Source organism: Corvus moneduloides, chromosome 28, assembly GCF_009650955.1.
Source record: "Corvus moneduloides isolate bCorMon1 chromosome 28, bCorMon1.pri, whole genome shotgun sequence".
Lineage (NCBI taxonomy): Eukaryota > Metazoa > Chordata > Aves > Passeriformes > Corvidae > Corvus > Corvus moneduloides.
In genome coordinates, this window is record NC_045503.1 from 3,823,260 (window position 1) to 3,956,191 (window position 132,932).

Consider the following 132,932-nt stretch of genomic DNA (forward strand, 5'->3'; position numbering starts at 1 on the left):
AGAAATGGAGTAAATTGGGACGAACTTGGGGGGAAAAAAAAGGAGAAACCGAGGGAAATGAGGGGCAAAAGGAGGGGATCTGTGAGGGATTTGTGGGGGATTTTGGGGTGGGAATAAGAAGTATTTGAACAGAAATGAAGTAAATTGGGACGAACTTGGGGAAAAAAAAAGAGGGCAAACCGAGAGAATTTGGGGGGCCAAAAAGAAAGGATTTGGGGCCGAAAAGGGGGTGGCATTTGGGGCTGGCCTTTGTAGGGGATTCCCAAGGGCAAAGCAGAGCTGCCTTTTTCACCTCCAGCACCATCCCCTGCCCTCCTCCCTCACCGTGGCCACCTCCCTTTGTCCCCTGGCCAGGACATGTTCGGCTTTTTCGGCAGCCTGGACACCAAAGGCACCAACTACAAGTACGAGGTGCCGCTGGCAGGGCCTGCGCTGGAGCTGCACAACTGCATGGCCAAGCTGCTGGCGCATCCCCTGCAGCGGCCCTGCCAGAGCCACGCCGCCTACGGGCTGCTGGACGGCGCCGACAGCCCCGACAGCGAGGCCACCGTGTGAGGGGCCAGCGCTAGCCCAGCCCCGCTGGCCACCCGGGGATGCCCGGGGATGCGGAGGGGACGGGGGGAGAGAGAGAGAGGGAGGAGATGGGGGGGGGCGGGGTTGGGGTCAGTGCTTGTGGTCCTGGGTCACCTCTTGTGGTCCTGGGTCACCTCTTGTGGTCCTGGGTCACCTCTTGTGGTCATTTGTTTCCTCTCGTGGCCCTTTGTCACTTCTGCTGGCCCTGTGTCCCCTCTCGTGGTCCTTTGTCACCTCTCCTGGCCCTGTGTCCCCTCTCCTGGCCCTTTGTCACCTCTCCTGGCCCTTTGTCACCTCTCCTGGCCCTATGTCACCTCTCCTGGCCCTATGTCACCTCTCGTGGCCCTATGTCACCTCTCCTGGCCCTGTGTCATCTCTTGTGGCCCTGTGTCATCTCTCCTTGTCCTGTGTCCCCTCTCGTGGTCTTTTGTCCCCTCTCCTGGTCCTTTGTCCCCTCTTGTGGTCATTTGTCCCCTCTCCTGGCCCTGTGTCCCCTCTCCCGGCCCTGTGTCCCCTCTTGTGGTCCTTTCTCACCTCTCGTGGCCCTGTGTCCCCTCTTGTGGTCCTTTGTCCCCTCTCCTGGCCCTTCATCCCCTCCTCCCATCCCTGTGTCACCCCCAGGTCTCAGGGATGGATGTCGTGGTGTCCCTGGGCTGTCCCCGGGGTGTCCCTGAGGTGTCCCTGGGCTGTCCCTGGGCTGTCCCTGAGGTGTCCCTGAGGTGTCCCTGGGCTGTCCCTGGGGTGTCCCTGGGGTGTCCCTGGGGTGTCCCTGAGGTGTCCCTGAGGTGTCCCTGGGCTGTCCCTGGGCTGTCCCTGGGCTGTCCCCGGGGTGTCCCTGAGGTGTCCCTGAGGTGTCCCTGGGCTGTCCCTGAGGTGTCCCCGGGCTGTCCCCGGGCTGTCCCTGGGCTGTCCCTGGGCTGTCCCTGGGCTGTCCCTGAGCTGTCCCTGGGGTGTCCCTGGGGTGTCCCTGGGCTGTCCCTGTGCTGTCCCTGTGCTGTCCCCGGGGTGTCCCTGGGCTGTCCCCGGGGTGTCCCCGGGGTGTCCCCGGGGTGTCCCCGGGGTGTCCCCGGGGTGTCCCTGGGCTGTCCCTGAGGTGTCCCTGAGGTGTCCCTGGGGTGTCCCCGGGTGTCCCTGGGCTGTCCTTGGCTGTCCCTGGGCTGTCCCTGGGGTGTCCCTGAGGTGTCCCTGGGTGTCCCTGAGGTGTCCCTGGGGTGTCCCCGGGTGTCCCTGGGCTGTCCCTGGGCTGTCCCCGGGGTGTCCCTGAGGTGTCCCTGAGGTGTCCCTGGGGTGTCCCTGAGCTGTCCCTGGGCTGTCCCTGTGCTGTCCCTGTGCTGTCCCCTGTGCTGTCCCTGGGCTGTCCCTGGGGTGTCCCTGGGGTGTCCCTGAGGTGTCCCTGGGGTGTCCCTGGGGTGTCCCTGGGGTGTCCCTGAGGTGTCCCTGGGCTGTCCCCGGGCTGTCCCCGGGCTGTCCCTGGGGTGTCCCTGGGCTGTCCCTGGGGTGTCCCTGAGGTGTCCCCGAGGTGTCCCCGAGGTGTCCCCGAGGTGTCCCTGGGCTGTCCCTGGGCTGTCCCTGGGGTGTCCCCGAGGTGTCCCCGAGGTGTCCCTGGGCTGTCCCTGGGCTGTCCCTGGGCTGTCCCTGGGCTGTCCCTGAGGTGTCCCCGGGCTGTCCCCGGGCTGTCCCTGGGCTGTCCCTGGGCACCCGCGCTGGCCGTGGCTCTGTGGGCAATGAGAAGACTTTTCCTGACCTGTGGGGTCTGTGGTGTTTGGGGGTCCCCTCTGCCGGCCCCGTGTCCCCCCCAGTCATGGGGATGGGGGTCCAGTTGGGAGCACTGGGAGCACTGGGCAGTGCCAGTTGGTGGCACTGGGTGGCACTGGGAGCACTGGGCAGTGCCGGTTTGGGGCACTGGGAGCACTGGGCGGTGCCAGTTTGGGGCATTGGGTGGCACTGGGAGCACTGGGCAGTGCCAGTCGATGGCACTGGGAGGCACTGGGGGGTACTGGGCAGTACCAGTTTGGGGTACTGGGAGCACTGGGGGGTACTGGGCAGTACCAGTTTGGGGTACTGGGAGCACTGGGAGCACTGGGCAGTGCCAGTTTGTGGCACTGGGGGGCACTGGGGGGTACTGGGCAGTGCCAGTTGGTGGCACTGGGAGCACTGGGAGCACTGGGCAGTACCAGTTTGGGGCACTGGGTGGCACTGGGAGCACTGGGCAGTGCCAGTTTGGGGCATTGGGTGGCACTGGGAGCACTGGGCAGTGCCAGTTTGTGGCACTGGGGGGCACTGGGGGGTACTGGGCAGTGCCAGTTGGTGGCACTGGGGGGCACTGGGGGGTACTGGGCAGTGCCAGTTGGTGGCACTGGGAGCACTGGGAGCACTGGGCAGTGCCAGTTTGGGGCACTGGGTGGCACTGGGAGCGCTGGGCAGTGCCAGTTTGGGGCACTGGGTGGCACTGGGAGCACTGGGCAGTGCCAGTTTGTGGCACTGGGGGGCACTGGGGGGTACTGGGCAGTGCCAGTTGGTGGCACTGGGGGGCACTGGGGGGTACTGGGCAGTGCCAGTTGGTGGCACTGGGAGCACTGGGAGCACTGGGCAGTGCCGGTTTGGGGCACTGGGTGGCACTGGGAGTACTGGGCAGTGCCAGTTGGTGGCACTGGGGGGCACTGGGGGGTACTGGGCAGTACCAGTTTGGGGTACTGGGAGCACTGGGAGCACTGGGCAGTGCCAGTTGGTGGCACTGGGAGGCACTGGTGGCACTGGTGCCGTTACTGGGCGATACCAGCTCGGGCCACTGGGGGGAGCTGAAGGTCCTGGCCCCGCCCCTCTGCGTCTGACGTCACCCGGCGCGGTGGGCGTGGCCGCCCACGCCGCCTCCTATTGGCGCATTTCCAGCCAATCAGCGGCGGCGCGCGGCGTTTGAACGGGCGGGATGAGCGGAGCGTGAGCGGGGGGGGAACCGGGACTGGGATATCGCGATAGGGACATCGGGATATCGGGATTGGGACACTGGGATATCGGAATAGGGACATCGGGATATCGGGATATCGGGATTGGGACACCGGGATACCGGGATATCGGGATTGGGACACTGGAATATCGAGATATCGGGATTGGGACACCGGGATATCGGAATAGGGACACCGGGATACCGGAATATCGGGATTGGGATATCGGGATTGGGACACCGGGATATCGGGATACCGCGATAGGGACACCGGGATATCGGGATATCGGGATTGGGACACCGGGATCGAGATCGGGATATTGGGATAGGGACACCGGGAGATCGGGATTGAGAAACCGGGATATTGGGATGTCGCGATAGGGACACCGGGAGATCGGAATTGAGAAACCGGGATATTGGGATATCGCGATAGGGACACCGGGAGATCGGAATTGAGAAACCGGGATATTGGGATATCGCGATAGGGACACCGGGAGATCGGGATTGAGAAACCGGGATATTGGGATATCGCGATAGGGACACCGGGAGATCGGGATTGGGAAACCAGGATATTGCGATATCGCGATAGGGACACCGGGAGATCGGGATTGGGAAACCAGGATATCGGGATACCGGGATTGGGACACCGGGATATCGGGATATCGGGATTGGGATACCAGCACTGGGATAGGGACACCGGGATTCAGGGCGGGGGTCACAGGGAGCGGGGAGGAAACCGGGACCGGGGCCACGACACCGGGGCTGTGGAGGGACAGCGGCACCGGGAGGGGACAGCGGGGTCACGGGGGGCACCGGGAGGGGACAGCGGGGTCACGGGGGACACAGCGGCACCGGGGGCACCGGGACCGGAACGGGGCCGCCAGCACCGGGGGGGGACACGCGGGCACCGGGGAACGGCACCGAAACCGGGGGGACACACCGGCACCGGGGGGGGGACACTGGGACCGGAGGGGGGGCACCGGGAGTGGGGGACACTGGGACCCGGACTGGGGGACACAACACGACCCGAGGGGACAGCAGCGCTGCCGAGGGGACCCTGGCACCGGGGGTGGCACCGGGGGTGGCACCGGGACCGAGGAGGGGGCTGGGGTGGTGGGGCTGCTGCACGACACTGGAGACCCCAACCCGCGGTGTCCCCCGGTGGTGCCGGTGGCACTCGCGTGTCCCCGAGGGGTGGCCGTGGCCCCGGGGGGTGACCCCTGTCCCCGGTGTGGCCGCAGCTGTGCCCGGGAGCTGCCAGCGCTGGACGAGGCCGCGGCGCGGGGGTGCCAGCGCTGCCTCGGGCTCCTGCTGCGGGCACGGGTGAGCGGGGCCAGCGCTGGGGACAAGGCTGGGGACAGCCGTGGCTGCGGGGCCAGCCGTGGGTGCGGCTGTGGCACCCCGTGGTGGCCCCGGCAGCGGTGACAGCGCTGTCCCCTCCCCGCAGGAGCGGCTGGCACTGGAGAGGGGCGGGACCCCCACCCAGGGTGAGGTCCCCAAAATGTCCCCTCCTCAGCGGGGACAGTCCCGGGGGCGGGCGGGGGGGAAGCAGAGCCGGGCGCTGACCCCATCTGTGTCCCCCAGAGCCGGGCTGGCCCAGGAGGGCTCTGTCCTTCCTGTCCGAGGATGGCACCGATGGCAGCGACTCCTCCGTGTCCCTCGGGGCCAGCCCCGAGGCCGGACCCCTCAGCAGCACCCGCAGGTCCCTCCTGGACGAGCCGGGTGACCGCTGTGTCACCGCGCTGTGGCCGGGCTGTCCCCAAGAGCCCCGCGGGCACCCAGCTGTCCTCCCGGCACCCCTCGCCTCCAGCACGCTGCTCTCAGAGCGGGACCCCGTCCAGGAGCGACCCCCGAGCCGCATTTTAGGGGCACGGACGGGGGGCCCCAGCTTTGGGGACATCGCTGTCGCTTGTCCCCAGTTGGCTCCCGGTGTGTCCCTCAGGCAGCACCAGCGCGGGGTGTTGGGGACGCGCGCGGTGTCCCCGAGGTCGCCCCTGCTCCGCGGTGGCCTCGGCAGCTGCTCGGTGGCACCTCAGACCTCCGGTGGCATCGCGGGTGGCATCCCGGCTGCTGCGGCTCAGCACTGTCCCTTCGTCCCCATCACGGGGGTGCCAGAGCCGGGGCACGGGGACCCCGCTGGCTTTGGGGACAGCAGCAGCCTCGGCGACAGCACCGAGTGCTTCGTCAGCGCCTTGGAGTCCCCGGAGCGCAGCGGGGCCGGGGGGGCTCAGCCCGGGGGTCCCCCGGGGGGTGCAGCCCCTTCCCCACCGGGGGAGGATTCCGGGGCTACCGTGGATGTCGGGGGGCTCCTTGCCCGGCTCGGGGGTTGCAGCCTCCGGGGGTCCCCGCCCTGCTCCCCGCGGTGCCTTGGCGACCCTGGCGATGTCACCGCGAGGGGCCGGGACACCCTTGGCGACCGTCACGTCACCCCCAGAAGCCGGAGTCGCCTGCGGGCGGTGGCAGCGCGGCTCCGCTTGGCTTCCTCCTCTTCCTCCTCGTCCTCCTCGTCCTCCTCGTCCTCCTCGTCCTCCTCGTCCTCCTCCTCCTCCTCCTCCTCCTCCTCCTCCTCCTCCTCCCTCTTCCCCGAGTCGCTCCCGATGCCCCGGAGACCCCCCAGGCTCAGAGTCCCCAGGGCCGCTGTCACCTCCCCCTTGGGTCGCTGTGTCCCCCCAGGGGACGGGGATGTGGCCGCTGGGGAGGCAGAGGGGACCGGCGGCTCTTGGGGTGACACCCAGATCCTCCCCGGCTTGTCCCCAGGGGGTGGCAGCGCCCCCAAATCCGGTCCCACGGTGCTGCTGGGATTTGGGGACAAGGGACACCCCCGAAACTCCTCAGGGTCGGGTCCCACGGTCCTGCTGGGATCTGGGGACAAGGGACACCCCCAAAACTCCTCAGGGTCGGGTCCCACGGTGCTGCTGGGATTTGGGGACAAGGGACACCCCCAGGACTCTCTGTCACTCGCCCGGGGCTCCCCCAAACCTAGCCCCAAGGTCCGGCTGGTCACGGGGACCCGGGGACACCCCCAGAAGTTCCCGTCGGTCACTCGGGGTCCCCTCGGTGCCACCGGGATGCTGGAAGGTGGCTCCGGGTGGCAGCAGCGCCCCTCGCCCTTGGGGACATCCCGGTCCCGGTGGCCCCACGGGAGTCTCAAGCACCCCCTGGCCCCGCGGCCACCTGGCAGTGCCAGCGGCGAGCTGGGGACACCTTCCGTGCCACCGTCACCCGGTGAGGAGCTGGGGACACCTTCCGTGCCACCGTCACCCGGTGGCGAGCTGGGGACACCCTCCGTGCCACCGTCACCCGGTGAGGAGCTGGGGACACCCTCCGTGCCACCGTCACCCGCCGGCTGTGCCACCCCACGCTCCGAGGAGCACCGGGAGGACGTGGCACGGGCACAGACACCCGCGGGCTGTCACAGCCCTGGCTACACAGATGCCACCAGCAGCCCCGAGGGTGGCACCGGGCGCGGTGGCGGCGTGCCCGCCGTGGCACCGCTGTCGCTCTCCGTCACCGGGCAGACGCGGCCGCTCCACCGGCGGCGGCTCGAGCGCCCGGCCCGGGGCCACCGCCCGGGGTGGCCCGAGGGTGAGTCCGGGGGACAGGACAGCCCCGGGTGGCACCGCAGGGATCCCCCCCGGAACCGGCCGGGGGTGGGTTTGGGGTCATTGGGATGGGAATGGGGCTGGACCAGGGGGTTTGGGATCATTGGGATGGGAATGGGGCTGGACCAGGGGGATTGGGGTCATTGGGATGGGAATGGGGGGGTTGGGGGTTGTGGGGTTGTTGTGGGGTTGGGCCAGGGGGTTTGGGGTCATTGGGATGGGAATGGGGATGGGCCAGGGGGTTTGGGGTCATTGGGATGGGAATGGGGGGGTTGGGGGTTGTGGGGTTGTTGTGGGGTTGGACCAGGGGGTTTGGGATCATTGGGATGGGAATGGGGCTGGACCAGGGGGATTGGGGTCATTGGGATGGGAATGGGGGGGTTGGGGGTTGTGGGGTTGTTGTGGGGTTGGGCCAGGGGGTTTGGGGTCATTGGGATGGGAATGGGGATGGGCCAGGGGGTTTGGGGCCATGGGGATGAGAATGGGGATGGAGCAGGGGGGTTGGGGCCATTGGGATGGGAATGGGGGCTTTGGGGCCATGGGGATGGGAATGGGGGCTTTGGGGCATGGGGATGGGAATGGGGGCTTTGGGGCCATGGGGATGGGAATGGGGCTGGACCAGGGGGATTGGGGCTGTGAGGATGGGAATGGGGCTGGGCCAGAGGGTTTGGGGTCATTGGGACGGGAATGGGGACTTTGGGGCCATGGGGACGGGAATGGGGCTGCTCCAGGGGATTTGGGGTCATTGGGATGGGAATGGGGGGCTTGGGGGATGTGCTGGGGGGGAGCTGGGGTCGTGGGGATGGACATTGTGGGGTTTGGGGTCATGGAGATGGGAATGGGGCTGGACCAGGGGGGTTGGGGCCATTGGGATGGGAATGGGAGCTTTGGGGGCTGTGGTGGGTGGGTTGCAGTCATGGGGATGGACATTGTGGGGTTTGGGGTCACTGGGATAAGAATGGGGCTGGACCAGGGGGTTTGGGGTCACTGGGATGGGAATGGGGAGGGACCAGGGGGTTTGGGGTCATTGGGGTGGGAATGGGGCTGGACCAGGGGGTTTGGGGTCATTGGGGTGGGAATGGGGCTGGACCAGGGGGTTTGGGGTCATGGAGATGGGAATGGGGATGGACCAGGGGGTTTGGGGCCATGGGGATGGGAATGGGGGGGTTGGGGGATGTGGGGTTGTTGTGGGGTTGGGCCAGGGGGTTTGGGGTCATTGAGATGGGAATGGGGATGGACCAGGGGGTTTGGGGTCACTGCGATGAGAATGGGGCTGGATCGGGGGGTTTGGGGTCATTGGGGATGGGAATGGGGCTGGACCAGGGTGTTTGGGGTCACTGGGATGGGAATGGGAGCTTTGGGGGCTGTGGTGGGTGGGTTGCAGTCATGGGGATGGACATTGTGGGGTTTGGGGTCATTGGGATGGGAATGGGGATGGACATTGTGGGGTTTGGGGTCATGGGGATGAGGCTGTGCCAGGGGGTTTGGGGTCATGAGGATGCGGCTTTTGGGGTCCCGCTGACGGGCATTGGGCACAACGGGGCCGCCGCGGGGCTGTGGGGGCTGCGCTGACGGGCACAGGGCGCTCCCAGCTGCCCCCACAGCTGGCACTGCCCCGCAGGGCACAGCCCGGAGCTGGTGGCCGCGCTGAGGACCGGCCACATCCCCGACTGTGCCCAGGACGAGCTGGCACTGACCAGGGAGTTCGAGCGGCCGGAGCGCGGCCGGCCCTGGCGCGAGGGGCGGCTCAAGTCCAGCTTCAATTACCTCCTGCTGGACCCCAGGTGCGGGCACCTCGCTGCCACCCCGTGCCAGGGCTCAGAGAGGGTCCCCAAAAAACCGGGGATTTTGTCCCTTTAGGGTCACCCGGGACCTGCCCCGGCGCAGCCCCGGCCTGAGCGCGGCCGAGCGCTTCCGGAGCTTCGTGGGCGCCGTGTTCTACGTGGGCAAGGGCACGCGGGGCAGGGCCTGCTGGCACCTGCGCCAGGCGCTGGCACAGCTCCGGCGCGGCACGGCCAGGGTGGGCACAACGGGGGAACGGGGTGGGAGAGGGAATGGGGTGGGAATGGGGGAATGGGGGATTGGGAGTGGGGGAATGGGGCTGGGAATGGGGGATTGGGGGAATGGGGCTGGGAATGGGGCTGGGAATGGGGGAATGGGAATGGGGGAATGGGGCTGGGAATGGGGGATTGGGAATGGGGGAATGGGAATGGGGGAATGGGGGAATGGGACTGGGAATGGGATGGGAATGGGGGAATGGGGCTGGGAATGGGGGAATGGGAATGGGGACGGGATGGGAATGGGGGGTTGGGGGAATGGGGCGGGGAATGGGGCTGGGAATGGGGGAATGGGGCTGGAAATGGGAGAATGGGGCTGGGAATGGGATGGGAATGGGGGAACGGGGCTGGGAATGGGGGATTGGGGGAATGGGGCTGGGAATGGGGCTGGGAATGGGGCTGGGAATGGAGGAATGGGAATGGGGGAATGGGGCTGGGAATGGGGGGTTGGGAATGGGGGAATGGGAATGGGGGAATGGGGGAATGGGACTGGGAATGGGATGGGAATGGGGGAATGGGAATGGGCTGGGAATGGGATGGGAATGGGGGAATGGGGCTGGGAATGGAGGAATGGGAATGGGGACGGGATGGGAATGGGGGGTTGGGGGAATGGGGCGGGGAATGGGGCTGGGAATGGGGGAATGGGGCTGGAAATGGGAGAATGGGGCTGGGAATGGGATGGGAATGGGGGAACGGGGCTGGGAATGGGGGATTGGGGCTGGGAATGGGGGACTGGGAGCTGTGGGGTGGGAGTGGGGGAACGGGCCTGGGAACTGGGGCTGGGAGTGGGGGAATGGGGGCTATGGGGCTGGGAATGGGGCTGGGAATGGGGGACTGGGAATGGGGGAATGGGGGTTGTGGGGCTGGGAATGGGGGACTGTGGGATTGGGAATGAGGGGCTGCACTGGGGGCTGGAGGTCAAGGGATTGGGAGTGAGGGGTTTGGGGCCGCGGTGCCGGGCACGGGGCCGTGCCGGGGGATTTGGGGCCACGGGGCCGTGCCAGGGGATTTGGGGCCACGGTGCTGGGCACGGGGCCGTGCTGGGGGATTTGGGGCCGTGGTGCCAGGCACGGGGCCGTGCTGGGGGATTTGGGGCCGTGGTGCCAGGCACGGGGCCGTCCTGGGGGATTTGGGGCCGTGGTGCCAGGCACGGGGCCGTCCTGGGGGATTTGGGGCCGTGGTGCCAGGCACGGGGCCGTGCCAGGGGATTTGGGGCCACGGTGCTGGGCACGGGGCCGTGCTGGGGGATTTGGGGCCACGGGGCTGTGCCGGGGGATTTGGGGCCGTGGTGCCAGGCACGGGGCCGTGCTGGGGGATTTGGGGCCACGGGGCTGTGCCGGGGGATTTGGGGGCCGTGGTGCCAGGCACGGGGCCGTGCTGGGGGATTTGGGGCCACGGGGCTGTGCCGGGGGATTTGGGGCCGTGGTGCCAGGCACGGGGCCGTGCCGGGGGATTTGGGGCCACGGGGCTGTGCCGGGGGATTTGGGGCCGTGGTGCCAGGCACGGGGCTGTGCCAGGCACGGGGCTGTGCCAGGGGATTTGGGGCCACGGTGCTGGGCAGGGGGCTGTGCTGGGGGATTTGGGGCCACGGGGCTGTGCCAGGGGATTTGGGGCCCTGGTGCCAGGCACGGGGCTGTGCTGGGGGATTTGGGGCCGTGGTGCCAGGCACGGGGCCGTGCCGGGGGATTTGGGGCCACGAGGCCGTGCTGGGGGATTTGGGGCCGCAGTGCCAGGCACGGGGCCGTGCTGGGGGATTTGGGGCCACGGGGCCGTGCCGGGGGATTTGGGGCCGCAGTGCCAGGCACGGGGCCGTGCTGGGGGATTTGGGGCCACGAGGCCGTGCCGGGGGATTTGGGGCCACGGGGCCGTGCCGGGGGCTTTGGGGTGGCGGTGACGGCACCGCTGTCCCCAGGGCTGCCCCAAGGTGCGGCGCATCCTGGAGATCTGGGCTTTGGGGCACGGCGTGGTGCCCCTGCTGTGCTTCCAGCACCGCGTGCCCGCCGAGGCCTTCACCCGCGAGAGCTGCATGCTCGAGGCGCTGGGTGAGCCCCGATGCCAACCGCGGCCCAGAGCCCGTCCCCAACCCGAGAGCCCGTCCCCAACCCCACAGAGCCCATTCCCAACCCGAGAGCCTGTCCCCAACCCACAGAGCCCGTCCCCAACCCACAGAGCCCATTCCCAACCCCACAGAGCCCGTCCCCAACCCACAGAGCCCGTCCCCAACCCGAGAGCCCATCCCCAACCCCACAGAGCCCGTCCCCAACCCGAGAGCCCATCCCCAACCCCACAGAGCCCGTCCCCAACCCACAGAGCCCGTCCCCAACCCACAGAGCCCATTCCCAACCCCACAGAGCCCGTCCCCAACCCACAGAGCCCGTCCCCAACCCCACAGAGCCCGTCCCCAACCCGAGAGCCTGTCCCCAACCCACAGAGCCCGTCCCCAACCCACAGAGCCCGTCCCCAACCCACAGAGCCCGTCCCCAACCCCACAGAGCCCGTCCCCAACCCGAGAGCCTGTCCCCAACCCACAGAGCCCATCCCCAACCCCACAGAGCCCGTCCCCAACCCGAGAGCCTGTCCCCAACCCACAGAGCCCATCCCCAACCCCACAGAGCCCGTCCCCAACCCACAGAGCCCGTCCCCAACCCCCAGACCCCATTCCCAACCCCACAGACCCCATTCCCAACCCCACAGAGCCCATCCCCAACCCCACAGACCCCATTCCCAACCCCACAGACCCCATTCCCAACCCCACAGAGCCCGTCCCCAACCCGAGAGCCCGTCCCCAACCCACAGAGCCCGTCCCCAATCCCACAGAGCCCGTCCCCAACCCGAGAGCCCATCCCCAACCCCACAGAGCCCATCCCCAACCCCACAGACCCCATTCCCAACCCCACAGACCCCATTCCCAACCCACAGAGCCCGTCCCCAACCCGAGAGCCCGTCCCCAACCCACAGACCCCTTTCCCAACCCCACAGAGCCCGTCTCCAACCCACAGACCCCATTCCCAACCCCACAGAGCCCGTCCCCAACCCGAGAGCCCGTCCCCAACCCCACAGAGCCTGTCCCCAACCCGAGACCCCATTCCCAACCCCACAGAGCCCGTCCCCAACCCCAGAGCCCATCCCCAACCCCACAGACCCCATTCCCAACCCCACAGACCCCATTCCCAACCCACAGAGCCCGTCCCCAACCCGAGAGCCCGTCCCCAACCCACACGCCCCATTCCCAACCCCACAGAGCCCGTCCCCAACCCCCAGACCCCATTCCCAACCCACAGAGCCTGTCCCCAACCCGAGACCCCATTCCCAACCCCCAGACCCCATTCCCAACTCACAGAGCCCATTCCCAACCCCCAGCACAGCTCAGGGGGTCCTGGGGCTGACCCCAATCCCCACGGGTGCTGTCCATCCCCATGGGTGCTGTCCTTGACCCCAGGGGTGCTGTCCTTGACCCCAGGGGTGCTGTCCTTGACCCCAGGGGTGCTGTCCATCCCCACGGGTGCGTCCATCCCCATGGATGCTGTCCTTGACCCCACGGGTGCTGTCCATCCCCCCGGGTGCTGTCCTTGACCCCATGGGTGCTGCCCTTGACCCCACGGGTGCGTCCATCCCCATGGGTGCTGTCCTTGACCCCATGGGTGCTGTCCATCCCCATGGGTGCTGCCCTTGACCCCACGGGTGCTGCCCTTGACCCCACGGGTGCTGTCCATCCCCATGGGTGCTGTCCATCCCCACGGGTGCTGTCCATCCCCATGGGTGCTGCCCTTGACCCCACGGGTGCTGCCCATCCCCACGGGTGCTGCCCTTGACCCCACGGGTGCTGCCCATCCCCATGGGTGCTGTCCATCCCCATGGGTGCTGTCCTTGACCCCATGGGTGCTGTCCATCCCCATGGGTGCTGCCCTTGACCCCACGGGTGCTGTCCTTGACCCCATGGGTGCTGTCCTTGACCCCATGGGTGCTTCCCATCCCCCCGGGTGCCGCCCTTGACCCCATGGGTGCTGCCCTTGACCCCACGGGTGCTGTCCTTGACCCCATGGGTGCTGCCCTTGACCCCACGGGTGCTGTCCCCCAGGCCTGCAGCCGCTGACCAACGCCCGCCGGGGGCCGTGCTACGGCGTGGCCGCGGCCTGGGCGGCCGAGAGGCGCCGGCGCCTGGGCGTCCTCCTGCTGCACCGCGCCATGGGCGTCCTGCTGGCCGAGGGCGAGCGCCAGCTGCGGCCTGAGGACATCGCCGGGGGACGCTGAGCACCCCAGGGGGACGCTGAGCACCTCAGGGTGACACCGAGGACACCTGGGGGACGCTGAGCACCCCAGGGTGACGCTGAGCACACCTGGGTGACATCGAGGACCTCAGAGTGACACTGAGCACCCCAGGGGGACACCGAGGACCTCAGGGTGACACTGAGCACCCCAGGGGGACACTCAGCACCCCATGGGGACATTGAGCACCCCAGGGTGACACCGAGGACCACAGAGTGACACCGAGGACACCTGGGGGACACTGAGCACCCCAGGGTGGCACTGAGGACACCTGGGGGACACTGAGGACCTCAGGGTGACACTGAGCATCCCAGGGTGACTCTCAGCACCCCAGGGTGACACCGAGGACCTCAGGGTGACACTGAGCACCCCAGGGGGACATTGAGCACCTCAGGGTGGCACTGAGGACACCTGGGTGACACCGAGGACTCCATGGGGACACCGAGGGCCTCAGAGTGACACTGAGCATCCCAGGGTGACACCGAGCACCCCATGGGGACACTGAGCACCCCAGGGTGACACCGAGGACCACAGAGTGACACTGAGGACACCTGGGGGACACTGAGGACCTCAGGGTGACACTGAGCACACCTGGGTGACACCGAGGACTCCATGGGGACACTGAGGACCTCAGAGTGACACTGAGCACACCTGGGTGACACTGAGGACCCCATGGGGACACCGAGGACCTCAGGGTGACACTGAGCACCCCAGGGGACACCGAGCACCCCAGGGGAACATTGAGGACCTCAGGGGGACACTGAGGACCCCATGGGGACACCAAGGACCTCAGGGTGACACCGAGGACCTCAGGGTGACACTAAACACCCCAGGGTTACACTGAGGACCCCATGGGGACACCAAGGACCTCAGGGTGACACTGAGCACCCCAGGTTGACACTGAGCACCCCAGGGTGACCCTGAGGACCCCAGGGGACACTGAGCACCCCCAGGGTGCCACCAAGGTCCCCAGGGTGCCCCCGAGCACCCCAGGGTGCCTCTTTTAAGGCCGAATATTCCGATTTTTTTCCTCAATAAATCTTCACCGGGCCGGATCCTCCCGGGAATTTTGGGATCCCGGCCCTGCTCCGACGCGCTCCCGGCGCTCCCAGTAGGGAACTGGACACGGCTGGGATACAGCACGGCTTTACTGGGTGCGGTGGCACGAACACGCGGCGGTGGTGGCAGCGGCGGGGGCACAAGCGGAAGGTGGCCCAGAGCTGTGACCCCGCAGCCGGCTGGCGACAAGGGCGGGGGGCACAGCCCTGGTGGCATTTTTTGGGAGGGGGGGCGCGGTGGCGTTTTTGGGGTGCTGGGAGGGGGTGATTTGAGCCCAGGGAGGGGTAAAATTCTCATTATGAGACAGCAGCGGGCGCGGCTGGCACGGGCACACCTCGGGGACGAGCGCGGGACCCCCTGAGCCCCCTCGGTGCGGTGCCAGCCCCGTTTGGGGCGCGGGGACGGGGTGGGGACGGGGGTTGAGGTTTCCACGGGGGCGGCGCTTTCTTTGGTTTAAATGTCGGGAATTTGGGAGCGGGGGCAAAGCGGGGTGAGGAGGGCACGGTGCCCACATCGCGGGTGGCACCCGGGACACGCTCAGGTGGCTCCTGGAGTCGTGGCCCGGCTGCCGGGAAGCGCGGAAATGATGGGATAGGGACAGGAGGGATGGGATTGGGATCCCGGGAAGGGACGTTGGTGTTCCCCGGTGTCCCAGGGGGATGGAGCCGCTGGGAAAAAGGGCCGCGGGGGTGACCCTAAAAGCGATGGTGGCACCGGGCACGCGGCCGTGCCCGCGGTGGCACTGGGGACACGCGGGATGGTGGCATCCCATCATGCCGGCCGTTCTCTCCTCCTCCTCATCCTCATCATCCTCCGAATCCCTGCCGAATCCCACAAGGAACCCCACAAATCCCGGCTGTCCCACCCTCCTGATGCAAATCCCAAAACGCGGAGGAACCTCTGGATTCTCCTTAAAAACAAAAACAAACCCCCCAAAAAAACCCCAAAATCCCTGCGGGGACACTGCGAGTCCTCCCCTCCTCTCTGGGTCCCCGGAGCTGTCGCTGCGTGCGGGGGTGGCAGCGATGGGCACAGAAATCACCCGGCGTGGAGCCGCTGCAGCGCCCGCGGGTGGGCACCGGGGCTGGCCGGGGGTGGCCGGGGACCGGGGGTGACCGGGGGTGACCGGGGGTGGCCGGGGGTGAAGTGTCCAGGGGTGGCCGGGAGTGTCCAAGGGTGGCCGGAGACCGGGGCTGAGGTGTCCCCGCTGTCCTGCCGGGGTTGGGGACCGGGGCTGAGGTGTCCAGGGGTGGCCGGGGATCGGGGGTGACCGCGAGTGAAGTGTCCGGGGGTGGCCGAGGACCACGCGTGGTGTGTCCCCGCTGTCCTGCCGGGGGTGGCCGGGGACCGGGGGTGAAGTGTCCAGGGGTGGCCGGGGGTGGCCGGGGACCGGGGGTGGCTGGGGGCCACCTGTGGCGCGTCCCCGTTGTCCCACTCAGATTTGGGGACCGGCTGTGCCGTGTCCCCGCTGTCCCCCCGGTGTCGCGGACCGGCTGTGTCGTGTCCCCGCTGTCCCCCCGGTGTCGCGGACCGGCTGTGCCGTGTCCCCGCTGTCCCCTCGGTGTCCGGGACCGGCTGTGCCGTGTCCCCGCTGTCCCCTCGGTGTCCAGGACCGGCTGTGCCGTGTCCCCGCTGTCCCCCCGGTGTCCAGGACCGGCTGTGCCGTGTCCCCGCTGTCCCCTCGGTGTCGCGGACCGGCTGTGCCGTGTCCCCGCTGTCCCCTCGGTGTCCAGGACCGGCTGTGCCGTGTCCTCGCTGTCCCCCCGGTGTCCGGGACCGGCTGTGCCGTGTCCCCGCTGTCCCCTCGGTGTCAGGGACAGTCTGTGCCGTGTCCCCGCTGTCCCCCCGGTGTCCAGGACCGGCTGTGCCGTGTCCCCGCTGTCCCCCCGGTGTCGCGGACCGGCTGTGCCGTGTCCCCGCTGTCCCCCCGGTGTCCGGGACAGTCTGTGCCGTGTCCCCGCTGTCCCCCCGGTGTCCAGGACCGGCTGTGCCGTGTCCCCGCTGTCCCCCCGGTGTCCAGGACAGTCTGTGCCGTGTCCCCGCTGTCCCCCGGTGTCAGGGACAGTCTGTGCCGTGTCCCCGCTGTCCCCCCGGTGTCGCGGACCGGCTGTGCCGTGTCCCCGCTGTCCCCCCGGTGTCAGGGACAGTCTGTGCCGTGTCCCCGCTGTCCCCCCCGGTGTCAGGGACAGTCTGTGCCGTGTCCTCGCTGTCCCCTCGGTGTCCAGGACCGGCTGTGCCGTGTCCCCGCTGTCCCCCCGGTGTCCAGGACCGGCTGTGCCGTGTCCCCGCTGTCCCCCCGGTGTCGGGGACCGTCTCCGCCGCCTTGCCGAGCTCCTTCTCCCGGCCCTGCACATCCCAACCTGGGGGAGCCTCCTCGCTCCATCCCCAGGGAAACAAACGGGGCTCGGTGGCTCCGGCCGAGCCCTCTCGGCGCTCCGCCTCTCCCGAGGGAGCAGCCCGGTGTCCCGGCGTGGCGCTGGCCTTTATTTGGTGTCGCCGTCGCCTGCGGCCGTGTCGGGCTCCCACAGGACGAACTCGTGCAGCAGCGTGTTCACGGTGTCGGGACACTCCAGCATCACCATGTGGCTGCCCTCGTCGATCACCTTCAGGAAGGCGATCAGCAGGATCTGGGGGTGGGCAGTGCCAGGATGAGCTCCCTGAGGGGTGCCAGGAGACCCCAGCCACTCAAAAGTCCCTCTGCCCTCTCCCTCAGGATCCTAAATACCGAGATGAACCCCCTGGGTGGTGCCAGGAGACCCCAGCCCCACAAAAGTCACTTTGCCCCTCTCCCTCAGCAGTGGCAGTGCCAGGATGAACCCCCTGAGTGGTTCCAGGAGACCCCAGCCCCACAAAAGCCACCCCCTGTCCCCTCCCTCAGCAGTGGCAGTGCCAGGACGAGCCCTCGGAGTGGTGCCAGGAGACCCCAGCCCCACAAAAAGTCCCTTTACCCCCTCCCTCAGCGGTGGCAGTGCCAGGACGAGCCCTCTGAGTGGTGTCAGGAGACCCCAGCCCCACAAAAGTCACTTTGCCCCTCTCTCTCAGCGGTGGCAGTGCCAGGACGAGCCCTCGGAGTGGTGTCAGGAGACCCCAGCCCCACAAAAGTCACTTTGCCCCTCTCTCTCAGCCGTGGCAGTGCCAGGATGAGCCCTCGGAGTGGTGCCAGGAGACCCCAGCCCCACAAAAGTCACTTTGCCCCTCTCTCTCAGCCGTGGCAGTGCCAGGATGAGCCCTCGGAGTGGTGCCAGGAGACCCCAGCCCTCAAAAGCCACTCCCTGTCCCCTCCCTCAGCGGTGGCAGTGCCAGGATGAGCCCCCTGAGTGGTGCCAGGAGACCCCAGCCCACAAAAGTCACTTTGCCCCTCTCTCTCAGCGGTGGCAGTGCCAGGACGAGCCCTCGGAGTGGTGCCAGGAGACCCCAGCCCCACAAAAGTCACTTTGCCCCTCTCTCTCAGCCGTGGCAGTGCCAGGATGAACCCCCTGAGTGGTTCCAGGAGACCCCAGCCCCACAAAAGTCACTTTGCCCCTCTCTCTCAGCAGTGGCAGTGCCAGGATGAGCTCCCTGAGTGGTGCCAGGAGACCCCAGCCCCACAAAAAGTCCCTTTACCCCCTCCCTCAGCAGTGGCAGTGCCAGGATGACCCCTCTGAGGAGTGCCAGGAGACCCCAGCCCCACAAAAAGTCCCTTTACCCCCTCCCTCAGCAGTGGCAGTGCCACGATGACCCCTCTGAGTGGTACCACAAAGCCCCCAACCCCCCGTCCCCCCAAAACCCCCTTGCCCACGCTGTGCCCCCTACCTCGGCCATCCTCTGGTCCTCCTCGACGGGCACGAACTTGTCGTGCATGCCATGGACCAGCAGCACGGGCACGGCCAGCTCGGCGTGGTACACCTCGTCGCCCTCGGGCCAGTACTGGCCGCTCATCATGGCCCGCAGCACGAAGGACGAGACGTTGAAGGCGTTGCCCTCCTTCAGCAGCTGCTTCTCTTTGGCACCTTGGCGGGCAAAGCCGGCCCTGGCACGGGGAAAGGGGTGGTCCCAAAATCCGGGGGGAGGGCAGGGGGGAGGGTGAACACCCCATTCCCTCAGAGGTCACTCCCTGTCCACTCCCTTGGCAGTGGCAGTGCCAGGGTGACCCCTCTGAGGGGTGGCAGGAGACCCCAGCCACCCAAAATCCATCCCCAGTCCCCTCCCTCAGCCGTGCCAATGCCACCGTGCCCCCCTGGGTGGTACCAGCCACCCAAAATCCATTCCCAGTCCCTTCCCTCAGCCATACCAATGCCACCGTGCCCCCCTGAGGGGTACCAGGAGACCCCAGCTCCCCAAAATCCATCCCCTGCCTCAGAGTGGCAGTGCTGGGATGACCCCCAACCTCCCAACCCCCCCAAAATCCATCCCCAGTCCCCTCCCTCAGAGTGCCAATGCCAGCATCACCCTCCTGGGGGGTACCAGGAGACCCCAGACCCCCAAAATCCACCCCCAGTCCCCTCCCTCAGCCGTACCAATGCCACCATGCCCCCCTGGGTGGTACCAGGAGACCCCAGACCCCCAAAATCCATCCCCTGCCTCAGAGTGGCAGTGCTGGGATGACCCCCAACCTCCCAACCCCCCCAAAATCCATCCCCAGTCCCCTCCCTCAGAGTGCCAATGCCAGCATCACCCTCCTGGGGGGTACCAGGAGACCCCAGACCCCCAAAATCCATTCCCAGTCCCCTCCCTCAGCCATACCAATGCCACCGTGCCCCCCTGAGGGGTACCAGGAGACCCCAGCTCCCCAAAATCCATCCCCTGCCTTAGAGTGGCAGTGCTGGGATGACCCCCAACCTCCCAACCCCCCCAAAATCCATCCCCAGTCCCCTCCCTCAGCCATGCCAATGCCACCATGCCCCCCTGAGGGGTACCAGGAGACCCCAGACCCCCAAAAATCCATCCCCAATCCCCTCCCTCAGCCATACCAATGCCACCCTACCGCCGTGGGTGGTACCCAGCCCCCGTCACCGCGGTGCCAGGCGGAGGGCACTCACTTGAGGAAGCTCCAGGCCAGGCAGGGGGACAGGCAGTGCAGCACGCACGGGGGGAGGTTGAAGATGGAGCACAGGCTGGGCTCCAGCGCCGTGGGGCCGCCGCCGTTGATCATGATCACCTTGTGCACCAGCTGCGGGTACTCGTGTGCCAGGAAGGTGCAGAAGGACACCCTGAGGGGACAGCGGGCACAGCGCGGTGAGGCCGGGGGGATGTCGGGGTGATGCCGGGGTGAGGCCGGGGTGAGGCCGGGGTGAGGCCGGGGTGATGCCGGGGTGAGGCCGGGGTGAGGCCGGGGTGATGCCGGGGTGATGCCGGGGTGAGGCCGGGGTGAGGCCGGGGTGAGGCCGGGGTGATGCCGGGGTGAGGCCGGGGTGAGGCCGGGGTGATGCCGGGGTGATGCCGGGGTGAGGCCGGGGTGAGGCCGGGGTGAGGCCGGGGTGATGCCGGGGTGATGCCGGGGTGAGGCCGGGGTGAGGCCGGGGTGATGCCGGGGTGAGGCCGGGGTGAGGCCGGGGGTGATGTCGGGGTGATGCCGGGGTGATGCCGGGGTGATACCGGGGTGATGCCGGGGTGATGCCGGGGTGATGTCGGGGTGATGCCGGGGTGAGGCCGGGGTGAGGCCGGGGTGATGCCGGGGTGAGGCCGGGGTGAGGCCGGGGTGAGGCCGGGGTGATGTTGGGGTGAGGCCGGGGTGATGTCGGGGTGAGGCCGGGGTGATGCCGGGGTGAGGCCGGGGTGAGGCCGGGGTGATGTTGGGGTGAGGCCGGGGTGAGGCCGGGGTGAGGCCGGGGTGATGCCGGGGTGATGCCGGGGTGATGCCGGGGTGAGGCCGGGGTGAGGCCGGGGTGATGCCGGGGTGAGGCCGGGGTGATGCCGGGGTGAGGCCGCGGTGATGCCGGGGTGAGGCCGGGGTGAGGCCGGGGTGAGGCCGGGGTGAGGCCGGGGTGATGCCGGGGTGATACCGGGGTGAGGCCGGGGTGATACCGGGGTGATGCCGGGGTGAGGCCGGGGTGATACCGGGGTGATGCCGGGGTGAGGCCGGGGTGAGGCCGGGGTGAGGCCGGGGTGATACCGGGGTGAGGCCGGGGTGATGCCGGAGGGATGGAGTGGGGGAGGTCGGAGGAAGCTTGGGGGAGGGGGTGGTGGTTGTGGTTGTGGGTGGGATAAGGTGTGATCCGGTCCTGTGCCATGCCCATGGTCCTGTGGCATCGCTGGAAGTGTCCCTGGACAGGGCTTGGAGCACCCTGGCACAGTGGGAGGTGTCCGTGCCCATGCCAAGGTGTCCCATGCCCGTGCCAAGGTGTCCCATGCCCGTGCCAAGGTGTCCCATTCCCATGCCAAGGTGTCCCATGCCCGTGCCAAGGTGTCCCATGGTCACATCCCAGCCCTGGAAGTGCCCCTTGGAGCTCCCTGGCACAGTGGGAAGTGTCTGTGCCCATGTCCATGTCCCATTCCCATGTCCCTGTCCCATGCCCATGTCCCATGCCCATGCCAAGGTGTTCCATGCCCACGTCTCATCCCTGGCAGTGCCCCTTGGAGCACCCTGGCACAGTGGGAAGTGTCCCATGCCCATGCCAAGGTGTCCCTGCCCATGCCAAGGTGTCCCATGTCCCTGTCCCATCCCTGGCAGCGTCCCTTGGAGCACCCTGGCACAGTGGGAGATGCCCCTGCCCATGCCAAGGTGTCCCATGCCCACGTCCCATCCTTGGAAATGCCCCTTGGAGCACCCTGGGATAGTGGAAGGTGTCCCATGTCCCATGCCCATGTCCCTGTGCCATCCCTGGAAATGTCCCTGGACAGGGCTTGGAGCACCCTGGCACAGTGGGAGATGTCCCTGCCCATGGCCATGCCCATGCCAAGGGGTCCCATGGCCACATCCCATCCCTGGAAATGCCCCTTGGAGCACCCTGGCACAGTGGGAACTGTCCCATTCCCACATCCCATTCCCACATCCCTTTCCCATTCCCACATCCCTGCCCCATCCCTGGCAGTGCCCCCTGGAGCCCTGGCACAGCTGAAGTTCTCCCTGCCCACCCCAGGCCTGGCACCAGAGGATTTTTAATCTCCCTTCCAACCCGACCGCTCCCGGATCCTGCGATCCCAAGGATCCGGGCCTGGGCACCCGTTTTTGGGGCAGAGCAGAGGAGGGGATTTTGTGCCATCCTGCCCTGCCCAGCCCTCCGTGGGCACTCTCCGGGCTGCCCCAGCCTTGTCCTGGGCTAATCCCGCCCGGCTCCGAGCCAATCCCGCCCGGCTCCGAGCCAATCCCGCCCGGCTCCGAGCTGGCTCCGACTCCTTCTCCGCCTAATTGACTTTCCTGGGTTTATCCTATTTATAGTCCCTGCCGTGCCAGCTGCACTCCGGGATTAGCTGGGCACGGGGGCAACCCCATGGGCACTCCGAATCCCGGGAGAAATCGCCCAGAACGGGAACCCCACACGGGTAAAATGTGGGATTTGTGGCCATTCCCACCGAGGCCAGGTTTTCTGGGATGATCCCATCCCATTCCCAACCCCAAGGGCACTCAGGGGCTCTGAATCCCGGGATAAATCCCCCAAAACTGGAACCCCACAACCCCAAAACTCAGGGTTTTGGGGTGTTCCCTACTAAGGAGAAGTCGGAATTTTTCCTGGGATGATCCCACCCCATTCCCAACCTACTTTCCCATAGGAATGCCCGATCAGGATATTCCTCTTCTTGGTGCAACGCTTGAACACACTGCATTTAGGAACTCAGAATCCCGAGATAAATCCCCCAAAACTGGAACCCCACACCCCCAAAACTCGGGATTTGTGGCCATTCCCACCAAGGCCAGGTTTTCTGGGATGATCCCACCCCATTCCCACCCTCCTTTCCCATAAGAATGCCCGATCAGGATATTCCTCTTCTTGGTGCAACGCTTGAACACACCGCATTTAGGAGCTCCAAATCCCGAGATAAATCGCCCAAAACTGGAACCCCACACCCCCAAAACTCGAGATTTGTGGCCATTCCCACCAAGGTGGGGCTGGGGGATTTCCTGGGATGATCCCACCCCATTCCCACCCTCCTCACCCATAGGAATGCCCGATCAGGATATTCCTCTTCGTGGTGCAACACTTGAATGCACCCCAAGGGCACTGAGGGGACTCCAAATAACCCCAAAACTGGAACCCCACACCCCCAAAACTCGGGATTTGTGGCCATTCCCACCAAGGCCAGGTTTTCTGGGATGATCCCATCCCATTCCCAACCCCAAGGGCACTCAGGGGCTCTGAATCCCGGGATAAATCCCCCAAAACTGGAACCCCACACCCCCAAAACTCGGGATTTTGGGGTGTTCCCTACTAAGGAGAAGCCGGAATTTTTCCTGGGATGATCCCACCCCATTCCCACCCTCCTTGCCCAATCAGGATATTCCTCTTCTTGGGGCAACGCTTGAACACACCGCATTTAGGAGCTCCAAATCCCAGGATAAATGGGATAAATCCCCCAAAACTGGAACCCCACACCCCCAAAATTCGGGATTTTTGACTGTTCCCACCAAGGTGGGGCTGGGGGATTTCCTGGGATGATCCCACCCCATTCCCACTCTCCTCACCCATAGGAATGCCCGATCGGGATATTCCTCTTCTTGGGGCAATGTTTGAATGCACCACATTTAGGAACTCAGAATCCCGAGATAAATCCCCCAAAACTGGAACCCCACACCCCCAAAACTCGGGATTTGTGGCCATTCCCACCAAGGCCAGGTTTTCTGGGATGATCCCACCCCATTCCCACCCTCCTCACCCATAGGAATGCCCGATCAGGATATTCCTCTTCTTGGCATAACGCTTGAACACGGCCCTCATATCCTCGGCCAGCGCGTAGAACGTGTAGGCGGCGGCCACGGGCGGCGCCGAGCTGCAGCCGTGTCCGGCCAGATCCGGAGCCACCACCTCATATCCCAACTTGGAAAAAAATTCCAGCTGCTCCTTCCAGATGTCCAAAGAGCCGCCCACGCCGTGGATGAAGAACAACACCACATCTCCGTGCGTGCCCTTGCAGCTCGTGATGCGCTTCTTGCAGTCGATGCTCACCACCTTCTTCGGTTTGCGCTTCCGACGCTTCCCGGCCGCCGCCGCTCCATCCTTGCCCGGAATTCCCGTTGCATCCGACATTTCCAACTCCACGGTGCTGTTGGGATCGCCGGAGGCGTTGTGGCACTGCAGGATCTCGGAGCGCACGGCGTCGCCCAGGTTCTCGATGAGCAGCTGCCCGTTGCGGTAGAGCGTGATGCGCCGCTTGCAGTGCACCGTGCCGCGCTCCGTCGTCGCCGTCGTCTCCTCCGGTTCCTCCGGGAATTCCGGACGTTTGGGAATGTTGTGGCGGATCCGGAGGATTCTCCCGGGTTTCACTTCCAGGAAGGTGTAGCCGTCGTCGGATTCAACACTGTCCAGAGGCCCCACGGCGTTGGGGGTCTTGCCCAGCAGGCAGCACAGGAGCCCGTCGGCGATGCTGGTCAGCATGGTGATCCCTGGAAAAAGGGGGGAAATCGGGGATTTGGCCCCAATTCCGGCAGCGGGAGGAGCGGTGATGGTTTTGTTGCTGTCCCAGTTTGGGGCTGGCTGGGGGGGAATCTGGCTGGGGGTGGGTTTGGGGGGCTGGGGGTGGCCACAAAAGCGGAGCTCAAAAGGTGCTGGGCTTGAACCAAGAGGGATCCAACATTCCCGATCCCGCTTTTTCTGGGTCACATCGCTGGCACGGAGCCCTGAAGTCCCTGTCAGTCAACCACAGCCCTTGGAGCAGGAATTTGCTCCATTTTAGGGAAAAACATGGAAAAAAACCCTTTGGGATTAAGGAGGTGCCCCAAAAGCAGAGCCCAAAAGCTGCTGTGCCCGATCCCAGAGGGATCCACATTCCCGATCCCGCTTTTTCTGGGTCACATCCCTGTCCCTGAGCCCTGCAGTTCCCATCAGGGAATCCCTGGATTTGGAGCTGGGATCTGCTCCATTTTAGAGAAAAACATGGAAAAAAAGCCTTTGGGATTAAGGAGGTGCCCCAAAAGCAGAGCCCAAAAGCTGCTGTGCCCGATCCCAGAGGGATCCGACATTCCCGATCCCGCTTTTTCTGGGTCACGTCCCCGGCACTCAACCACAGCCCTTGGAGAAGGAATTTGCTCCATTTTAGGGAAAAACATGGAAAAAAAACCTTTAGGATTAAGGAGGTGCCCCAAAAGCAGAGCCCAAAAGCTGCTGTGCCCGATCCCAGAGGGATCCGACATTCCCGATCCCACTTTTTATGGGTCACGTCCCCGGCACTCAACCACAGCCCTTGGAGAAGGAATTTGCTCCATTTTAGGAAAAAACCTGGGGAAAAAAAACCCCCATTCCGAATTAAAAATTCCTCTTTTTCCAAGCAACGCGGAGCTGCAGCCCCGGGAATGCGGGAATGCGGGAATGCAGGAATGCAGGAATGTGGGAATGAATTATTTATTTCTCCCGATTAAATATAAATTCAGCTCTGGTCGAGGCAGGAATGGCAGGGATGGGATTGGGTTTAATTAAAATCCCTCCAGGAAATGAACCAGGGAATGCTGGGGGGATGTGGAATTGTCCCCAGAACTGGGATCCTGCAGGGATGGGAACTGGGATCCTGTAGGGATGGGAACTGGGATCCTGTAGGGATGGGAACTGGGATTGGGATCCTGCAGGGATGGGAACTGGGATCGGGATCCTGCAGGGATGGGAACTGGGATCCTGTAGGGATGGGAACTGGGATTGGGATCCTGTAGGGATGGGAACTGGGATCCTGTAGGGATGGGAACTGGGATCGGGATCCTGTAGGGATGGGAACTGGGATCCTGTAGGGATGGGAACTGGGATCCTGTAGGGATGGGAACTGGGACTGGGATCCTGCAGGGATGGGAACCGGGATTGGGATCCTGTAGGGATGGGAACTGGGATCGGGATCCTGTAGGGATGGGAACTGGGATGGGGATCCTGCAGGGATGGGAACTGGGATCCTGTAGGGATGGGAACTGGGATGGGGATCCTGCAGGGATGGGAACTGGGATCCTGCAGGGACGGGAACTGGGATCCCGCAGGAATGGGAATTGGGATCCTGACCCCGCAGGAATGGGAATTGGGATCCTGTAGGGATGGGAACTGGGATTTGGATCCTGTAGGGATGGGAACTGGGATCCTGTAGGGATGGGAACTGGGACTGGGATCCTGCAGGGATGGGAACTGGGATCGGGATCCTGTAGGGATGGGAACTGGGATCCTGCAGGGACGGGAACTGGGATCCCGCAGGAATGGGAATTGGGATCCTGACCCCGCAGGAATGGGAATTGGGATCCTGCAGGGATGGGAACTGGGATCCTGATCCCACAGGAATGGGAACCGGGATCCTGACCCTGCAGGAATGGGAATTGGGATCCCACAGGAACGGGAATTGGGATCCTGACCCCGCAGGAATGGGAACTGGGATCCCACAGGAACGGGAATTGGGATCCTGACCGTGAAGGAACGGGAATTGGGATCCTGACCCCGCAGGAATGGGAACTGGGATCCCACAGGAACGGGAATTGGGATCCTGACCCTGCAGGAACGGGAATTGGGATCCTGACCCCGCAGGATCCCGGCTGCTCCAGGCCGGCGATCCGGGCACCGATTCCCTGGGCGCAGCCGGAATGGTTCATCCTGGGAATGCTGCCAGCTCCGGGAACAGCCGCCAGGCCTGGATCCTCCTCGAGACTCCCACGCAAACCCCACGGAGCATCCGGGTGTGGAATGGGATCGGGAACGGGCAGGGGGCTCCTGATCCCTTGGGGCTCTCCCGAAACTGGGAATGGCAATGCCGGCTCTGCACGGATCGGTGCCGAGCTGGGATCCATGAATTCCCGCTGGATCCCAGCCCATCCATGCGGGATCCGATCCCTGCTGAGCTGCGAGATCTCGGAGCTGCTCTGTGGGGCCGCAATTCCAGCTGGGATCCCGATCCAAGGAATGGCAGCGGCCCGGCCGGAGCCATGGCCGGAGCCGTGGCCGGAGTGTCCAGCTGTCCTTGCCGGACACGGGCAGCTCCTGATCCCAAAGCTCCGAGCTGGGAATGCTGAGCAGAGGGATGGAGCAGCCGGAAAACCCAGTGGGATTTGGGAATCCCGGATCGCGCCCGGCTCAGCCTGTGGAATCGGGATCCTACAAATGCCCGTCCTCCACGGCGCGGGGAGCCGGGAATGGAGCGGGAATGGGATTCCCGGAGCTGAACTGCTCCTGGGAATTCCCAAATGGATTTGTGGGATGGCTCTGGAGTTGGGAGCTCTGGAGGAAGATCCAGGGAATCTGGAGAGCCTCGGAGCTGCCTCCGGCTCCGGATCCCTCTGGAAGGGCTGGATCCGCTCGGATACACCCAGGTTGGAGATCCAGGTCCGGGATCTGCCCATCCCTGACGGATCCTGCACAGACCCCCCCGAAATCCTGGAATTAAGGCCAGGAAATCCCGGTGGGATCACAAAATCCACTCCTTATCCCTAAAGCGCCGCATCCCGGTGCCTCTCCGGGATAAATCCCGGCGGGAATTGGAGGTTGTGGGAATTCAGCTCCATCCCGGCGTCGGGAAGGGAACAATTCCCGTCTCGCACCTCCCACGCGTTCCATGACCCCGCTCCGGCGGCAGACGGGAACATCCAGGGAGGAAAAGGGCTGGAAAAGGATCCAGATGGATGCCAGGAAGGTGGGAATGATGCCGGTTGCCATGGAAACGGGATGGGGGGGGGGGGGGTGGGACACACGCCATTATCCCAACCCCCCCTTCCCGCCTCATCCCGGCTCCTTCCCAGCCCCGCTGCCGGCGGCATTTCGGGAATGCCCGGTACGTAAGGGTGGGCACGGCAGGGGGGCGGGAACGGCGGGATCCGGCCGCGGGATCGGGATGAGGGATCCGGCCTTGGGATCCTGACACTGGGATCTGGCACTGGGATCCGGCCTTGGGATCCTGACACTGGGATCTGGATGAGGGATCTGGCCTTGGGATCCTGACACTGGGATCTGGATGAGGGATCTGGCCTTGGGATCCTGACACTGGGATCTGGCTTTGGGATCCTGACATTGGGATCCTGACACTGGGATCTGGCACTGGGAACCGGCCTTGGGATCCTGACACTGGGATCTGGATGAGGGATCTGGCCTTGGGATCCTGACACTGGGATCTGGCTTTGGGATCCTGACATTGGGATCCTGACACTGGGATCCGGCCTTGGGATCCTGACACTGGGATCTGGATGAGGGATCTGGCCTTGGGATCCTGACACTGGGATCTGGCTTTGGGATCCTGACATTGGGATCCTGACACTGGGATCTGGCACTGGGAACCGGCCTTGGGATCCTGACACTGGGATCTGGATGAGGGATCTGGCCTTGGGATCCTGACACTGGGATCTGGCCTTGGGATCCTGACACTGGGATCTGGCTTTGGGATCCTGACATTGGGATCCTGACACTGGGGTCTGGCCTTGGGATCCTGACACTGGGATCTGGCTTTGGGATCCTGACATTGGGATCCTGACACTGGGATCTGGCACTGGGATCCGGCCTTGGGATCCTGACACTGGGATCTGGATGAGGGATCTGGCCTTGGGATCCTGACACTGGGATCTGGCTTTGGGATCCTGACATTGGGATCCTGACACTGGGATCTGGCCTTGGGATCCTGACACTGGGATCTGGCTTTGGGATCCTGACATTGGGATCCTGACACTGGGATCTGGCACTGGGATCCGGCCTTGGGATGCTGACACTGGGATCTGGATGAGGGATCTGGCCTTGGGATCCTGACACTGGGATCTGGATGAGGGATCCTGACACTGGGGTCCGGCCTTGGGATCCTGACACTGGGATCTGGCCTTGGGATCTGGCCCTGGGATCCTGATGTTGGGATCCTGACACTGGGGTCTGGCTTTGGGATCCTGACACTGGGATCTGGATGAGGGATCCGGCCTTGGGATCCTGACACTGGGATCTGGCACTGGGATCCAGCCTTGGGATCCTGACACTGGGATCTGGATGAGGGATCTGGCCTTGGGATCCTGACATTGGGATCCTGACACTGGGATCTGGCTTTGGGATCCTGACATTGGGATCCTGACACTGGGGTCTGGCCTTGGGATCCGGCCTTGGGATCCCGATGTTGGGATCCTGGCACTGGGATCCGGCCTTGGGATCCCGATGTTGGGATCCTGACACTGGGATCTGGCCTTGGGATCTGGCCCTGGGATCCCGATGTTGGGATCCTGACACTGGGATCTGGATGAGGGATCCTGACATTGGGATCCTGACACTGGGATCTGGATGAGGGATCCGGCCTTGGGATCCTGACACTGGGATCTGGCTTTGGGATCCTGACACTGGGATCCTGATGTTGGGATCTCGACACTGGGATCCTGCCATTGGGATCCTGGAGCCCTTGGGATCCCACCTCGGGATCCTGACATTGGGATCCTGACACTGGGATCCAGCCTTGGGATCCTGATGTTGGGATCCCAACGTTGGGATCCAGCTGGGGGGATCCTGCCTCGGGATCTTGCTGTGGGATCCTGGAGCCCTTGGGATCCTGCTGAAGGGACGGGACACAGGGACACGGAATGGCACAGGGGACACGGGGGTGGCACAGGGGACACAGGGTGGCACAGGGACACGGGGCTGGCACAGGGGACACAGGGTGGCACAGGGACACGGAATGGCACAGGGTGACACAGGGGATGGGGTGGCACAGGGAACCTGGGAATGGCACAGGGGACATGGGAATGGCACAGGGGATGGGGTGGCACAGGGGACACGGGGCTGGCACAGGGGATGGGGTGGCACAGAGGACACGGGGGTGGCACAGGGGACACAGGGTGGCACAGGGACATGGAATGGCACAGGGGATGGGGTGGCACAGGGGACACGGGGGTGGCACAGGGGATGGGATGGCACAGGGGATGGGGTGGCACAGGGGACACGGGGCTGGCACAGGGGACACGGGGTGGCACAGGGGACACGGGGCTGGCACAGGGGACACAGGGTGGCACAGGGGCATGGGATGGCACAGGGGATGGGGTGGCACAGGGGACACGGGGTGGCACAGGGCATGGGATGGCACAGGGGATGGGGTGGCACAGGGGACACGGGGCTGGCACAGGGGACACGGGGTGGCACAGGGGACACGGGGCTGGCACAGGGGCATGGGATGGCACAGGGGATGGGGTGGCACAGGGGACACGGGGCTGGCACAGGGAACTTGGGAAGGCACCAGGGACATGGGAATGGCACAGGAAAAGCGTCACCTGCCCCAAGCTGCCCCCGGTGGCCCCGGCCCCGCTGGGTCCCTGCACAGGGACAGCCCCGAATCCCAAAAATCCGGAATGCTGGGAATGGCCAAAAGCTCCCCCTGCTCAGGGAGACCCCTCATCCCTGCCGAGGGAAATCCTGGGAAATCCTGAATCCCCAAAAAAATCCCAAATCAGCCCAAGGACGGCGTTTCCCACAGGGCCAGCCTTGGATCCAGAGAATCCCAAAAACCCAGAGAATCCCAAAACCCCAGAGAATCCCAAAACCCCCAAAGAATCCCAAAAACCCCAGAGAATCCCAAAACCCCCAAAGAATCTCAAAACCCCCAGAGAATCCCAAAAACCCCAGAGAATCCCAAAACCCCAGAGAATCCCAAAACCCCCAAAGAATCCCAAAACCCCAGAGAATCCCAAAACCCCCAAAGAATCCCCAAACCCCAAAGAATCCCAAAAACCCGAGAGAATCCCAAAACCCCAGAGAATCCCAAAAACCCCAGAGAATCCCAAAACCCCAAAGAACCCCCAAAACCCCAGAGAATCCCCAAAACCCCAAAGAATCCCAAAACCCCAAAGAATCCCCAAACCCCAGAGAATCCCAAAAACCCGAGAGAATCCCAAAACCCCAAAGAATCCCAAAAACCCGAGAGAATCCCAAAAACCCGAGAGAATCCCAAAACCCCAGAGAATCCCAAAAACCCCAAAGTATCCCCAAAACCCCAAAGAATCCCAAAACCCCAAAGAATCCCCAAACCCCAAAGAATCCCAAAAACCCGAGAGAATCCCAAAACCCCAGAGAATCCCAAAAACCCCAGAGAATCCCAAAACCCCAAAGAACCCCCAAAACCCCAGAGAATCCCCAAAACCCCAAAGAATCCCAAAACCCCAAAGAATCCCCAAACCCCAGAGAATCCCAAAAACCCGAGAGAATCCCAAAACCCCAAAGAATCCCAAAAACCCGAGAGAATCCCAAAAACCCGAGAGAATCCCAAAACCCCAGAGAATCCCAAAAACCCCAAAGTATCCCAAAACCCCAAAGAATCCCAAAACCTCAAAGAATCCCAAAACCCCCAAAGAATCCCAAAAACCCCAAAGAATCCCAAAAACCCCAGAGAATCCCAAAACCCCAAAGAATCCCAAAAACCCCAAAGAATCCCAAAAACCCCAAAGAATCCCAAAAACCCCAAAGAATCCCAAAAACCCCAGAGAATCCCAAAACCCCAGAGAATCCCAAAAACCCCAAAGAATCCCAAAAACCCCAGAGAATCCCAAAAACCCCAAAGAATCCCCAAAACCCCAGAGAATCCCAAAAACCCCAAAGAATCCCAAAACCCCAAAGAATCCCCAAAACCCCAGAGAATCCCAAAACCCCAAAGAATCCCCAAAACCCCAAAGAATCCCAAAACCTCAAAGAATCCCAAAACCCCAGAGAATCCCAAAAACCCCAAAGAATCCCAAAACCCCAAAGAATCCCAAAAACCCCAGAGAATCCCAAAACCCCAAAGAATCCCCAAACCCCAGAGAATCCCAAAAACCCGAGAGAATCCCAAAACCCCAGAGAATCCCAAAAACCCCAGAGAATCCCAAAACCCCAGAGAATCCCAAAACCCCAAAGAATCCCAAAAACCCCAAAGAATCCCAAAAACCCCAGAGAATCCCAAAAACCCCAAAGAATCCCAAAAACCCCAAAGAATCCCAAAACCCCAGAGAATCCCAAAAACCCGAGAGAATCCCAAAACCCCAAAGAATCCCAAAAACCCGAGAGAATCCCAAAACCCCAAAGAATCCCAAAAACCCCAAAGAATCCCAAAACCCCAAAGAATCCCAAAAACCCCAGAGAATCCCAAAAACCCAGAGAATACCAAAACCCAGAGAATCCCAAAACCCCAAAGAATCCCAAAACCCCAGAGAATCCCAAAAACCCAGAGAATACCAAAACCCAGAGAATCCCAAAACCCCAAAGAATCCCAAAACCCCAGAGAATCCCAAAAACCCGAGAGAATCCCAAAACCCCAGAGAATCCCAAAAACCCCAGAGAATCCCAAAACCCCAAAGAATCCCCAAAACCCCAGAGAATCCCCAAAACCCCAAAGAATCCCAAAACCCCAAAGAATCCCCAAACCCCAAAGAATCCCAAAAACCCGAGAGAATCCCAAAACCCCAGAGAATCCCAAAAACCCCAAAGTATCCCAAAACCCCAAAGAATCCCAAAACCCCAAAGAATCCCAAAAACCCGAGAGAATCCCAAAAACCCGAGAGAATCCCAAAACCCCAGAGAATCCCAAAAACCCCAAAGTATCCCAAAACCCCAAAGAATCCCAAAACCTCAAAGAATCCCAAAACCCCCAAAGAATCCCAAAAACCCCAAAGAATCCCAAAAACCCCAGAGAATCCCAAAACCCCAGAGAATCCCAAAACCCCAAAGAATCCCAAAAACCCCAAAGAATCCCAAAAACCCCAGAGAATCCCAAAAACCCCAAAGAATCCCAAAAACCCCAAAGAATCCCCAAAACCCCAGAGAATCCCAAAACCCCAGAGAATCCCAAAAACCCCAAAGAATCCCAAAAACCCCAGAGAATCCCAAAAACCCCAAAGAATCCCCAAAACCCCAGAGAATCCCAAAAACCCCAAAGAATCCCAAAAACCCCAAAGAATCCCAAAAACCCCAGAGAATCCCAAAACCCCAAAGAATCCCCAAAACCCCAAAGAATCCCAAAACCCCCAAAAAATCCCAAAACCCCCAAAAAATCCCAAAACCCCCAAAGAATCCCAAAAACCCTGGAAAAGCGAAGAATCCGCAGGATCCGAGGGGGTTTGGGGGGTTTTTTTTGGAGCTCTGAGAGCGGAGGAATGGAAGGAACTCCTGGTGGGACTTTCGCTTTGGGAATTGAATTCCCAGTGGGAAAACAGAGGGAAAAAAACCCCGATTTCCCTCGGATTTATTCATCCCCAGCCGGTTTTCCCTGGATAAAAGGGTGGGAATGCTGTCGGGAAGGGTTTTTTTTTTTTCCAAGCGTGGAAGCAGCTCTGGAATTGTCGAGGTGGAGGAAGGGAGGGAGCGGTGCCGGGATTTCAGCGGGATGCAGAGGGATGGGATGGGGGGTGGGGGGGCAGGGCACGGCTGGGAAAGGGGAGAATTCCCAAGGGATGCGGGTGGGAAAGGGAGCGGGGGAAGGGAAGAACTGTAGGGAAAAGGGCTGGGAAAGGGGAATATCCCTAAGGAAAAGGGAGCAGGGAAAGGGAATTATCCCTAAGGAAAAGGGCTGAGAAAGGGGAACATTCCTAAAGGAAAAGGGCTGGGAAAAGGAGGAGGGAAAGGGGAGCGTTCCTAAGGAAAAGAGCTGGGAAAGGGGAATATCCCTAAGGAAAAGGGAATCGGGGAAAGGGAATCGGGGAAAGGGGAACAGGGAAAGAGGAACGGGGAAAGGGGAATATTCCTAAGGAAAAGGGAATATGGAAAGGGAATTATCCCTACGGAAAAGGGCTGGAAAAGGAGGAAGGAAAGGGGAGCGTTCCTAAGGAAAAGGGAGCAGGGGAAGAGGAGCAGGGAAACGGAATTATCCCTAAGGAAAAGGGCTGGGAAAAGGGAACAGGGAAAGGGGAACAGGGAAAGGGGAACATTCCTAAGGAAAAGGGAACATGGAAAGGGAATTATCCCTAAGGAAAGGGGAGCAGGGAAAGGGGAGCATTCCTAAGGAAAAGAGCTGGGAAAGGGGAATATCCCTAAGGAAAAGGGAATCGGGGAAAGGGAATGGGGGAAAGGGAAGATCCGTATGGAAAAGGGCTGGGAAAGGGGAATCGGGGAAAGGGGAACAGGGAAAGGGGAATATCCCTAAAGGAAAAGGGCTGGAAAAGGGAATCGGGGAAAGGGAAGCAGGGAAAGGGGAACATTCCTAAGGAAAAGGGGCTGGAAATGGAGCAGGGAAAGGGAGCAGGGAAAGGGAGCAGGGAAAGGGAAGATCCGTATGGAAAAGGGCTGGGAAAGGGAATCGGGGAAAGGGGAGCAGGGAAAGGGAATTATTCCTAAGGAAAAGGGCTGGAAAAGGGGAACATTCCTAAAGGAAAAGGGCTGGGAAAAGGAGGAGGGAAAGGGGAGTGTTCCTAAAGGAAGAGGAGCAGGGAAAGGGGAACATTCCTAAGGAAAAGGGAGCAGGGGAAGGGAACCGGGGAAAGGGAATGGGGGAAAGGGAAGATCCGTATGGAAAAGGGCTGGGAAAGGGGAATCGGGGAAAGGGGAACAGGGAAAGAGGAACGGGGAAAGGGGAATATTCCTAAGGAAAAGGGAATATGGAAAGGGAATTATCCCTACGGAAAAGGGCTGGAAAAGGAGGAGGGAAAGGGGAGCGTTCCTAAGGAAAAGGGAGCAGGGAAAGGGAAGATCCGTATGGAAAAGGGCTGGGAAAGGGAATCGGGGAAAGGGGAACAGGGAAAGGAGAACATTCCTAAGGAAAAGGGAACATGGAAAGGGAATTATCCCTAAGGAAAGGGGAGCAGGGAAAGGGGAGCATTCCTAAGGAAAAGGGCTGGGAAAGGGGAACAGGGAAAGGGGAATATCCCTGAGGAAAAGAGCTGGAAAAGGAGGAGGGAAAGGAGCAGGGAAAGGGGAACAGGGAAAGGGGAGCATTCCTAAGGAAAAGGGCTGGAAATGGAGCAGGGAAAGGGAAGATCCGTATGGAAAAGGGCTGGGAAAGGGAATCGGGAAAAGGGGAGCAGGGAAAGGGAATTATTCCTAAAGGAAAAGGGCTGGGAAAGGGGGAGGGAAAGGGGAACAGGGAAAGGGGAACATTCCTAAGGAAAAGGGAGCAGGGGAAGGGAGCAGGGAAAGGGAATTATCCCTAAGGAAAAGGGCTGGGAAAGGGGAACATTCCTAAAGGAAAAGGGCTGGGAAAAGGAGGAGGGAAAGGGGAGCGTTCCTAAGGAAAAGGAGCAGGGAAAGGGGAACATTCCTAAGGAAAAGAGCTGGGAAAGGGGAATATCCCTAAGGAAAAGGGAGCAGGGAAAGGGAATGGGGGAAAGGGGAGCAGGGAAAGAGGAACGGGGAAAGGGGAACATTCCTAAAGGAAAGGGAGCAGGGAAAGGGAGCAGGAAAAAGGGAACATTCCTAAGGAAAAGGGAGCAGGGAAAGGGAATCGGGGAAAGGGAGCGGGGAAAGGGAAGATCCGTATGGAAAAGGGCTGGGAAAGGGGAATTGGGGAAAGGGGAACAGGGAAAGAGGAACGGGGAAAGGGGAATATTCCTAAGGAAAAGGGAATATGGAAAGGGAATTATCCCTAAGGCAAAGGGCTGGGAAAGGGGAACAGGGAAAGGGGAATATCCCTAAGGAAAAGGGAGCAGGGAAAGGGAATCGGGGAAAGGGAATGGGGGAAAGGGAAGATCCGTATGGAAAAGGGCTGGGAAAGGGGAATCGGGGAAAGGGGAACAGGGAAAGTGGAACATTCCTAAGGAAAAGGGAACAGGGAAAGGGAATTATCCCTAAGGAAAGGGGAGCAGGGAAAGGGGAGCATTCCTAAGGAAAAGGAGGAGGGAAAGGGGAACAGGGAAAGGGGAGCAGGGAAAGGGAATTATTCCTAAAGAAAAGGGCTGGGAAAGGGGAACAGGGAAAGGGGAATAACCCTGAGGAAAAGAGCTGGAAAAGGAGGAGGGAAAGGGAAAAGGAAAAGGGAACAGGGGAAGGGAGCAGGGAAAGGGAATTATTCCTAAGGAAAAGGGCTGGGAAAAGGAGGAGGGAAAGGGGAACATTCCTAAGGAAAAGGGCTGGAAAAGGGGAATATCCCTAAGGAAAAGAGCTGGGAAAAAGGAGGAGGGAAAGGGGAACATTCCTAAAGGAAAAGGGCTGGAAAAGGAGGAGGGAAAGGGGAGCAGGGAAAGGGGAACATTCCTAAGGAAAAGGGAGCAGGGAAAGGGACCAGGGAAAGGGGAAAAATCCCTAAGGCAAAGAGAAGGGAAAGGAGGTCGGGGAAAGGGGGAAAATCCCTAAGGAACAGGGCTGGGAAAGGGAACAGGGAAATGAGAGCATCCATAAGGCAAAGGGAAGGGAAAAGGGAACATTCCTAAGGAACAGGGCTGAGAAAAGGGAGCAGGAAAAGGGGAATTATCCCTAAGGAAGAGGGAACAGGGAAAGGGAGCAGGGAAAGGGGAGCAGGGAAAGGGAACAGGGAAAAGGGGGATCATCCCTAAGGAAAAGGGAAAAGGGAAAGGGGAACATTCCTAAGGAAAAGGGAGCAGGGAAAGGGGGATCATCCCCAAGGAAAAGGAAACAGGGAAACGGAATTATCCCTGCGGAAAAGGGAAAAGGGAACATTCCTAAGGAAAAGGGAGCAGGGATCATCCCCAAGGAAAAGGGAGCAGGGAAAAGGGAATTATCCCTAAGGAAAAGGGAACATTCCTAAGGAAAAGGGAACAGGGAAAGGGGGATCATCCCCAAGGAAAAGGGAACAGGGAAACGGAATTATCCCTACGGAAAAGGGAACATTCCTAAGGAAAAGGGAACAGGGAAAGGGGGATCATCCCCAAGGAAAAGGGAACAGGGAAACGGAATTATCCCTACGGAAAAGGGAACATTCCTAAGGAAAAGGGAACAGGGAAAGGGGGATCATCCCCAAGGAAAAGGGAACAGGGAAACGGAATTATCCCTACGGAAAAGGGAAAAGGGAACATTCCTAAGGAAAAGGGAACAGGGATCATCCCCAAGGGAAAGGGAGCAGGGAAAAGGGAATTATCCCTACGGAAAAGGGAGCAGGGAAAGGGAGCAGGAAAAGGGGGATAATCCCTAAGGAACAGGGAGCAGAGAAAGGGAACAGGGAAAGGGAACAGGGAAAGGGAATTATCCCTAAGGAAAAGGGAACAGGGAAAAGGGATCATCCCCAAGGAAAAGGGAGCAGGGAAAAGGGGAATTATCCGAGGAAAAGGGGAGCAGGGAAAGGGAACAGGGAAAAGGGGGATCATCCCTAAGGAAAAGGGAAAAGGGAAACGGAATTATCCCTACGGAAAAGGGAAAAGGGAACATTCCTAAGGAAAAGGGAGCAGGGAAAAGGGAATTATCCCTACGGAAAAGGGAGCAGGGAAAGGGAGCAGGGAAAGGGATCATCCCTAAGGAACAGGGCTGGGAAAGGGAACAGGGAAAGGGAACAGGGAAAGGGAATTATCCCTGAGGAAAAGGGAAAAGGGATCATCCCTAAGGAAAAGGGAGCAGGGAAAAGGGAATTATCCCTAAGGAAAAAGGAGCAGGGAAAGGGGAATTATCCCTACGGAAAAGGGGAGCAGGGAAAGGGAGCAGGAAAAGGGGGATAATCCCTAAGGAACAGGGCTGGGAAAGGGAACAGGGAAAGGGAACAGGGAAAAGGGAATTATCTTTAAGGAAAAGGGAGCAGGGAAAAGGGGAGCAGGGAAAGGGGGATCATCCCTAAGGAAAAGAGAGCAGGGAAAGGGAGCAGGGAAAGGGAATTATCCCTAAGGAAAAGGGAACAGGGAAAGGGAATTATCCCTAAGGAAAAAGGGAGCAGGGAAAAGGGAATTATCCCTACGGAAAAGGGAAAAGGGATCATTCCTAAGGAAAAGGGAGCAGGGAAAAGGGGAGCAGGGAAAGGGGGATCATCCCTAAGGAAAAGAGAGCAGGGAAAGGGAGCAGGGAAAGGGAATTATCCCTAAGGAAAAAGGGAGCAGGGAAAAGGGAATTATCCCTGAGGAAAAGGGAACAGGGAAAGGGAATTATCCCTAAGGAAAAAGGGAGCAGGGAAAAGGGAATTATCCCTGAGGAAAAGGGAGCAGGGAAAGGGAATTATCCCTAAGGAAAAAGGGAGCAGGGAAAAGGGAATTATCCCTGAGGAAAAAGGGAGCAGGGAAAAGGGAATTATCCCTGAGGAAAAGGGAGCAGGGAAAGGGAATTATCCCTAAGGAAAAAGGGAGCAGGGAAAAGGGAATTATCCCTGAGGAAAAGGGAGCAGGGAAAAGGGAATTATCCCTACGGAAAAGGGAAAAGGGATCATTCCTAAGGAAAAGGGAGCAGGGAAAGGGAGCGGGAAAAGGGATCATTGCTAAGGAAAAGGGAGCAGGGAAAAGGGAATTATCCCTAAGGAAAAAGGGAGCAGGGAAGGGGAATTATCCCTAAGGAAAAAGGGAGCAGGGAAAGGGAATTATCCCTAAGGAAAAAGGGAGCAGGGAAAAGGGAATTATCCCTGAGGAAAAGGGAGCAGGGAAAGGGAATTATCCCTAAGGAAAAAGGAGCAGGGAAAGGGGAATTATCCCTGAGGAAAAGGGAGCAGGGAAAGGGAGCAGGGAAGGGGAATTATCCCTACGGAAAAGGGAAAAGGGATCATTCCTAAGGAAAAGGGAGCAGGGAAAAGGGAATTATCCCTACGGAAAAAGGAGCAGGGAAAGGGGAATTATCCCTACGGAAAAAGGAGCAGGGAAAGGGGAATTATCCCTGAGGAAAAGGGAGCAGGGAAAGGGAATTATCCCTAAGGAAAAAGGGAGCAGGGAAAGGGAATTATCCCTACGGAAAAAGGAGCAGGGAAAGGGGAATTATCCCTACGGAAAAAGGAGCAGGGAAAGGGGATCACCCCCAAGGCCTCCTGTCCCCTTTCCCCCCCAGCTTTTTTCGGAAGCACGGAAACCTCGGCACACAAAAGATCCCGCAGCTCCCGGCCCTGCCCGACCCCTCCGTGCCACCAAATCCCCCCCCGGGAATTCCCAGCGGGATCGCTCCCGGTTCCCGGCGCGGAGCCGGATCCCTCGGTGGGAAGCAGCCTCTGGAATGCGGCTTTGGAATCACGCACTGGAAGCCTCACGCGCCTCTCCCCACCCCCTCCCCGGGCAGGTTGATGGCACGCACCCCACTGGGAAATTCCAGCCGAAATTCCAAGGGGATTTTTTAGGAGCCTCACACAGCGATGCTGCCCCCGCCGTTGCATCACGAGGGGATTCATCCCTTGCCTTGGATTTCCAGGAGAAATCCCTCCCCTCCTCCTCCTCCTCTCTCCTTTTTCCCTCCTCCTTCCCAGCTACCTGGAGAAATCCAGGTCCTTTCCAAACCTCCGGCCCTACAACATCCAAAGCCCGCCGCTATCCCAAATCTATTCCCGATGGGAAGAATTCCCGCATTTTCGGCTCGTTTTGCAACCCCCCCCCCCCCCTTTCCCCTTCCCCTCCCCCCAAAATCACCTTTGGCGTCAGGACATTCCCGCAGCGCCGCAGAGGGAAAAGCGCCGCTCACCTCATGGATTGCCGACGCTTGCCAGGGGGTCGGGCTGGGAAGAAAAGCTTGGAATTCCCGCAGAATTCCCGATGGAAAAGCAGAGCAGGCGATGCCCGAGGCGGTGGGAGCAGGATGGTTCAAATCCCGATTTTTTTTTTTTTTTGGGGGGGGGGGGGGGGTTTGGTTTTTTTTTTTGTTCTGCAAAAGGCGGGAGGGAGAAAATCCCTTCAGCTCCGCTCAGCCGCCCCAAAATCCCCCCAAATTGCCCCAATTCCTCCCCTTCCCGCTTGTCCCCGGCTCCATGGGGACTCGGGGGGGTTTGTCCTTGGAGCTGTCGCCATGGAAAGCCCCGAAATCCCTCCTAAGGAGGCGGGACCTGGAGCTGATGGACACCGGAAAGAGCCAGTGGCTGCCGGGGGGACGGGAGGGGGACGGGGATGGGATGGGGATGGGGATGGGAATGGGAATGGGAATGGGAATGGGAATGGGAATGGGATGGGATGGGATGGGATGGGATGGGATCAGTGGGATGGAATGGGGATGGGATCGGTGGGATGGGGATGGGGATGGGGATGGGATGGGATGGGATGGGATGGGATGGGATGGGATTGATGGGATGGGATGAGATGGGATGGGATGGGAATGGGATGGGATGGGATGGGAATGGGATGGGATCAGTGGGGTGGGATGGGGACAAGGATGGGATGGGAATGGGACAGGGATGGGGACGGGGGCAGGGATGGGGATGGGATGGGATCAGTGGGATGGGATGGGACAAGGATGGGATGGGATGGGGATGGGAATGGGAACGGGAATGGGACAGGGATGGGACAGGGATGGGGATGGGGACAAGGATGGGATGGGATGGGATTGATGGGATGGGATGGGGACGGGGATGGGAATGGGATGGGATGGGGACAGGGGCAGGGATGGGATGGGGACAGGGACGGGGAGAGGGATGGGAATGGGACAGGGATGGGGATGGGAACAGGGATGGGGATGGAATGGGAACAGGGATGGGAATGGGACAGGGAGGGGACGGGACAGGGCCAGGGGTGGCGTTTGGGATGGGGTTGGTGGCGGTGTGGTGGCTGTGGGGTGGCAGAGGGCACGAGCGTGGCAGTGCCCTGAGTGTGGCAACGCCACAAACGCAGCAGTGTCACAAACGTGCCACAGGTGTGGCAGTGCCAGGGCCAGTGCCAGGAACGTGGCAGTGCCACAACCACGTCAGTGCCACGAAGGTGTTGGTGCCACGAAGGTGACACTCGTGTGGCGGTGCCAGGAACGTGGCAGTGCCACAACCACGTCAGTGCCACGAAGGTGACACTCGTGTGGCGGTGCCAGGAACGTGGCAGTGCCACGACCACGTCGGTGCCACGAAGGTGACACTCGTGTGGCAGTGCCAGGAACGTGGCAGTGCCACAACCACGTCAGTGCCACGAAGGTGACACTCGTGTGGCGGTGCCAGGAACGTGGCAGTGCCACGAAGGTGACACTCGTGTGGCGGTGCCACCTTGGTGTCGCAGCTCAGGTGCACCGAACACCCCCCAAGGCTGCGACAGGAGGACGAACACCGAGCCAGGGCTGAGTTTTGGGTTTATTTTCAGCCAGTTTGGGGTTTGGCAGGGTTGAGCCTCATTCCTGACAGGCCAATTCCTGCTGGGACACAAAAGCTGGGAGCTGTTCCTGCTCTTGGGGTAGGGCTGGGATTGGTCCAGGAAAGGAACAGTGGGATCCTGGAATGGTTTGGGTTGGAAGGACCTTAAATTCCATCCTCTCCCACCCTGGGATGCCTCCCACTGTCCCAGCGTGCTCCAGCCTGGCCTTGGACACTTCCAGGGATCCAGGGGCAGCCACAGCTCCTCTGGGAATTCCATCCCATTCCCTCCCCACCCTCACAGCCGGGAATTCCTTCCCGATATCCCACCCGAATCTCTCCTTTTCCCATGGGAAGCCATTCCCTGCGTCCTGTCCCTTCATCCCTTATCCCAAGCCCCTCTCCAGCCCTCTGGGAGCCCTTTTAGGCCCTGCGAGCAGCTTTGAGGCCTGCATATCGCGCCGCGTATCGCGACAGCGCTGAGCACAACCCCCCTGGCGACAAGGCCGCAGTGGGGCTGTTGCCATGGTAACTCCGCCACGACTCCCCCACCCCCGAGGACTACAACCCCCATCAACCCTTGCGGCGCAGCGCAGGCTGTGATTGGCTGGGAGGACGGAGCCAATGGGGAGCGGCGTTGTTGGCGGGCGGAGCGCAATGGCGGCGCTGGGCTCGGTGTGGGGCCGCAGGTACCGGAGGGGAGCGGGCGGTGAAATTCCAACCGGAACCATTCCAAACCAACCCCTTCCTTCCCTCTCCTCACTCCTTGTTCTCTTTTCACTCTTCCCAAGGCTTGCCCTGCTGCACCGCTCCGTCCGCAGCCCTTTCCCGCTGCTCCCAAACCCTCTGGAGCCGCTTCCCAGCGCTTCCAACCCGTCCGTCCACGGCCGCATCCCGGTTCCAGCGTGGAATTTCCAGCAAATCCGTGGGAAATCCCGAGGGAACGAGTACCAACCCAACAACTGGAAGCGGAAGAGGACTCACGGCTGGATCAAGCGGATCAGCTCTGCCGGCGGGATCGCCGTGATCCTGCGCCGCATGCTCAAGGGCAGGAAATCCCTGAGCCACTGAGGGAGCCTCGGGAATCCGCCGGGAATTTGGGAATGATCCCGCCGGGAATTCGGGATGATCCCGCCGGGAATTCGGGATGATCCCGCCGAGCCGTGGAGGTGGTGCCCGGCCCTTGCTCCCGGAGGGGTTTGGGACGCGGCTGCTGCTTAAGTTGTGAAATTATCCTGGGGGGTTTTTTGTGTTTAAATGCCGAGGGTTTGTGTTTATTCCGAGATAAACGTGGGAATGCGAAGTGTGCTCGAATCGCGGCGTCTCGCCCGGGACTTCCGTGCGTTCGTTGTGCTGGGAAGGTTAATGAGGAGGGGGGAAGGATTCAGGGGGTGGAATTTAGGATTGTCCGTGTCAGCAGCGCCTCTGCGCCTTCGTTGCTCCATCCTGATCCCAGCACCACCTCTGGGATGGGATGGACGCGAAGAATTCTCCTCCTTCTCCCCGCGCCGCCTAATGAGCAGCCTCTTAATTAACGCGCCGACCCGCCGCCCAAACTACAACTCTCGGCACGCCCCGCGCCGCGCTCCATCCGGGTCCTCCTGCGCTTCACCCGCCCCACCCTTCCGCGCGGGCACTTCCTGCCTCAACCCAACCTTACTGTCGATGATTGACAGGCACGACATCCAATAGAAAAGCAGCATTTCGCGGTGCTGACCAATAGGCGCACACGAGGCGGGCGGCCATGACAGTGGGCGGGCCGGGGCGGCTCCTCCCGGCTGGCGGCGGCGAAGATGGTACGTGAGCCCCCCGCCCCAATGGCGGCCCCGGGCCGGCCTCAGCGCCCCGGCCGCAGCCCCCGGGCCCCGCCGCACCGGCCGCGGCCCTCCCGGTACCGCAGGGGCCGAACCGCGCCCGCCTGCGGCCTGCAGGGCCCGCGCCCCTCGCGGCCTGGGCGGGGGTGGTGGGGAGTGAGGGGTGCCCGCCCTCAGGGGTGAGGGTGAGGCTCAGGGCGCGGCGGGGCCGGGCCGGAGGATTTGGGGCTGCGGGGGGAGCCCGGGGCGGGGCTGTGGGGTGGTTTTGGGAATTTGGGGGTGCGGGGGGGGTGCTGGGGCCACGGGGTGGGGTTGGAAGCACCCTAAGATGAGGCTGTATGGGTGGGGGGCACCCTGAGGGGGACTGAGCCGTTTGTATTGGGGAGGGGGTGAGGGGGGCCCCCTAAAGTGGGGCTGAACCATTTGTTTCTTGGGGGGGGGTGAGGGGGGCCCCCTAAAGTGGGGCTGAACCATTTGTTTCTTGGGGGGGTTTAGGGGGACACCCTAAAGTGGGGCTGAACCATTTGTTTCATGGGGGGGGTGAGGGGCGCCCCCTAAAGTGGGGCTGAACCATTTGTTTCATGGAGGGGGCTTTAGGGGGACACCCTAAGATGAGGGGGGTACCCTAAAGTTGGGTTGAACCATTTGTTTTATGGGGGGGGTTTAGGGGGGCACCCTAAGGTGGGGCTGCACCATTTGTTTCATTTGGGGGAGTTGAGAGGGGCGCCCTAAGGTTGGGCTGAACCATTTGTTTTGGGGTGGGGGGTTCAGGGGGACACCCTAAGATGAGGAGGGCACCCTAAAGTGGGGCTGCACCATTTGTTTCTTGGGGGGGTTTAGGGGGACACCCTAAGGTGGGGCTGCACCATTTGTTTCTTGGGGGGGTTTAGGGGGGCACCCTAAGGTTGGGCTGCACCATTTGTTTTGTGGGGGGAGGTTAGCGGGACACCCTAAGGTGAGGGGGACACCCTAAAGTGGGGCTGAACCATTTGTTTCATTTGGGGGAGTTGAGAGGGGCACCCTAAGGTGGGGCTGAACCATTTGTTTTATAGGGGGGAGGTTTAGGGGACACCCTAAGGTGAGGGGGACACCCTAAAGTTGGGTTGAACCATTTGGTTTGGGGGGGGGGGGGGGGAGTTGAGGGGTGCTGGGTGTTTGCCCTTTGGAATATTTGGGCGCAGTTTGGAATATTTTGGGATCCCCCTGGGTTTTGGGAGCTTCTCCACCCTCGAGTTTTTTGGGAAGTCAGGGATTGGAGCCTCCCCAGCCCTGGGATGATCCCTTGGGAATTTTGGGGTGGGAATTGAGGGATTGGATCCCAGGAGCCCCCACCAAGCCCTGGGATGATCCCTTGGGAATTTTGGGATGGGAATTATTCCATGGGATTGATTTCGAGCCACCATTCCCAGGTATCCCAAGGGCTGGGAATCGGAGCCTTGGGATCACCCTTGGGAATTTTCCCTGGGAAAAGGAAACTTTGTGCTGCCCAAATCCTGGGAATTCTCAGCTTTTCCGCTCGATCCCCTGGAATTTGGGGCCGGGTGTGGGGTTGGTTGGAGGGACACAAATCCCTGGGATCTCCGAGCATTCCTTGGGCTCTCCCTGCTCCTTTCCTGAGGTGGTTTTTGTTTTTTGGGAATTCTGGCTCTCCAGGCAGATTTCCTGAAGGGGCTCCCGGTGTACAACAAGAGCAACTTCAGCAGATTCCATGCGGATTCCGTCTGCAAAGCTTCCGTGAGTGCTCCCGAGCCCGGATTCCCCAATCCCAACGGTCCCAAAGCCCGCAATTCTCAAATCCCAGCGTTCCCAAATCCCAGTGTTCTCCCATCCCAAATCCCAGCATTCCCAATCCCACCATTCCCATTCCCAAATCCCAGCGTTCCCAAATCCCAGTGTTCTCCCGTCCCAAACCCCGCAATTCCCAAATCCCGGCCTTCCAAATCCCAGAATTCCCCAATCCCAGCAGTCCCAAAGCCCGCTGTTCCTGAAAGCCCCGCAATTCCCAAATCCCAGTGTTCCCAAATCCCAGCGTTCCCCATCCCGCTGTTCCTGAAAGCCCCACAATTCCCAAATCCCGGCCTTGCAAATCCCAGTGTTCTCCCATCCCAAATCCCAGCATTCCCAAATCCCAGCATTCCCGTCTCCCTCACCCTCCCAAATCCTGGGTTTTCCACTTCCCAGCATTCCCAAATCCCACAATTCCCAAATCTCAGTGTTCTCCCATTCCCAAATCCCACCATTCCCAATCCCAGTGTTCTCCCATCCCAAACCCCGCAATTCCCAAATCCCGGCCTTCCAAATCCCAGCATTCCCATCTCCCTCACCCTCCCAAATCCCAGTTTTTCCACTTCCCAGTCCCACCATTCCTGTCCCCACCATTCCCAATCCCACCATTTCCAATCCCAGTCTTCTCCCATTCCCAAATCCCAGCATTCCCAAATCCCAGCATTCCCATTCCCCTCACCCTCCCAAATCCCGGCTTTCCCAAATCCCAGCATTCCCAAATCCCAGTGTTCTTCCATCCCAAATCCCACCATTCCCATTCCCACCATTCCCAATCCCAATGTTCTCCCATTCCCACCATTCCCAATCCCACCATTCCCAATCCCACCATTCCCATTCCCACCATTCCCACCATTCCCACCATTCCCACCATTCCCGCCATTCCCGCCATTCCCACCATTCCCACCATTCCCATTCCCACCATTCCCACCATTCCCACCATTCCCACCATTCCCACCATTCCCATTCCCAATCCCACCATTCCCATTCCCACCATTCCCATTCCCACCATTCCCATTCCCATCATTCCCATTCCCACCATTCCCAATCCCACCATTCCCACCATTCCCAATCCCACCATTCCCATTCCCACCATTCCCATTCCCATCATTCCCATTCCCGCCATTCCCATTCCCGCCATTCCCATTCCCGCCATTCCCATTCCCGCCATTCCCACCATTCCCACCATTCCCATTCCCACCATTCCCATTCCCATTCCCACCATTCCCATTCCCACCATTCCCATTCCCATCATTCCCATTCCCACCATTCCCATTCCCATTCCCGCCATTCCCATTCCCGCCATTCCCATTCCCACCATTCCCACCATTCCCACCATTCCCATTCCCAATCCCACCATTCCCAATCCCACCATTCCCAATCCCACCATTCCCACCATTCCCACCATTCCCACCATTCCCACCATTCCCACCATTCCCACCATTCCCAATCCCATTCCCGTTGCTGACGGATTCCTTGGAATTCCCATTCCAGAACCGGCGGCCCTCGGTGTATTTGCCCACCAGAGAATTCCCCTCGGAACAGAGTGAGTTTTCCTGGGAAAATCCCGCTTTTTCCATGACTTTCTCCGGGTTCACGACGGAAATCCCCAAATCCCAGCTTCCCCCTTCTTTGGTCCCCAATTTCCCCCTTTTAATTCCCAGTTTTCCCTTTCTTTATTCCCAATTTTTCCTTTCTTTATTCCCAACTTTCCCCCCATTTATTCCCAATTTCCCCTTAATTTATTCCCATTTTTCCCTTTCTTTATTCCCAATTTTCCCTTAATTCATTCCCAATTTTCCCCCCATTTATTCCCAATTTTCCCTTAATTTATTCCCAATTTTCCTTTCTTAATTCCCAATTTTCCTCCATTTATTCCCAATTTTCCCTTCATTTATTCTCAACTTCCCCCCCATTTATTCCCAATTTTCCCTTAATTTTTTCCCAACTTCCCCCCCATTCCCAATTTTCTCCCCATTTATTCCCAATTTTCTCCCCATTTATTCCCAATTTTCTCCCCATTTATTCCCAATTTTCCCTTAATTTATTCCCAATTTTCTCCCCATTTATTCCCATTTTTCCCTTTCTTTATTCCCAATTTTTCCTTTCTTTATTCCCAATTTTCTCCCCATTTATTCCCAATTTTTCCTTTCTTTATTCCCAACTTTCCCCCCATTTATTCCCAATTTTCCCTTAATTTATTCCCAATTTTCCCTTTCTTTATTCCCAACTTTCCCCCCATTTATTCCCAATTTCCCCTTGATTTATTCCCAGTTTTCCCTTAATTCATTCCCAATTTTCCCCCCATTTATTCCCAATTTTCCCTTAATTTCTTCCCAATTTTCTCCCCATTTATTCCCAAATTTTCCCTTAATTCATTCCCAATTTTCTCCCCATTTCTTCCCAATTTTCTCCCCATTTATTCCCACTTTTCCCCCCATTTATTCCCAATTTCCCCTTAATTTATTCCCAATTTTTCCTTTCTTTATTCCCAACTTTCCCCCCATTTATTCCCAATTTTCCCTTCATTTATTCCCAGTTTTCCCTTAATTCATTCCCAACTTCCCCCCCATTTATTCCCAATTTTCCCCTTCTTTATTCCCAGTTTTTCCTCTCTTTAATTCCTGATTTCCCCTTAATTTATCCCCAACTTTCCCTTTCTTTATCCCAAATATTCCCCTTAATTATTCCCAATTTCCCCCCCATTTTTCCCAATTTTCCCCTTCTTTATTTCCAATTTTTCCCCTTCTTAATTCCCGATTTTCCCTTCATTTTTCCCAATTTTCCCTTAATTTATTCCCAGTTTTCCACTTCTTTATTCCCAATTTTCTCCCCATTTATTCCCAATTTTCCCTTCATTTATTCCCAACTTTCCCTTAACTTATTCCCAATTTTCCCCTTCTTAATTCCCAATTTTCCTCCATTTATTCCCAATTTTCCTTTCATTAATTCCCAACATTCCCTTTTTTTATTCCCAATTTTCCCTTAATTCATTCCCAATTTTCCTTTCATTTATTCCCAACTTCCCCCCCCATTTATTCCCATTTTTTCCCTTCTTTATTCCCAATTTTCTCTTTATTTATTCCCATTTTTCCCTTCATTTCTTCCCAATTTTCCCCCCATTTATTCCCAATTTTCCCCTTCTTTATTCCCAGTTTTTCCTCTCTTTAATTCCTGATCTCCCGTTCATTTATTCCCAACTTTCCCTTTCTTTATCCCAAATATTCTCCTTATTTATTCCCAACTTTCCCTTAATTTATTCTCAATTTTCCCTTAATTTCTTCCCAATTTTCTCCCCATTTATTCCCAACTTTCCCCCCATTTATTCCCAATTTTTCCCTTCTTTATTCCCAATTCTCCCCTTCTTAATTCCCAATTTTTCCCCCCATTTATCCCCATTTTCCCCCCATTATCCCCAATTTCTCCCCTTCCTTCATTCCCAACTTTCCCCCACCAATTCCCAAATTTCCCTCCCTCCTCAATCCATCGAATCCTCCTCAACCTGGAATGTTTTTCCCGCTTTTTCCTTGGAATTCTTCCCAGTTATCGTGACAGAGAAGACGAACATCCTCCTGCGCTACCTCCACCAGCAGTGGGACAAAAAGGTGACCTTTGGCATCGGAATTCCCGAGGGATTTTCCCGGGAATTTGGGATTTTAATTCAGCTCTTGGGAATGGCAGCCGGGAAATCCCGGCCTGGATCAGCCTCTGGGAATGAGGGGAATGGGAATTTTGGGAGAGGGGGAGAGGGGTGGGGAAATGGGGGTTAAAGGGAGGCTTTGGGTGGGATTTTGGGAATGGTGGGATTTGGGAATGTCGGGATTTGGGGAATGGTGGGATTCGGGAATGTTGGGATTGGAAAATGCCGGGATTTGGGGAATTCTGGGATTTGGGGAACACTGGATTTGGGGAATTCTGGGATTGGGAATGTTGGGATTTGGGAGTGCTGGGATTGGGAATGGTGGGATTTGGGGAATGTTGGGATTGGGGAACTCTGGATTTGGGGAACGCCGGGATTTGAGGAACGTGGGGATTTGGAGAATGTTGGGATTGAGAATGTTGAGATTTCGGAACGTTGGGATTTGGGGAATTCTGGGATTTGGGGAATTCGGGGTTTGGGGAATTCGGGATTTGGGGAATGGTGGGATTTGGGAATGTTGGGATTGGGAGTGTTGGGATTTGGGAATGTTGGGATTGGGGAACACTGGGATTTGGGGAACGTTGGGATTGAGAATGTTGAGATTTCGGAACTGGGGTTTGGAGAACTCTGGGATTTGGGGAATTTGGGATTTGGGGAACACTGGGATTTGGGGAATTTGGGATTTAGGGAATTTGGGATTTGGGGAATTTGGGATTGAGAATGTTGAGATTTCGGAACTGGGATTTGGAGAACTCTGGGATTTGGGGAATTTGGGATTTGGGGAACACTGGGATTTGGGGAATTTGAGATATAGGGAATTTGGGATTTGGGGAATTTGGGATTGAGAATGTTGAGATTTCGGAACTCTGGGTTTTGGAGAATTCGGGATTTAGGGAATTTGGGATTTGGGAACTCTGGGATTGGAGAACTCTGAGATTTGGGGAATTTGGGATTTGGGGAACGCTGGGATTTGGAGAACTCTGGGATTTGGGGAATTCGGGATTAGGGGAACTCTGGGATTGGCGAATTCTGGATTTGGGGAACTCTGGGATTTGGGGAACGCTGGGATTTGGGGAACGCTGGGATTTGGGGAATTCTGGGATTTGGGGAATTCGGGATTTGGGGAACGCCGGGATTTGGGGAATTTGGGATTTGGAGAACGCTGGAATTTGGGGAACGTTGGAATTTGGGGAATTTGGGATTTGGAGAACTCTGGGATTTGGGGAATTTGAGATTTGGGGAACTCCGGGATTTGGGGAACTCTGGGATTTGGAGAACGCTGGGATTTGGAGAACTCTGGGATTTAGGGAATTTGGGATTTAGGGAATTTGGGATTTGGGGAACGCTGGGATTTGGAGAACGCTGGGATTTAGGGAATTTGGGATTTAGGGAATTTGGGATTTAGGGAATTTGGGATTTGGGGAATTTGGGATTTGGGGATCTCCCCCCGTGCCCGGAACGGTCGGGAACGGCTCCGCTCGGATCTCGTTGCCAGAATGCGGCCAAGAAGCGGGACCAGGAGCAGGGCGAGCTGGAGGGCGAGAACTCGGCTCCGCCGCGGAAAATCGCCCGGACCGGGAGCCACGACATGACCGAGGACACTTAAAAATCCCGGAAATCCGGGAATTCCCGAGGCTCTTCCCGCTTTTTTCACCTCTCACTTCCCCTCACTCCCCTCCCCCTTCCTTCCTCTTCCTCCTCCTCCGTTCCCAAAGCGCTCGGATTTCCCGGGATCCGCCCTATTTATTTGGGATTCGCCTCTTTCCCGGTTTTTTTTTTTCTATTTATGCCGCGGGAATTTGGATGGAGAGGGAAAATTTGGGATCTTTAGGAAAAAAAAAAAAAAAGTCCCCTTCCCAAAATTCCGCTTTTTTTCTGGGATTGCTGGGATTTGCTCCTTGGAATCTCTCTGGGAGACAATTCCGGTCTTTTCCCCAAATTCTTCCTGGTTTTTTGGTTTCTTTGGGATATCCCGGAATTCCTTATTCCCAGCATTCCGCTTTTCCCGGCATCTCCTCCTTAAAATCTCCCAGAATTCCTTTGTTTTTCCCTAAATTTCCCAACTTTTTTTGGGGGGGGAGGGGATTGGTGGCATCTCCTCTCTTCCCAAAATTCTTCCTGCACTCCCTGGGATATCCCGGAATTCTTTATTCCCAAAAATCCCCCTTTTCCTGGGATTATTTGGATTTACTCCTTAAAATCTCCCAGGAGAGCTCCTTATTCCCAAAAATCCCCTTTTCCTGGGATTCCTGACTTCTTCTCCCTTCGATATCCCGGAATTCCTTATTCCCAAAAATCCCCTTTTCCTGGGATTCCTGACTTCTTCTCCCTTCGATATCCCGGAATTCCTTATTCCCAAAATTCCCCCTTCTCCTGAGATTCCTCCTTCTGAAATTCCAGGAGGTTTTTTTGGGATTTTTTTTTTTTTTCCCCTTCTCCCCCTTGAAATATTCCCAGGAATCCTTTGGATATTCCCAATCCAAGCACCCAACTGAGGCCTTCCCATTTTTCCATACAATTCCCATGGCTGGAGCCCATTCCCGGGAATTTGGATCCCAGGATTTTTATGGGGGGAGGGGAGGGGAAGGGGCTCGATCCAGGGATTTTCTGCCGGAATCGTTGCTCTTTTCCATCCTTCAATCCCGACTTTTTTCCGGGGTTTTTTTGGGGGTTTTGGGTTTTTTTTTTTTTGTGCTTCCCGGGAAAATCATCGGATCCTCTCCGAAGGATCGCTCGGAATTCCAAAGGGATGGAGCTGGGAGCGGACTGGGAGCGGCTCCGCCCTTGGATTTGGGAGAATCCGGGATGGGATTTGGGATCCAGGTTGGAATTTGGGATGGAAGAATCCGGGATGGAATCCGGGATGGAATCTGGAATTTGGGATGGAAGAATCTGGGATGGAATTCAGGATCCAGGCTGGAATTTGGGATGGAAGAATCCGGGATGGAATCTGGGATCCAGGCCGGAATTTGGAAGAATCTGGGCTGGAATCTGGAATTTGGGATGGAAGAATCCAGGCTGGAATTCAGGATCCAGGCTGCAATTTGGGATGGAAGAATCCGGGATGGAATTCAGGATCCAGGCCGGAATTTGGGATGGAAGAATCTGGGCTGGAATCTGGAATTTGGGATGGAAGAATCCGGGATGGAATCTGGGATCCAAGCTGGAATTTGGGATGGAAGAATCCGGGCTGGAATCTGGAATTTGGGATGGAAGAATCCGGGATTCGGGCTCCAGGCCGGAATTTGGGATGGAAGAATCCAGGCTGGAATCTGGAATTTGGGCTGGATGAATCCAGGCTGGAATCCAGGCTCCAGGCCGGACTTTGGGCTGGAAGAATCCCGGGAATGCGGAGCCGATCCAACACTCCGGAATCCCCAAAATCCCTCGGGATTGAGACAATTCCCAGCCGCCCTTCTGGGACGATCCAGAGGCTCAGGATTCCTGAAAAACCTTGGGAAAAGCCAAGAAAGGACGAGCTTAACCCCAAAATTCCATCTGCTTTTCCAAGAGGAGCTGATTCCCGCGGAAATCCCGGAATTCGGAGCCGTTTCCCCTCCCCCTGCCGAGAAATCCGCCGGGATTTTTCCGGGAGATCCCAAAAAATTCCCGGCTCCGACGCTCGTGGGGCTCCCTCCGCCTCTTTTCCCAGCAAATCCCGATCCGTCCTCGGAATTCCGGGCTGGGAACGGCCAAAATTCCGCCGGCGCCGGAAGCAGAACCTCGGGAAGAGCAGGACACGGCTCCCGGTCGGAATTCCCGGAGTTTGGGACTGGAATTGAATCCAGAACTTTGGCGCTGCCTCCGAACCTTTTTCCCGTTTTTTTTTTTTCTTTTGGTGTTTTTTTTTTTATGGAAGCAACTTTGGAATTCCTGGAATGCCGAGCGGTGGGGGAGGGGGGGGGGGGAGGGAGGAAAAGCGGAATTCCCGGGAATTTTGGGGTGGGATTTTCCAGCTGGAAAACTCCGGGCTGAGCCAGATTTGAGGGATCCTTGGGAAGAATTCCAGGATCCCAGGAGAGGAGGGCGCTCGGATCCCGGCATTCCGGAGGCTCGGGAATGTTGTTCCATTAAAAAGTTGGCACTTCCTGCTGGAATTCCCGGTTTTCTGGCCTTGGGAGAAGGGAGCTGGGAGCGTCGGGAATGCGGCCGGAGCGAGGAAGGGGATGGGAAATTCCAGGGGGGGGAAATTCCCGGATTGGCCGGAGCTGGAGGGATTTGGGATCGTCGGAGTGGCCGGATCCCATCCCGGGATTTGGGATCGCTGGGAGTGGCCGGATCCCATCCCGGGATTTGGGATCGTTGGGAGTGGCCGGATCCCATCCCGGGATTTGGGATCGTTGGGAGTGGCCGGATCCCATCCCAGGGATTTGGGATCGTTGGGAGTGGCCGGATCCCATCCCGGGATTTGGGATCGTTGGGAGTGGCCGGATCCCATCCCAGGGATTTGGGATCGTTGGGAGTGGCCAGATCCCATCCCGGGATTTGGGATCGTTGGGAGTGGCCGGATCCCATCCAGGGATTTGGGATCGTTGGGAGTGGCCGGATCTCATCCCAGGGATTTGGGATCGTCGGGAGTGGCCGGATCTCATCCCAGGGATTTGGGATCGTCGGGAGTGGCCGGATCCCATCCCGGGATTTGGGGTTGGGATTCTCATCCCATCCCAGGATTTGGGATCCTTGGGAGTCTTTCCTCATCCCATCCCTGCATTTGGGATCCTCATCCATGGATTTATTTGGGATCTCCCCTCCCTTTCCTGATCCCATCCCTGCATTTGGGATCGTTCATTTTCCTCATCCTATCCACAAATTTGGGATTCTCTTCCATGGATTTATTTGGGATCTTTGGGAGTCTTTCCTGATCCCATCCCTGCATTTGGGATCCCTGGAGTTTGTCCTGATCCCATCCAGGGGTTTGGGGTTGGGATTCTCAGCCCATCCCGGGATTTGGGATCCTCATCCATGGATTTATTTGGAATCTCCCCTCTCTTTCCTGATCCCATCCCTGCATTTGGGTTCTCATCGCACTCCTGGATTTGGGATCCTTGGGGTGAGTCCTGATCCCATCCTGGGATTTGGGATCCTTGGGAGTCTTTCCTCATCCCATCCCCGCCTTTGGGATCCCCAGACTGTGTCCGGATCCCATCCCGGGATCTGGGATCCTCATCCATGGATTTATTTGGGATCTCCCCTCTCTTTCCTGATCCCATCCCTGCATTTGGGGTTTTCATCCCATCCCTGGATTTGGGATCCCTGGAGTTTGTCCTGATCCCATCCCCAGATTTGGGATCCTCACCCATGGATTCATTTGGGATCCCTGCAGTGACTCCCGATCCCATGGATTTGATCCCATGGATTTGGGATTTGCTCTCTTCCCTCATCCCATCCCGGAATTCGGGATCCTGATCCCATCCCTGCATTTGGGATCCCTCATCCCCACCCCCCCCCCCCCCCCCCCCGCCTCCTCCTCCTCCAGCTCATTCCCGACTTTCCCTGGAATTCCAGGAGCTCCGCCCGCCTCGATCCCGTATCCGCATGGAAAAAAACCCGGAATATTCCCTGGAAAATCCTCTCTGGCTGCGACTTCCTGGTGCCTTCCAGCCCCAAATTCCCAAAATCCGGCCCCAAATCCTGGGATTTTTCCCGCTTCTCTGTGCACAATTCCCGCCTCTTCCTCCTCATCCCGGGATTTCCCGTGTCCTGCAGCACCCAAATCCCGGCGTTCTCCTCTCCAGCACCGCCAGGGCTTGGAATTCCCGCAATTCCCGGAGCCCAAACTCATCCGGAGCTCGATCCTGAATTTCTTGGGAATTTTCCCCCCAATTTTGGCCATTCCCAAATCCCGGCAGGCTCCAACATTCCCAACTCCAGGATTTTTCCATCTCTTCCTTTCCAACCTCCCAAATCCTTCCGATTCCGCCCAAAATCTTGGCTCGATTTTCCCAAATTCCTGCGTTTTCCCATGATCCCGGATCTCCCGTCGGAATTCTTTTCCCGGGAATTTCATTTCCCACAATTCCACCCGGGAGGATTTGGATCCCGTTTTCCAAAGGTTGGGAACGCCGCCGCTGCCGGATTGGCATCTCCGGATATGCAAATGAGATGCAAATGAGCTGTCGAAATAAATTTCTTTTTTATTGCAGGTTTTACAAAAATAAATTAAAACGAAATAAATTAAATCCCCTCCCCCCCCCCCCCTTCCTCCTTTTCCTTCCTTTCCCGGAATTCCCCCGGAATTCCCACAGAATTCCCACTCCGAGGGAAAAGAAAAACCCCAAAGGAAAAAAACCATTCCCGAATTTTTCCCCCTCCGAGATTCCAGAGATTCTTTAATCGATTCCTTTTTTTGGAGGTGGGAAAGGGATAAAAATTCCCTGGATTTTGGGGCTTTTCCCTTCGGGATTCACGGATGGATCCGGGAATTCTCCGCTCCCGAGGGAAATGGGATCGAAGCCATTCCCGGGAAGCCCAGTGGGGTTTTTTTTTTTGGGATGGGCAGAGCGGGAAAATCCCGTGGGATGGAGGGAGGGAAAAGGAGCCGGAGCCTCCCGGGGCTTCCCGAAATTCCCACTTTTCCCCAGGATTTGCCCCGGGATCTCTCCGGGATATTCCAGGTGGGGGGAAATTGGGATTCTCCTGGCCCCGCATTCCCAAATCCCTGTCCTCGATCCCAAATCCCTGTCCCCGATCCCAAATCCCTGTCCTCGATCCCAAAATCCATCCTCGATTCCCAAGCTCTGGTCCCACATTCCCAAAGCTCCATCCCCAATCCCCAAATTCCCTCCTCAATCCCAAATCTCCGTCCCCAATTCCCAGAATTCCAAAGCTCCATCCCCAATCCCAAAATTCCCTCCCCAATCCCAAATCTCCGTCCCCAATTCCCAGAATCCCAAGGCTGCATCCTCAATTCCCAAATGTCTCCTCAATCCCAAATTTCCATCCCCAATCCCAAAATCCCCTCCTCAATCCCAAATCTCTCCCCGATTCCCAAATTTCCATCCCCAATTCCCAAATATCCATCCTCAATCCCGAAATTCCCTCCTCAATCCCAGATCTCCATCCCCAATTCCCAAACCTCTCCCCGCATTCCCAAATTTTCATCCCCGATCCCAGATCTCCATCCCCAATTCCCAGAATCCCAAATTCCCATCCCCAATTCCCAAATCTCTCCCTGATTCCCAAATTTTCATCTCCAATTCCCAAATATCCATCCTCAATCCCAAAATTCCCTCCTCAATCCCAGATCTCCAGCCCCAATTCCCAAATTTCCATCCCCAATTCCCAGAATCCCCAATTTCCATCCCCAATTCCCAAAATTCCGAAGCTCCATCCCCAATCCCAAAATGCCCTCCTCAATCCCAAAATTCCCTCCCCAATACCAAATCTCCGTCCCCAATTCCTAAAATCCCAAATTTCCATCCCCAATTCCCAGAATCCCAAATTTCCATCCCCAATTCCCAAATCTCCATCCCCAATTCCCAGAATCCCAAATTTCCATCCCCAATTCCCAAATCTCCCTCCCCAATTCCCAGAATCCCAAATTTCCATCCCCAATTCCCAAATCTCCATCCCCAATTCCCAGAATCCCAAATTTCCATCCCCAATTCCCAAATCTCCATCCCCAATTCCCAGAATCCCAAATTTCCATCCCCAATTCCCAAATCTCCATCCCCAATTCCCAGAATCCCAAATCTCCATCCCCAATTCCCAAATCTCCATCCCCAATTCCCAGAATCCCAAATTTCCATCCCCAATTCCCAAATCTCCATCCCCAATTCCCAGAATCCCAAATCTCCATCCCCAATTCCCAAATCTCCCTCCCCAATTCCCAGAATCCCAAATTTCCATCCCCAATTCCCAAATCTCCCTCCCCAATTCCCAGAATCCCAAATCTCTCCCAACATTCCCAATCTCCCCCAATTCCCTGGATTTCCCCCACCCCAGAGCGGAGTTTTCCCTTGGGAATCCCGGCCTTTCCCGCCCTTATTGCTGTGGAAAATGGCTCCATTTAGGATCCCCCCCTTCCCAAAAAACCACCCCGACCCCCCAAAAATTCCACGGATTCTTCCAAAGAGGAGGAAGGAGGGGGGGGGGGGGAAAATCCCAAAAAAATTCCAACCTGACTTTTGGGAAGCGGGAAACTCCCCCCCACCTCCCTTTTTTTTTTTTTTTTTCCCAGCCCTTCCCTCTTTTCCCAGATTTTTCCCTTTGGGAATGTCCCCAAGTGCCACCACCCCGCGAAGCGAAGCAGGGAAAGGAGGGAGCGAATTCCCGGCAGCGAATTCCCGATTCCCGGCAGCGCATTCCCAGCACGGATCCCTCTGGAAAAGCGAATCCAGGGAATCCTTCCCGCGGCAGCAGCGAAGCGGCTCCCACCCCCACCCCCCCCAACCCCCTCCCGTGTCCCCTCCTTATCCCGCCACCCCTTATTGCGACAGAATTCCAAGGAATTCGGAGCTGGAGCCGGGAATTTCCCGCTGGGAATTTGGGATGAGGGAGAAGCGGCACCGGCGGCGGGGCTGGGTCGGGATTTAGTGCAAGAAACGCTGCCCCATCCATCCATGCGCGGCATTCCCGAGGGATGCGCTTCCCTTCCCGCCTGGAAAAGGGCCTGGGAAGCTGGCAAGGATCTGCGGGATTTGGGATTTGGGATGCGGGATTTGGGATTTGCCAGCCGGGATCATCCAGGCGGGCGGAGGGAGCGGGGCTCGGAGGGCTGAGGCACGGCTGGATCGGGCTGGGCCCGGGAATCGCGGGATTCCAGGGATTCCAGGGATTCCAGGAGCGGGGATGATGTGGCGGAGGGCGCTCCCGGAGGATCCAAAGGTTGGAGCGCGGCACGTCTGGGAGAAACCGGGAGCGTGGAAAGCTTTGGGATGCTCCGGTCAAACCGGGATAATTGCGGCGGGTGAGTCTGGAAACCGGGATGCTCCAGCCGGAGCGGGAGCGTGGAAAATTCCGGGATGCTCCGGCCAGACCGGGATAACTCCTCCCGGTGAGTCTGGAAAACCGGGATGCTCCAGCCAGAGCGGGATAACTTCTCCCGGTGCCCATGGAAACCGGGATATTCCATCCAAACCGGGATAACTCCTCCCGGTGCCCATGGAAACCGGGATGCTCCAGCCGGAGCGGGAGCATGGAAAACTCCGGGATGCTCCGGCCAGAGCGGGATAACTCCTCCCGGTGAGTCTGGAATACCGGGATATTCCACCCAAACCGGGATAACTCCTCCCGGTGAGTCTGGAAAGCTTTGGGAAGCTCCAGCAAACCGGGATAACTCCTCCCGGTGAGTCTGGAAACCGGGATATTCCACCCAGACCGGGATAACTCCTCCCGGCGAGCCCGGAAAGTTTCGGGATAACTCCCACCCATAAACACGGAAATCGTCGGGAAGCTCCAGCAAACCGGGATAACTCCTCCCGGCGCCCATGGAAACCGGGATATTCCACCCAAACCGGGATAACTCCTCCTGGTGCCCATGGAAACCGGGATACCCCACCCAAACCGGGATAACTCCTCCTGGTGCCCATGGAAACCGGGATATTCCACCCAAACCGGGATAACTCCTCCCGGTGTCCATGGAAACCGGAATACTCCACCCAAACCGGGATAACTCCTCCCGGTGCCCATGGAAACCGGGATACCCCACCCAAACCGGGATAACTCCTCCTGGTGCCCATGGAAACCGGGATATTCCACCCAAACCGGGATAACTCCTCCCGGTGCTCATGGAAACCGGGATATTCCACCCAAACCGGGATAACTCCTCCTGGTGCCCATGGAAACCGGGATACCCCACCCAAACCGGGATAACTCCTCCCGGTGTCCATGGAAACCGGAATACTCCACCCAAACCGGGATAACTCCTCCTGGTGCCCATGGAAACCGGGATACCCCACCCAAACCGGGATAACTCCTCCTGGTGCCCATGGAAACCGGGATACCCCACCCAAACCGGGATAACTCCTCCCCCGCCGCGCTACCGGGACTTTCCAGCCTCCCCTCGCTCGCTCCTCCCCCGCTGTCCCCCCGCGGCTCCCGGACCGACGGTGGCGGCTCCGCGCGGGGGACCCGGGGGGACGCAGCACCGGGGAGCGGGAGGACACGGGGGGACACAGGACAGGGCACCGGGGGCACCCGGGGGCACGCAGCACAGGGCACCGGAGCGGAGCGCGGCGCTGGCGGCTCCCGGGCCCGGGCCAGCCCCGCGGGCGAGCGGCGGCGAGAGGCTCCCGACGGCCACGGCCGCGCGCAGCAGCGAGCGGGCAGCTCCCGGTGCCCCCGGGCATCCCGGAACGCCGGGCAGAGCCGGGCACCGCCGCCCTCCCGCTCCGCCTGGTCCTTCCCGTGCCCCCGGAGCCCCGGTCAGAGCCGGGCACCGCCGCCCTCCCGCTCCTCCTGGTTCCTCCCGTGCCCCCGGAGCTCCGGTCAGAGCCGGGCACCGCCGCCCTCCCGCTCCGCCTGGTTCCTCCCGTGCCCCCGGAGCCCCGGTCAGAGCCGGGCACCGCCGCCCTCCCGCTCCGCCTGGTTCCTCCCGTGCCCCCGGAGCCCCGGTCAGAGCCGGGCACCGCCGCCCTCCCGCTCCGCCTGGTTCCTCCCGTGCCCCCGGAGCCCCGGTCAGAGCCGGGCACCGCCGCCCTCCTCCTCCGCCCGGCTCTCCTGCTCCTCCCGTGCCCCTTCCTCGTTGAGATGCGCCTTCCCGGGCACCGCGTCCGCCGAGGGCCCTGCCCGGGGCTGCGGGGACGCTCCGGCAGTGCCCCCGTTGGCACCGAGCCCTTCGGACTTGCCGAAATTAAACAGCTTGCCGGGGTTGAAGGGCTTGGTGGGCGACTGCACCTTCTCGGTGCCCGCGTCCCGCTTAGTCTCGGGGGATTTGAGGAATTTGAAGCTCAGGAATCCCGGCAGTTTGTTCTCGCTGCCCGTCGGTGACTGCGGCGAGCGGGCGGTGGCGGTGCCACCCGCGGCGGTGCCACCGGACAGGAATTTGCCCTGCAGGGGGATGATCTGCTTGAGCTTCATCACGTTGTTGGTGGCCAGCAGCGAGCTGGGCCTCTTGGGCTTGTCGGGGCCGTGCGAGGAGGAGCCGCCGGAGCTTTTCCCTTTTCCTGGGTTTTTGTCGTGCGCCGGGTCCTGCCCGGTGGCCTCGGGCTTGGTGGGCTCGTCCCGGCTGGATTCGCGCTCCTTGCGCGCCTGGAATTCCGCGTGGCGCTGCCGCTCCTCCTCCTCGCGCTTGCGGCGCTGCTGCTGCTGGAAGTGGTGCTGGGCCTGCCGCTCGTGCTTCTGGGGGTGGCAAGGGGACATCGAGGGGACACCGGGCACGGGGATGGTGAGGGGACATCGAGGGGACACGGGGCACGGTGGTGGCACGGGGATGGTGAGGGGACATCGAGGGGACATCAAGGGGACACCGGGCACGGGGGTGGCACGGGGATGGCAAGGGGACATCGAGGGGACACCGGGCATGGGGGTGGTACGGGGATGGTGAGGGGACATCGAGGGGACATCAAGGGGACACCGGGCATGGCGGTGGCACGGGGATGGTGAGGGGACATCGAGGGGACACCGGGCACGGGGATGGTGAGGGGACATCGAGGGGACATCGGGCATGGCAGTGGCACGGGGATGGTGAGGGGACATCGAGGGGACACTGGGCACGGGGGTGGCACGGGGATGGTGAGGGGACATCGAGGGGACACTGGGCATGGGGATGGCACGGGGGTGGTGAGGGGACATCGAGGGAACACCGGGCATGGGGGTGGCACGGGGGTGGTGAGGGGACATCGAGGGAACACCGGGCACGGGGGTGGTGAGGGGACATCGAGGGGACACCGGGCACGGGGATGGCACAGGGATGGTGAGGGGACATCGAGGGGACACCGGGCATGGGGATGGCACGGGGACATCGAGGGGACACCGGGCACGGGGACATCGAGGGGACACTGGGCACGAGGACACCCCGGGGTGGCCAGTGGGCATGGGGACACCTCAGGGGACACATGGAGGGGGACACCGGGCACGAGGACACCCCGGGGTGGCCACCAGCACCTGGGGACACCTTGGGGACATCTCTGGGAGCCCAGCGGGTACCGGGGACACTTTGGGGACCCCCCAGGCCCTTGGGGACACCCTGGGGGCACCCTGGGGATGCCACCCGGGCAGGACCCACCTTGAAGGCCTCGCGGCGCTGGTACTCCAGCTTGGCCATCTCCTCGGCCACCCAGGCGGGAATGTCGGGAATGGCCACCTGGATGACGTACTTCAGGAGCAGGGCGAAGTGCTGGGGGCACACGGTGGCCACCTGAGCATCCCCGGCGCCGCCACAATCCCAAAATCCAGCCCTTCTATCCCAAAATCCGGCCCTTCTATCCCAAATCCAGCCCTTCTATCCCAAAATCCAGCCCTTCCATCCCAAAATCCGGTGCTTCTATCCCAAATCCAGCCCTTCCATCCCAAATCCGGCCCTTCCATCCCAAATCTGGCCCTTCTATCCCAAAATCTGGTGCTTCTATCCCAAATCCAGCCCTTTCATCCCAAATCCGGCCCTTCTATCCCAAATCCAGCCCTTTTATCCCAAATCCAGCCCTTCTATCCCAAATCCGGCCCTTCCATCCCAAATCCGGCCCTTTCATCCCAAATCCGGCCCTTTCATCCCAAATCAGCCCTTCTATCCCAAATCCGGCCCTTTCATCCCAAATCAGCCCTTCTATCCCAAATCCGGCCCTTCCATCCCAAATCCGGCCCTTCTATCCCAAAATCTGGTGCTTCTATCCCAAATCCGGCCCTTTCATCCCAAATCCGGCCCTTCCATCCCAAATCCAGCCCTTCCATCCCAAATCCAGCCCTTTCATCCCAAATCCGGCCCTTTCATCCCAAATCAGCCCTTCTATCCCAAATCCGGCCCTTCCATCCCAAATCAGCCCTTCTATCCCAAATCCGGCCCTTCCATCCCAAATCAGCCCTTCTATCCCAAATCCGGCCCTTCCATCCCAAATCCGGCCCTTCCATCCCAAATCAGCCCTTCTATCCCAAATCAGCGCTTCTATCCCAAATCCGGCCCTTCTATCCCTAATCAGCCCTTCTATCCCAAATCCAGCCCTTCTATCCCAAATCCGGCCCTTCTATCCCAAATCCGGCCCTTTCATCCCAAATCAGCCCTTCTATCCCAAATCTGGCCCCTCCATCCCAAATCAGCCCTTCTATCCCAAATCTGGCCCCTCCATCCCAAATCCGGCCCTTCTATCCCTAATCAGCCCTTCTATCCCAAATCCAGCCCTTCTATCCCAAATCCAGCCCTTCTATCCCAAATCAGCCCTTCTATCCCAAATCCGGCCCTTTCATCCCAAATCCAGCCCTTTCATCCCAAATCAGCCCTTCTATCCCAAATCCGGCCCTTCCATCCCAAATCAGCCCTTCTATCCCAAATCAGCCCTTCTATCCCAAATCCGGCCCTTCTATCCCAAATCCAGCCCTTTCATCCCAAATCCGGCCCTTCTATCCCAAATCAGCCCTTCTATCCCAAATCCGGCCCTTTCATCCCAAATCCAGCCCTTCCATCCCAAATCCGGCCCTTCTATCCCAAATCCGGCCCTTTCATCCCAAATCCAGCCCTTCCATCCCAAATCCGGCCCTTCTATCCCAAATCCGGCCCTTTCATCCCAAAATCTTCCCCGCAGGGAATGGGGGGTGGGGAGAGCCTCGGTGACAGCCGGGGGAATTCCAGACCCCACCCCACTGACCACAGGGAACGGGTTCAGGGATGGGAATCTCCAGGGATGGGAATGTCCAGGAATGGGAATGTCCAGGGAATTGAGTGTCCAGGGATGGAAATGCCCAGGGATAGGAATTTCCAGGGAATTGAGTGTTCAGGAATGGGATCGTCCAGGGATGGGAATTTCCAGGAATGGGAATCTCCAGGGAATTGAGTGTCCAGGGATGGAAATGCCCAGGGATAGGAATTTCCAGGGAATTGAGTGTTCAGGAATGGGATCGTCCAGGGATGGGAATTTCCAGGAATGGGAATCTCCAGGGAATTGAGTGTTCAGGAATGGGATTGTCCAGGGAATTGAGTGTCCAGGGATGGGAATGTCCAGGGATAGGAATTTCCAGGGAATTGAGTGTCCAGGAATGGGAATATCCAAGAATAGGAATCTCCAGGGATGGGAATTTCCAGGAATGGGAATCTCCAGGGAATTGAGTGTCCAGGGATGGAAATGTCCAGGAATGGGATTGTCCAGGGATGGGATTGTCCAGGGAATTGAGTGTCCAGGGATTTGCGTGTCCAGGAATGGGATTGTCCAGGGACAGGAATCTCCAGGGATGGGAATTTCCAGGGATAGGAATCTCCAGGGATGGGAGTTTCCCAGGATGGCATCTCCAGGAATGGGAATTTCCAGGGATGGGAATCTCCAGGGATTTACGTGTCCAGGGACAGGAATCTCCAGGGATAGGAGTGTCCAGGGATGGGATTGTCCAGGGATGGGAATGTCCAGGAATGGGAATCTCCAGGGATTTGTGTGTCCAGGGATGGGATTGTCCAGGGAATTGAGTGTCCAGGGATAGGAATTTCCAGGGAATTGAGTGTTCAGGAATGGGTTTGTCCAGGGATGGGAATTTCCAGGGATGGGAATCTCCAGGGACAGGAATCTCCAGGGATGGGAATGTCCAGGGATGGGAATGTCCAGGGATGGGAATGTCCAGGGATAGGAGTGTCCAGGGATGGGATTGTCCAGGGATGGGAATGTCCAGGAATGGGAATCTCCAGGGATGGGAATTTCCAGGAACAGGAATCTCCAGGGACGGGAATCTCCAGGAATGGGAATGTCCAAGAATAGGAATCTCCAGGGATGGGAATGTCCAGGGATGGGAATCTCCAGGGATGGGATTGTCCAGGGAATTGAGTGTCCAGGGATAGGAATTTCCAGGGAATTGAGTGTTCAGGAATGGGTTTGTCCAGGGATGGGAATTTCCAGGGATGGGAATCTCCAGGGACAGGAATCTCCAGGAATGGGAATGTCCAAGAATAGGAATCTCCAGGGATGGGAATGTCCAGGAATGGGAATCTCCAGGGATTTGCGTGTCCAGGGATGGGATTGTCCAGGGAATTGAGTGTCCAGGGATAGGAATTTCCAGGGAATTGAGTGTTCAGGAATGGGATGGTCCAGGGATGGGATTGTCCAGGGATGGGAATCTCCAGGGATGGGAATCTCCAGGGAATTGAGTGTCCAGGGATGGGAATATCCAAGAATAGGAATCTCCAGGGATGGGAATTTCCAGGAATGGGAATCTCCAGGGAATTGAGTGTCCAGGGATGGGAATGTCCAGGAATGGGATTGTCCAGGGATGGGATTGTCCAGGGAATTGAGTGTCCAGGGATTTGCGTGTCCAGGAATGGGATTGTCCAGGGACAGGAATCTCCAGGGATGGGAATTTCCAGGGATAGGAATCTCCAGGGATGGGAGTTTCCCAGGATGACATCTCCAGGAATGGGAATTTCCAGGGATGGGAATCTCCAGGGATTTACGTGTCCAGGGACAGGAATCTCCAGGGATAGGAGTGTCCAGGGATGGGATTGTCCAGGGATGGGAATGTCCAGGAATGGGAATCTCCAGGGATTTGTGTGTCCAGGGATGGGATTGTCCAGGGAATTGAGTGTCCAGGGATAGGAATTTCCAGGGAATTGAGTGTTCAGGAATGGGTTTGTCCAGGGATGGGAATTTCCAGGGATGGGAATCTCCAGGGACAGGAATCTCCAGGGATGGGAATGTCCAGGGATGGGAATGTCCAGGGATGGGAATCTCCAGGGATAGGAGTGTCCAGGGATGGGATTGTCCAGGGATGGGAATGTCCAGGAATGGGAATCTCCAGGGATGGGAATCTCCAGGGAATTGAGTGTCCAGGGATGGGAATGTCCAGGAATGGGATTGTCCAGGGATGGGATTGTCCAGGGAATTGAGTGTCCAGGGATTTGCGTGTCCAGGAATGGGATTGTCCAGGGACAGGAATCTCCAGGGATGGGAATTTCCAGGGATAGGAATCTCCAGGGATGGGAGTTTCCCAGGATGACATCTCCAGGAATGGGAATTTCCAGGGATGGGAATCTCCAGGGATTTACGTGTCCAGGGACAGGAATCTCCAGGGATAGGAGTGTCCAGGGATGGGATTGTCCAGGGATGGGAATGTCCAGGAATGGGAATCTCCAGGGATTTGTGTGTCCAGGGATGGGATTGTCCAGGGAATTGAGTGTCCAGGGATAGGAATTTCCAGGGAATTGAGTGTTCAGGAATGGGTTTGTCCAGGGATGGGAATTTCCAGGGATGGGAATCTCCAGGGACGGGAATCTCCAGGGATGGGAATGTCCAGGGATGGGAATGTCCAGGGATGGGAATCTCCAGGGATAGGAGTGTCCAGGGATGGGATTGTCCAGGGATGGGAATGTCCAGGAATGGGAATCTCCAGGGATGGGAATGTCCAGGGATGGGATTGTCCAGGGATGGGAATCTCCAGGGACAGGAATCTCCAGGAACGGGAATCTCCAGGGACAGGAGCTCCCAGGCACTTTCTACCCCAGCAACGTGAACTCCCACGGCCATTCCCACCCAACCCCATCGCTACCTACGACGGACGGGGCTGAAATTCGGCATCCCAACCCCAAAGCGCGGAGCCAACCCTGAGCCCCCTCTCCGGTACCTCCAGCACCACCACGGACACGATGGCTCCCTCGGGACTGAGCCACGGGAAGAGCCTCTGCAGCTGCCCGCACTGGGCGATCAGGTAACAGTTGACCACGATGGCCAGGACACCCATGGCCTCCATCACCTTCTGCAAGAGCAGCGGGGACGGGGGTGAACCCCCCCCCCCAAATCCAAAGCCCCACAAGCCTCCCCCGGCGTCCCCGAGGTGGCCACCTGCCACTGGCCGATGCTCTGGACGCGCTGGCCGAAGGGTCTCTGCAGCCCCGTGCAGAGCTTGAAGGCGTCGCTGCGGATCTCGATGACGTTGTTGACCAGGGCGCACATGGCGGCCAGCGGGAAGGCCGAGGAGAACAGCACCACGTAGCCGAACTGGATGAACATCTCCTGGTAGTCCTGGAAGGTGTCCTGAGGGAGAAATCGGGGAATGGGTGAGCTCGGAAAGAGTTCCCAGGTCGTGGAGTCTTGAGCTGGGCTCCTCCCCCGATCCACGGCTTGGAGGTTCTTGGGTGTCCCTTGGAATGTTCTGGAGTGTTCTGGGGAGAGGGGAGTGGGGTCAGAGCCCGGCTCTGGGAGGGGTTTGGGGGTTGCTGGGGGGTTTTTATGGAATTGCAGGTTGGGAAGATCCTCCGAGGTCGCCGAGTCTGACCCGTGGCCGATCCCCACCTGGTCGCCCACAGCCACGTTCCTTGGACGGCTGCAGGGGTGGGGATTCCGAACTTCCCTGGGGAATTCCAACCCCTGAGCACCTTTTCCAGGAGGAAATTCCCGCTGATGGGAACAGCTTGGGGCCGTTCCCTCCTGTCCTGGTGTCCCCTGGGATCCCCCCCGGCTGTGCCCTCCTGGCAGGGACTGGTGGAGATTGGGAATGTCCCCCCCGATCCCGCTTTGCTCCAGGCTGAGCCCCTTCCCAGCTCCCTCAGGAATTCTCCAGCCCCTTCCCAGCTGGGAATTCTCCAGCCCCTTCCCAGCTCCCTCAGGAATTCTCCAGCTCCTTCCCAGCTCCGTCAGGAATTCTCCAGCCCTTCCCCACCTCCAGCCACTCTCCAGCCCCTCTGGCCATGGGGGCCCAGAACTGGACACAGGATTTGGGGACAATCCCTGCCCTGCTCCAAGCCAGGTGCCCTTTGCCCACCTGGGCACACCCAGGCTCGTGTCCAGCTGTTGCCACCACCCTGCAGGTGGCCACGGGGACACCTCGGGAAGCCAACCATTCCCAGGGATCCTGATGGCCACGGGGACACCTCGGGAAGCCAACCATTCCCAGGGATCCTGATGGCCACGGGGACACCTCGGGAAGCCAACCATTCCCAGGGATCCTGATGGCCACGGGGACACCTCGGGAAGCCAACCATTCCCAGGGATCCTGATGGCCACGGGGACACCTCAGGAAGCCACCCATTCCCAGGGATCCTGATGGCCACAGGGACACCACGGGAAGGCCACCAGCTCCAGGGACACTTTGGTGAGGCCACCGACCACGAGGACACCTCAAGGAGCCCTGAAGGACACCTTGGGGATCCCGATGGCCACTGGGACACCTCAGGGAGCCCCAGGAACACCTTGGCGAGCCCAGCAGGTCCAGGGACAAGGGGACAAAGGGGACAAAAAGGGGACAAAAAAAGGGGACAAAAAGGTGACAAAAAGGGGACAAAAAGGTGACAAAAAGGGGATAAAAAGGTGACGAAGGCCACCGGGCCACCAACCTCGTACTTCTTCATGCAGCTCTCCACCTCGGCCTGCGTCAGCTGCGTGGAGTAATCCTCCTCGGGGGGGTCGATCCAGGACGCGCGGTTGCGCTTCCTCCCTTCCTCCTCTCCCTCCTCCTCCTCCCTCCTCCTCCTCGCCACCCTCGCCAGCCCCGCCGGCTCCGTCGCCGCCCTCGCGGGGCTCCCGGGCGCTCCTTCGGCCTCGTCCTCCTCCTCGCACAGCTCGAACACGGCGGCGGGGTCCATGCCCTTCTCCACCATGGTGGGGCTGCCCTCCTCGAGGAAAGGCTCGTCCTCGGGGCCAGCGGGCTCGGCTCGCCGCTCGCCACGCTCGATGAAGCTCACCTTCTTCAGCTTCAGCCCGCAGTCGAGCGCGCTCTCCTCCTCCGAGTCCGAGCCGCGCCGCTCCTCCTCTTCCTCCTCCTCCTCCTCCGGCACCCCGCACCCTCCGTTCAGACATTTCTTCTCGCCCCGGGACCCCTCGGCAGGGGCTTGCGGGGGTCGCCGCGGGGCGAGCAGGCAGAGCAGGGCGTGGGCGAGCTGGCGGAGGCTGCGCAGGTTGAGGTCGCCGCGGCGGAGGCGCCGGTACAGGTGGGGCTGCGACACCTCCCGCACGTTCTGCAGGAACTGGCGCGTGATCAGCAGCGTGGCCAGCATCTGTGGGGACACGGTGGCCACGGTGTCACCTCCCCCCCCCCTCTCACCCGCGGGGGATGGACAGGAGGTGGTGTCCCCATGGCCTGGCCCCGCGGTGTCCCTGCTCCTCCCTGGTGTCCCCTCGAGGTCCCTGCTCCTCCCTGGTGTCCCCTCGGGGTCCCTGCTCCTCCCGCGGTGTCCCCGTGGTGTCCCTGCTCCTCCCGTGGTGTCCCTGCTCCTGTCTGGTGTCCCTGCTCCTCCCGCGGTGTCCCTGCTCCTCCCTGGTGTCCCTGCTCCTCCCTGGTGTCCCCTCGAGGTCCCTGCTCCTTCCTGGTGTCCCCACGGTGTCCCTGCACCTCCTGTGGTGTCCCTGCTCCTCTCTGGTGTCCCCGTGGTGTCCCTGCACCTCCAGTGGTGTCCCTGCTCCTTCTGTGGTGTCCCCTCGGGGTCCCTGCTCCTCTCGCGGTGTCCCCGTGGTGTCCCTGCTCCTCCTGTGGTGTCCCTGCTCCTCCCGTGGTGTCCCTGCTCCTCCCGCGGTGTCCCTGCTCCTCCCGTGGTGTCCCTGCTCCTCTCTGGTGTCCCTGCTCCTCTCTGGTGTCCCTGCTCCTCCCGTGGTGTCCCTGCTCCTCCTGTGGTGTCCCTGCTCCTCCCGCGGTGTCCCTGCTCCTCTCTGGTGTCCCTGCTCCTCTCTGGTGTCCCTGCTCCTCCCTGGTGTCCCCTCGAGGTCCCTGCTCCTTCCTGGTGTCCCCACGGTGTCCCTGCACCTCCTGTGGTGTCCCTGCTCCTCTCTGGTGTCCCCGTGGTGTCCCTGCACCTCCAGTGGTGTCCCTGCTCCTCCTGTGGTGTCCCCGTGGTGTCCCTGCTCCTTCTGTGGTGTCCCCTCGGGGTCCCTGCTCCTCTCGCGGTGTCCCCGTGGTGTCCCTGCTCCTCCTGTGGTGTCCCTGCTCCTCCCGCGGTGTCCCTGCTCCTCCCGTGGTGTCCCTGCTCCTCCCGCGGTGTCCCTGCTCCTCTCTGGTGTCCCTGCTCCTCTCTGGTGTCCCTGCTCCTCCTGCGGTGTCCCTGCTCCTCCCGTGGTGTCCCTGCTCCTCCTGTGGTGTCCCTGCTCCTCTCTGGTGTCCCTGCTCCTCCCGTGGTGTCTCTGCTCCTCTCTGGTGTCCCTGCTCCTCCTGTGGTGTCCCTGCTCCTCTCTGGTGTCCCTGCTCCTCTCTGGTGTCCCTGATCCTCTCTGGTGTCCCTGATCCTCCCGTGGTGTCCCTGATCCTCCCGTGGTGTCCCTGCTCCTCCTGTGGTGTCCCTGCTCCTCTCTGGTGTCCCTGCTCCTCCCGCGGTGTCCCTGCTCCTCCCGTGGTGTCCCTGCTCCTCCCGTGGTGTCCCTGCTCCTCCTGTGGTGTCCCTGCTCCTCCCGTGGTGTCCCTGCTCCTCCTGTGGTGTCCCTGCTCCTCTCTGGTGTCCCTGCTCCTCTCTGGTGTCCCTGCTCCTCCTGTGGTGTCCCTGCTCCTCTCTGGTGTCCCTGCTCCTCCCGTGGTGTCCCTGCTCCTCTCTGGTGTCCCCGTGGTGTCCCTGCTCCTCTCTGGTGTCCCTGCTCCTCTCTGGTGTCCCTGTTCCTCCCGTGGTGTCCCTGCTCCTCTCTGGTGTCCCTGATCCTCCTGTGGTGTCCCTGCTCCTCCCGCGGTGTCCCTGCTCCTCTCTCCCGTCCCCGAGGGGTCCCTGCTCCTCTCTGCTCTCCCCACAAGATCTCTGCTGCCCCTGCGATGTCCCCGCTCCTCCCTGTCACCCCCGCAGCGTCCCCCCTCTCCCTCCGGCCCTCGATGGCCTCGATGGCCGCTCAGGACACCCCAACCCCGGCGTGTCCCCTCCTGGGTCACCCCCCCCCCCCCACCCATCGCTGACCACTCCCGATGGGGCGGGGCCGCAGCAGCCCCACCGCCACCCCAGTGGGGGAAAAGGGGGAGGGTTGGGGACATCAGTGTCCCCACCGTGTCCCGGGGTGGGGGGGGGGGACATTCCCAACCCGTCCCTCCCCGCTCCTACTTTGGACACTCCCAGGCTCCAGCCAAAGAGCAGGAGGCGCCTGAGGAAGATGAGGGACAGGTGGAGGTGGAGGAGGATGGAGGGGAGCAGAGCCTCCCGGAGCTGCCGCGCGAGGCTCTGCGACAGGGACAGGATGAGCAGGAGCTGCGGAAGGGACACAAGGGACACACACACACGGCGACACACGGCGACACACGGCGACACACGGCGACACACGGCGACACACACAGAGACACGCCGTGAGCCGCGCTGGGCACCGCCGCGGCACCGAGGGGACACACGCGGGGACACCCAGGGGTGGTGGCGGTGGTGGAGAAGGGGTGAGGGGGGTGTTGGGGACACTGTGGGGACATCTGTCCCCCGGGCAGGGTCCCCTCACCTCCTTGAGCCGCTCCATGTCCTTGAGGTAGAATCCGATGTAGAAAAGGCTCAGGTAGGAATTGACGAACTGGAACTGCGGGTGGCACCGGGGACACCGGGGGTGGCACCGGGGACACCGAGGGGTGGCACCGGGGACACCGAGGGGTGGCACCGGGGACACCGAGGGGTGGCACCGGGACACGGGGAGTGGCACCGGGACATCGGGGGTGGCACCGGGGACACCGGGGAGTGGCACCGGGACACGGGGAGTGGGACCGGGGACACCGGGGGTGGCACCGGGGACACCGGGGGGTGGCACCGGGACACGGGGGGGTGGCACCGGGACACCGGGGGTGGCACCGGGACACGGGGGGGTGGCACCGGGACACGGGGGGGTGGCACCGGGACACGGGGAGTGGCACCGGGACACGGGGGGGTGGCACCGGGACACGGGGGGGTGGCACCGGGACACCGGGGGTGGCACCGGGACACGGGGAGTGGCACCGGGACACCGGGGTGGCACCGGGACATCGGGGGTGGCACCGGGACACGGGGGGTGGCACCGGGACACGGGGAGTGGCACCGGGACACCGGGGTGGCACCGGGACACGGGGAGTGGCACCGGGACATCGGGGGTGGCACCGGGACACCGGGGGTGGCACCGGGACATCGGGGGTGGCACCGGGACACGGGGAGTGGCACCGGGACACGGGGGGGTGGCACCGGGACACGGGGAGTGGCACCGGGGCTTCTCGGTCACCTCGGTGTCCCCACGGTGGCAGCAGAAAACTTCCGGTCCCCTCTGTGTCCCCTCTGTGACTGCCAGGACCCCTCTGGTCCTCTCTGTCCCTCCAGTCCCCCCCAGTCCCCCCAGTCCCCTCACCAAGAGCCACTGGGACCCCTCCAGTGCCCCTCCAGTGCCCCCCAGTCCCCTCTGTCCCCTCACCAAGAGCCACTGGAACACCCCCAGTGCCCCCCAGTCCCCTCTGTCCCCTCACCAAGAGCCACTGGGACTCCCCCAGTGCCCCCCAGTCCCCTCTGTCTCTCACCAAGAGCCACTGGGACCACCCCAGTGTCCCCCAGTCCCCTCTGTCCCCTCACCAAGAGCCACTGGGACCCCCCCAGTGCCCCCCAGTCCCCTCTGTCCCCTCACCAAGAGCCACTGGGACCCCCCCAGTGTCCCCCAGTCCCCTCTGTCCCCTCACCAAGAGCCACTGGGACCCCCCCAGTGCCCCCCCCAGTGCCCCCCAGTGCCCCCGCCGTGTCCCAGTGTCCCCTCACCAGGACGATTTTGATGATGAGGTGTTTCTCGTAGGCGCTCTGCAGCCGATAATTCTCTGCAGGGCACAGGGAGGCTCAGCGGGGTTTGGGGGGTGCCAGCCCCTGTGCCAGGGCCACCCCCGGTGTCCCCTCGGTGTCCCCCAGGGTCCCCACGCACCCATGTCATTGAGCCACAAGGCCACTTTCTTGTAGAGCTCGTCACAGGCGGTGACAATGACGGCCAGGATGATTTTGGGCAGGAAGCGGAGGATGCGCGGCAGCTCCGGGATGCTCAGCACCAGCTCCTGAGGGGATTTGTGGGATGGGATGGGATGGGATGGGATGGGATGGGATGGGGACAGGGATGGGGACAGGGATGGGATGGGATGGGGATGGGACAGGGATGGGGACAGGGATGGGATGGGATGGGATGGGATGGGATGGGATGGGATGGGATGGGATGGGACCGGGATGGGATGGGATGGGATGGGACAGGGGCAGGGATGGGATGGGGGTGGGACAGGGATGGGATGGGGATGGGACAGGGATGGGGACAGGGATGGGATGGGGATGGGACAGGGATGGGGACAGGGATGGGATGGGATGGGATGGGATGGGATGGGATGGGACCGGGATGGGATGGGATGGGATGGGACAGGGGCAGGGATGGGATGGGGGTGGGACAGGGATGGGATGGGGATGGGACAGGGGCAGGGATGGGATGGGGGTGGGACAGGGATGGGATGGGGATGGGGGCAGGGAAAGGGAGAGGGACAGGGAGAGGAACAGGAACAGGAACAGGAACAGGAGCAGGAACAGGAACAGGAACAGGAACAGGAGCAGGGCCAGAATCAGGGTCAGGGTCAGGGTCAGGACCAGGAACAGAAACAGAAACAGGATCAGGATCAGGATCAGGATCAGGATCAGGACCAGGATCAGGTTCAGGACCAGGATCAGGATCAGGACCAGGACCAGAATTCAGGATCAGGATCAGGATCAGGACCAGGACCAGGACCAGGACCAGAATCAGGATCAGGACCAGGATCAGGATCAGGATCAGGACCAGAATCAGGATCAGAATCAGGATCAGGATCAGGACCAGGAACAGAATTCAGGATCAGGATCAGGATCAGGACCAGAATCAGGATCAGGATCAGGACCAGGAACAGAATGAGGATCAGGATCAGGACCAGTGCCACCATCCCTGTCCCCAAGAGCCGCTGCCAGCCCATCCCTGCAGGGCCAGGGACGCACCTGGAGCTGGAAGCAGCCGAGCATGAGGAGGAAGACGAGGCAGAGGCAGGCGAGGCAGACGGGGAGGCTGACGAGGCTCTGGAACAGGAGCCGCTTCCAGGGGGGATAATAAAATTCCTCCGCGCTGGTCACGGGGCTGATCCGCTTCATCCCCTGCGTTCGGGGCGGCGCGGCGGGGGGTGAGCCCAGGGCTCCGTGGGATCCCTCTGTGAGCCCCACCTCGCCACGGGGTGCCCCAGCCCTGGGGACCTTCCCAAGGGATGGGGACCCCCTAAAAGGGATGGGATCCCCCAAGGGATGGGACCCCCTAAAAGGGATGGGATCCCCCAAGGGATGGGACCCCCCAAAAGGGATGGGATCCCCCAAGGGATGGGACCCCCCCAAAAGGGATGGGATCTTCGAAGGAATGGGATCCCTCAAGGAATGGGATTCCCACAAGGGATGGGACCCTCTCTACAGAACGGGATCTCCCCAAGGAACGGGACCCCCAAAAGGGATGGGACCCTCTCCAAGGAATGGAATCTCCCCATAACAAATGGGATCCCCAAAAGGGATGGGACCCTCCCCAAGGAATGGGATCTCCCTAAGGAATGGGATCCCCACAAGGGATGGGACCCTCTCTATGGAACGGGACCTCCCCATAACAACTGGGATCCCCAAAAGGGATGGGACGCTCTCTACGGAACGGGATCTCCCCAAGGAATGGGATCCCCACAAGGAACAGGATCTCCCCAAGGAACGGGACCCCCACAAGGGATGGGACCTTTCCCAAGGAATGGGATCCCCCACAAGGAACGGGATCTCCCCAAGGAACGGGACCCCCAAAAGGGATGGGACCCTCTCTAAGGAATGGGATCTCCCCAAGGAATGGGATTCCCCACAAAGGATGGGACCCTCTTTAAGGAACGGGATCTCTCCAAGGAATGGGATCTCCCAAAGCAATGGGACCCCCAAAAGGGATGGGACCCCCACAAGGGATGGGACCCTCCCCAAGGAATGGGATCTCCCCATAACAAATGGGACCCCCAAAAGGAATGGGACCCTCCCCAAGGAATGGGATCTCTCCAAGGAAGGGGATCCTCCACAAGGAATGGGATCCCCCACAAGGGACGGGACCCCCACAAGGGACGGGACCCTCCTCAAGGAACAGGATCTCCCCAAGGAATGGGACCCCCAAAAGGGATGGGACCCTCTCTAAGGAATGGGATCTCCCCAAGGAATGGGATCCCCCACAAAGGATGGGACCCTCTTTAAGGAACGGGATCTCCCCAAGGAATGGGATCTCCCAAAGCAATGGGACCCCCAAAAGGGATGGGACCCTCACAAGGGATGGGACCCTCCCCAAGGAATGGGATCTCTCCAAGGAAGGGGATCCTCCACAAGGAATGGGATCCCCCACAAGGGACGGGACCCCCCCAAGGGATGGGACTTTTCCCAAGGAATGGGACTTTCCCCATGGCATAGGATGCCCCCCAAGAGATGGGACCTTTCCCAAAGAATGGGATCCCCCACCAGGGATTGGACCCTCTTTAAGGAACAGGATCTCCCAAAGCAATGGGACCCCCAAAAGGGATGGGACCCCCAAAAGGGATGGGACCCTCCTCAAGGAACAGGATCTCCCCAAGGAATGGGACCCCCAAAAGGGATGGGACCCTCTCTAAGGAATGGGATCTCCCCAAGGAATGGGATCTCCGCATAACAAATGGGACCCCCAAAAGGAATGGGACCCCCTCTAAGGAATGGGATCTCCCAAAGCAATGGGACCCCCAAAAGGGATGGGACCCCGTCTAAGGAATGGGACCTCCCCAAGGAACGGGACCCCCACAAAGGATGGGACCCTCTTTAAGGAACGGGATCTCCCCAAGGAATGGGATCTCCCCAAGGAATGGGATCCCCAAAAGGGAGGGACCCTCCCCAAGGAACGGGACCCCCACAAAGGATGGGACCCTCCCCAAGGAACGGGACCTCCCCATAACAACTGGGACCCCCCCAAGGGATGGAAACCTTCCCAAGCAATAGGAGGGATCCCTCCTGAAGGAACGGGGCCTTTCCCAAGGGTTGGGAGCCCATTCCCGAGTGTCTGACCCGGAATTGGGGCCGGGGCTCCTCGATGGACTCCGCGGGGGTGTCCAGCGTGCCCCATTTGTAGGCGAACTCGGCGCCGCGGCGCTTCCACTCCTCCAGGAACAGCGTGGCCCAGATGACGTTGAAGATGGCGAAGACCACGCAGGAGATGTCCTGGCTGGTCTGGGGGACGGATGGCACCAACTGCACCGGGGTTGGTCCCCTCGCGGCCCCGATGTGCCCCAAACCCAGCCCTGTAGGGTTGGGAGGAACCCGAACGCAGCGGGAATGGCAGGGGTGGGGAATCGGGGGGAAAAGTTGGGGGAAGAGGGAGGGAAGGAGGTGAGGAAGGGTGGAAATGCACGAGGAAGGATGGAAAAGCCTCGAGGAGGGGTGGAAATGGCACAAGGAGGGAGAGGAACCACCCAGGAGGGAAGGAAATCCCATGAGGAGGGGATGAAAAGCCCGAAGAGGGAGTGAAAAACACCAAAGGAGGGATGGAAACCCTCAAGGAATTTTGGGAATCCACCAGGAGGGATGGAAAGCCCGAGGAGAGAATTAAAACCCACAAGGAGGGATGGAAACCCCGAGGAGAGAATTAAAACCCACAAGGAGGGATGGAAACCCCAAGAAAGTCTGGAAAGCTCCAGGGAGGGAATCAAAACACCAAAACAGAGGTGGAAACCCACAAGGAAGGATGCAAACCCTTAAGGAGGAACTGAAAACCCACAAGGAGGGGACGGAAACCCCACAGAGGGAAGAAAAACCCACAAGGAGACACAGCAAACCCCAAGGAGGGATAGAAACCCTCCAGGAAGATTGGAAAATCCACAAGGAGGGGATGGAAAACCCACAAGGAAGGGATGAAAATTCCCAAAAAAGGGGGGAAAAAAACCCCGCAGGGAAGGACTGAAACCCACAAGGAGGGATGAAAACCCTCCAGGAAGGCCGGGAACCTCCCCGTGACCCCAAATCCCGTCCCCTGTGGCCCCGTGCCCTCACCTGGTCGCTGTCGGTGAAGGTGTAGAGGATGGAGCCGAAGACGGCCGGGTACACCATGGCCGAGGTGTAGAAGCCCAGCCAGGCGAAGTACATGGCGATCTTCACCCCAAAATAGTCACAGATGTCATCTGGGGGGAAACAGGGGGGTGTCAGCAGGGCTGGGACCCCAAAACCCCGCTGGTGTTACCCCAAAGCCTCACTGAGGGGCTGGGACCCCAAAAACCCCGCTGGTGTTACCCCAAAGCCTCACTGAGGGGCTGGGACCCCAAAAAGCCCACCAGGGTCACCTGAAAACCTCACCCTAACCCAAAAACCCCGCTGGTGTTACCCCAAAACCTCACCAGGGGGCTGGGACCCCAAAAACCCCGCTGGTGTTACCCCAAAGCCTCACTGAGGGGCTGGGACCCCCAAAACCCCGCTGGTGTTACCCCAAAGCCTCGCTGAGGGGCTGGGACCCCAAAAACCCCGCTGGTGTTACCCCAAAGCTCACCGAGGGGCTGGGATCCCAAAAACCCCGCTGGTGTTACCCCAAAGCCTCACTGAGGGGCTGGGACCCCAAAAACCCCGCTGGTGTTACCCCAAAGCCTCACTGAGGGGCTGGGACCCCAAAAAGCCCACCAGGGTCACCTGAAAACCTCACCCTAACCCAAAAACCCCGCTGGTGTTACCCCAAAACCTCACCAGGGGGCTGGGACCCCAAAAACCCCGCTGGTGCTACCCCAAAGCCTCACCGAGGGGCTGGGACCCCAAAAACCCCGCTGGTGTTACCCCAAAGCCTCGCTGAGGGGCTGGGACCCCAAAAACCCCGCTGGTGTTACCCCAAAGCCTCACTGAGGGGCTGGGACCCCAAAAACCCCGCTGGTGTTACCCCAAAGCCTCACTGAGGGGCTGGGACCCCAAAAAGCCCACCAGGGTCACCTGAAAACCTCACCCTAACCCAAAAACCCCGCTGGTGTTACCCCAAAACCTCACCAGGGGGCTGGGACCCCAAAAACCCCGCTGGTGTTACCCCAAAGTCTCACCGAGGGGCTGGGACCCCAAAAACCCCGCTGGTGTTACCCCAAAGCCTCACTGAGGGGCTGGGACCCCAAAAACCTCACCGGGGTCATCCCAAACGGGACCCCAAAACCGCCCAGGGTGACCTCAAAGCCTCACCAAGGGGCTGGGACCCCATAAACCACCCAGGGTGACCCCAAAGCCTCACCCGAACCCAAAAACCCTGCCGGGGTCATCCCAAACGGGACCCCAAAACCGCCCAGGGTGACCTCAAAGCCTCACCAAGGGACTGGGACCCCCAAAACCCCACCGGGGTCATCCCAAAGCTTCACCGAGGGGCTGGGACCCCATAAAGCCGCCAGGGTGACCCCAGAACTGACCGAGGGGCTGGGACCCCATAAAGCCGCCAGGGTGACCCCAAAACTGACCGAGGGGCTGGGACCCCATAAAGCCGCCAGGGTGACCCCAAAACTGACCGAGGGGCTGGGACCCCATAAAGCCGCCAGGGTGACCCCAAAACTGACCGAGGGGCTGGGACCCCATAAAGCCGCCAGGGTGACCCCAGAACTGACCGAGGGGCTGGGACCCCATAAAGCCGCCAGGGTGACCCCAAAACTGACCGAGGGGCTGGGACCCCATAAAGCCGCCAGGGTGACCCCAAAACTGACCGAGGGGCTGGGACCCCATAAAGCCGCCAGGGTGACCCCAAAACTGACCGAGGGGCTGGGACCCCATAAAGCCGCCAGGGTGACCCCAGAACTGACCGAGGGGCTGGGACCCCATAAAGCCGCCAGGGTGACCCCAGAACTGACCGAGGGGCTGGGATCCCATAAAGCCGCCAGGGTGACCCCAAAACTGACCGAGGGGCTGCGCCTCGCACACCGCCTGCACCCAGGACTTCATCAGGCGCTTGAGGATCCTCTGCTCGTGCAGCGGGAAGAGCTGCTGGATCACCCCCCGTGCGGCCAGCTCCGGGACTGCCCGGGGACACCGGGACACCGGGACACCGGGACACCGGGACAATGGGGACACGGGGACAGGGACAGAGGGGACACGGGGACAAGGGGACAGGGACAGAGGGGTGAGGGACAATGGGGACACGGGGACACCGGGACACGGGGACACCGGGACACGGGGACAGGGACGATGGGAACACGGGGACACGGGGACAGGGACAGAGGGGACAGCGGGGACAGGGACCATGGGGACAGCGGGGACACGGGGACAGGGACAGAGGGGTGAGGGACAGCGGGGACACGGGGACACGGGGTGAGGGACAGCGGGGACATGGGGTGGGGACAGCGAGGACAGGGGGTCAGCGGGGAAAGGGACAGCGGGGACACGGGGACAGGGACAGTGGGGACATGGGGCGGGGAACAGCGGGGACACGGGGACAGCGGGGACACGGGGTAAGGGACAGTGGGGACATGGAGCGGGGGACAGCGGGGACACGGGGTAAGGGACAGTGGGGACACGGGGCCAGCGGGGACACGGGGACAGGGACAGTGGGGACATGGGGCGGGGGACAGCGGGGACACGGGGACAGCGGGGACACGGGGTAAGGGACAGCCGGGACATGGGGTCAGGGACAGCGGGGTGAGGGACAATGAGGACACGGGGTCAGGGACAGTGGGGACACGGGGTGAGGGACAGCGGGGTTGGGGTCGGGGACGATGAGGACACGGGGTCAGGGACAGAGGGGACACAAGGTGAGAGATCCCCCTGTGACCCCACATGGGCGCGGTGTGGTGGGGTTGGGGCAGGGACAGCGGGGACGGCTCTGTGCCCATCATGAAGCCACCACCCTCACATCGTCCTGGAGTTGGGGACACGGGGTCAGGGACAGTGGGGACACTTCCAGCCCACCCCGGGACCCCACTGCCACCCCACACGTGGTGTGGTGCGGTTGGGACAGGGACAGTGGGGACAGTGGGGACAGTGGGGTCAGTGGGGACAGTGGGGTTGGGGTAAGCGTGGCTCTGTGCCCAGCATGCAGCCACCAGCCCAGGGGTGGGGACACTGGTGACAAGGGGCTGGTGCCCGCCGGGGCCACCACGGCACCGCTTGGGCAGGGGCAGGGGGTGGCGGTGCTGTGGTGTGGCGGTGCCATGGCGGTGCCACCGAGTGCCACCGGGTGCCATGGCAGTGCCGCCGGGTGTCACCGGCTGCCATGGCAGTGCCACCGAGTGCCACCGGGTGCCATGGCAGTGCCACCGAGGGCCACCGGGTGCCATGGCAGTGCCACCGGCTGTCACCGAGTGCCACGGCAGTGCCATCAGCTGTCACCGGGTGCCATGGCAGTGCCATGGCAGTGCCACCGGGTGCCGCCGGCTGCAATGGCAGTGCCATGGCAGTGCCACCGGGTGCCGCCGGGTGCCATGGCAGTGCCACCGAGTGCCGCCGGGTGCCGCGGCAGTGCCACACTCACTGATGGGCTGTCCCTCGAGGAAGTGGATGTTGTGCAGGGACTCTCCCTGCTTGGCCCGCAGGTTCTCCAGCCAGTACCTGATGATGTTCTGCCGCTCCTGCGGGGACACCCCGGCACCGTTCCTGTCCCCCGCCCGGGACTGTCCCCTCCTCCCTGGCCCGCCTTGTCCCCAGCACTGCGGGGCCGGGTGGGTGCCAGGCGGGATGGGGCTCGCTGGGGAGGGGGTGGTGACCTCCCCTCCCTTCCCCTCCCTGCCCCGTGTCCCTCTGTCCCCTCATCCCTGCATTCCCTCATCCCTGCATTCCCATATCCCCGAATCCCTGAATCCTTGTCCGGCATCCCTGTATCCCCTCATCCCCATATCCCTGTATCCCTGCATCCCCTACCCCATATCCCACATCCCCACATCCAAATACCCCAGCCTCCCCAAATCCCCATATTCCCATAACCCCATATCCCTGCATCCCATTATCCCTGTATCCCACATCACCATATCCCATATTCCCATATCCCGGTATCCCAGTATCCCAGTATCCCAGTATCCCAGTATCCCAGTATCCCAGTATCCCATACCCCATAACTCCATATCCCATATCATCATATCCCTGTATCCGCATATCCCATACCCCCATAACCCCATATCCCAGATCCCCATATCCCCATATCCCATATCCCCATATCCCAGTATCCCATATCCCATATCCCCGTATCCCATATCATCATATCCCTGTATCCTCATATCCCCAAAACCCCATATCCCATATCCCCATATCCCAGATCCCAGTATCCCCGTATTCCATATCCCATATCCCCATAACCCAGATCCCAGTATCCCATATCCCACATCCCCATATCCCTATATCCCCATAACCCAGATCCCAGTATCCCATATCCCACATCCCCATATCCCCATATCCCATATCCCATAACCCCATATCCCATATCCCATAACCCCATATCCCATATCCCCATAATCCCATAACCCCATAATCCCATAACCCCATATACCCACATCCCCAGATCCCATATCCCATATCCCACATCCCCATATCCCCACGTCCCCATAACCCATATCCCATATCCCACATCCCCATAACCCCATAACCCCACATCCCCATAACCCCATAACCCATATCCCATATCCCATATCCCACATCCCCATAACCCATATCCCATATCCCATATACCCACATCCCCATATCCCATATCCCATAACCCCATAACCCCATAACCCCACATCCCCATAACCCATATCCCTTATCCCACATCCCCATAACCCCATAACCCCACATCCCCATAACCCATATCCCCATATCCCATATCCCACATTCCCATAACCCCATATCCCCATATCCCATATCCCATAACCCCATATCCCCACATCCCCATAACCCCACATCGCTCCCACCTGCGAGGTGAAGAAGCCGAGCTCGTTCTCGATGTTCTCGTAGATGTAATCCTCCTCGCACGAGAAGCTGCGCATGCCGCCCCCGAACTCCGCCTTCACCGGCTTCCGCAGCCCGATCTCATCCGCCCCGCGCAGCAAACTGCGGGAACGGGGCACAGCGCTGGGGACGCGGCCCGGCAGCCCCATATCCCGGTGTCCCCATATCCCGGCAGCCCCACATCCCCGTGTCCCCATATCCCGGTGTCCCCATATCCTGGCAGCCCCATATCCCGGTGTCCCCATATCCCGGTGTCCCCATATCCCGGTGTCCCCACATCCTTGCATCACCATATCCCTGTGTCCCCACATCCCCGTGTCCCCATGTCCCCATATCCCCGTGTCCCCATATCCCCATATCCCCATATCCCCGTGTCCCTGTATCCCCGTGTCCCCATATCCCTGTATCCTGGTATCCCTCTGTCCCTGTGTCCCTGTATCCCTGCATCCCCATATCCCTGTATCCCCATCTCCCCACATCCCAGCCTCCCCATAACCCCATATCCCTGCATCCCCATAACCCCATATCCCCATAACCCCGTATCACCATGACCCCATAACCCTGTATCCCTGTATCACCATAACCCCATATCCCCACAACCCCATAACCCCCATATCCCTGCATCCCCATATCCCCAAAACCCCATAACCCCGTATCCCCATAACCCCGCACCCCCATATCCCTGCATCCCCATAACCCTGTATCCCTGCATCCCCATAACCCCGTATCCCTGCATCCCCATATCCCCATAACCCCATAACCCCATATCCCCACATCCCCATAACCCCATATCCCCAAAACCCCATAACCCCGCACTCATTTATCCCCATAACACCATATCCCCATACCCCCATACCCCCATACCCCATAACCCCGCACCCATTTATCCCCATATCCCCATATCCCCATAACCCCATATCCCCATATCCCCATATCCCCATACCCCCATACCCCCATACCCCCATATCCCCATAACCCCGCACCCATTTATCCCCATAACCCCGTTATCCCCCTAACCCCGTTATCCCCGTAACCCCGTACCCCCCTAACCCCGTGCCCCTGTGCGGGCGCGGCGGGGCCGGGGGGGACGCACCTCTCGTAGGTGGCGGTGACGAAGAAGGCGTAGGCGCGCGTGTGCTTGTGGTGCCGCACCTGCACGATGAGCTCGGGGATGCCCAGGCGGATGTGGTTCAGCAGCCACAGCAGCGTGTGGTCATCCGTGGTGTCTGCGGGGTGGGCAGCGGGCTCCATGGGCCACCCCGTGTCCCTCATCCCGGCCCCCATCCGTCCCCGTGTCCCACCACGTGTCCCTCATCCCAGTTCCCATCCATCCCCGTGTCCCTCATCCCAGTCCCCATCCATCCCCATGTGCCACCACGTGTCCCTCATCCCAGTCCCCATCCGTCCCCGTGTCCCTCATCCCGGTCCCCATCCATCCCCGTGTCCCTCATCCCAGTTCCCATCTGTCCCCGTGTCCCTCATCCCAGTCCCCATCCGTCCCCGTGTCCCTCATCCCGGTCCCCATCCGTCCCCGTGTCCCACCACGTGTCGCTCATCCCAGTTCCCATCCATCCCCGTGTCCCTCATCCCGGTCCCCATCCATTCCCGTGTCCCTCATCCCGGTCCCCATCCGTCCCCGTGTCCCTCATCCTGGTCCCCATCCATTCCCGTGTCCCTCATCCCGGTCCCCATCCATCCCCGTGTCCCTCATCCCAGTTCCCATCCGTCCCCGTGTCCCTCATCCCGGTCCCCAGCCCACCACGTGTCCCTCATCCCAATCCCCATCCATTCCCGTGTCCCTCATCCCGGTCCCCATCCATCCCCGTGTCCCTCATCCCGGTCCCCATCCATCCCCGTGTCCCTCATCCCAGTTCCCGTCTGTCCCCGTGTCCCTCATCCCGGTCCCCAGCCCACCACGTGTCCCTCATCCCAATCCCCATCCGTCCCCGTGTCCCTCATCCCGGTCCCCAGCCCACCACGTGTCCCTCATCCCAATCCCCATCCATTCCCGTGTCCCTCATCCCAGTCCCCATCCATTCCCGTGTCCCTCATCCCGGTCCCCATCCATCCCCGTGTCCCTCATCCCAGTTCCCGTCTGTCCCCGTGTCCCTCATCCCGGTCCCCAGCCCACCACGTGTCCCTCATCCCAATCCCCATCCGTCCCCGTGTCCCTCATCCCGGTCCCCAGCCCACCACGTGTCCCTCATCCCAATCCCCATCCATTCCCGTGTCCCTCATCCCAGTCCCCATCCATTCCCGTGTCCCTCATCCCGGTCCCCATCCGTCCCCGTGTCCCTCATCCCAGTTCCCATCCATGCCCTTGTCCCCCATCCCAGTCCCCATCCCTCCATACAGCCCCATCTGTCCCCACATCCCCCATCCCAGTCCCCATCCCTTCCCACATCCCCCATCCCGGTCCCATTCCCTCCCCACATCCCGCATCCCTCTCTACATCCCACATCTCTCCCCAATCCCACACCCCACACGTTTTCTCCACGTCCCCCATCCCCCATCCCCACTGCCACCCCCCGGGCTCTTCCCACCATCCCCATCCCCACGTGCCCCGGCTATCCCAGATTCTCCCGGTCACATCCCAATCCCAATTTTCTGGGACACATCCCAATCCCGGTTTTCCTGGTCACATCCCAATCCCAGTTTTCCCGTGCACATCCCAATCCCGGTTTTCCAGAGCACATCCATCCCAATCCCGGTTTTCCTGGTCACATCCCTCTCCCAGTTTTCCCGTGCACATCCCTATCCCGGTTTTTCCGGCCACATCCCATCCCAATCCCGCTTTTCCCGTGCCCATCCCTACCCGGGAATGTCATGAGCACATCGCAGTTCTCCGTGGGCACCGTCTTCATCCAGGCCTTGTGGGACATGATGTAGCGCCCGGCCTGGAGCAGCCGCTTCCCGAAGAGTTTATCTGCCGGGAGGAGGCCGGGGAGGGATCAAAATCCCCGGGAAGCGGATCCCAAACCGCCCGGGAGCCCCGGGATGAGCGCGGGACACGTCCCCGGCTGTCCCCACCCCGGCCATGGCACAGGTCACGGCCCCGCTGGCGGTGCCACCGCCCTGGCATCGGATTTCTCCTGCGGCAGATCCCAAAATCGGCCCCGACAGCTGCGGGGAGGAGCCGCCAGCGCGTCCTGGCACCCCCGGGGTGCCGAGTGTCGCGGGATGTCCCCTCGGAGAGTCCCCAAAAACCTCTCACCTCCTCCCGCTGCCCCTCGGCGGGGCCGGGCTCCGAGGGATGGATGGAAAAGCGCAGGAAAAACGGGAATAGGGGGGAAAAAAAAGCAGCCGGTCTCCATGGAAACCCGGCGAGGCCCCGCGCCGCCGCGCCGAGGTGGGATGGGGACAGTCCCCAAAGCAGCACCCCCCGAGCGGGTGGCAGCGAGGGGACACGGCCACTGGCCCGCTCTGGGGTGGCCCAGCCCTGGGACACCCCGTGCCCGGTGTCCCCAGGGACAGGGGGCAGCCCAAAAAATCCACCCGGAGCTGGCAGGGAGGAGGTCCCCGATGGCGGTGGGGACCCCGTTTGTCGCTTCGCTGCCTCAGTGTCCCCTCCTGCCTCAGTGTCCCCTCCTCGGCCGGGGATGTCGAGGCCTCTCCGGGTGCCCCAGGGCTGGGAAGGGCTCGGGGTGCCGGAAACCGCCCGGAAAAACAGGAAATGCCAGAGCTGCTCATGGCAGGGAATGCACCCCAACCCCGGGAACCCCCCGGGAATCTCTGCTGAGACCCCACAAACTCAGCGCCCCGATGGGCTCTGAAAGGCTGCGCTGTCCCCGAGCCGTGGGTGGCAGCTGGGGACAGTGCCAGGCTGCCAGGCTGCCACCCCCGCTGTGGCACCGTGTCCTGCCCTGCGCTGCCGGGGTACCGGCATGCTGAGGTGCCAGGGTGTGGGGTGTTGGGGTGCCAGGGTGTTTGGGTGCTGGGTTATCAGGGTGCTGGGGTGCCAGGGTGCCGAGGTGTTGGGGTTTAGGGGTGCTCGGGTGATGGGGTGCCAGGGTGTTTGGGTGTTGGGGTTTAGGGGTGCTCGGGTGCTGGGGTGCCAGGGTGTCGAGGTGTTGGGGTTTAGGGGTGCTCGGGTGATGGGGTGCCAGGGTGTTTGGGTGTTGGGGTTTAGGGGTGCTCGGGTGATGGGGTGCCAGGGTGTTTGGGTGCTGGGTTATCAGGGTGCTGGGGTGCCAGGGCGCCGAGGTGCTGGGGTTTAGGGGTGCTCGGATGCTGGGGTGCCAGGGTGCCGAGGTGCTAGGGTTTAGGGGTGCTCGGGTGCTGGGGTGCCAGGGTGCCAGGGTGCTGGGGTTTAGGGGTGCTCGGGTGCTGGGGTGCCAGGGTGCTGGGGTTTAGGGGTTTAGGGGTGCTCGGATGTTGGGGTGCCAGGGTGTTTGGGTGCTGGGTTATCAGGGTGTTGGGGTGCCAGGGTGTTGGGGTTTAGGGGTGCTCGGATGTTGGGGTGCCAGGGTGTTTGGGTGCTGGGTTATCAGGGTGCTGGGGTGCCAGGGTGTTGGGGTTTAGGGGTGCTCGAGTGTTGGGGTGCCAGGGTGTTTGGGTGCTGGGTTATCAGGGTGTTGGGGTGCCAGGGTGTCGAGGTGCTGGGGTTTAGGGGTGCTCGGGTGCTGGGGTGCCAGGGTGCCGAGGTGTTGGGGTTTAAGGGTGCTCGGGTGATGGGGTGTTTGGGTGTTTGGGTGCTGGTTTATCAGGGTGTTGGGGTGCCAGGGTGTCGAGGTGTTGGGGTGCAGGATTGTTGGGGTATCAGGGTGTTGGGGTGCTGGGTTATCAGGGTGCTGGGGTGCCAGGGTGTTGGGGTTTAGGGGTGCTCGGATGTTGGGGTGCCAGGGTGTTTGGGTGCTGGGTTATCAGGGTGCTGGGGTGCCAGGGTGCCGAGGTGCTGGGGTTTAGGGGTGCTCGGGTGATGGGGTGCCAGGGTGCTGGGGTTTAGGGGTTTCGGGGTGCTCGGATGTTGGGGTGCCAGGGTGTTTGGGTGCTGGGTTATCAGGGTGTTGGGGTGCCAGGGTGCCGAGGTGCTGGGATTTAAGGGTGCTCGGGTGCTGGGGTGTTTGGGTGTTTGGGTGCTGGTTTATCAGGGTGTTGGGGTGCCAGGGTGTCGAGGTGTTGGGGTGCAGGATTGTTGGGGTATCAGGGTGTTGGGGTGCTGGGTTATCAGGGTGCTGGGGTGCCAGGGTGTTGGGGTTTAGGGGTGCTCGAGTGTTGGGGTGCCAGGGTGTTTGGGTGATGGGTTATCAGGGTGTTGGGGTGCCAGGGTGCCGAGGTGCTCGGGTTTAGGGGTGCTCGGGTGCTGGGGTGCCAGGGTGCTGGGTTATCAGGGTGTTGGGGTGCCAGGGTGTGGGGTGTTGGGGTTTAGGGGTGCTCGGGTGTTGGGGTGCCAGGGCGCCGAGGTGCTGGGGTTTACGGGTGCTGGAGTGTTGGGGTGCCAGGGTGTTTGGGTGCTGGGGTGCCAGGGTGTCGAGGTGCTGGGGTGCAGGGCTGTTGGGATATCAGGGTGTTGGGGTATCAGGGTGTTGGGATGTTGGGGTGTCTGGGTGTTGAGGTGCCTGGGTGCTGGGGTACCGGGGTGCCAGGGTGTTACAGTGCAGGGGTGTTGGGGTGCCAGGGTGCAGAGGTACCAGGGTGCCAGGGTTTTGGGGTATCAAGGTGTTGGGGTGCCAGGGCGGTAGGGTAGCAGGGTGCCAAGGTGCCAGGGTGTTGGGATGCCGGGGTATCAGAGCGTTGGGGTGTTGGGGTGCCAGGGTATTGGGGGTGTCAGGGTGCAGGGGTGCTGGGAGGCTGAGGTGTTGGGGTACCCGGGTGTTGGGGTATTGGGGTGCCGGGGTACCATGGCATTGGGGTGTCAAGGTGTTGGGGTGCCAGGGTGTTGGGATGTTGGGGTATCAGGGTGTTGGGGTACCCGGGTGCCAGGGTGTTGGGGTATCAGGGTGTTGGGGTACCCGGGTGCCAGGGTGTTGGGGTATCAGGGTGGGGGGGTACCATGCAGGTGTTTCGGGGTGCTGAGCTGTCGGGGTGCCAAGTGCCCGTGTTGTGGGGTGCCAGTGTTTTAGGGTGCCAGCGTTTCAGGGTGCAGGGCCAGCAGGGTGCCCGGCCGTGCCACCCTGGCAGCCGGGTGACGCCGGCGGGCTGAGCTCACCCACCCTGCATTATTCATGTCCTGCCCGCAGCGGTGGCACCCGGCGCGGGTGGCGACTGCGGGACCCGGCCGCGGGCACGGACACCGGCGACACCGACACCAGCGTGTGCAATGCCCACCCCGGAGCCCCAAATCCGGGGGCAGGGCGGCTTTTCCTGCCCAAGGTCATGGAAAAGAGGGGTCCCCAGCGCCCCCAAACTTGCCGGGTTTGGGGGGGGGGGGGGGGGTGACCGCCCCCCTCACCCCACTCCAACCACGCGTCCCCTTCGTCCCGTTGTCCCCGCAGCCCCTCCCGGCACGCGGTGCCACCACCGAGGTGGCACCGCGGGGTCGCCGGGGCTGGAGCGCTGTGTGCCAGCCCCCGGGCGCGCCGCCGGGTGCCCCCGCTTGTCCCCGTTTGTCGCCGGCGGTGCCGCTCACCTTGGCTCCCGGCCTAAGGTCACCGGAGCTGCGGCGTGGCGGGGGCCGCCACTGCCCCGGCCCGAGCGTCCCGGGGGGCGGCACGAAGTGGGTCACCCACCGGCAGCCGGGAGCCCCGCTGCTCGGTGGCACAGCAGCCACCAGGCCCTGCCACCCTCCCCACCCCCGCGGGGACCCCGATCGGGGGGTGTCACCTGGCCCAGCGCCAGGCGGGGAGGGGACCCCAGCGCCAGCGTGGGGACAGCGACACAAAGGCTGCGAGCTGCGCCACCCCCACCCCCCTTCTCGTGGTGCTGGGAGGGCACGGGCCTGGCGGCGGGGGGGGGGGGGGGGGCGGCAAAAACACCTCCCTGGGGTGGGGGTGGCACGGGGGGTGCGGGGACACCGCGCTGGGGATGTCACCGGTGAGCGGGGGACGCGGAGCTGGGTGCGAAACGCAGCCCGGGGGGGCTCGGAGCTGTCCGGAGAAAGGGGGGGGAGTGGGACACAAAATCAGACGCGACCACCAGAGACCCGCAGCCCCCCCCGCAGGAGGCGGGACCCCCACGGAGGGGGGCACGGAGCGGTACCGGGGGGATGCTCAGAGCGCTACCGGCAGCCCCGACACCCCCCCCGGCGGTCCCGGGGAGCCGCATCCCGGCCCGCATCCGCAGCGAGCCGCAGGAACCGGGCCCTTCCGCCCCCAGCCCTCCCCGTGCCCCTCTCCCCGACCCTCTCGCCGCCTCCCGCAATCCCCCTCCGTACCCCCGGCCCGGTGCCCGCCCGGTTCCCCCCGTACCCAGGACGCCGGTGGGGGCCGCCGGTTCCGCTCGCTCCTCCGCGGCCGGGCCCCGCCGGGGCCGCTCGCCGTCCTGCGCTGCGGCCGGCGGCTCGGGCATGGTGCGCGGCTCGGCGGCGGCGGCGGGGGCCGGTGCATGGGGCCGCCGGGGCCGCCGGGGCCGCCGGTGCCGCCGCCGGTGCCGCCGGTGCCGGGCGGGAGGAGGGACAAAGGCGGCGGCGGAGCGGAGCCCGAGCTCCCGGCCCCTTTAATGCTCTGGTTGGCCGCGGCTCCCCAGCGCCGGCCGCGCTGGCCACGCGTGTCCGGCCGCGCCCCGTGGGGGGGTCCCGGGAGGAGCGGGGGGGGTGGGCGGCTCTGCCCGGCGGTGGCACCGGCGCCGCCTCTCCGGTGTCCCCAGCGTACCCCATTGTCCCCAGTGTCCCCCCCCCCCGCCCTATATCCCCAACCCCCCTCGCTCTGCCTGTCCCCAGGGCTGTCCCCAAGAGCCCCCCCGTGCCCCCCCAGTGCCCCCCCTGCCCCGGCGCGGTGCCCGCTGAGGCGGCTCCCGGTAATCCGAGCGGGGTGCGCGCCGCCCTCCTGACATTTTGGGTGACCCCCCCACCCCCAGACCGACCTCCCCCCCCCTCCCACTCGGGGGAGGTCCCCCGCAGCCCCCCCCCAAAATCCCGGAGGGTCCTGCCCGACCCCGGGCCGACCGTGCCCCCCCCCCCTCTGCCCGGGAAGGAGGGGATTGGGGTGGGGGGCACCGCTGTGCCCGGTGCCGCTGCCCCCCCGCCCCACCCGCGGCTATTTTGGGGCAGGGGCCGGGTGCCAGCGCGGCTCGGTGGTGCCACCAGGAGCTGTCCCCGCCGCTGTCACCTCAGCTGGAGACGGGGGACAGGCTGGAGGCTCTGCCAGGCTTGGGAATGGTGCCAGTTTTGGGAGAGGGGAAAACTGGGCACAGGGTGGGGAGGGGGCCCGGGGTCAGCTGGGGCTGCTCCAGGCCTTGCAGGGGGAGCAGGGCTGTGAATGCCGGGATTGTGAATCCCTCTGGAAGATCGCCTGATGGGGATCTTCGTGGAGAATGGGGGAGTTTGGGGCATCCACAGGGGCAGAGAGGGCGGTGTTGATGGTGTCGGGTATCCCGGGAATTCCGGTGTCCTGGGCATCATCCCTGCCTGGATCGCTGTGTGATTCCCTGCCTGGATCCTGTGTGATTCCCTGCCTGGATCCCTGCCTGCATCTCTGTGTGATTCCCTGCCTGCATCCCTGCCTGCATCCCTGTGTGATTCCTGGTCTATCCCTGCCTGCATCCCTGCGTGATTCCCTGGCTGGATCCTGTGTGATTCCCTGCCTGGATCCCTGTCTATCCCCGCCTACATCCTGTGTGATTCCCTGTCTATCCCTGTGTGATTCCCTGCCTGGATCCTGTGTGATTCCCTGTCTATCCCTGTGTGATTCCCTGCCTGGATCCTGTGTGATTCCCTGTCTATCCCTGCATGATTCCCTGTCTATCCCCGCCTGTATCTCTGTGTGATTCCCTGCCTGGATCCCTCTGTGATTCCCTGTCTATCCCTGCGTGATTCCCTGCCTGGATCCCTGCCTGCATCCCTGTGTGATTCCTGGTCTATTCCTGCCTGCATCCCTGCGTGATTCCCTGGCTGGATCCTGTGTGATTCCCTGCCTGCATCCCTGTCTATCCCTGCCTGCATCCTGTGTGATTCCCTGTCTATCCCTGTGTGATTCCCTGCCTGGATCTTGTGTGATTCCCTGCCTGGATCCCTGTCTATCCCTGCCTGCGTCCTGTGTGATTCCCTGTCTATCCCTGCGTGATTCCCTGTCTACCCCCGTCTATCCCTGCCTGGATCCCTGTGTGATTCCCGGTCTATCCCTGCCTGGATCCAAAACCTCGGGTCCTGGGAAGGAGGGTGGGATGGGGACAGGGATGGGGACGGGGATGGGGTTCAGGATGGGGAGGTGGATACAGGATGGGATTTGGGATAAGAAGCGGGATCGGGAGCGGACAGGCAGCGGGCTGGGATGCGGGAGGTGGATACAGGATGGGATTTGGGATAAGAAGCGGGACTGGGAGCGGATGGGGCTGGGATGCGGGATGAGGAGCGGGATTCAGGGGCGGGATGAGACGCGGAACGAGGACCCGAGCCGAGCCGTGACGCGGCTCCCGGATCATTTCTCTGGTTCACGGAGCGCTGCGGGCTCGGGCGGCCGCGGGTCCCTCCCGGCGCGCGCTTTTGGGGGCGCTTTTGGGGGATCCCCCCCAGCCCCACAACCCAGGGGTCAGTGCCGACCCCTCCGCGGGGATGGGACCCCCGGGATGAGCCGGGATTGGGGTTCCCCGGGGGAGGAGCGGCTCCGGTTTGGGCGGGTGCGGAGCCGGGGTTCAGCCCCGGGGGTGCGGGGGTGCCGAGCGGAGGGGACCCCGCAGGGTGGGCAGGGGTTCCCCAAATCCCCCCGGGGCTCCAGGACACCGCAGGGTGGGGACAGACGGACCTCCCCCCGCCCGGCACGGGGACAGCAGTGAGTGCAGAAGGGACGGGGCAGCGGTGGGCTCTGCCATGAGGGGGGTCCCCCCAATTCTCACGGGGAGCCGCCAGCTCAGCGGGGACACGGGGACATCCCTGAGGGGCTGGGGGTGATTTTTAGGGTGCAGCAGCTCCGAGCGGCAGCGCAGCGCCTCGAAGGGACGGAGGAGGGGTGGGGTGCAGCCCCGCAGCCCCCTCGGGGTGGGAGTGCGGGCAGGGGGACCCCGAGGGGACGCGCGGGGACCCCCGGGCGGGGCCGGGCGGAACCGCCGGGTCCTGGCGGCTTCAGCCAGCGCGCCGCCATGTTTGCTCACTAACCAATCAGAAGCCGTGCTGAGCCGTTAGCCCCGCCCCTCGGCGGACATTGCCCAATAGCGTGCTCTAATGGGCGGTGCGCTGAGGCAGGCCTTTCGCCATGGCCGCAGGATGGCCAATCAGAAGCGGTATTTCCGCGTTAGCCCCGCCTCTCAGTGAGCATTGACCAATGGCGTGCGGCGGTGGGCGGGGCCAGGCGGGCGCGCGGAGGGCAGCGGGAGGGCGGTGATGGCGCTGCGCGGGGCCGTGAGGGCGGCGCGGGGCAGGTGACGGGGACAGGGGGGACATGGGGGGCACAGGGGTGCCTGTGGGGTGGGGAGCCACGGGAATGGCTGAACCGGAGCGGTTTGGGGACCGTGGGAGGGGGGGGTACGTGGGGAGGCGGTGCATGGGGAGGGGGAGTAGCCAGGGAGGGAAGTACCTGGGGAGGGGGAGGACCTGGGGAGGGGTCCCGCCTGGGGAGGCTCCCTGGGTGTCCGCGGTGCCCCTGCCCCCTCTGTGCCCCACCCAGGGGTGCCCATAAGGACCCCGGCATCCCGCAGGTGGGCGCGTCCCCTGAGCTCCGCGGGGGGAGGTGACACCATCTTCGCCTTGTCCTCGGCCCCCGGGCGCTGTGGGGTGGCCGTGATCCGTGCCAGCGGCCCCGGCAGCCGGGGAGCCCTCCAGAGCCTCACCGGCACCCCCAAAGTGCCCCCACCCCGAGTCCTGGCCCTGCGGCGCATCCGCGACCCCGACACCGCCGAGACCCTCGACCGCGGCCTCGTGGTGTGGTTCCCAGGTTTGGGGGGAGGGCAGCGATTGGGGTTCGGGGAGGGTCTGGTGATGGGTTAGGGGCGGCTCAGTGCCCCATGGAGGTCTTGGGGTCTGGCACAGTCAGGGCTCAGCCCCCTCGGCTTAACCCCGGCACTCGTTTGGGGTTGGGGTCACTGCCCGGCCCCTGCGCAGCGATCCTACAGAGCTGCTGCTGGGGAAAGGAGTCTCTCCTGAAGCTTCCCAAATCCTAGTTTGGGGTCTAAACATGGGGAGGGGCTGGCTGGGAGGTGCCGGGTGCCCACCCCAGCCCTGTGTCCCCGCAGGGCCCCGCAGCTTCACTGGGGAGGACTGCGCCGAGCTGCACGTGCACGGGGGGCCCGCCGTGGTCAGCGGGGTGCTGCGGGCACTGGGTGAGCCCCCGGTCCCATCCTGGCCCTTTCCCATCATATCCCGATCCTTTCCCATCCCATCCATCCCCTAAGGGTGCTGCGGGCACTGGGTGAGCCCCCGGTCCCATCCTGGCCCTTTTCCATCATATCCCGATCCTTTCCCATCCCATCCATCCCCTAAGGGTGCTGCGGGCACTGGGTGAGCCCCCGGTCCCATCCTGGCCCTTTCCCATCATGTCCCGATCCTTTCCCATCCCCTCGGGGTGCTGCGGGCACTGGGTGAGCCCCCGGTCCCATCCTGGCCCTTTCCCATCATGTCCCGATCCTTTCCCATCCCATCCATCCCCTAAGGGTGCTGCGGGCACTGGGTGAGCCCCCGGTCCCATCCTGGCCCTTTCCCATCATGTCCCGATCCTTTCCCATCCCATCCATCCCCTAAGGGTGCTGTGGGCACTGGGTGAGCCCCCGGTCCCATCCTGGCCCTTTCCCATCGTATCCCGATCCTTTCCCATCCCATCCATCCCCTAAGGGTGCTGCGGGCACTGGGTGAGCCCCCGGTCCCATCCTGGCCCTTTCCCATCATGTCCCGATCCTTTCCCATCCCATCCATCCCCTAAGGGTGCTGCGGGCACTGGGTGAGCCCCCGGTCCCATCCTGGCCCTTTTCCATCGTATCCCGATCCTTTCCCATCCCATCCATCCCCTAAGGGTGCTGCGGGCACTGGGTGAGCCCCCTGCTCCCATCCTGGCCCTTTCCCATCATGTCCCGATCCTTTCCCATCCCATCCATCCCCTCGGGGTGCTGCGGGCACTGGGTGAGCCCCCGGTCCCATCCTGGCCCTTTCCCATCATATCCCGATCCTTTCCCATCCCATCCATCCCCTAAGGGTGCTGCGGGCACTGGGTGAGCCCCCGGTCCCATCCTGGCCCTTTCCCATCATATCCCGATCCTTTCCCATCCCATCCATCCCCTAAGGGTGCTGCGGGCACTGGGTGAGCCCCCTGCTCCCATCCTGGCCCTTTCCCATCATGTCCCCATCCTTTCCCATCCCATCCATCCCCTCGGGGTGCTGCGGGCACTGGGTGAGCCCCCGGTCCCATCCTGGCCCTTTCCCATCATATCCCGATCCTTTCCCATCCCATCCATCCCCTCGGGGTGCTGCGGGCACTGGGTGAGCCCCCGGTCCCATCCTGGCCCTTTCCCATCATGTCCCGATCCTTTCCCATCCCCTCGGGGTGCTGCGGGCACTGGGTGAGCCCCCTGCTCCCATCCTGGCCCTTTCCCATCCCTCCTGGCCCTTTTTCCCTTTCCCATCCCATCCTGCTCCTTGGGATGCTCTGGGTACTTGGTAAGGTTCCCCCCATCCCTCTTTTCCCCCTCATTTTGGGATGCTGAGGGTGCTGGGTGAGTTCCCCAATCCCTTTTACCCCGTTCCCTTTGCGTCCTAACCCATCCCATTTCCCCCTTCCCTTTGGGATTCTGAGGGTTCTGGGTGAGTTCCCCAATCCCTTTTGTCCCCATCCCATTTCCCCCTTCCCTTTGGGATTCTGAGGGTTCTGGCTGAGTTTCCTCCCATCCCTTTTGTCCCCATCCCATTCCCTGCTTCCCTTTGGCATCCTGAGGGTTCTGGCTGAGTTTCTTCCCATCCCTTTTTTCCCCATCCCATTCCCTGCTTCCCTTTGGGATCCTTTGGCTGAGTTTCCTCCCATCCCTTTTGTCCCCATTCCATTTCCCCCTTCCCTTTTGGGATCTTGAGGGTGCTGGCTGAGTTCCCCAATCCCTTTTATCCCCATCCCATTCCCTGCTTCCCTTTTGGGATCCTGAGGGTGCTGGCTGAGTTCCCCAATCCCTTTTATCCCCATCCCATTCCCCCCTTCCCTTTGGCACCCCGAGGCTTCCGGCTGATCCTCCCCCATTCCTTTTCCCTTGGGAACACCCCCACGATTCCCAAGCCTCACCGGGGGTGTCCCGTGCCTCCCTCAGGCCGCTTGCCGGGGCTGCGGCCGGCCGAGCCGGGCGAGTTCACGCGCCGGGCGTTCCACCACGGCAAGCTGGACCTGACGGCGGCCGAGGGCCTGCGGGACCTGATCGCGGCCGAGACGGAGGCGCAGCGGCGCCAGGCCCTCAGACAGATGGAGGGGGACCTAGGGCAGCTCTACCAGCGCTGGAGCCACACCCTCACCCAGGTGGGAGCCACCTGCGGGGCCACCAAGCCCTCCCGCGGTGGCCACCGCCTTGGGGGGGGGGGAGGGACACAGCTCGGGGCTGTCCCCGCTGATTCCCACCCCAACCCCAGGCGCTTGCGCACCTCGAGGCCTTCATCGACTTCAGCGAGGATGACAACGTGGAGGAGGAGGTTTTGTGCCAAGGTGAGGTCCTGCTGTGCCCGTGCCACCTCCGTGTGCCCAGCGCGCTGCTGAGCCCGGTGGCGCTGCGGAAATGGCGGCTTTTCCCATCCGGCCGCTCCAGCTCCACGTTTGTCCCCTTGGCCCGGACACGGGGCCACTCCCAGGGGGTTTTCTCTCCCAAATTTGGGGGCCAGGACGTGCTGTCCCCCAAGCAGGGGTGACCCGAGGCTGTGTCCCCACAGTGGATGTCACCGTGCGGGCGCTGGAGCGGGAGATCCGAGGCCACCTGAGGGACGGGCGCCGGGGGGAGCTGCTGAGGGGAGGGGTCCGAGCGGTCATCGCCGGACCCCCCAACGTGGGCAAGAGCAGCCTCCTCAACCTCCTCTGTGAGTGGGGGCGTGGGGGGAGAATTCCCAAAGTTCCAGAGGGAGTCATTCCTGCTGTCCTCAGGTCACCCATGGCAGGGATCGGGATAACGCTCCCAAAATTCCACAGGGAATCATTCCCGCTGTCCCCAGGTCACACACGGCAGGGACCAGGCATGGAGGGGTTGGGATAATGCTCCTGAAATTCCACAGGGAATCATTCCCAGTGTCCCCAGATCACCCATGGCAGGGAGCAGGCGTGGAGAGATCGGGATAATGCTCCCAAAATTCCACAGGGAATCATTCCTGCTGTCCCCAGATCACCCATGGCAGGGACCAGGCATGAAGAGGTCGGGATAATGCTCCCGAAATTCCACAGGGAATGATTCCCAGTGTCCCCAGATAACCCACAGGAGGAACCACGCATGGAGGGGTTGGGATAACGCTCCCAAAATTCCACAGGGACCCAGATCACCCATGGCAGGGACCAGGCATGGAGAGGTTGGGATAACGCTCCCAGAATTCCACAGGGAATCATTCCCAGTGTCCCCAGATCACCCACAGTGGGACCAGGCGTGGAGGGGTTGGGATAACGCTCCCAAAATTCCACAGGGAGTCATTCCCGCTGTCCCCAGATCACCCATGGCAGGGAGCAGGCATGGAGAGATCGGGATAACGCTCCCAAAATTCCACAGGGAATCATTCCCGCTGTCCCCAGATCACCCACGGCAGGGACCAGGCATGGAGGGGTTGAGATAACGCTCCCAGAATTCCACAGGGAATCATTCCCAGTGTCCCCAGATCACCCACAGTGGGACCAGGCATGGAGGGGTTGGGATAACGCTCCCAAAACCCCACAGGGAATCATTCCCGCTGTCCCTAGATCACCCATGGCAGGGAGCAGGCGTGGAGAGATCGGGATAATGCTCCCAAAATTCCACAGGGAATCATTCCTGCTGTCCCCAGATCACCCATGGCAGGGACCAGGCATGAAGAGGTCGGGATAATGCTCCCGAAATTCCACAGGGAATGATTCCCAGTGTCCCCAGATAACCCACAGGAGGAACCACGCATGGAGGGGTTGGGATAACGCTCCCAAAATTCCACAGGGACCCAGATCACCCATGGCAGGGACCAGGCACGGAGGGGTTGGGATAATGCTCCCAAAATTCCACAGGGAGTCATTCCCGCTGTCCCCAGATCACCCATGGCAGGGAGCAGGCATGGAGAGATCGGGATAATGCTCCCAAAATTCCACAGGGAATCATTCCTGCTGTCCCCAGATCACCCATGGCAGGGACCAGGCATGGAGAGGTTGGGATAACGCTCCCAGAATTCCACAGGGAATCATTCCCAGTGTCCCCAGATCACCCACAGTGGGACCAGGCGTGGAGGGGTTGGGATAACGCTCCCAAAATCCCACAGGGAGTCATTCCCGCTGTCCCCAGGTCGGCGCCCGGCCGCCATCGTGTCCCCCGCGGCGGGCACCACGCGGGACGTGCTGGACGTGGCGCTGGACATCGGCGGGTACCCGCTGGTGCTCAGCGACACCGCGGGGCTGCGCCCGGCCACCGACCCCGTGGAGCGCGAGGGGGTGACCCGAGCACGGCACCGGTGAGGTTCGGAGGGGGGGGTGGAGAGAGCCGGGAGGAAGTTTTGGGGTGACCCCCACAGCTCGGACAGCGAGGTGACATTGCCGCGTGTCGCCAGGCTGTGCCAGGCTGACCTGGTGCTGGCCGTGCTGGATGCCACCTCGGTGTCACCCACGCCGCTGGCTCTGGGCGCTGCGCTGGCCGCCCTGGAGCCGCCCCCGGACACCCCCTGCGTGCTGGTGCTCAACAAGGCCGACCTGCTGGGGGGGCTCCGGGGGTCGCTGAGTGCCACCTGTGCCCGGACACCCCCTGAGCCCCCTGCCACCCTCCTGTCCTGCAAGACGGGCGAGGGGCTGGAGTCACTCCTGGAGCTGCTGGCGCAGCAGCTGGCACAGCTGTGAGTTCGGCGGGCGGGGGGGAATCCCAAACCTTCATCCCGGGTTTTTGGTGCGCTCCGGGCTGGCTGATCCCGCTTTTCCAGGTGCGGGGATCCCCTTTTGGGGTCTCCCAGCCTGACGCAGAGCCGGCACAGCCGCCACCTCGGTGCCTGCGCGGCGGCGCTGGCGCGGTTCGGCCGCGGGGACAGCGGGGACCTGGCGGTGGCAGCGGAGCAGCTGCGCTTGGCACGGCGAGAGCTGGGCAGGATCACCGGGCACGTGGGCGCCGAGGATGTCCTGGATATTATTTTTAGGGATTTTTGTGTTGGGAAGTGATGGGGGGATGGGGGAGGGGGGGGGGTTCGCTGTGGGGTCCCCCCTCCGGTGTTGCTGTGGTGTCACCGGGATTAAACCGTGGTGCCTTTGGTGGCTTTGGTGGTGTCACCTCGCTGGTGGCCGTGTTTGGGAGCGTGGAGCCGGCCCCGAATGTGAGGAAAAAACCCCGGGAAAAGCCCCATTTCCTGGCCAGGGGGACAAACACGGAGCAGGAGCGGCTGGAAGGGAAAAGCCACCCCGGGTGTCCCCGCCTTGGGGTGTCCCCGCGCCCGGTGTTGACGTGGGGCGCATCCCTGTGCCCCAAACCCCCCCCTCACACCCTAAAGATGCACCGTGGGGGGGATTTGGGACCGCCGGGATCCATCCCAACCCATGGAATTCCCCCAAGCCGTGGGAGATGTGGGGTTTTTCTGGGCCACCCCAAAAGTGACCGCTCCTTGGGGACACCCCCCGTGTCACCCTCCGGGCTCGGGAAGCGCCTGGTGCTCCGAGATTATCCATGGAGGAACTCCAGGAAATCCTCTGGCGGTGCTGAGTCGCTCCCCCCGCCCCGGACCCTCAGTGAGCCTTTGTCACCTTTGTCACCTTGGTCACCTCGACCCCATCCTGCCCGCTGGGCGCTTGCCGGGGCATCGCCATCCCTTTGGGGAGGGTGGCAGGAGGTGGCAGCGCCCTTATCCCGGCATGGACGCGGCTTGGGGGACACTTGGGATGGCGCAGGAGGGGGCCGGGGAGGGGACAAGGGACACTCTGGGAGCTCTCGGTGGCGCCGAGGCGCTGGCAGGGAGCGCCTGGCGTGCGGGCAGAGGCGGCGGGGCAGGAAAAGGATTTTCCACAGGAAGCGCGGCCATAAATCCCGGAGTGACGGCCGGGAATGAATCCCTGCCCCGCTCCGGAGAGGGGGCGGGGGGGGTTGGGGGCCAGCTCAGTCCCTCGTCCTTGGGGACAAGGACATCCCTGTCCCTCGTCCTCGGGCGTTTCCCACCCTTGTGCGGAGCCGGGATGGAATTCCCGCTCGCCACGCCGGTTTTTCCATGGATTTCCATCCACACACGTGCAGCGAGTTGTCCCCAAATTGGGGGCCGGCTGTTGTCCCGCTCCAGCCAGAAGGCGGGGATACATCTGAGGGGGGGGGGGGGACACGCGGGAGGAGGGGGTTTGGGGACACGGGGACAAAGGCAGGGTGGCCCTCGGGCCGGGGGTTGCCATCCGTGCTGCGGGAAGCACCTCCTGGGCGGCTCCTGGTTTTTCCATGCGTTTTTCCAGCGTTATCCGCTGTGGGGAAAATGAGATCAGGTCTCCGGTACCCCCAGGACCCCTGGGCAGCCCGCGGGGGGGGTCCCTGTGTCACCTCTGTCCCCTCACCTGGGGTTCTTCAGGGTGGCCGTGTACTGCTCCATCACCTGCAGCATCCGCTGGAGCTCCTCCAGGTTCTTCTTTCCTGGTGGGATTGGGATTGGGATTGGGATTGGGATTGGGATTGGGATGGGCACCCAGGGGGACACGGTGGCCCCACAGAGTGTCCCCCAGTCCCTCCAGGGACTCACCCATGGTGCCCAAGGTCGCCGGGTTCCTCAGGATTTCCATGTAGGAGCCGGTGCCAGGGAAGGAGCCCAAGTGGCCGGCGCTGCCCGGCACCCGCGAGCCCAGCAGGTCCAGGTGGGACATCTGGGGGGGGGGCAGCGGGGGCAGTGGTCAGCGGGGGCAGTGGTCAGCGGGGCACCGGGCAAGGGTGGCACCCGTCAGAGTCAAGCAGCAGTCACTGGTGGCACTGGTCAGCAGTGGCACGGTCCCCATGTCCCCAGTGCCCCAATGCCCCGTGTCCCCAAGGGAGTCCCCGTGCTCCCAATGCCCCTATGGCCCCACATCCCCGGGGCCCCATGGGTGTCCCCATGTCCCTATGGGTGTCCCTGTGTCCCCAAGGGTGTCCCCATGTCCCTGTGTCCCCATGGGTGTCCCCATGTCCCTATGGGTGTCCCTGTGTCCCCAAGGGTGTCCCCATGTCCCTGTGTCCCCATGGGTGTCCCTGTGTCCCCATGGGTGTCCCTATGTCCCCATGGGTGTCCCCATGTCCCTGTGTCCCCAAGGGTGTCCCCATGTCCCTGTGTCCCCATGGGTGTCCCTGTGTCCCCATGGGTGTCCCCATGTCCCCAGTACCCCATGTCCCTATGTCCCCAAGGGTGTCCCCATGTCCCCAAGGCTGTCCCCATGTCCCCAAGGCTGTCCCCATATCCCCAATACCCCATGTCCCTGTGTCCCCATGAGTGTCCCCATGTCCCCAAGGCTGTCCCCATGTCCCCAAGGCTGTCCCCATATCCCCAATACCCCATGTCCCTGTGTCCCCATGAGTGTCCCCATGTCCCCAAGGCTGTCCCCATGTCCCCAAGGCTGTCCCCATATCCCCAATACCCCATGTCCCTGTGTCCCCATGAGTGTCCCCATGTCCCCAAGGCTGTCCCCATGTCCCCACCTTGGCGCCCATGCAGACCCCGAGCTGCTCCCTCAGCGCCTCCGCCTGCGCCGCCGCCGCTCTCCTCTTCTCCTCCAGCTCCTTCCCCACCTTCTCCTTCTCCGCCTCCAGCTTCCTCCTCTCCTCCACCCCGTCCCTCTCCCGCTTCTCCAGGCCCTGGATCCTCCTCTCCAGCTCCTGCATCTCCCGGGAGCAGTTGAGCTGGCACTGCTGCACGCTCAGCTCGCAGGTGTTCTTGTGGATGTAGCGGGCGTCGCGCTCCTGCTGCCACCGGAACAGCCCCTCCGTGCGCTCCTGCAGCTGCTTCAGCTCGTCCTCGGCCTCTCTGCACCCGATTTGCTTCACCAGCTCCGTGACCCTCTGGAATTTGTCACCCATGTCACCCTTGAGGGAGCGGCACTCGCGTCTCTGCAGCTCCAGCTCGGTCCTGCTGAAGTCCCCCATGGTCTTGGCGCTCTGCAGGTCCTGCTGGCACCTGTCCCTGTCCTGGGTGGCTTTGGCCAGCGTGGCCTCGCTCTGCCGGCTCCTTTCCTCCAGGTTTTTCTTGGATAACGTGGCCTGGTCCAGCTGCCGCTGCAGCTGCAGCTTCTCGGCTTGGGGGGAGCGCATGGGGAGTTGGGGGACGGGGGTTTGGCTTCCCCCCGGGTGCCACCCCATGGCTCGGGGTGACGCCTCTGCCTGGCACAGGGGTGGGGGGAGGGTTGGGGGTGCCTAGGAGGGTGGGAGGGGAGAGTTAGGGGGGTCCTCAAAGGGTGGGAGGGGGTCCTGGAGTTCCGAAGGGGGTGGGAAGGGGGTGCTGGGAGTGGGAAGGGGGTGCTGGAGGTCCCCAGGAGGGTGGGAAGGGAATCCTGGGGGGTCCCCAGGGGGTTCGGGGGGTCCCCAGAAGGGTGGGATGGGAGAGTTGGGGGTCCCCAAACGGTGGGAAGAGGGTTCTGGATGTCCCCAGGAGGGTGGGAAAGGGGTTCTGGGGGTCCTCGGGGGGTGCTGGGGGTCCCCAGAGGGATGGGAATGGGGTTCTGGGCTTCCAGAGGCGGTGCTGGGAGTCCCCAGGAGGGTGGGATGGGAGAGTTGGGGGTCCCCAAACGGTGGGAAGAGGGTTCTGGATGTCCCCAGGAGGGTGGGAAAGGGGTTCTGGGGGTCCTCGGGGGGTGCTGGGAGTCCCCAGGAGGGTGGGAAGGGGGTCCCCAAGGTTTTCGGGGGGGTCTCTTACCGCTGCAGGAGGTGTTGATGAGGGCGCTGGTCATGCGGCACTCGGCCAACCTCAGCTGCAGGTACACGACCTCCTGCAGCTGGGGGGAGGAAGAGGAGGAAGAGGAGGAGAGGGGTCAGAGCATCCCAAAACCACCCCCCGGCATCAGCCAGGACCCCACAGGGAATGGAGAGAACGCTGGGGGATGAGGAGGAAGAGGAGGAGGAGGAGGAGAAGGGTCAGAGCATCCCACAAAGACCTCCCAGCATCGCTTCGTGGGTTCTGTGAGAATTCCGGGGGCTGGGGAGGAGGAGGAGGAGGAGGAGGGGGGGGGGGGAGGGGTTCAGAACATCCCAAAACCACCCCCCGGCATCAGCCAGGTCCCCACAGGGAAAGAGGAGAATCCTGGGTGATGAGGAGGAAGATGAGGAGGAAGGGGGGGGACGGTCAGAGGATCCCACAAAGATTCCCCTGGTATCGCCTCGTGAGCACCTCGGGGCTGAGGAGGAGGAGAAATGAGGATGAGGAAGAGGAGAGGGGTCAGAGCATCCCAAAAGAAACCCCCGGCACCACCTCAGGAGTGCTGGGAGAGCTCCAGGGGCTGAGGAGGAGGAGGAGGGCAAGGAAGAGGATGAAGAGGGGTCAGAACAGCCCGAGAACATCCCCCGGCATCATCCAGGTCCCCACAGGGAACGGAGAGAGCGCCGGGGCTGGGGAGGAGGAAGAGGAGGAGGAGAAGGGTCAGAGAATCCCCAAAGGAACCCCCGGCACCACCTCAGGGGCACTGGGAGAGCTCCAGGGGCTGAGGAAGAGGAGAAGGACGAGGAAGAAGAGGAGGAGAGGGGTCAGAACATCCCAAAAGGACCTCCCGGCATCACTCTGTGGGCTCTGTGAGAATTCCGGGGACTGGAGAAGATGAGGAGGAAGAAGAAGAGAGGGGTCAGAACATCCCCGAGGATCCCCCGGCGTCACCTCCTGGGTGCTGCGGGAGCTCCAGGGGAACGGGAGGATGAGGAAGAGGAGGAGGAGAGGGGTCAGAGAATCCCAAAAGGGACCCCCGGCACCACCTCACGGACGCCGGGAGAGCTCCAGGGGCTGAGGAGGAGGAGGACGAAAGGAGGAGAAGAAGAGGAGGAGAGGGGTCAGAGAATCCCAAAAGGGACACCCGGCACCCCCTTAGGGGCGCTGGGAGAGTTCCAGGGGCTGAGGAGGAGGAGGAGGACGACGAAAAGGAGGAGAAGGAAGAAGAGGAGAGGGGTCAGAGAATCCCAAAAAGGGACCCCCGGCACCACCTCACGGATGCCGGGAGAGCTCCAGGGGCTGAGGAGGAGGAGGACGAAAAGGAGGAGAAGAAGAGGAGGAGAAGGGTCAGAGAATCCCAAAAGGGACCCCCGGCACCACCTCACGGATGCCGGGAGAGCTCCAGGAGAACGGGACGATGACAAAGAGGAGGATGAGGAGGACGAGGACCCCGAGATTGAAACCCGCTCGGCCAAAACCCCCCCGTGGCGATTTGGGGCTGGGGTTGGGGGGTTTCACATTGGCACCACCGCCGAGACGCGCGGGGCACGAGGAGGAGACGACAGCAGCGTTCCCGCCGGGAATTTGCCAGCCCCAAATCCCTGCCCGAATCCCGGGATTCACCTGCGGCACGCTGCCGGAAGCCTGGCTGCTGTTACACTTCTCCAGCTCCCTCTGCACCTTCAGCGCCAGCCCCTGCAGCTTGTCCTTGTCCTTGAGGGTGGCGTTGAGGGCGCGGCTCAGGTTGGCCTTGGTGGCATCCAGGGCGACGATCCTGCGGTAGTGGCTCTGCACCTGCTCCTCCAGCAGCCTCAGGTGGGTGTCGGTGCCCGCCTGGGCGTTGCCGTACACCATGAAGAGCACGAGCCCCAGGATGATGAGGAATTGGATCAGCGAGGTGAAAAGGAAAATGTACTTGACGTAAAACCCGCAATCCCGCTTCGGGATCGCCTCCTTGCGCTCCAAGCCGAACTTGGCCATGGCGAAGCTGCTCTTCTCCATCCTCGCTTCAGCTCTGGCCGCCCCACCCCGCCGGGACCCCGCTTTTTAGGGGGGGTGGGGGGAGATCGTGGCGGGGCGGAGCTGCTCCCGACGCGGTGTTTGTATCCCGGGATTTAATATTTCCTCCTGCCGGGCTCTTTCCTGCTGTGCCGGATGCTCCCGAGGACCCCGCCGGGTTATCAGGGCGCAGCTTCTGCTGGCGCGGGGATTGTTGTTCCTGGAGTGGGGAAGGAAAAAAAAAAAAAAAAAAACCCACGGGATTCTGTTCCCCCCATCCCGTTTTCGTGCCTGGCGCTCTCCTGGAATTGTCTCCCGCCCCGAAATTCCCAGCCCGGCGTGAGAATTCCAGGGAATGATCCCGCCGGGTTATCAGAGCGCTGGGATTGTTGTTCGTGGAGTGGAGAGGGGAGGGAAAAATGGGATCCCATTCCTTCACCCCATTTCGGTGCCCGGCGCGCCCCTGGAATTTTTTTCCTGCCCCGAAATTCCCAGCCCGGCGCAGGAATTCGATCCCGCCGGGTTATCAGAGCGCTGGGATTGTTGTTCTGGGGTGGAGAGGGAAATAAACCTGGATCCCATTCTTTCACCCCATTTCGGTGCCCGGCGCGCCCCTGGAATTTTCTCCCGCCCCAAAATTACGGGATCCCATTCCCCCCATCCCGTTTCTGTGCACAGGACATCCCTGGAATTTTTCTCCCTCCCCGAAATTCCCACCCCCGGCACGGGAATTCCAGGGAATGATCCCGCCGGGTTCTCAGGGCGCAGCTTCTGCTGGCGCTGGGATTGTTGCTCCTGAGGTGGAAAGGGAAAAAAACCTGGGATCCCATTCCCCCCACCCCATTTCTGTGCACAGGACATCCCTGGAATTTTTCTCCCGCCCCGAAATTCCCACCCCCGGCACGGGAATTCCAAGGAATTCGATCCCGCCGGGTTCTCAGGGCGCTGGCGCTGGGATTGTTGTTCCTGGAGTGGAGAAGGAAAAAAAACCTCGGATCCCATTCCCCCATCCCATTTCGGTGCCCGGCGCGCCCCTGGAATTGTGTCCCACCCCAAAATTCCCACTCCCGGCACGGGAACTCCAGGGAATTCGATCCCGCCGGGAAGGCAGGGATGGGACGATGGAGGGGACCCCGATGGTGGCCCGGGGGTGGCACCGAGTGACGCGGGCACGAAGCCACCGTGGGAAGGCAGCGGGGACAGGGATACCGGGAGCTGCTCTGCCGCGGCTTCCCAGCATCCTTGGATCCGCTTTGAAGCGGGTTTCCAGGAAAGTTGGATTTTCCTGCGGCCGTATCCTGTGCAAAGGGCAGCGCCGCATCCGGGCCCCCCCTCCCCGAACCCCCCCTTCCCCTCGGGGGGATCCCCCCGTGCCCCCCTGACCCTGGAGGGGACAGCGGTGACATCCCAGTGTCCCGGTGAGGCGCTACCGATCTCTGGTAGGTGACACTGAAGATGTTTCCCACCCCTCCCCCCTCCCCAAATTCCAGCATTTCCCCCCCAAAAATTCCAGCATTTTCCCCAAATTCCAGCGTTTTCCCCAAAATCCCCGGATTTCCTCCCAAATTTCTTGTCCCCCTCCAAATTTCGGCGCCGCGCGCCCCAAAATTTCTTGTCCCCTCCTCCGGATTTCAGCAATCCCAAACCCCAAATCCGCGTGGGCCCAGCGCAGCCCCACAAAGGTTTGGGATGGGGCGGGGAGCTGGGAACAGCGTTCCCACGGTGTGGGGGCGGCTTAATTACAGCGGGGGGCTAATTATAGCGGGGGTTAATTGGGGATGGCACAAAGGGGGAACGGGACCTCTGTCGGGATCCCGGGAGGCTGCGAGGAGCCCTCGGGATGGGATCCAGGAGGGAGCATCCCAACGGCGACAGCGGCGGTCAGGGGTCCGGCAGTGTCCCCTCGGGGGGCCGGGGGTGGCGGTGTCCCCTCGGGGGGGTCCGGCAGTGTCCCCTCGGGGGGCCGGGGGTGGCGGTGTCCCCTCGGGGGGTCCGGCAGTGTCCCCTCGGTGGGGTCCGGCAGTGTCCCCTCGGAGGGTCTGGCAGTGTCCCCTCGGTGGGGATGGCGGTGGCAGTGTCCCCTCGGGGGGTCCGGCAGTGTCCCCTCGGTGGTCGAGGGGTGGCAATGTCCCCTCGGTGGGGATGGCGGTGTCCCCTCGGTGGGGATGGCAGTGTCCCCTCGGTGGGGTCCGGCAGTGTCCCCTCGGGGGTGTCCGGCAGTGTCCCCTCGGTGGGGATGGTGGTGGCAGTGTCCCCTCGGGGGGTCCGGCAGTGTCCCCTCGGTGGGGATGGCAGTGACAGTGTCCCCTCGGTGGGGATGGCAGTGTCCCCTCGGTGGGGATGGCGGTGGCAGTGTCCCCTCGGTGGGGATGGTGGTGGCAGTGTCCCCTCGGTGGGGATGGCGGTGGCAGTGTCCCCTCGGTGGGGATGGCAGTGTCCCCTCGGTGGGGATGGTGGTGGCAGTGTCCCCTCGGTGGGGATGGCGGTGGCAGTGTCCCCTCGGTGGGGATGGCAGTGTCCCCTCGGTGGGGATGGCAGTGGCAGTGTCCCCTCGGTGGGGATGGCAGTGTCCCCTCGGTGGGGATGGCAGTGTCCCCTCGGTGGGGATGGTGGTGGCAGTGTCCCCTCGGTGGGGATGGCGGTGGCAGTGTCCCCTCGGTGGGGATGGTGGTGGCAGTGTCCCCTCGGTGGGGATGGCAGTGTCCCCTCGGTGGGGATGGTGGTGGCAGTGTCCCCTCGGTGGGGATGGCAGTGTCCCCTCGGTGGGGATGGCAGTGGCAGTGTCCCCTCGGTGGGGATGGCGGTGGCAGTGTCCCCTCGGTGGGGATGGCAGTGTCCCCTCGGTGGGGATGGCGGTGGCAGTGTCCCCTCGGTGGGGATGGCGGTGGCAGTGTCCCCTCGGGGGGGTGACTCACTGTTATTTGCAGCTCAGGAAAAGGAAGCGGCGGTAGCTGAGCGTGGCTCCGGCAGCGACACCGGCCGGGTCACCGCAGACACTTCCCTGTCCCCAAGGGACGCGGCGCAGCCAGGGCAGGAAACAGCCACCGGCCCGGGGTCAGAGCCCGGCGGGGCCCCACGGCTCGGCCCCCCCCGGGCATCCTGCGGGGCTGGGAGCGGGGTCGGGCACAGCCGGTGCCCTCTCCGCGGGATGGGGACAAGGTGACAGTGGCCGCGGGCAGGGTCTGGACACCGCCGGACACCCCGCTTGTGGTGGCACTGAGGGGCAAAGGGGCAGTGTGTCCTCCCCCCCTTCAGCCATCCCACCCCAAACGCCACCTTCGTCCCTTCACGGAGTCCCCTCCGAGTCCCCGGCGTGTCCCCAAGCCAGCCTGGGTGACACTGGGGTGGGGACACTGCTGCCAACCCCCGGCTGGGTGGAGCCACCGTGGCAGCGATGTCGCCGTGAGGGGACGGACACCGGGAGTGGCCCCGCGACAGGCGGGTGGTGGCTCCGTGTCCCCCAGTCCCCCCTCGGCGCGTTTTGGGGTCCCTGGCAGTGCCGTTGGGATCCGGGGATGGGAGAAATCGCTGGAGTTTGGGGAGATATTTGGGTTTGGGGAGGGGCCAGTTGGGGTCAGGGGAATAGGGGACAGCGGGCTGGTGGCGCAGGGAGATGTCCCCGAGAGCAGAGCAGCCTTTATTACCCAATCTTCCCAAAATTCCCGGTGTTCCCGGTTTCCGGAGCGCTGCGGATGTGGCGGTAACTCCCGGAGCGCATCCCAGAGCTCCGGTGGGAAAACGGTGTCCGGGATGAGCCGAAACTGCCCCAAAACCGGGAAAGGGACCCCTCAGTCCCGTGTCCGGCTGCGGAGTGGGATGGGGACACCGCGGGAATGGGACACGCGGTGGCATCGCAAAGGGATTGGGGGATGTGGGATCGGGACACGCGGTGGGATCGGGATCGGGATTGGGACACAGCGGGATTAGGACGTGCAGTGGGATCGGGACACCGCGGGATCAGTGCGCAGGATGGGATCGGGACACCGCGGGATCGGGACATGGGATGGGATCAGGAGCCACAGTGGGATGGGGACACGGGATCAAATCAGGAATCTCAGTGGGATTAGGGCACACAGGATGGGATCAGGACACGTCTCCCACCCCCATCGCTCCCCGGGCTGCGCTGGCGGCTCCGGGGCCGGGAATGAGCCCCCGCTGGTCCCGGTGTTGGGGACACCGCGGGGACACGGCGGGGACACCGGGAACGTCGCGCTCAGCGGGGCGGGACCGGGGGGGCTGCGGGGCCTCAGCCTTTCCTGCAAGGGGGGGGGACAGGGAATGAGTCCCCCACGGGGTCCTGCTGCCCTGGGGACACGGGTGACAACGGCAGCGAAGCCGCCGTTCCTCGCTGTGCCCCGTCCTCGGGATGTCCCCTCTTCCCAGGATGTCCCCCATTCCCGGAATGTTCCACTCTCTGGGCTGTGCCACCTTCCCATCCCCTTTCCCAGGATGTCCCCGTCTCCTTGGTGCCCCCCCTTTTCCCCGGGATGTCCCCTCTCCTCCGGGCTGTCACCTCCTCGAGCTGTCCCACTTCTCGGGCTGTCCCCCCCTCTCCGAGATGTCCCCTCTCCTCGTGCTGTCCCCTCCTCCCCGAGCTGTCCCTCTCCCCCCTTCCCGGGCTGTCCCTCTTCCCCAGGATGTCCCCCCTCCCCCCAAAAAGTACCGGGACAGGGGACACCTGCGCCCGGTGGCTCTGTCCCTCCCCCGCCGCCGCAGCGCCTCCACCTCGGCCGCGTAGTCCCGGCTGCGGGGACAGCGGAGCCACTGTGGGGGTGGCCCCGTCCCCGGGGTGGGGACACGGGGGGTCCCCAAGGGGAGGGAAGGACAGGGAAGGGTGGGGGGACAGGGGGTCCCCATGGGGAAGGAGGGACAGGGCAGGGAGGGATCTGGAGGGACACACGGGAGGGTCCCCATGGGGAGGGAGGGAGGGACAGGGCAGGGAGGGATCTGGGGGGACACACGGGAGGGTCCCCATGGGGAGGGTGGGACAGGGAAGGGGTGGCGGGATGGGACGGGGGTGGGGACCGAGGGACAGAGTAGGGGGGGAGGACAGGGAAGGGTGGTGGAGGGGCTGGGGGGACACACGGGGGGTCCCCATGGGGAGGGAGGGAGGGACAGGGCAGGGAGGGAGCTGGGGGGACACATAGGGGGGGTCCCCGGGGGGACACACAGGGGGGTCCCCATGGGCAGGGAGGGACAGAGCAGGATGTCACAAGGGCTGTGCGAGGGTGTCTGATTTTTGGGGCTGACTGCTCTGGGGGTGGCCCATCCCGCGGAAGGCGACAGGGACCTTACAGGGGCGTGTCCCACGGCGACAAGGACCTTACAGGGAGGGGGATGTGGCAGGGGACAAGGACCTTACAGGGTGTTCTCCAGGTCCCTGTGCCGCGCCTCGCAGCGCTCCCGGCGCTCCCGCAGCTCCCGCTGCTGCTCCAGCGCCTCCTGCAGCCGCCGCCGCAGCCCCCGCGCCTGCTCCGCGCCCCGCGCCACCTCCTCTGGGGACAGCGGCGACACCGGCGTCACCCCGAATCGGGCTGGCGGAGCCCCGGCCGGCCTCGGTGTGCGGGGGACAGAGCTCACCTTGCAGCGCCGCTTTGTCACCGGCCAGCTCGGCCCGCTCTCGCCGCAGGGCCACCAGCGCGTCCCCCAGCGCGGTGACATTGGCCTCCAGCCGGGCCTGGGGAGAGGGGACACGTGGGGACAGCGGTGGGCAGCGTCCAGCCCCCGAGCCTTCGTCTGCTGCCAGAGCCCTCCTCCTCCTCTGCCTCACTGTCACCCCATGTCCCCGAGCTGTCCCCGTGCTCCTGGTGGCCTTGGGTGGCTGTCCCCGAGCTGTCCCCATGCTCCTGGTGGCCTTGGGTGGCTGTCCCCCTCCCGCCATGTTCCTCCAAAGGGTAGTGACAAGGATTTCACGGATTTGGGGACAATCCTGAAATCCCTGAAGGAATGGCTCGGCCTGAGCGTTGGGATCTCGGGAGAGCCTCAGGTCACCCGTGTCCCCAAGCTGTCCCCACGCTCCTGGTGGCCTTAGGTTGCCCCTAAGGGTCAGGGACACGGATTTCATGGATTTGGGGACAATCCCTCTTCCCCGGAGGGACGCTCATGCTGGGGGCGATGAGAGCCGTCCCAGCAGGCCGAGGTCACCCCGCGGGTGGCAGCGCTGGTGCCGGGGCGGGGACGGGGCTCTCCAAGAGCCTGCCCAGCCCTGCCCGGCTCCCGGCGCCAGCCCCGGGAAGCGGGAGCATTTTCCAGCCTCTTCGGGCCATTGTTCAGCCGGATGAGCCCAAGAGAGGCGGCGGGACCCGGCTCTTCCTCCGGGCTGCGGCTGCCGGGCCCTTTCCCGGCTGGAACCGCAGCTAAAAATACTCGGGAAGGAGAAACCTGGGAGCTCCGGCCCCGGCTGCTGCCTGGGATGGGGTAATTATAGGGATGGACAGCCGGGAATAGCTGCCCCCGCCGGGAGTGGGATGGGCGGGATGGAGCCGGGAGCATCCAGGGCTCCCTTTTTGGGGTGTCGCCTGCAGGGATGTGGCGGCCGTGCCCTCCCCAGGGTGGCTCTGCCCCTTATCCCAGCTCATCATCCCGGCTGGAACATCTTTCCCGGGGTTCTCCTGGTGGGAATTCCCACAGGGATGCAGCAACGCCCTGATCTCGGCTGCTGGACAGGGAGGGAGGGACAGGGGACGGTGGTGAGGGGACAGGTGGTGTTGTCCCCGTCCCGTTTTCCATCCCTGAGTCACCAAGCACCGCCTTGTCCCCATCCCTCCGGCCACCGACGGGGACTGGAGGCCGCGGTGAGGGGACAGGGGGTGTCATCCCCATCCCAGAACCCCATCTCCCATCCTGGCATCCCAAAGCGACCAGGGACCGCCCTGTCCCTCCGGCCACCCACCAGGACCGCGGACGCTGCTGAGGGACCGGATGAGAGAACAGGGGCTGTTGTCCCCATCCCGTTTTCCATCCTCAAAGCGACCAAGAACCACCTTGTCCCCATCCCTCCGGCCACCTACCGCCCGCTCCCGGCAGGACACGAGGCTGGCGTTGCCCCTCCTGCTGTCCCCTCGTGTCCGGGCCAGCTCCCGGCGCAGCGCGTCCTCGTCCCGCTCCAGCCGCTCCCGCTCCCGCTCCAGCTCCTCCAGGCGATTCCCGAGCTCCCGGCTCTCGTTGGCCGCCCTCTCCCGGCACCCCCGCAGCTTCCCCACGGCCTCGGAGCGCCACACCATCACCGCCACGGCCACTGTCACCGCCGCCACCAGCACCAGCAGCGCCGCGCACAGCCCCAGCACCTTCAGGGTGGCCCTGGGTACCGCGGGGTCCATGGCGGAGGCGACGCGCGGGGACACAGCGGGACAGCCGGGGACCCACCGGGACAGCCGGGGACCCACCGGGACCCACCGGAAAAGCCGGGGACCCACCGGGACCCACCGGAAAAGCCGGGGACCCACCAAGACCCACCGGGACAGCCAGGGATGCGCGGGGACCCACCGGGAAAGCCGGGGACCCACCGGGACCCACCGGGAAAGCCGGGGACCCACCGGGACAGCCGGGGACCCACCGGGACCCACCGGGAAAGCCAGAGACCCACCGGGACAGCCGGAGCCGCTCCTCCGGCCGTGGCTGTGCCGGGATGTGCCGGTGGAGCTGCTGGCCACGCCGTAATTGTCGCGTGTGGGCTGCGGTTTGTCGCAGGTCACAGCCCAGAATAGGTTTTGTTTGTGCTGGAGAGGGGACAGGGCTCTGTCCCAGCTGCGGGGACAAGCCGGGGTGAACTTGGTGGCCGGAGGTTTCCATCTGTCCCCCACCACGGAGCTCTGTGTCCCCTCAGCAAGAAAACGCTGGGTTTTCGCGGGTTTTTATTGGAAATTGGTTAAAAAGTGCGGAATTGTGGAATATCTGCAGCAGCGTTGTCACGCCCCTGTCCCCTCCCTCCCCCTGTCCCTGTCCCCTCCCTCCCCCTGTGGTGGCCGGAGGGCAATGGTCACTCCGGGATGTCCCCACAGAGCTGGGGACCCTGGGACAGGGCTGAGCAGGGGACACGGCACCCTGAGGCCACTGCCACCCCCAGGCCCCGCCAGGCCGGGTGGGGACAGGGGGTCCCCGGGGTGCTCCGGGTCACGGAAGGAGCATCCCGAGGAGGAGGAGGAGGAGCACGGGGACACCGGGGGACACCGGGAGCCTGTCCCCTGCGGATCGCTGGCTCTGCGCGTCCTGCAGCTGCTCCTGCAGGAGCCGGTTCTGCCGCTGGAGCTGGGCCCTGATGGCGACAGGGACAGGGACAGGGACAGTGGGTGACAGAGGCGGGGGTGGCGGTGGGGATGGGGCGAGGGTGGGGGACGCACCTGAGGCTCTGCTCCTGCCCCAGCTGCTCCCGCTGCCACTCCAGCTCCGTGCCCAGCGCGCGGTTCTGCTCTGAGGAGGGGACGGGGACAGGGTGGCACAGGGGACAGGGATCGGAGTGGCCCAGGGGACAGGGTAGCACAGGGGACAGGGTGGCACAGGGGACAGGGATCGGAGTGGCACAGGGGACAGGGATCGGAGTGGCCCAGGGGACAGGGTAGCACAGGGGACAGGGTGGCACAGGGGACAGGGTAGCACAGGGGACAGGGTGGCACAGGGGACAGGGATCGGAGTGGCCCAGGGGACAGGGTGGCCCAGGGAATGGGGGTGTCCCAGGGGACAGGGACAGGGTGGCACAGGGATCAGAGTGGCCCAGGGCACAGGGATCAGAGTGGCCCAGTGGTCAGGGATCGGAGTGGCCCAGGGGACAGGGTGGCACAGGGGACAGGGATCAGAGTGGCACAGGGGACAGGGTGGCACAGGGAACGGGTGTGTCCCAGGGGATGGGAACAGGGTGACCCAAGAGGTGGGGACAGGGTGACCCAAGGGATGGGGACAGGGTGGCACAGGGGACAGAGATCAGAGTGGCCCAGTGGTCAGGGATCGGAGTGGCACAGGGGACAGGGTGGCCCAGGGAATGGGAATGTCCCAGGGGACGGGGACAGGGTGGCCCAAGGGATGGGGACGGGGTGGCCCAAGGGTCAGGGAACAGGGTGGCCCAGGGGACAGAGATCGGAGTTGCCCAAGGGAAAGGGGACGGGGTGGCCCAGAGGATGTGGACAAGGACAACACAGGGGACAGGGATCAGGGTGGCCCAGGGGACAGAGATTGGAGTGGCCCAAGGGACAGGGGACAGGGTGGCCCAAGGAATGAGGGTGTCCCAGGGGACGGGGACAGGATGGCCCAAGGGACAGGGGTCAGAGTGGCCCAAGGGACAGGGTGGCCCAGGGGACAGGGATCGGAGTGGCCCAGGGGACAGGGTGGCCCAGGGGACAGGGTGGCCCAGGGAATGGGGGTGTCCCAGGGGATGGGGACAAGGTGGCCCAAGGGAAAGGGGATGGGGTGGCCCAGAGGATGTGGACAAGGACAACACAGGGGACAGAGAGTGGAGTGGCCCAGGGGTCAGGGGACAGGGTGGCCCAAGGGACAGGGGACAGAGTAGCCCAAGGAATGGGGGTGTCCTAGGGGATGGGGACAGGGTGGCCCAAGGGACAGGGGTCAGAGTGGCCCAAGGGACAGGGTGGCCCAGGGGACAGAGAGCGGAGTGGCCCACGGGACAGAGATTGGAGTGGCCTAAGGGACAGGGGACAGGGTGGCCCAAGGAATGAGGCTGTCCCAGGGGACAGAGATCAGAGTGGCCCAAGGGACAGGGGACAGGGCGGCCCAGGGGACAGAGATCGGAGTTGCCCAAGGGACAGGGGACAGGCAGCCTAGGGAATGATGGCCCAGGGGACAGGGATCAGGACAACGCAAGGGACAGTGACCAGGGCGACCCAGGGGACACTGGCCACCCCTGCCCAGCACTCACCCTCCAGCCAGGTGACATTGGCCAGCGCCTGCTCCAGCTCCAGGATTTTTCCCTGCAGCGCTCCCTGAGCGGTGACACGGTGACACTCCGGACACTCCACCTCGGGCTGTCCCCTCCCCGTGACCCCAAAGCCCCCTCCCCCCAAAATCAGGGTGGTCCCCATGTCCCCAACACCCACCAGCTCCTCCCTGCAGCGCTGCCACCGCCCGCGGGCCTCGGCCAGGGACCTGTTGGTGACATCCGGAGCCTCCAGGGAATTCCTGTCCCCTCCGCGGTGACACAGCAGGGTGGGCACCGCCACCGCCACCGCCACCACCACCACGGTGGCCACCACCAGGGTCACGATGGCCACCTCCTTCCAGGGGCACCTGGAGAACGCCATCCTGCTTCGGCCAGGGAGCTTCGTTCTCAGAATTCGGCAGTTTCGGCTCTCAAAAGATTCGAAAGAAAAAAAAAAAACCCCGATGGGTTTTCCTGGAAATCACGTGCTTCCCCCAAACCCTGCACGGGACCAATCGGTGACTCCCGGCCGGATTTGGGGACATCCCCAGGTCGGATTTGGGGACATTCCGGCAGCGGGGGGGGGGTCCGGGGACAATGGGGGTGCGTGGTGGGGTTGGGGGATTCATCCCGAAATTAAGGATGGGAACCCCCCAATGCCGCGTGCCGGGGCACCCCGTGGGGCTGGCGGGGGGGTTAATGGGGTGCGGGGGTTTGGGGATTTGGGGGTTCGGGGGGGTTGGGGTACGGGGTGTTGGTTTTGGGGAGTTTGGGGGATTTGGGGGGTTTGGGGTATGGGGAGGTTTGGGGGGTTGGGTTTGGGGGATTTGGGGTTTGAGGTATTTGGGGGGTTTGGGGGGTTTGGGGAGTTTGGGGTGGGAGGGTTTGGGGAATTTGGGGTTTGGGGGGTTTGGGGAGTTTGGGGTGGGGGGGTTTGGGGGATTTGGGGTTTGGGGGGTTTGGGGGATTTGGGGGATTTGAGGAGTTTGGGGGATTTGGGGAGTTTGGGGTATGGGGGGGTTGGGGTGGGGTGTTTGGGGTACGGGGGTTTGGGGGATTTGGGGGGGTTTGCGGGGGTTTGGGGGATTTGGGGCCTTTGGGGTATGGGGAGGTTTGGGGTGGGGGGTTTGGGGTACGGGGGTTTGGGGGGTTGGGTTTGGGGGATTTGAGGTTTGAGGGATTTGGGGGGTTTGGGGGGTTTGGGGAGTTTGGGGTGGGGGGCGTTTGGGGTGGAGTGTTTGGGGGATTTGGGGTTTGGGGGATTTGGGGGGTTTGGGGGGTTTGGGGAGTTTGGGGTGGGGGGTTTGGGGGATTTGGGGTTTGAGGTATTTGGGGGGTTTGGGGGATTTGGGGAGTTTGGGGTGTTTGGGGGATTTGGCGTTTGGGGGGTTTGGGGTATGGGAGGTATTTGGGGGGTTTGGGGGATTTGGGGCGTTTGGGGTATGGGGGGGTTGGGGTGGGGTGTTTGGGGTACGGGGGTTTGGGGGGTTGGGTTGGGGGGGTTTGGGGTTTGGGGGATTTGAGGGGTTTGGGGGATTTGGGGTTGGGGGATTTGGGGTTTGGGGGGTTTGAGGGATTTGGGGGATTTGGCGGATTTGTGTTTGGGGGATTTGGAGTACGGGGGATTTGGGGGATTTGGGGTGTAGAGGGGTTGGGTTTGGGGGATTTGGGGTATGGGGGATTTGGGGGGTTTGGGGGGGTTGGGTTATGGGGTGGGGTATGGGGGATTTGGGGTGGGGGGTTTGGGGTTTGGGGGATTTGGGGGATTTGGGTTTGGGAGGTTTGGGGTACGGGGGATTTGGGGTTTTGGGGTACGGGGGATTTGGGGTTTTGGGGTACGGGGTTTTGGGGGATTTGGGGTACGGGGGGTTTGGGGTTTTGGGGTACGGGGGGTTTGGGTTTGGGGGATTTGGGGTACGGGGGGTTGGGTTTGGGGGGGGTTGGGGTACGGGATACTTGGGTTATGGGGAATTAGGGATACTCGGGATATGGGGTACGGGGAGATTTGGGCTATGGGGTACCCAGAGAATGAGGGGGCTCTGGTTTGGGGGGTTTGGGGCACGGGGTCCCCGGGATAAGGGGGATCAGGGAGCGGAGGCTCAGGGCTATGGGATATTTAGGATCCGGTGTACCTGGAACACGCGGGATTAGGAACATTCCTCCTATGGGGTGCCGGGGCTATAAAACAACCGGGATTTGGGGGTTTTTCCCTCCGGGCGTGGCACCCCTCAGAGTGCCCCAAACCCGAGGGGGGACCCTGGCGCACCCCAAACCCCGGCACAGGGCGCTGCCACCCCAGGGATGCTCCAGCAGCCGCCGCCTCATCCCCCTCCCTCCCGATCCCAAAAATAACCGCTCCACTTTTAGGACTTTTTCTCCTCCATGTGACCGAATTGAAAAAAAAAAATTAAAAAAAAAAAAAAAAAGAGAGAGGGAAAAGCACCAAATATTTACCAAAACTTCCAGGTTTTTTTTTTTTTTTTTTTTTTTTAGGGTATTTTTCCCTTTTTTTTTTTAATATTTTGAGGCCGATTTTCGCCATCTGCGGAATGAAAAGGCTCTGGCAGGGCCGGTGAAGTGTCAGCGAAAAGGATTTAAAAATGTTGTTATTATTATTATTTATGGGTTGGAGCCGGAGAAGGGGAAAAGAAGCCAAAAAAAAAAAAAAAAAAAAAGAAGGTTCAAAAATAGCTGGAAAAAGGAAAAAAGCAAAAAAACAAAAAAAAAAAACCCGGGATGTTTTTTCCAGAAGCGGCTCTTTTTGAACGTTTGGGATGTGAAAGCTGCGAAAAAAAAACCACCAAAAAAAAAAACCAACTTGGAAAAGGACAAATAAGTCGGGAAAGAGAGGAATGTGCCGTTCACGTGGAATTCCGAGTCGGGGAAAAAAAAATCAGTGATCCCACAGCCCCTCGGGCTGTTCCCAAAAAATTCCCGGCTTCTGGAAGCCCCTTTCCCAAGGGACACGGTTTGCGAGGGGTGGAGGTCGCGGATTTTTAGGATCGGGGATTTTTTTCCCTGCTCCCGGCACGTTGTCCCAAAAAAATTGAAACCCCTTTCCCAAGGGAGACCCCGCCCCGCGCGGGGTCGGAATTTTGGGATCAGGATTTTCTTCCCGGCTCCTGGAGGCTCCTTTCCCAAAGGAGCAGGATCGGATTTTTGGGATCGGGATTTTTCCCCTGCTCCCGGCAGGTTGTGCAGAGGGTTCCCAAAAAATTCCCGGCTCCTGGAGACCCCATTCCCAAGGGAGAACCCCTCTTTGTGAAGTGTTGAGATCTCGGGATTTTTGGGATCGGGGTTGTTTTTTTCCCGGCTTCCCGAGGCTCCTTTCCCAAGGGAGACCCCGCCCCGCGCAGGGTCGGATTTTTGGGATCGGGATTTTTCCCCTGCTCCCTGCAGGTTGTGCAGAGGGTTCCCAAAAAATTCCCGGCTCCTGGAGACCCCATTCCCAAGGGAGAACCCCTCTTTGGGAAAGGTTGAGATCTCGGGATTTTTGGGACCGCGGTTTTTTTTTTTTCCCGGCTTCTTTCCCAAGGGAGACCCCGCCCCGCGCGGGGTCGGATTTTTGGGATCGGGATTTTTCCCCTGCTCCCTGCAGGTTGTGCAGAGGGTTCCCAAAAAATTCCCGGCTCCTGGAGACCCCATTCCCAAGGGAGAACCCCTCTTTGTGAAGTGTTGAGATCTCGGGATTTTTGGGACCGCGGTTTTTTTTTTTTTCCCGGCTTCTTTCCCAAGGGAGACCCCGCCCCCCGCGGGGTCGGATTTTTGGGATCGGGATTTTTTCCCGGCTCCCGGCAGGTTGTGCAGAGGGAACGGCGGGAGCGGCTCCTCTTGGCCAGACGGGCTGGAATTCCGCAGCTGGATCCCGCCTGGAATTCCGCAGCTGGATCCCGCCTGGAATTCCGCAGCTGGAGGACAGGAGCGGAGCTGGCACCTCCCGTGTCCCCGCTCCTGGGAATGCTCCCGGTGGCCGGGAAAGCTCCAGGGATCCTCCGGTTTGGGATCCCCGGGAATGCTTTGGATACCCCGGAATGCTCCGATTTGGGGTCCCTGGAGATGCTCCGATTTGGGGTCCCCAGGGATGCTCGGGGTCCCCAAGGATTCTCGGATTTGGGGTCACTGGGGACACTCCGGATACCTGGGAATGCTCTGGATCGGAGTCCCCAGGGATGCTCCCATTTGGGATCCCCCGGGATGCTCAGGGTCCCCAGGGACGCTCCGATTTGGGATCCCCAGGGATGCTCCGGATACCTCGGGATGAGCCGCTTTGGGGTGCCCTGGGATGCCCCAGTCCGGGATTCCCAGGGATTCTCTGCTTTGGGGTGCCCGGGAATGTTTTGGATACCTGGGAATGCTCTGGTTTGGGGTTCCCACAGGTTCCGGTTTGGGGTTCCCCTGGCATGCTCCGGTTGGGGATTCCCAGGGATGCTCCCATTTGGGATCCTCAGTTTGGGGTCCCCAGGGAAGCCCCGGTCTGGGATTCCCATTTGGGATGCTCCGATTTGGGGTCCCCAGGGAAGCCCCGGTCTGGGATTCCCAGGGATGTTCCGATTTGGGGTCCCCAGGGAGGCCTCAGTTTGGGGTCACCGGAGACACTCCGGATACCTGGGAACGCTCCGGGTTGGGATCCCCGGGAAAGCTTTGGATACCCCGGAATGCTCCGATTTGGGGTCTCCGGGAATGCTCCGGATACCTCGGGATGAGCCGCTTTGGGGTGCCCTGGGATGCCCCAGTCCGGGATTCCCAGGGATTCTCTGCTTTGGGGTGCCCGGGAATGTTTTGGATACCTGGGAATGCTTTGGATACCTGGGAATGCTCTGGTTTGGGGTTCCCACAGGTTCCGGTTTGGGGTTCCCCTGGAATGCTCCGGTTGGGGATTCCCAGGGATGCTCCCATTTGGGATCCTCAGTTTGGGGTCCCCAGGGAAGCCTCGGTCTGGGATTCCCAGGGATGCTCCGCCTTGGGGTCTCCGGGAATGCTCCGGATACCTCGGGATGAGCCGCTTTGGGGTGCCCTGGGATGTCCCAGTCCGGGATTCCCAGGGATTCTCTGCTTTGGGGTGCCCGGGAATGTTTTGGATACCTGGGAATGCTCTGGTTTGGGGCTCCCACAGGTTCCGGTTTGGGGTTCCCCTGGAGTGCTCCGGTTGGGGATTCCCAGGGATGCTCCCATTTTGGGATCCTCAGTTTGGGGTCCCCAGGGAAGCCCCGGTCTGGGATTCCCATTTGGGATGCTCCGATTTGGGGTCCCCAGGGAAGCCCCGGTCTGGGATTCCCAGGGATGTTCCGATTTGGGGTCCCCAGGGAGGCCTCAGTTTGGGGTCACCGGAGACACTCCGGATACCTGGGAACGCTCCGGATTGGGATCCCCGGGAAAGCTTTGGATACCCCGGAATGCTCCGATTTGGGGTCCCCAGGGATGCTCCGGATACCTCGGGATGAGCCGCTTTGGGGTGCCCTGGGATGTCCCAGTCCGGGATTCCCAGGGATTCTCTGCTTTGGGGTGCCCGGGAATGTTTTGGATACCTGGGAATGCTTTGGATACCTGGGAATGCTCTGGTTTGGGGTTCCCACAGGTTCCGGTTTGGGGTTCCCCTGGAATGCTCCGGTTGGGGATTCCCAGGGATGCTCCCATTTTGGGATCCTCAGTTTGGGGTCCCCAGGGAAGCCCCGGTCTGGGATTCCCAGGGATGCTCCGCCTTGGGGTCTCCGGGAATGCTCCGGATACCTCGGGATGAGCCGCTTTGGGGTGCCCTGGGATGTCCCAGTCCGGGATTCCCAGGGATTCTCTGCTTTGGGGTGCCCGGGAATGTTTTGGATACCTGGGAATGCTCTGGTTTGGGGCTCCCACAGGTTCCGGTTTGGGGTTCCCCTGGAGTGCTCCGGTTGGGGATTCCCAGGGATGCTCCCATTTTGGGATCCTCAGTTTGGGGTCCCCAGGGAAGCCCCGGTCTGGGATTCCCATTTGGGATGCTCCGATTTGGGGTCCCCAGGGAAGCCCCGGTCTGGGATTCCCAGGGATGCTCCGATTTGGGGTCCCCGGGGGTGCTCAGGGTCCCCAGGGATGCCCCATTCGGGGTCCCAGGGATGCCCCATTCGGGGTCCCGGGGATGCCCCATTTGGGGTCCCCAGGGATGCCCCATTTGGGGTCCCAGGGATGCCCCATTCGGGGTCCCGGGGATGCCCCATTTGGGGTCCCCAGGGATGCCCCATTTGGGATCCCCAGGGATGCCCCATTTGGGGTCCCAGGGATGCCCCATTCGGGATCCCCAGGGATGCCCCATTTGGGGTCCCAGGGATGCTCCGGTTTGGGATCCCCAGGGATGCCCCATTTGGGGTCCCCAGGGATGCCCCATTCGGGATCCCCAGGGATGCCCCATTTGGGGTCCCCAGGGATGCCCCATTTGGGATCCCCAGGGATGCTCCGGTTTGGAGTCCCAGGGATGCCCCATTTGGGGTCCCCAGGGATGCCCCATTTGGGGTCCCGGGGATGCCCCATTTGGGGTCCCAGGGATGCCCCATTTGGGGTCCCCAGGGATGCCCCATTTGGGGTCCCAGGGATGCCCCATTTGGGGTCCCAGGGATGCCCCATTTGGGGTCCCCAGGGATGCTCCGGTTTGGGGTCCCAGGGATGCCCCATTTGGGGTCCCCAGGGATGCCCCATTTGGGGTCCCGGGGATGCCCCATTTGGGGTCCCAGGGATGCCCCATTTGGGGTCCCCAGGGATGCCCCATTTGGGGTCCCAGGGATGCCCCATTTGGGGTCCCCGGGATGCCCCATTTGGGATCCCCAGGGATGCCCCATTTGGGGTCCCCAGGGATGCCCCATTTGGGGTCCCAGGGATGCCCCATTTGGGGTCCCCAGGGATGCTCCGGTTTGGGATCCCCAGGGATGCCCCATTTGGGGTCCCCAGGGATGCCCCATTTGGGGTCCCAGGGATGCTTCACTTTGGGATCCCCAGGGATGCCCCATTTGGGGTCCCCAGAGATGCCCCATTTGGGGTCCCAGAGATGCCCCATTTGGGGTCCCAGGGATGCCCCATTCGGGATCCCCAGGGATGCCCCATTTGGGGTCCCAGGGATGCCCCATTTGGGGTCCCCAGGGATGCCCCATTTGGGGTCCCAGGGATGCTTCACTTTGGGATCCCCAGGGATGCCCCATTCGGGATCCCCAGGGATGCCCCATTTGGGGTCCCAGGGATGCCCCATTTGGGGTCCCCAGGGATGCCCCATTTGGGGTCCCAGGGATGCTTCACTTTGGGATCCCCAGGGATGCCCCATTTGGGGTCCCCAGGGATGCCCCATTTGGGGTCCCAGAGATGCCCCATTTGGGGTCCCAGGGATGCCCCATTTGGGGTCCCCAGGGATGCCCCATTTGGGGTCCCCAGGGATGCCCCATTTGGGGTCCCCAGGGATGCCCCATTTGGGGTCCCCAGGGATGCCCCATTTGGGGACAGGGGCTGCAGGAGCCCCCTCTGCACCCCCCGGGCAGGAGCAGCGGCAGGGAGGGGACACAGGGGACGCATTTTGGGGTCATTTCCCGCCCTCCCACCCCTCACCCCGTTCCTCTCCCCCCTAAGGCAGCCCCAAACCCCTCTATGGGGCCGCGGAAAGGGATCCCAATCCTTCCCTTCCCCTTTCACCCCCTGTTCCCTCTCACCCTTTTGTGGTTTTGTGGGTTTTTCTCTATTTAGGGCCTTTCCAGCTGCTTCCTTTTGTTCTTTTCATCCAGACCCTGTCATTACATTTTCCATTCTTCCGAAGAAAAAAACAAAACCAACCCAAAAATCCTCTTCCCGAGGTCCTTCCCCAGCTCCTTATTCCCGGCTGCGCTCATGGATTTGGGATCACGGGGTGCTGGAACCCCCTTTTCCCCAGTTCCCGCTTCCCTGTGGGGTTTTTAGGGGTTTTTTTGGGGGGATGCTGTGGGAGGAGAGAGGGAATATCCCAAAAAAAGCCTCTCCATCCCTGCTCGTGCTGGCGCATCCTCTTCCCATCTTTTTTTTTTTCTTTCTTTTTTTGGGATCTGGCCATCCCAAATTACCGGGGCGGGCCGGGAGCTGCCGGCTCCGGGCTCCCGTTCCCTTCCCTGCTCTGCTATTCCCGCTTGGAATGGGGCCTGGAGGAGGGGGGGAAAGGAGCAGCTGAGCCTTTCCCATCCCAATTCTCATTTTTCGCTTTTTCCCCCTTTTTCCCCCCCTTTCCCCTCTTTTTCCTTCTTTTTTTTTGCCGTTTCCCCCCCTTTTTTCGCCTTTCCCCCCCCAGTTTTCCTTCCCGGCTCCAGGAATAGCAGCGGGAGCCGCTTCCCTCTGCCCCGCCCCAAGCCAAGCAGGTGGCGGAATGCATTCCCACATTCCCAGATTCCCACATTCCCACATTCCCGCATTCCCGCATTCCCACATTCCCAGATTCCCACACTCCCGCATTCCCACATTCCCGCATTCCCACATTCCCAGATTCCCACATTCCCACACTCCCGCATTCCCACATTCCCGCATTCCCGTATTCCCGCATTCCCGCATTCCCAGATTCCCACATTCCCGCATTCCCGCATTACCACATTCCCGCATTCCCACACTCCCGCATTCCCACATTCCCACACTCCCGCATTCCCACATTCCCACATTCCCAGATTCCCAGATTCCCGCATTCCCGCATTCCCGCATTCCCACATTCCCACAGGATCCCGCATTCCCAGATTCCCACATTCCCGCATTCCCGCATTCCCACATTCCCACATTCCCACAGGATCCCGCATTCCCAGATTCCCACATTCCCGCATTCCCGCATTCCCACATTCCCGCATTCCCAGATTCACGCATTCCCACAGGATCCCGCATTCCCGCATTCCCACATTCCCACAGGATCCCGGATTCCCAGATTCCCGCATTCCCACAGGATCCCATATTCCCACAGGATCCCAGATTCCCACATTTCCGCATTCCCGCATTCCCAGATTCCCACATTCCCGCATTCCCACAGGATCCCAGATTCCCACAGGATCCCGCATTCCCGCATTCCCACAGGATCCCAGATTCCCACAGGATCCCAGATTCCCACATTCCCGGATTCCCGCATTCCCGCATTCCCGCATTCCCAGATTCCCGCATTCCCACATTCCCACACTCCCGCATTCCCGCATTCCCACATTCCCAGATTCCCACATTCCCGCATTCCCACAGGATCCCGGATCCCGGCCCTTCCCCTCCCGCTGCCTTGGGAGCATCCCGCGGGTTTCCCTGGGAATGGGACGCGGAGCCCGGTGGGGACAATTCCTGGCACCCGGGGAAAATCGGGATGCGGGGAAAAGCAGGACCCAGGAAAAAACAGCACCCAGGATAAGGAGAATCCGGGATAAGGAACACCCAGGATAAGGAGAATCCGGGATAAGGAACACCCGGGACAGGGAAAATCCGGGATAAGGAACACCCAGGGCAGGGAAAATGCGGGATAAGGAACACCCGGGACAGGGAAAATCCAGGGAAAAGGAACACCCAGGGCAGGGAAAATCCAGGGATAAGGAGCACCCGGGACAGGGAAAATCCAGGGATAAGGAACACCCAGGACAGGGAGAATGCGGGATAAGGAACACCCGGGACAGGGAGAATCCAGGGATAAGGAACACCCGGGACAGGGAGAATGCGGGATAAGGAACACCCGGGACAGGGAGAATGCGGGATAAGGAACACCCAGGACAGGGAAAATGCGGGATAAGGAACACCCAGGACAGGGAGAATCCGGGATAAGGAACACCCAGGACAGGGAAAATGCGGGATAAGGAACACCCGGGACAGGGAGAATGCGGGATAAGGAACACCCAGGACAGGGAGAATCCAGGATAAGGAACACCCAGGACAGGGAAAATGTGGGATAAGGAACACCCGGGACAGGGAGAATCCAGGATAAGGAACACCCAGGACAGGGAAAATGTGGGATAAGGAACACCCGGGACAGGGAGAATCCAGGATAAGGAACACCCAGGACAGGGAAAATGCGGGATAAGGAACACCCAGGACAGGGAGAATCCAGGATAAGGAACACCCAGGACAGGGAAAATGCGGGATAAGGAACACCCAGGACAGGGAGAATCCAGGGATAAGGAACACCCGGGACAGGGAGAATCCAGGATAAGGAACACCCAGGACAGGGAAAATGCGGGATAAGGAACACCCCGGACAGGGAAAATGCGGGATAAGGAACACCCGGGACAGGGAGAATCCAGGATAAGGAACACCCAGGACAGGGAAAATGCGGGATAAGGAACACCCGGGACAGGGAGAATCCAGGGATAAGGAACACCCGGGACAGGGAAAATCCAGGGATAAGGAACACCCGGGACAGGGAGAATGCGGGATAAGGAACACCCGGGACAGGGAAAATGCGGGATAAGGAACACCCAGGACAGGGAGAATCCAGGGATACGGAACACCCGGGACAGGGAGAATCCAGGATAAGGAACACCCAGGACAGGGAAAATGCGGGATAAGGAACACCCAGGACAGGGAGAATCCAGGGATAAGGAACACCCGGGACAGGGAGAATCCAGGATAAGGAACACCCCGGACAGGGAAAATGCGGGATAAGGAACACCCAGGACAGGGAAAATGCGGGATAAGGAACACCCAGGACAGGGAGAATCCAGGGATAAGGAACACCCGGGACAGGGAGAATCCAGGGATAAGGAACACCCGGGACAGGGAAAATCCAGGGATACGGAACACCCAGGATAAGGAGAATCCGGGATAAGGAGCACCCAGGCGCAGGCAGCACCCAGATTTTGGGGAGGGGGGGTTGGAATGGGACCCCGCCATGGAATCTCAGCATTCCAGGTGCCTCCTCCCTCCCTCCCTCCCTCTCCCCCACGCCGTGGGATCGCATCCCGGAGGGATGGGGCAGGGAGAGGGGCCGGGATTTGGCCGCTGCTTTGGCCAAGGTCCCGTCCCCCACCCACCCCCGGAGGCCCCCGCGCCCCCTTTGATCCCGCGAGCGGCCGCGTCCAGCGAAAAGGGTGGGAAAGGGTGGGAAAGGGTGGGAAAAGGGTGGGAAAAGGGTGAAAAAAGGGTGGGAAAAGGGTGGAAAAAGGGTGGAAAAAGGGGGGGGAAAGGGTGAAAAAAGGGTGGAAAAAAGGTGGGAAAAGGGTGAAAAAAGGGTGGGAAAAGGGTGGGAAAAGGGTGGAAAAAGGCGGGGAAAAGGGTGAAAAAAGGGTGGGAAAAGGGTGGAAAAAGTGTGGAAAAAGGGTGGAAAAAGGGTGAAAAAAGGGGGGGGGAAGGGTGAAAAAAGGGTGGGAAAAGGGTGGGAAAAGGGTGGGAAAAGGGTGGGAAAAGGGTGGAAAAGAGGGGGGAAAAGGGTGGGAAAAAGGGTGGAAAAAGGGTGGGAAAAGGGTGAAAAAAGGGCGGGAAAGGGTGAAAAAGGGGTGGAAAAAGGGAGGTAAAAGGGTGGAAAAGGGTGAAAAAGGGTGGAAAAAGGGTGGAAAAAGGGTGAAAAAAGGGTAGGAAAAGGGTGAAAAAAGGATGGGGAAAAGGGTGAAAAAAGGGTGGGAAAAGGGTGGGAAAAGGGTGGGAAAAGGGTGAAAAAAGGGTGAAAAAAGGGTGGGAAAAGGGTGGGAAAAGGGTGGGAAAAGGGTGGGAAAAGGGTGAAAAAAGGGTGAAAAAAGGGTGGGAAAAGGGTGGGAAAAGGGAGGAAAAAGGGTGGGAAAAGGGAGGAAAAAGGGTGGAAAAAGGGTGGGAAAAGGGTGAAAAAGGGTGGAAAAAGGGAGGAAAAAGGGTGAAAAAAGGGTGGAAAAAGGGGGGGGGGAAGGTGGGGAAAGGACGGGAAAAGGGTGGAAAAAGGGTGGGGAAAAGGGTGAAAAAAGGGTGAAAAAAGGGTGGGAAAAGGGTGGGAAAAGGGTGAAAAAAGGGTGAAAAAAGGGTGGGAAAAGGGTGAAAAAAGGGTGGAAAAAGGGAGGGAAAAGGGAGGAAAAAAATGGGGGAAAAGGGTGGGAAAAGGGTGAAAAAAGGGTGGAAAAGGGTGGGAAAAGGGTGAAAAAAGGGTGGGGAAAAAGGGGAAAAAAGGGTGGGGAAAAAGGTGGGAAAAGGGTGGGAAAAGGGTGGGAAAAGGGTGGGAAAAGGGTGGGGAAAGGGTGGGGAAAGGGTGAAAAAAGGGTGAAAAAAGGGTGGGAAAAGGGTGGGAAAAGGGTGAAAAAAGGGTGGGGAAAAATGTGAAAAAAGGGTGGGAAAAGGGTGGGGAAAGGGAGGAAAAAGGGTGGAAAAAGGGTGAAAAAGGTGGGGAAAGGGTGGAAAAAGGGTGGAAAAGGGTGAAAAAGGGTGGAAAAAGGGAGGAAAAAGGGTGAAAAAAGGGTGGAAAAAGGGGGGGGGGAAGGTGGGGAAAGGACGGGAAAAGGGTGGAAAAAGGGTGGGGAAAAGGGTGAAAAAAGGATGGGAAAAGGGTGAAAAAGGGTGGGAAAAGGGTGGGAAAAGGGTGGGAAAAGGGTGAAAAAAGGGTGAAAAAAGGGTGGGAAAAGGGTGAAAAAAGGGTGGAAAAAGGGAGGGAAAAGGGAGGAAAAAAGGGTGGAAAAGGGTGGGAAAAGGGCGGAAAAAGGGTGGAAAAAGGGTGAAAAAAGGGTGACAAAAGGGGGGGGAAAGGGTGGGGAAAGGACGGGAAAAGGGTGGGAAAAGGGTGAAAAAAGGGTGGGAAAAGGGTGAAAAAAGGGTGAAAAAGGGTGGAAAAAGGGCGGAAAAAGGGCGGAAAAAGGGTGAAAAAAGGGTGAAAAAAGGGGGGGAAAAGGGTGAAAAAGGGTGGAAAAAGGGTGAAAAAAAGGGTGAAAAAAGGGTGAAAAAAGGGTGGAAAAAGGACGGGAAAAGGGTGGAAAAAGGGTGGGGAAAAGGGTGAAAAAAGGGGGGGAAAAGGGTGAAAAAGGGTGGAAAAAGGGGGGGGAAAAGGGTGAAAAAGGAAGGGTGAAAAGGGTGGAAAAAGGGTGAAAGAAAGGGTGGAAAAAGGGTGGAAAAACGCCGCCCCGGGGCCAGGGCGGGTTGCAAAAGGGAAACGCTGTCCCGGGTTTGGCCCCGTAAACGCCGCCTGTTCCATTACAGCATCCGCGGCTGGGACGGGGGGCGGCGGGGGGCACCCAAAAATCCGCGCCGGGGACACGCAGGGGGCAGCAGGAGAGACCCCCCCGCCCCTCACCCTGCTGGGGGTGCCCAGCTCGTGGCTTGGCACATCCCAGCGCCAGAGGGGCTCCGGATGGGGCCCCCCCGCCCCGTCTGCCACGTCCCGCTGGCCGCGGCGAGCTGGCACGGAGCCCCCCCCGGCCGCTGCCAGCCCGGCTGAGCCCGGCCCAAGGCAAACAGGAGCGGCCGGGATGGTGCTACTGAACGGGGGCAGGGTTTGGGGACAGCGGGGGACACGCGGGGGACACGCGGGGGACACGCGGGGATGGCCTTTCCCTCCCCCCCCCGCCCACCCCCCACCCCGGAGAAGCCCAGCAGCCAGGCGGGTGTACAAGAATTGTATATTTTGTAATAAATAATGTACAAATCCGCCCAAAATCTGGGCCGGCGCGGTGGCCGAGGTGCCGCGGGGCAGGGGGGGTGTTGGCACCGGCTCCCGGCGCGGGGGTGGCACCGCAGGGAGGGCGTTTTGTCCGCGTTCTCCTTGGGGTTTCCCCCCCTCCAAAAAAAAAAAAAAAAATCCCGTTTTTTTTTTTTGTGGGATTCAGGGATGCAATGGGTGCCCCCGGTGGCACGGGACCCCCTCCCCATGCCCGCCCCTTCCCCTATTTGCTCCCACCCCCGCTTTGATTCCTTTTATTTCAATCCCCTCCGCGGCACCTCCGGGGGTCGCGGCGGAGGCTGAGCACCAAGAGGGGGCAGCGACAGCACCGCGGGGGTGGCGGGACCCCCTCCCCACGTCCCCGCTGTCCCCCGCCCCGCTGTCCCCCCCGCTCCGCCTGTCCCCTGCGCGTCCCCCCCACCCCCACCTCGGGCGTTACAAAAGCAAAAGCGACGGGGAAAAGGGAGGACAGAAGCCGGGAAGGGGGAGCGGGGGGGACTCAGGGCTGTCCCCGGAGCCGGCCCGGTCTCCGCTGGCTGCTGGGGGTCCGGCGGGTGGGCGTGGGGCCGGGGGCTCGGGCACCGGAGGCGAAGTCCATCACCTCGGGGGGAGCGCGGCGCAGCTCGCTGCTGCCCATCTCCCTGCGGATCTCGGCCAGCGCCTCGGCCGGAGCGGTCAGCAGGCGCTGGAAGAAGCTCTCCCTGCCCGGCGGCCGCTCCTGGCAGCTGAAGGTGACGGCCGTGCCCTCGGCCGCCCTCATCTCCCGCGAGAAGCCGTCCGAGGTGCCCGCGAAGCAGCGGCCGATGGCGATCTCCTTGGCCAGCCGCGGGTTCTGGTCCGTCACGGTGTAGATGCCGTAGTTGTGGCCCAACGGGTCCAGCGGGGCCAGCATGGAGAAGGCTCCGGTGTGGTTGTTGTCGGCCAGCGGCAGGTGGCGGCTCAGGTAGTCCCGCAGGAGGCCGTTGATGGCCGTGCGGCGACAGCTGCCCTGCGGCACGATGGACACCAGGGTTCTGTCCACCAGGCTCTGGTCGAAGAGCATCCCGCCGCACTTGAACTCCACGCAGGCCCCCGAGGTGTTGTCCAGCAGCGGATCCCGCACGCTCCGGCTGTCCCGCAGCCCGTAGAGCTGTCCCCGCGTGCGGGGGTGGCTTCCCCCGACGTTGCGCGACCTCACCATGTACTCCTGCGGCCCCTCCAGCTGCACCTTGATGTAGCACGCCCGGAACTCCTGCGGGTTGGGCCACCACGCCAAATAATCGCCGGTCCAGGAGGTGACGTCGCTCTCCTTGAAGGGCACCACGTTGTACTCGTACTTGTCCACCTCCACGCGGTAGAAGCGCAGGTGGTTGGCGCTGACCGGCGCCTCCTCGCACTCCCGCAGGCTCCGGTAGGAGTAGACGGGGCCGTTGCTCTCGTCCACGTTGTTGGGGTCGGGCTTGGCCACGTTGATCTGGAACGCCGTCTTCTTCAGCGCCGGGTCCTCGTGGTCCGAGCGGCGGTAGCCCAGCTTGCCCAGGTAGGGCTGCGCCACCCCCACGGCGTTGGGGTTGAGCTTGGGGCTGGAGGCCACGGCTTCCAGCTCCTCGCCGCCCAGCGTGGCGGTGACCAGGGCCGTGTAGGCGTCGGGGCGCTGGCCGTCACAGAAGGCGGGCAGGCAGGCGCCGTTGGCCCCGGTGACCACGCTGTCGAAGCGGCCCCAGGCCCGCGGGTTGCTGGGGAAGCCGGGCTGCGGCTCCAGGTTGATGAGGCTGATGACCACCCCTTCCAGCTGCTCGTGGGGGTTGAACTTCTCGTTGCTGTAGGCCCTGACCTTGACGAAGCAGCGGCGATCCTCGGGCACGTCCAGGTTGAAGAGGCGCCGCTCGCGGATCTCCAGGTTGCCCACCAGGAAGGTCCTCTCCTCCCTCTTCCTCCGGCCACCCCCGGCCGGCCGCAGCACCCCCTCCTCCTCCCACAGGCCGCTCTCGGGGTTCAGGGACCACAGCTTCATGTTCTGCAGGTGCTCCGGCATCCACACCTGCCCCGCGTCCATCCTCACCTGCACCGGCCCCGCCTGCAGCGCCGCGCCGCTGTCGCCTTCCCGGAAATCCACGGCGAACATCCCGTAGGTGCGCAGGGGGACGATCTCCCCGTCGGCGTTGGCGAAGCTCAGGTCGCTGGACGCTGCACTGGCCGTGCCCATGTCCCTGGGGTCCACGAAGGTGACGCTGGCTTTGACCGTGCCGTTGAAAACCTCCCCGGACGGCCGCAGGAAGGCTCCGGCCGGCAGCACGAGCTCCCCGACGGGCTCGCGGCCGCCGGCCTCTCCCAGCGGGATGGCGTTGCTCCGGCCACCGTCCAGCTCCACCGGCTCCTTCTTGCGCAGCATCTTCACCTCCTGGTACACGGCCCCGCCGCGCCGGTTAAAGGGCAGCACCTTGACGGCGTCCACCAAGCGCTGCTGCCCGTCCACGAAGCGAGTGACCAAGCGCTGCGTGTCCGGCGGCACCTCGATGGTGAAGGAGCCCTGGTAGCCGGTGAAGCCCACTTTCTTGCCCCCGAGGAAGATGTGGCCGAAGCGCAGCGGCTCCCCGGTGTCGGCCGCCGTCACCCGGCCCTGCACCAGCACCCGGGGCTGGGCACAGGGCCCGCAGCCGCACTCGGCCACCACTTTGACGGGCAGCAGCGAGCCGGCGCACGGCACCTGCCGCAGCTCCATCCTCCGCACGCCGCAGCACCGCCCCGCCTCCTCCCCGCACCCCGAGGGCTCCGCGGGGCCGCCGGGGCACGGCGAGGCCGGGCAGCGCCCCACGTTGTAGTAGCGGGAGCCGCTGGCATCCTGCGGGCACTCGCTGGGCAGCTCCATCAGGCTGGGCTCCGGCTCCGCCCTGCAGCTCTGCTGGCCCTGGGCTGGGGGCACGGAGGGGTGGGATTAGAGGGGTCGGGGGGGGTCTCCCCACCCCGGAGGAGCCCCCCCCACCCCGTGCTCGCTCACCCAGCACGGTGAGCTGTGCCGGCGCCGAGCGGATGGCTCCGGCCTCGGAGCTGGCTTTGCAGTGGTAGGTGCCAGCCTGCTCCGGTGCCAGCCCCCGCAGCGCCAGGCGGCCGCTGGAGCGCTGCGCCTTCCCCTCCAGCAGCGTCCCGTTGTGGTACCTGCGGCGGCAGGGGACAGGCTCAGCGGGGACACCGCCACCACGGCCCGTGCCCACCCCGCTCCGCCCCCAGTGCCACCTCACCAGTAATATTTTTGGGGCGCGGGGGTGCCCGCGGCTTTGCAGCAGAAGGTCACGTCCTGCCCGGCCTCCCGCACCTTGGCCGCGGGGTGCAGCACCATGTAGGGCTTCTCTGCGGGCCAAAAGGGGCAAGCGAGCCCATGGGCACCCCCGGCTCGCCCCTCCAGCGCTGTGCCCCCCCGCCCACCGCCGCCCTCTCACCGAGCCGCCGCAGCCTCAGGTGCGCCGCGGCCACGCCCGAGCCGTCGGTGACGATGGGTGCCAGCCCCGAGGCGAAGCCGTCGCGGTGGGCGCTGAGGTTGGCGGCGGGGCCCAGGCACAGCCCCGAGGCCGTGAAGCGCCCCTGGGCATCGCTGCGGGCCAGCAGGAGCGGCGGGCGGCCCTCCAGGTACACGCGGGCGTCGGGCAGTGCCAGCCCCGCGGCGGTGGCCACGGTGCCCTGCAGCGTGAGCCCGGGGCAGCCTGCGGGGGGACGCGGCTGAGCCCCCGCCGAGGGGACGCGCGGGCAGCGGGGGCACCGCGGAGGGGTCCCCGCGTCCCCGAGGGCGTTACCTGGGCAGGGCGCAGGGGGACATTTCTGCACCTCGCTGGCACGGCCGGGGCACGGCGGGTTCTTGGCGGGTTTGCAGCTCCGGCGCCGGACGCGCTTCCCGGCGCTGCCGCAGCTGCGGGAACAGGGACCCCAAGCGCCCCATTCCGTCCAGGTGGGCTCTGAGGGGACATTCCCGGTGGGAATCGGGTCCCTCAAACCCCCGCGGGCACCACGCGCCCGGTCACAGCCCCGGGTCGCAGCCCCGCCACAGGAGCCGCAGGTGGGTGGCACCGGCTGGCACCAGGTGGCTTTTCCCACCCGCTCCTCCTGTGGGATCTGAGACGGGGATTCAGGGTCCCTGGAGACACCCCTGGCCCTCGGCACTCGAGGGTGACACCCCGGTGCCACCCTTGACCACCACCCCACGGGCACCTCCAGCGGCGACTCCGCGGCCACCCCGTGTGCCCTCCCCAGCAGCACGCAGGGGACAGGCGGGTGGCACCGCGGGGTTTTGGGGTCCCTACCTGGGCAAGGCCCGGCGCTGCAGGGCCGGCGCTCGCTGGCTTTGCCCTGGCACTTGAGCTCCTTGAGCGGGCTCTGGCTGCGGGCGCTGCGGCAGCGCCGGGTGCGGCTCTGGGTGCCCCGGGTGCCGCAGGCGCTGCGCGAGCAGGGGCTCCACGAGGACCAGTGCGACCAATAAATGTGCTCTGGAAGGGTGGACTGGGGTTAACTGGGTGCCCACGGTCCGTAGCCGGAACCCGAGGGGTTAATGGGGCACCCACCGCCCCCACCCCGCACCCCAGCTGGGATTCAGGTGGGTCACGGGTGTGACAAAGGTGGGTCACAGGTGAGATAGAGGTGGGATGAAGGTCTGCCACGGGTGTGCCACGGGTGTGCCACGGGTGTGCCACGGGTGGGATCAGAGGGGACACACCTGTCCCCCAGGTACCCCCAGGTACCCCCAGGTGCCCCCAGGTGCCCCCAGGTAGGCGTCGCTCACCCAGCGGGCACAGGAAGCGCACGTGGTAGTTGGCGCAGGCCTTGCCGGGCGGCTGCTCGCGGTGCAGGCAGAGGAAGCCGCGCTTGGGGCTGGCGTGCACCACCTGGCCCAGGGCCGCGGGCAGCTCCCACTCGGTGCTGCGGGCCTGGATGGCCACCGGCCGGGCGCACACGCGGTCCCCGTAGTAGAACCTGATGGCCTCCAGGCTCTCGTGGTCGCCGTCCCCACCGGGGTGGTCGATGTTGAACCACGACGTCCACTCGGCGCCTCTGCCTGCGAGGGAGCTGGGTCTGAGCGTGGGGACAGCTTGGGGACAGCGAGGCCAGAGAATGAGGGGATGGAGGGTCACCAGCGAGGGTCTCATGGGGTGGGAATGGCCAGCGGAGCAGCGGGAGGGACACGGGGTGGGAATGGCCCCTGGAGCAATGGGAACGGCAGGGTGGGCACCACCGAGGGTCCCCATGGGGGTGGCACAGGGTGGGGATGGCCCCATGTGACACTGGAGGGGACGCAGTGGCCGGCAGGGCCTCGGGGTGGCCGTACCTGCCGTGTCCAGGTCCAGCTCCTCCAGGTCCGGAGTGGCCTTCCAGGGTTTCTCGGCCGTGCCACCCTTGCCCGGCTCCAAGTCGTTCTCCAGCGGCTCTGGGGGACACAAAGGTGGCAGCGCCACATTCCCGGGGCATCCAGGGGGTCCCTCCCCAGCCGTGTCCCCGCGGGGGTGGGGACACCCTGCCCTGAGCCCCCTGATCCGGGGGACAGGGGATTTATTGTGTCCCCAAGGCCGGGCTGGCCGTGTCACCGGGGATGGGCCGCGGTGTCCTGGCAGCCAGGGGTGGCCCAAGGGGTGACCCAAGGGGTGGCCGAGGCTGGAGCTCACCCCATATCCATGGAAAACATCCCCTGGCAGCTCCCGGCTGTCCCAGGGGTGACGTGGGACAAGGACAGGAGCCACGCGTCCCCCACCACGCCGAGGCCACGGCACCAAGCCCCAAAGCGGGAGGTGACAGGAAATGGGGGTGGGTGTCCCTGCAGGTGCGGGGTGTCCCCACGGCTGTCCCCGTGTCCCGCAGGGGAACCCCAGGGAGCTCTTCCCGTGGGGACTGAGACTGGGATTCAGCAATTCCAGAGGGGACGGATGCGGGAAGAAGCGACACCGCTGTCCCCCGCGGGTGACACCCCAGGGCAGCCTGGCTCACCCTGGGCACCCCACGGCCACCCCATGGGCACCACCCCTCCACCATGGGGACCCACCCTGCCACCCCCTGTCCCCTCCCCAGGGGACAACGGCCCCCGTGGCAGCTCCGTCCCGCAGGTGGTTGGGATTTGTCCCCGGAGCGGGGACATTCCCGGCTCGGCCCCACAGGGACGCTGCCCTTGGGCACCTTGGGTGACCCCCACGGGGTCCGGCTGGGGCTTCTGTGGTGCCAGGGCTGGCGGGGACACGTCCCTGTCCCAGTCCCTGTCCCGGTCCCTGTCCCAGTCCCATCCCTGTCCCTGTCCCAATCCCAGTCCCAGTCCCAGTCCCAGTCCCATCCCAGTCCCAGTCTCTATCCCAATCCCAGTCCTAGTCCCAATCCCAGTCCCAGTCCCTGTCCCAGTCCCAGTCCCATCCCAGTCCCAGTCTCTATCCCAATCCCAGTCCTAGTCCCAATCCCAGTCCTAGTCCCTGTCCCAGTCTCAGTCCCAGTCCCATCCCAGTCCCAGTCTCTATCCCAATCCCAGTCCTAGTCCCAATCCCAGTCCCAGTCCCAGTCCCAGTCCCAGTCCCAGTCCCATCCCAGTCCCAGTCTCTATCCCAATCCCAGTCCTAGTCCCAATCCCAGTCCCAGTCCCTGTCCCAGTCCCAATCCCAGTCCCAGTCCCAGTCCCAGTCCCAATCCCATCCCAGTCCCAGTCCCATCCCTGTCCCTGTCCCTGTCCCAGTCCCAGTCCCTGTCCCTGTCCCAGTCCCAGTCCCAGTCCCAGTCCCAGTCCCATCCCAGTCCCAGTCTCTATCCCAATCCCAGTCCCAGTCCCAATCCCAGTCCCAGTCCCTGTCCCAGTCCCAATCCCAGTCCCAGTCCCATCCCAGTCCCAGTCTCTATCCCAATCCCAGTCCTAGTCCCAATCCCAGTCCCAGTCCCTGTCCCAGTCCCAATCCCAGTCCCAGTCCCTGTCCCTGTCCCTGTCTCAATCCCAGTCCCAGTCCCATCCCTGTCCCAGTCCCAGTCCCTGTCCCAGTCCCAGTCCCAGTCCCAGTCCCAGTCCCAGTCCCATCCCTGTCCCTGTCCCAATCCGAGTCCCAGTCCCAGTCCCAGTCCCATCCCAGTCCCAGTCTCTATCCCAATCCCAGTCCTAGTCCCAATCCCAGTCCCAGTCCTAGTCCCAATCCCAGTCCCAGTCCCATCCCTGTCCCAGTCCCAGTCCCAGTCCCAGTCCCAGTCCCAGTCCCAGTCCCAGTCCCCGTCCCTCCAGCACGGCGATCCAGGACAGGACAAAATTCCCTGATCCCCATCCACACCTCCCCCTTGGCAGGTGCCAGCGGGATCATCCCACCCCGCGCCACCACCCCGTGCCACCACCCCGTGCCACCACCCCGTGCCACCACCCCCGGGCTCTCTCCCAGCCCCATCCCCACCCCTTTTCCCCTCTCATTCCCAGCGGGAATCCCAAAACCCCGGGGCAAACCCCACCTTACCTGCGGCCCTGGCAGCGCGCAGGGCTCCCAGCGCCAGCAGCGCCAGCAGCGCCAGCAGCGCCAGCTGTGCCAGCTGTGCCAGCTGTGCCAGCTGTGCCATGGCTGCTCCGCGGGGCGACTGCGGCCGCGGCTGGCGCTGCCCGGCCTTTATAGGGCGCCGGTCCCCCCTCTGGAGCTCCGGGAGCCGATTCCTGGAGCGGAGTCAAGCGGGAAGAGGGAGCGGAGCCCTCCCCGAGGCGGCCGCGCTGCTCCAGCCCCGGCGGAGCTCGGAGCGGTTTTGTTTTTGTCGAGCTGCTAAAATTGGATGCGCTCGGGAATGCGGCGGGGAGGGAGGGGGGGAAAAAAAATGGGAAAAAAGGGAAATGAAGGAGTTGATGCGGCCCCTCGAGGTGT

General features: G+C 62.1%; 13 protein-coding genes and 1 long non-coding RNA gene across 37 annotated transcripts in view; 7 read left to right on the forward strand and 7 right to left on the reverse strand.

Moving 5' to 3' along the window:
• Nucleotides 1-555, forward strand: part of LOC116435789 (coiled-coil domain-containing protein 124-like) — a 12,538-nt gene extending 11,983 nt beyond the window's left edge. Inside the window, 1 exon segment of the mRNA XM_032092355.1 lies at nt 378-555. Coding sequence (XP_031948246.1) covers nt 378-555 — 178 coding nt within the window.
• Nucleotides 556-6,047: 5,492 nt separating this feature from the next.
• On the forward strand, nt 6,048-14,514 carry ANKLE1 (ankyrin repeat and LEM domain containing 1). The gene is made up of 5 exons (XM_032092477.1): nt 6,048-7,099; nt 8,738-8,900; nt 8,977-9,136; nt 11,086-11,215; nt 13,252-14,514. The coding sequence occupies exons 1-5, from the start codon at nt 6,112-6,114 to the stop codon at nt 13,422-13,424; spliced, it is 1,614 nt and encodes a 537-aa protein (XP_031948368.1). The 5' UTR covers nt 6,048-6,111; the 3' UTR covers nt 13,425-14,514.
• Nucleotides 14,515-16,687: 2,173 nt separating this feature from the next.
• Nucleotides 16,688-39,235, reverse strand: ABHD8 (abhydrolase domain containing 8). 4 transcript variants are annotated; one of them, XM_032092484.1, is made up of 5 exons: nt 38,965-39,235; nt 23,289-24,015; nt 19,517-19,687; nt 18,291-18,507; nt 16,688-17,125 (listed from the first exon to the last, which is right to left on the reverse strand). In XM_032092484.1, exons 2-5 carry the CDS (start codon nt 24,005-24,007, stop codon nt 16,982-16,984), a joined length of 1,251 nt encoding a protein of 416 aa, XP_031948375.1. In that variant the 5' UTR covers nt 24,008-24,015; nt 38,965-39,235; the 3' UTR covers nt 16,688-16,981. The 4 variants fall into 4 exon arrangements, with proteins under 4 accessions (XP_031948375.1, XP_031948374.1, XP_031948371.1 ...); XM_032092483.1 differs by having other exon boundaries at nt 39,017-39,104; XM_032092480.1 differs by lacking the exon at nt 38,965-39,235 and adding an exon at nt 38,636-38,737.
• Nucleotides 39,236-40,928: 1,693 nt separating this feature from the next.
• On the forward strand, nt 40,929-41,898 carry MRPL34 (mitochondrial ribosomal protein L34). Its single transcript, XM_032092550.1, has 2 exons — nt 40,929-41,284; nt 41,387-41,898. Exons 1-2 carry the CDS (start codon nt 41,220-41,222, stop codon nt 41,664-41,666), a joined length of 345 nt encoding a protein of 114 aa, XP_031948441.1. The 5' UTR covers nt 40,929-41,219; the 3' UTR covers nt 41,667-41,898.
• A 410-nt stretch (nt 41,899-42,308) lies between these two features.
• DDA1 (DET1 and DDB1 associated 1) lies at nt 42,309-50,285 on the forward strand. Its single transcript, XM_032092552.1, has 5 exons — nt 42,309-42,391; nt 44,063-44,143; nt 45,686-45,737; nt 47,735-47,796; nt 49,327-50,285. The coding sequence occupies exons 1-5, from the start codon at nt 42,389-42,391 to the stop codon at nt 49,435-49,437; spliced, it is 309 nt and encodes a 102-aa protein (XP_031948443.1). The 5' UTR covers nt 42,309-42,388; the 3' UTR covers nt 49,438-50,285.
• LOC116435836 lies at nt 49,629-51,928 on the forward strand. 9 transcript variants are annotated; one of them, XM_032092451.1, is made up of 3 exons: nt 49,629-50,047; nt 50,183-50,867; nt 50,914-51,928. In XM_032092451.1, the coding sequence occupies exons 1-3, from the start codon at nt 49,635-49,637 to the stop codon at nt 51,121-51,123; spliced, it is 1,308 nt and encodes a 435-aa protein (XP_031948342.1). In that variant the 5' UTR covers nt 49,629-49,634; the 3' UTR covers nt 51,124-51,928. The 9 variants fall into 9 exon arrangements, with proteins under 9 accessions (XP_031948342.1, XP_031948340.1, XP_031948339.1 ...); XM_032092449.1 differs by having other exon boundaries at nt 51,149-51,928; XM_032092448.1 differs by having other exon boundaries at nt 50,183-50,703; nt 50,917-51,928.
• Nucleotides 51,929-52,393: 465 nt separating this feature from the next.
• On the forward strand, nt 52,394-53,990 carry LOC116435898. Its single transcript, XR_004236888.1, has 2 exons — nt 52,394-52,744; nt 53,113-53,990. It is a non-coding gene; the product is annotated as an uncharacterized LOC116435898 (long non-coding RNA).
• A 2,299-nt stretch (nt 53,991-56,289) lies between these two features.
• Nucleotides 56,290-58,449, reverse strand: LOC116435860 (collagen alpha-2(IV) chain-like). The gene is made up of 2 exons (XM_032092502.1): nt 57,257-58,449; nt 56,290-56,829 (listed from the first exon to the last, which is right to left on the reverse strand). Exons 1-2 carry the CDS (start codon nt 58,118-58,120, stop codon nt 56,512-56,514), a joined length of 1,182 nt encoding a protein of 393 aa, XP_031948393.1. The 5' UTR covers nt 58,121-58,449; the 3' UTR covers nt 56,290-56,511.
• Nucleotides 57,346-87,153, reverse strand: ANO8 (anoctamin 8). Of its 5 annotated transcripts, none has more exons than XM_032092430.1 (18): nt 87,051-87,153; nt 82,520-82,630; nt 80,798-80,930; nt 79,668-79,806; nt 78,260-78,356; nt 76,692-76,808; nt 74,836-74,963; nt 73,855-74,016; nt 71,770-71,922; nt 70,694-70,820; nt 70,537-70,592; nt 69,275-69,349; nt 68,896-69,039; nt 66,226-66,885; nt 64,736-64,927; nt 64,518-64,649; nt 59,998-60,108; nt 57,346-59,111 (listed from the first exon to the last, which is right to left on the reverse strand). In XM_032092430.1, exons 1-18 carry the CDS (start codon nt 87,148-87,150, stop codon nt 58,449-58,451), a joined length of 3,300 nt encoding a protein of 1,099 aa, XP_031948321.1. In that variant the 5' UTR covers nt 87,151-87,153; the 3' UTR covers nt 57,346-58,448. The 5 variants fall into 5 exon arrangements, with proteins under 5 accessions (XP_031948321.1, XP_031948319.1, XP_031948320.1 ...); XM_032092428.1 differs by having other exon boundaries at nt 73,855-74,037; XM_032092429.1 differs by lacking the exon at nt 87,051-87,153 and adding an exon at nt 82,919-83,605 and having other exon boundaries at nt 73,855-74,037.
• GTPBP3 (GTP binding protein 3, mitochondrial) lies at nt 83,574-96,070 on the forward strand. 7 transcript variants are annotated; one of them, XM_032092467.1, is made up of 9 exons: nt 83,574-83,596; nt 90,430-90,665; nt 90,964-91,050; nt 93,013-93,215; nt 93,326-93,398; nt 93,620-93,763; nt 95,191-95,356; nt 95,453-95,731; nt 95,816-96,069. In XM_032092467.1, exons 1-9 carry the CDS (start codon nt 83,589-83,591, stop codon nt 96,045-96,047), a joined length of 1,428 nt encoding a protein of 475 aa, XP_031948358.1. In that variant the 5' UTR covers nt 83,574-83,588; the 3' UTR covers nt 96,048-96,069. The 7 variants fall into 7 exon arrangements, with proteins under 7 accessions (XP_031948358.1, XP_031948356.1, XP_031948360.1 ...); XM_032092464.1 differs by lacking the exon at nt 83,574-83,596 and adding an exon at nt 89,072-89,567 and having other exon boundaries at nt 95,816-96,070; XM_032092466.1 differs by lacking the exon at nt 83,574-83,596 and adding an exon at nt 89,626-90,153.
• A 1,032-nt stretch (nt 96,071-97,102) lies between these two features.
• On the reverse strand, nt 97,103-101,823 carry PLVAP (plasmalemma vesicle associated protein). Its single transcript, XM_032092498.1, has 6 exons — nt 101,351-101,823; nt 99,728-99,806; nt 98,518-99,110; nt 97,595-97,715; nt 97,413-97,488; nt 97,103-97,322 (listed from the first exon to the last, which is right to left on the reverse strand). Exons 1-6 carry the CDS (start codon nt 101,726-101,728, stop codon nt 97,316-97,318), a joined length of 1,254 nt encoding a protein of 417 aa, XP_031948389.1. The 5' UTR covers nt 101,729-101,823; the 3' UTR covers nt 97,103-97,315.
• A 134-nt stretch (nt 101,824-101,957) lies between these two features.
• On the reverse strand, nt 101,958-105,598 carry LOC116435864 (collagen alpha-1(III) chain-like). Its single transcript, XM_032092508.1, has 2 exons — nt 104,990-105,598; nt 101,958-102,691 (listed from the first exon to the last, which is right to left on the reverse strand). Exons 1-2 carry the CDS (start codon nt 105,575-105,577, stop codon nt 102,161-102,163), a joined length of 1,119 nt encoding a protein of 372 aa, XP_031948399.1. The 5' UTR covers nt 105,578-105,598; the 3' UTR covers nt 101,958-102,160.
• On the reverse strand, nt 105,329-109,476 carry LOC116435882 (cingulin-like). Of its 3 annotated transcripts, none has more exons than XM_032092538.1 (5): nt 108,736-109,476; nt 107,306-107,402; nt 107,088-107,220; nt 106,404-106,469; nt 105,329-105,981 (listed from the first exon to the last, which is right to left on the reverse strand). In XM_032092538.1, the coding sequence occupies exons 1-5, from the start codon at nt 109,042-109,044 to the stop codon at nt 105,972-105,974; spliced, it is 615 nt and encodes a 204-aa protein (XP_031948429.1). In that variant the 5' UTR covers nt 109,045-109,476; the 3' UTR covers nt 105,329-105,971. The 3 variants fall into 3 exon arrangements, with proteins under 3 accessions (XP_031948429.1, XP_031948427.1, XP_031948430.1); XM_032092536.1 differs by having other exon boundaries at nt 106,389-106,469; XM_032092539.1 differs by lacking the exon at nt 106,404-106,469.
• A 15,581-nt stretch (nt 109,477-125,057) lies between these two features.
• On the reverse strand, nt 125,058-132,912 carry CILP2 (cartilage intermediate layer protein 2). Its single transcript, XM_032092424.1, has 9 exons — nt 132,540-132,912; nt 130,406-130,504; nt 129,863-130,135; nt 129,387-129,569; nt 128,883-129,041; nt 128,532-128,792; nt 128,334-128,442; nt 128,093-128,250; nt 125,058-128,007 (listed from the first exon to the last, which is right to left on the reverse strand). Exons 1-9 carry the CDS (start codon nt 132,637-132,639, stop codon nt 125,615-125,617), a joined length of 3,735 nt encoding a protein of 1,244 aa, XP_031948315.1. The 5' UTR covers nt 132,640-132,912; the 3' UTR covers nt 125,058-125,614.
• Nucleotides 132,913-132,932: the final 20 nt, after the last annotated feature.

Bases quoted from the DNA above. Each gene is read 5' to 3' on its own strand.
- DDA1 (XM_032092552.1), top strand. The intron at 44,144-45,685 runs GTGAGTGCTCCC...TTCCCATTCCAG, and splicing joins ATTCCGTCTGCAAAGCTTCC to AACCGGCGGCCCTCGGTGTA. The intron at 45,738-47,734 runs GTGAGTTTTCCT...AATTCTTCCCAG, and splicing joins AGAATTCCCCTCGGAACAGA to TTATCGTGACAGAGAAGACG.
- ANKLE1 (XM_032092477.1), top strand. From the start codon at position 6,112: ATGCCCCGGAGACCCCCCAGGCTCAGAGTCCCCAGGGCCGCTGTCACC. The intron at 9,137-11,085 runs GTGGGCACAACG...CGCTGTCCCCAG, and splicing joins TCCGGCGCGGCACGGCCAGG to GGCTGCCCCAAGGTGCGGCG. The intron at 11,216-13,251 runs GTGAGCCCCGAT...GCTGTCCCCCAG, and splicing joins CTGCATGCTCGAGGCGCTGG to GCCTGCAGCCGCTGACCAAC.
- LOC116435882 (XM_032092536.1), bottom strand. From the start codon at position 109,044: ATGGACCCCGCGGTACCCAGGGCCACCCTGAAGGTGCTGGGGCTGTGC. The intron at 107,403-108,735 runs GTAGGTGGCCGG...CCCTCTCCCCAG, and splicing joins TGTCCTGCCGGGAGCGGGCG to GCCCGGCTGGAGGCCAATGT. The intron at 107,221-107,305 runs GTGAGCTCTGTC...CGCTGTCCCCAG, and splicing joins TGACAAAGCGGCGCTGCAAG to AGGAGGTGGCGCGGGGCGCG.
- CILP2 (XM_032092424.1), bottom strand. From the start codon at position 132,639: ATGGCACAGCTGGCACAGCTGGCACAGCTGGCACAGCTGGCGCTGCTG. The intron at 130,136-130,405 runs GTACGGCCACCC...GCTCCCTCGCAG, and splicing joins GCTGGACCTGGACACGGCAG to GCAGAGGCGCCGAGTGGACG. The intron at 129,042-129,386 runs GTAGGGACCCCA...ATGTCCCCTCAG, and splicing joins CAGCGCCGGGCCTTGCCCAG to AGCCCACCTGGACGGAATGG.
- LOC116435860 (XM_032092502.1), bottom strand. From the start codon at position 58,120: ATGCCCGGGGGCACCGGGAGCTGCCCGCTCGCTGCTGCGCGCGGCCGT. The intron at 56,830-57,256 runs CGCCGGGAGGAG...GTTTTCCAGACT, and splicing joins AATATCCCGGTTTCCATGGG to CACCGGGAGGAGTTATCCCG.
- ANO8 (XM_032092428.1), bottom strand. From the start codon at position 87,150: ATGCCCGAGCCGCCGGCCGCAGCGCAGGACGGCGAGCGGCCCCGGCGG. The intron at 71,923-73,854 runs GTCAGACACTCG...CCCCGAACGCAG, and splicing joins AGCCCCGGCCCCAATTCCGG to GGGATGAAGCGGATCAGCCC. The intron at 59,112-59,997 runs GTGGGTCCTGCC...TGCCACCCCCAG, and splicing joins AGCGCCGCGAGGCCTTCAAG to AAGCACGAGCGGCAGGCCCA.
- ABHD8 (XM_032092479.1), bottom strand. From the start codon at position 26,401: ATGGGCTGGGATCCAGCGGGAATTCATGGATCCCAGCTCGGCACCGAT. The intron at 19,688-23,288 runs GTGAGGAGGGTG...CTGTCCCCTCAG, and splicing joins CTGATCGGGCATTCCTATGG to GGTGTCCTTCTGCACCTTCC. The intron at 17,126-18,290 runs GTAGGGGGCACA...GCCCACCCCCAG, and splicing joins AGGACCAGAGGATGGCCGAG to ATCCTGCTGATCGCCTTCCT.
- PLVAP (XM_032092498.1), bottom strand. From the start codon at position 101,728: ATGGAGAAGAGCAGCTTCGCCATGGCCAAGTTCGGCTTGGAGCGCAAG. The intron at 99,807-101,350 runs GTGAATCCCGGG...TCCTCCCCCCAG, and splicing joins CTTCCGGCAGCGTGCCGCAG to CTGCAGGAGGTCGTGTACCT. The intron at 97,489-97,594 runs GTGAGTCCCTGG...CAATCCCACCAG, and splicing joins GGCGACCTTGGGCACCATGG to GAAAGAAGAACCTGGAGGAG.
- LOC116435836 (XM_032092447.1), top strand. From the start codon at position 49,635: ATGGAGAGGGAAAATTTGGGATCTTTAGGAAAAAAAAAAAAAAAGTCC. The intron at 50,048-50,182 runs CTTATTCCCAAA...CCGGAATTCCTT, and splicing joins AAAATCTCCCAGGAGAGCTC to ATTCCCAAAATTCCCCCTTC.
- MRPL34 (XM_032092550.1), top strand. From the start codon at position 41,220: ATGGGGAGCGGCGTTGTTGGCGGGCGGAGCGCAATGGCGGCGCTGGGC. The intron at 41,285-41,386 runs GTACCGGAGGGG...ACTCTTCCCAAG, and splicing joins GGCTCGGTGTGGGGCCGCAG to GCTTGCCCTGCTGCACCGCT.
- LOC116435864 (XM_032092508.1), bottom strand. From the start codon at position 105,577: ATGCCACCGCGTGTCCCATTCCCGCGGTGTCCCCATCCCACTCCGCAG. The intron at 102,692-104,989 runs GTGGGATGGCTG...TCTCCACTCCAG, and splicing joins GGACGAAGGTGGCGTTTGGG to GAACAACAATCCCAGCGCCA.
- GTPBP3 (XM_032092464.1), top strand. From the start codon at position 89,125: ATGGGGCTGGGATGCGGGATGAGGAGCGGGATTCAGGGGCGGGATGAG. The intron at 90,666-90,963 runs GTTTGGGGGGAG...GTGTCCCCGCAG, and splicing joins CCTCGTGGTGTGGTTCCCAG to GGCCCCGCAGCTTCACTGGG. The intron at 93,216-93,325 runs GTGGGAGCCACC...CCCCAACCCCAG, and splicing joins GGAGCCACACCCTCACCCAG to GCGCTTGCGCACCTCGAGGC.